A 144,179-nucleotide genomic window follows, 5' to 3' on the forward strand; every position below is an offset into this window, starting at 1 on the left:
TGCTCAAGTATTGCAGCTGATCTGAAATTTCTATCACTGGATCTCTGGCTAGTGGAGTAATGTACATTATATATAGTGCTACAATGTCAGATGCTGTGAGTGGCATGTTAACAACACTAGAAAACTTGGGGGTTTTTTATTTGTTTGGTTGATAGGCCTGCTATTTTAATGTTCTGTAATTATTTAATTATTCCTCTGATGACTATGCACTTGTGTAACCACAATAAAATGCAATTATGAAACGTGTGTCACGTAAAAAATGATTTAAATATGCATACTGATTCATAACATAAAATGGTGTCTTACATACAGAAGATAAAGAAGAATATTTTAAAAAGCCAAAAATCCTCATGCATGTTCCATTATTTCCATTTCCTGTAGAAAGTTTTATATGGATCAGGCTGAGGCATACTAAGGAATTGGATTGTTCTGCTTTTATAGGTAAGCAAAATGAAACGTATTAAGACTTACGTTTATGATTAGAATGTTAGTGCACTTTGGTGAGTTACCCTTCTATCCAAATAGCATACAGTTAAGGGGTTATGTGATCAGCAGAAAAAATGTAATGCCTTCAGTAACAAGAAATTTTGCACTATGGATATGAGTCATTTTATCAGAAGGAACTGGCAGGAATACTAGACCTCTAAAGCTAATCTTATTTTTAAGATGTGATGTGCGTATATCAGTAATTTACCTCAGGGTTGCCTACAGTAATGAAATTTTGAAAGTATTACAAATCTGATGTGGAGAGACTGCAGAGGTTAGGCATGAATTAATCTAGAAGAATTGCAAATGACCTCTGTGTGCACCCTAATTTGCCTTATTGAGCAAGCTGTGATGGGGGGACTGAACACTTACTTAACACTGTCAGCAACCTAAATGAAACTTTACATATTGCTTTATCATCAACAGCAGACATACAAGGGTTTTTCACATACTGTTATACTTCTCTAGTACAATATGCTGTAAGAAGTTACACCTGCTTTCAAATCCAGTATATGTAGTATCAGCTGCAGAAAAACACTGATGTGGCTCAACTGCAAAAAGATAAAAGCCTCAAGAAGTGGAAAGACTGCTTAAGTGTTTGAGTAGTCTGGATGCTAGTTTTTCAAGTTTCTTGGCAGTGTACTAGGCAAGCTACTGATAAATATGGAGTCCAGCAATAGTGACTACATGGTCTCATGAACGAGGGACTTTTTTTAAACATCGGGTGAAAATATTTTTCACAGTGCTCAGTCTGCATCTTTCACTGCTTGATGTGTCACAAGGAAGGATTCCTACCTTATATTATTGCCATCTTCCTCTGAAGAATGTTCAGGCTGATAGTATTAGAGAGCAAATAATGTTTCTATACTATCCTTGAAGAACAAGATGCCAAATCCATCACAGCATCAGGAAGAGAAATCCTTATATTGCCCTTTAATTTGGACTCTAAACTCTTTTTGCTCGTGTTTGCACAGTAATATCTTAATTGAAAATTGGAACTCCCAGATGCTCTAATAATGCTCGTAACAATATTTTGAAGGAATATCCACAGTAATAATTCTCTAATTTGGCTTAAAACCAAGGGAAAGAGCTCAGAGTTTCTTAAACAATATAAGCAGACAAAAACACTTTTCTGTACGTGACTCAAAGAATTTTTTCTCTTTTTCATGCTAAATAATACTTGTTAGTGATCATATTCAGATTTCTCTTAATAGGGAGGCTATCCATATTAAATAACAACATAGGATGTCAAAGACACTCAAGATGCAGGAAGACTTGAGGATACTGATAGGTGAAAAATTGGGCATGCACCTGCAACATGCGCTCACAGCCCAGAAAGCCAAGTGTGTCCTGGGCTGCATCCAGAGAAGTGTGGCCAGCAGGTCGAGGGAGTTGATCCCTCTACTCCACTCTAGTGAGACCCTGCTTGGAGTACTGTGTTCAGCTCTGAGACCCCACCATAAGAAGGACATGGACCTGCTCAAATGAGTCCAGAGGAGGGCCACAAAAAAGATCAGAGGGATGGAGCACCTCTCCTATGAGGACAGTCTGAGAGAGTTGGGGTTGTTCAGCCTGGAGAAGAGAAGGCTCTGGGAACACCTTATTGCAGCCTTTATACATAAAAAGGCTTTTCTATATAAAAAGGCTTATAAGAAAGATGGAGAAAGACTTTTTACCAATGTCTGTTGCAACAGGACAAGGGGAAATGGTTTTAAACTGAAAGAGGGTAGATTTAGATGGGGTATAAGGAAGAAATTTTTTACAATGAGAGTGGTAAGACACTGGAACAGGTTGCCAGACAACTTGTGCATACCCCATCATTTTTTTACTTCATCCCTAATGTGCTGACCAGATATTAAGATATCATCCTTATAATGTTACACTAAAAACTGAGGATACTTATTCTTAAAAGGTCGTAATGCTGCACTTACAAATTGCTGGCAAATCATCAGAGAATTTTTCATTCCTTGAGGTAAAAGAGTCCACTGATACCTGTCCATAAGTTCCTGCTTATTAACTGAGGGTACAGAAAAAGCAAATTTATCTGAATCTTCAGGATGAATAGGAATGGTAAAAAAGCAATCTTTCAAATCAATTATTAGTATCTCCCAACCTGTTGGAATCATTGAAGGTGACAGTAGACCTGGTTGCAGTGCACCCATGTCTACTATAACCTCACTGATCTTTCGTAAATCGTGGAGTAACCTCTATTTTCCTGATTTCTTTAAAAAAACAAACACAGGAGTATTCCAAGGACTAGTTGATCTTTTGATGTGACCAGTGTCCAATTGCTCTTTTACCAAATTTTGTAAAATTGCGACCTTTTCAGTGGCTAATGGCCACTGATCTACCCAAACTGTTTTCCATTGAAGTTTGAATACAGGTCGCTGATCAGTATCCATCACTGAAAAGGCTGAACAGTAACGATGCACTTCATTTGTTGTAACAAATCTCTTCCCATTAAATTGCTTGGAATATGTGTTACATAAGGTTTTGACATACGTTTCAAACCATCGAACATGCAAAACATGCAAAACAAAATTTTTGCTAATTTTGGTGGCTGTATTTCTGCCAATTCCCATAAGTGAACCCAGGGCATCAACAAGAGGCCAGGACTTTGGCCATTGTTTCTCAGAAATCACTGTTACATCTGCTCCTGTGTCAATTAATGGTTCTATTTGCTTTGACACCTCTCCCAAAATCATCTTAACCATTAATTTAGATTTGGAACTTTGGATTTCCAAAGCCCACATAATTTGCTGATCTTGTCCTGTAGAGCCAAATCCAATGTAATCTCTGATTTTTGAACTTGTTACTGGTGCTTGGTTTTTGAATGGTACTAATCGAGCAATTCAAGACCCTTTCAGTAAATAAACTGGAGGGCTTGGAGTCCAGACCATTACTTGAATTACTCCTTCATAATCCCTGTCAATTACTCCAGGCATAACAAATAAGCCTTGTCTTGTTGTATTTGATCTGCCTAATAAAAGAGCCCTAAGTCCAAATCCTAAGGGTCCATATGCATTAGTAGGTATTTTGTGAACTCTGGAGTCTATTATGGTCGTATCTTCTGACATTGTTACATCTACTCCGGCACTGCTGCTAGTTCTTGCTGCAAGCTGTTGCAGACATGCTGGTGATTGGTTGTCAGGAGGACTTGTGTCATTGCGTAGTCCTGCCCTGCGGTCTTCTTCCAGTTTCCCTGATTCTGCATAGGCAGAGGATATTCCTCACGATCGAAACAAGATCAACGTTGTTTAACAAAGTGTTTTACTTTTTGACATCGTGGACAAATTCCTGGAGATTTAGTTTGAGGGGGTTGATTAGGCATGCGTGATTTTCCTTGTTGACACTGCCAACTAAAATGGCCAGTTTTTCCACTGGAAAAACATCGATGTTGCTCTCCTCCTGTTTTCATGGCAGCAGCAAAAGCCCCTGCTAAGACTTTTGCATTCTCTTCCATTGCTCCTACACGATTGGCAGCTTCTATCATTTCTACTAATGTAGCTTTTCTAGGTAAATTTAAAAAAACTCTCTTACATTCCAGATTTGCATTCTCAATAGCTAGTTTCAATAGCAATGCATCTCTTCTTTGTAAACAGCATCTTCTAATGCATCTATGAATGTCATATGTGGCTGATTTGGTCCTTGTCTGACTGTTGTAAAAGACACTGAGTTTTACCTGATTTAGGCAGAGTCACAAATGCTCGTATTGCCATTCTGGCTGCATCTCATAAGATACCAAATTGCAATGGAGCTTGCGCTTGTGGATCGGCAAACACTCCCATTCCCATGTAATGATGTACTCCTACACCATACAAAGGATCGTCTGGTTGCCTTCTCAAATTTTCTACAGCCTTAGCTTCGGCATACTCCATATATTTATCTCTCCATAACAGTTTTTGTGTTGGTGTTAGTATCATAGCCGCTAATTGATGACAATCAAAGGTGTTACGAGTTGTCCACACAGCACATTTTCTAACAATGACTGTGTAAATGGGGCTTGCAGACCCACCTCCATGACTGCTTTTCTGACCTCTTTTACTAGTTGCCAATCGAATGGCTGAAATTGTGGTGGACCATTAGGTTGAAGTACCCCAGCAAAAGTAATTCATATTGATTCTCCCTCCTTGATACTGTCCAGCTGAACTTTTCTCCATTGTTCCTGAAATGGATCAACCTTTTGCCATCCCTGTTTCTTAAAGCTGTGCCGGTTATCATTACTCTCATCGTCTGAGCTCGAGCTAACGAGTGCAGGTGGGTCTCACCAACATACTCGTCGGTTTCCCTTTTCTGTTTTACTTTTTTTAACAAGATATTTTGTTTTAATATTGTCCTCTATATTATCATTTTCATTTTCATTTTCAGTTGATGAACCACCAGCATCGTTGTCATCGTCAGAACTCTGTCCAGACGCTTCAGTTGCTTTTGTTACACTGCTTTTGCCTATATCAGGTGTGTCCTCACAACCACTGGTGTTGTTAAAAACTCCTTGAGCTTCTTTGATAATTTTTCTTTCTGAATGCAAGTCTACTAAAGTCTCATATGTCTTATATACCATCCGCCACTTCATTAAGGCTTAGACAGCATTTGAATCCCCTTTGGATGCAAATCAAAAAGAAGATCTGCCCTTTTCCACAGTCTTGGTTCAAAAGACTGTGGCATCTCTGCAGGCAGATTTTTTTCCTTTTAACCATGCTAACAGAAAAGTTAGAGTCTTTTCATCATACACTACACCTCTTTTCTTCAGAATATGTTTCAAAATTTTTACTACTGCTTTTTCATCACTTGACATATTATTTCCCATCGTGTTTCTCAGCTGCTCACCTGTTAACAAATGCAGGTTATTGTGGCCACGTATTCCTCTCTTTTCCTTTGGTTCCTGACTGGTCCAGCTGACAGGAGATTGTTCAACCAAGACGACTCCTCCAGAATGCTACTGTTCTTCTGTTGGTGTGTTGTTTACGACCATCACGACGGGCTCACCATTTGAGGAGACGAAGACACAGACTTTGTGTACAGTGTAAACAGACTGAGACCTTTATTGTTATTAACACTGAGAATTTATACTATCTTCAAAGCTATGTCAGAAAGCATGAGTTGGGCTCTGTTGTAATAATGGGTTACAATGTACTGTGCATTTGCTATCCACACACTCTAGTCTATACACTGATTGGCGGAACTAAAAGATTAACTCTACCATCAGCATCCTGGTTATCAGTCCTTTAGTTCTTTAGTTCTGCAACTCTGCATTTTCTTGTTGCACAGCAGCCAACTTTCTTCAATTGTTCTTTATTCTTCAGTCAAGGACATCGTCGAGCCAAGATGTCCATTTTCTGCCAAAAAGCTCTCCACAGTACAAATTTTAGATATCCCAAGTCCCAAACAATAACAAAAAAATCACAAAACTTGCTATGATAACCTAAGGGGACATTTTTCAAGGTGATTGAGATGTTTCAGGGTAGTGGGCCAGAAAAAAAAATATGTTTCTTCCATTGGTTTAAAAATCTGGCTTTCGGTCATGTGTACTGAGCTATGAGAACACCTGCAGCCATTATTTTTCAATCTACAGTTTTCTGAAGTTCTTTAGGATATATAATTGCTGTGAATCCTGTACTTACCACATTAATATGCTTCCTTCCCCTTGTCTTCCTGCTTTTGTTGTACATCATTTTCAGGAACTGGGGAAAGGCGTGATTTTCAACAGTGTGGAAAAAAGTTAGATACTGGATTTGAAGATCTTGGCATTTGTCATTGTTTAAGAAGCTACTAAATCATCAGATATTCAAACTTATTCTATGGTAAGCCCTAAAGATTTTTCAAACTCTATTCCAAATTATTCTCTGTCAGTGTCATCATAGTTGCTAGCTGTTTGCAGTAGTGATAGCAACCTATCTTCACACACTTGGTATCAAAATATTCAGTGGTAAAAAAATTCAGAAAAAAAGGGAATTAGAAGACTTCAGATACAGCTGGTCTAAGTTTAACTTCAGATTTCTAGCAGGAACCTGAACTTGTCAGCACTGGTTACAATTCTTTAACCTGTTTTCTTACTTTTCTAAAAATGAGTAACAGAGTGACTAGAGGAAAAGGAAATTTCTCATTTCAAGTGAAATTAGAATTGAAGAAACCTTTTTTAAAAATTTATTTTAAAGGAAAGCGTGACAGAAGAGCTCTGTGAAGATCTCAGACCAGTGGGGGAGACAGACCCAAGTCTCACCGTAGCATAAGATGAAGCAACTGGAACAAAGTTCAGAATAAAGTAAAAAGAAGATGCAGCAGCTGGTAGCAGATTTTCAGTCCAAGGCTATTCTGGTTGCTAAAATATTTTAAAAGTATTTATCAGAAGAACCAAATGGCAATAATGCTAGGCTAAACTTTGGAAATTTCTGAGAACTGGAACTTTCTCAATTGAAATTACCACGTTTACAACGTGATGGCAAATCAGCTAACGTCTACACAGTTCTCAGAAGCAAAAGGTACAATAGTGTGTTTTCCAGCAATAAATAGAATTTCTTCCTGCTTCATTTTATCATTTGGAAATAGAAAACCAACAAAATTCAAAGCCAAATCAGAAAATGGAGCCTTAATGATAAGTTTAATCATATAATTTGCAAGGTATGATAACCTTGGCTGAGGCAGACACAGTATCAGTTAAACTGAAATAATGTGGCAATCACACTCGTTAGAGAAAGTGCTGAAAAATAAACAGAAATACTAGAGTTCAAAGTTATTAAGCAATTGCATTTAAAGGAAGAAAATTCAGACTATGTGTTTGTCTTCGGGAGTTCTAGTTATTGAACTGACTGCAAAATTACTGCTAAGCAATAAATTAGCCTGAGAAGTTTCTTTAAATATTCTCTCAATTTTGTTGCTATTGTTTTTCATTTTTGTCTGGAATACATTTCATTAACACTTAGCAAATTTTTATAACACTGAAAAAGACAATCTAGGCAAACCTATGGTGGGTTAAATCTAGTCAAAGTGGGCAAATTCCCTGGAGATGTTAAGATTACAAAACTACATGATAAAGCACAAGATCCATACTTTTCCCATGTCTGTAGTTGACTGAAAAAATAAATAGAAATACTAATTAATGATCTACCTTGCTCAGACAGCTGTGTGGGAGTAATCCTTGGGAAGAGAAGATTTTTTAAAAGGGAAAGAGAAATTCCAATAACTCTAGAACCACACTTTGTCTGACTCCTGTACAGAATGCTGATGAGCTGAGCAACAGCCTTACAAATGTTATAGATCAGTCAGAGTTGCTGTCTAAGCACTCTCCTTCTTCTTCCTCAGATGATTAAAACCCACAGGCTGGACAAAAGTATTGTCCTGACCACAGTTCATCAGCAGCTTAGGGCAGAGGGAAGGAAAGGCATGTTACTCCTTGCAAACCAAGGTCTTTTTGTACATGTCTGTGGGCTTGTGGCTAGATCTTATATGATCTATTGTTTAGTATAAAACACTACTAAAATATGATATAATATTCATATTCTGCAATCTGTAAGGATAGCTTGTATCTTTACAGATAGAAATCCTTCTTCACAATAGTTTAAATGTAGTCTTTCTGCTATAAAGATTCCAGATGATGTAGAATCACTCCTACAGACTCTCCTAGAGACTGATGTACAGTCTCTCCTAACTACCACTCATTATTTTATTTAAGTCTTTTTTCCAGGTCTATAGATTCTTTAAGAACCATAACTTATTTCATTTAATGAACCATTTGGTCACAGTATGATGAAGAACATTTAGGTAGACTTTGTATCACTTTAGGGCATAGAAATTGAGCTGCATGAAGAAGGACATTAAGAGATATCAAACCACTGAATGTAACAGTTGTAATTTTGTCACATGTCGTGAGATGATATATCCATCATGCTCATTGTCCCCTTTGGACTTTGAGGCTGTTGACAGTCTATAGAATCAAACTCAGGGTTTGTACCAACTCAGGGTTGGTAGAAAAAATATGTATTCAATTTGTCGCTAGAGAAATCTGCTGTGATAAAAACTTCTTTGTTAAACAAATCATAGCAGTTTTGCTGTTGTTTGTTTTTTTTTTTTTAAATAGAAACAAAAATAAAAATTGGAAAATGTTAAAAAAATATCCAAAGGCCCATTTTCATTTTTTAAATGTAACATTTATTTATAATTTCAAAATAATTGTTTGCTTTTGGAATTTATTACAGTGTTTCAAAGTTATTTGAAGTCCAAATGAAATATTTCACATTTGTTAAAGAAAAATACTTATGTTGATCCAGTTTGGTATTTCCAGACATTTGAAATTATTCATGAGCTTGAAAACCAACTTACTGAGAAGCTGTAACTAAGATTGTGATAGAAAATATGAATTATTAAACTATAATAATTAGCAAGACTTATAATCTTGCATAAAATAGTGAGTAACTTCAGTTAGTCACAGAACAAACATGCTGTAGTCATTTAAGAATTCGGTACATTCACAGGAAAGTAAAAGCTTTTACAGAGTCAGCAAGTCTCCTTCTGGAGTGATAAAGCACTATTTTCAAAGCCACCGCCATCAAGATATATGCACATACTCATACTAATGAAAGGCTGCAACTTCATTTGATGGATCTTGCACCGATTTCATTGGGAGTCTTGAATAACTATGATCCAAAGTAAGTGAAATGTACAGAGCAAACAGATCTTTATATTACTACATACTTTACAAAGACCACAAGCATTAAGATTCTCACTGGGCAGATACAAAAAGATTATGACTTTGAGTAAGGTTACACAGGCAGACAGGCAGTTATGAAGCTGGGGGAAGAGCTCTGTCCTGACACGCTCTGAAAGCCCGGTCTTCCATGTTTCCCATCAGAAATTATGCAACTAGGAGAGCTGAGGAACGGTTCAGAACAGCCTCTGTCTGATTTTTGTACAGCATACCTATCAAAATCCCAAAGTGCAATATTTTTGATTTTTAGAACGACTGGATTATTGCTAGTTATCACCTAGGTCCTGACAAAGCAAAGAGCTTAAGCATCATTGTTAAACCCCTTTGACTTCAATGAGCTTTGAGTCAGTTGCCTTTTTGTATGCATACCCTTTATTGTAAATGTTTTCTGATGCAAAACAGGGTCTAAGCTTGTTGAATTGCCTACTTGCATACAAATTCTGTAGTTGTTTTTTCTTCATGGTTAGTTACCAAATCCAGAAGCATGGGACCTGTTCAGAGGCAGAATCTTATCAGCTAGCATCCCATGTATGCAATATGATATAAGTGATGATATGATCCTGTGAGGATCACCTCTTCTTTGGAGATAAACATTGAATATCTTTGGAGTAGTTACATGAAAGAAATGCCCTACATTAAATGCAAAAAAGTTCATTCTTTTAAAGTTCTTTCTGTGATTTAGAAACAAAATGTATGAGTTTGTGACTGTAATTGCTTCTGCAATATAGTGTAGTATTTGCTCTATTTAAGAAAATTTCAGCAGGGTAAGCTAAATGTTTAGCTAATATACACAGTTATAAACCCCCACAAAATAAACCTCTCCATTTGTATTGTTCCTGTAGAAAACATAAACTTCAATCAAGAAAGACATTTAGAAAATGTCTTTTAAAAGTATTCATGAAGAATTCAGCTTAAAAGTTAATCTGAGCACTTCTGCAAGTCTACCACTATTTTATTTCACAGCTATAAATAGCTGAACACATAATATGAGGTTGTTTCTATTTAGGATAAGCAATCGTTCTGATTGCACTCTGCTCCTAACTATTTAGTTCCTTTTTTATATCACTTTGCCTCAGAAATGTTTAGTGTGAGATGAGATCATCCCATATGTACAGACATGCTAATAACTAGTTTCAACATTTGATGAAAGAAAATCTCAAATGAAAGCATTGCACAAACAGAAAAGGCTTTGCCAGTAGGTCTTATCTACAGCAATGTAGATATGAATGTATTTTTTGGGAAAAAATACTTTTCATCAATACTTGACTTATAATTGTAATGTTTTCCACATTAATTTCATTCCAAGTTCTCTACAAGGGAGTGAGAGCGTGAATGAGATTGAGAGCGTTTTACCAGTGACCTGGGAAATAAATCAGAGTACTCATGGCAACTATTTATCTTGATTTAAACATAGTGAAAAAGCACCATTTCCCAAATAAACAGTAAGCGGAGGGGATATATAGGAAGAGCAGTTGAGACACACAAGCAAGTAAAAGAAATACAGATGATGTACGAGTCCCTGAAACTTAGAAGATGTTGTCTGGGTTGAAAAGTGAGCATTGTCATTAATACTAAAGTCATAAAACTGGTTGTTAGATATGTGTGAGGACTATGGAAAAAGTAAATGATTAAACTTTTCCTAAGCCTTGAAAGAAAAATATTGTTAATTTTTAATGAGTATGTCACTGAAAGGATGTTTTTATGAGGATGCAAATAACTTTGCACTTTACTGTGTTTTGGTTCCTTCTAAAGAATGGTATAATGAGTATATACCAGTTGTGAGAAATCAGAACAAAAACAACATAGGAAGGAAGAAAAAGGGCCTTGGATGCAGGCTTTCTCCCAGATCATTTCCAACTTGTTTTAGGGACAGGAATGCTCCTCTGGATGAAAGCATTTGCAATAATTTTCTGTAAGTGTAGTCTACTCACTCTTGTATCTACAAAAGTAAGTATCTCTTGTGGAACTGTCAGTTGAATAGCCAGTGAAATAGCTTAAATGACCCGGATTTTAGCCAGCTTTATTGCTGCTTTTCCTTCAAGGCTATTGTCACTTAAGGATGTTACAGTTAGCCTGCTGTCCCCATGCCCCCCCCTCTGCCATCCTGCTTTCACGGAAAGCATCGTGGTGGCACAGTGTGAAGCCAGCAGCTGCCACATGTATGTATTCTATATGTAGCTCTGAGTGCTCTGTTTTGAAAAGCAGTAGGATAAGAAAAGGTTCGTATAATACAAACAAAGCAGATGATCCACCATCAGGAGTGGCATGGAGGCAGGAACACATACCCTGGAGCTCCTCACTTTGGAAAAGGCTGACAGTGGTCCATAAAAGTCAGAAAGGACAGGGAAAGGGCAAGTAGGCAATGACTGTTGATTGCCCCTTCAAATACAAGAATTAGGAACCATCTAACAAAAATATGGTCTGGCAGATTTAGCTAAAACAAAAGGTTTAGGTTAGGTAACTTCCTGCCAAAGGAAGCAGGGAGGGATGAAAAAATATATTCATATCATATATTCAAAAAGTGACCATAAAAACTTAATAGGAAAACTCCAGTAAGGCCTATTAAATATACTGGAGGAATCCTTGGAGTGGCAGTTACTGAAGGCTGTGACTTTTCTTGGAAAATATTATTACTAAGTGATGTTTGTGTCCTCTGTTCCTATTTTAGGCATCCAATGTTGGCAGCCATTTTCACCACACTCTCCACTACTCCTGTTTCTGTTGTTCAGCTACTCCAGACGTTTCTGAAGATTTTGAAACTACAGCACTGATACTGCTTGTTGCTGTAATTTTTTTTTTTTTTTTTAATTTTTGCAAGTATAACTGCATCTGTCATGATGATTGCAGTGCTCTGCCACTGAAGGTATAGTAAATATCTAACTCTTTTCCAAACAAGAGGGATTCACAGAATCACAGAATCATCTTTGTTGGAAAAGACCTTGAAGATCATCCAATCCAACCATTAACCTCACACTGACAGTTCCCAACTACACCAGATCCCTCAGTGCTATGTAAACCTTAAACACCTCCAGGGATGGGGACTCCACCACCTCCCTGGGCAGCCCATTCCAACACCCAACAACCCGTTCAGTAAAGAAATGCTTCCTAATATCCAGTCTAAACCTTCTCTGGTGCAGCTTGAGGCCATTCCCTCATGTCCTGTTGCTTGTTACTTGGTTAAAGAGACTCATCCCCAGCTCTCTGCAACCTCCTTTCAGGTAGCTGTAGAGGGTGATGAGGTCTCCCCTCAGCCTCCTCTTCTCCAGACTAAACACCCCCAGTTCCCTCAGCTGCTCCCCGTACGACCTGTGCTCCAGACCCTGCACCAGCTTCGTTGCCCTTCTCTGGACACGCTCGAGTCATTCAATGTCCTTTTTGTAGTGAGGGGCCCAAGACTGAACACAGGAATCGAGGGGCGGCCTCACCAGTGCCAAGTACAGGGGTCAGATCCCTTCCCTGTCCCTGCTGGCCACGCTATTGCTGACACAAGCCAGGATGCCATTGGCCTTCTTGGCCACCTGGGCACACTGCTGGCTCCTGTTCAGCCAGCTGTCAATCAGCATCCCCAGGTCCCTCTCTGACTGGCAGCTCTCCAGCCACTCCTCCCCAAGCCTGTAGCGCTGCTGGGGGTTGTTGTGGCCCAAGAGCAGCCCCCGGCATTTGGCCTTATGGAAACTCCTCCAGTTGGCCTCAGCCCATGGCTCCAGCCTGTCCAGGTCTCTCTGCAGAGCCTCCCTACCCTCGAGCACATCAACACTCCCACCCAACCTGGGGTCATCTGCAAACTGACTGAGGGTGCACTCGATCCCCTTATCTAGACCATCAATCAAGATGTTAAACAGGAGTGGCCCCAAAACCCAGCCCTGGGGGACAACACTGATTCCCAACAGTGCAGGTTTGATTCACTGTAACCTTTTGGCAGTAGCTGTTCTTATCTCTCAGGATAATTGGGAAGTCCCCATTTCTGTCCTCCATTTTGCTACACTGAAGTGACACTCTAAATTTGACTGCTTTATGCTGAATTAGCAAAATCGGTGAGCCTCGCAGACAAGAATTGTCATTTATGTAATAGTTTCCCTTCACAATAAATCAAGTTGAATTTCTTCAGCATATTTATTCTAACTCTTTTTAGGGATTATTTAAAAGATTCCATGCAAGTAGCCATTTCTTTGTATATATTACATAGTGGGTTTCCTCCCATTTGCAGGTAGGGTGCAGCCAGAACTTGTCTCCTTGTGCATTGCTGGCAGCCTCCTCTCCTCACACACTGGAGAACCACAGCTTGAGAGGCTACCATGGAATTCAGTCCAATTAAACTTGGTATTTATTGTGACGCTACTAATTTATTACACCAGTAAGGTTAAGTGAGCAGCTTTACAATGAGCAAGGAGGAAGGCTGTGTGTCAGAGCAACTGTAAGTAAAAAATTCTGCTTCTTACAGGTACTGACTTCAGCTGAGTGCTTACATGCAGCCCTGGATTCAATGGAAAGAGGAAGGCCCCAAGAGTTGGATCAAATAGTGCAGCAGCTGCCAAAATAAGCAAGTCAGGTAGTTTACCTGGTGGAGCCTTGAGCACTTCCCATATACAGACACCAAAAACTAGTGAGTTTCACAACTCAATCACAGATCACAATCAATATCACAAACAGGAGACACACAGATTTGTTTTGAACTGCCCTGCAAAAGACAAAAAGGAGGTTTCTGAAACTGTCTGAGGTGTCTGAAGAGGGTCTAGATATTTCAGGCACAACATGCACATGACAGCATCTGTGCTAACATGTGGTATATACAGTATCGTAGCCTAACTATATATAGCCCTGAAAATTTTCTTGCCTGAAGATCAGTGCTTTGATCTTTTGGAACAGAAGTGAATCCTACATTTAATATTACATAACTACATTTAATATTATGCAACTCCTCAGTTGCTGTTTTCCCATTTTTCAAATTTTCTTTGCCATCTATGAAAATGGTAATCAAGCTGATCACACTGTATTTGTGCTTTTTGCATCTCCTGAGCATATGAGGAAAAAAATGCGCCAGCTGAGTTAAAAGAGTGAGCCATTCACTTTAGCTGCCGAGGGGAAAGTCAGAAAAGACTCCTCAAACTTTTTTGTTTTTTAAAGGGAGAATTTATTTTTACACATTCCTGTAAGAGTAATAGCACTCTCTTACACATTTAATAGAAGGAGCACAAAGACATTTCCAAGCATCACTGAGAACAAGCACCAGAGTTTTGACTGACTTGACAACCCTGTTCAAACTAACAGGAAACACTGAAAAACCTTCTCATATACAGATTATTCTGTTCCTTTGAAAAATGCAGATATAAATAAATATAGTAAAACCACCACCATTTATAGATGCAGTTTTATGATTCCAAAAGTAGATGTAAACAGATCCTCTAGAGCAGGCATATTCCCTACAAGGCTGAAGCAAAATACCTACCATGTGATCACAAATTACCTTGTGCATCAGAATAACCTCATTTACTGTGGAACTCTTTTTTTCAGCCTTTCTCCATTGTTGAGACAGCCAGTCATGGGAAACAGCAGTTAAAACCCTCCTCCTAACATGCTGTGGGAAGAGTCCTTTCAGTTGCTACCATGACTACAAGATAAAAGCCAGAGTCATTGTTTGTTATGATTGTAGCTGTGCTGAGCCTGGTTGTTTGGGTTTTTGTTGTTGTTTGGTTGGTGTTTGTTTTTTTTTTTCATCAACAGCTGTTGCATATGAATGAAATTAAATCATGTTTGAGGCAGATATAAAGTGTAGGATTTTTGTAATTCAGGTGAGTCATGCTGATATTTCTATCTTGTCTGTGGTCCGATCTGATCTTTGTTATCACCATACTCTAAATACAGAGTAACACCTCTAATTGTCCTGCACCATTAAAAAGGATATCAGAATGTTTAACTTCATATGGATAATTTGAATTAAACTGGGAATTACAGAAGTGAGTTATGTCCTCACACTTGCAAACTTTGCCTTGGTTTAGAGATGCATTTTCTAAAACTAATGACATTTCTGGCAATCTGTATTTGTGCTTTATTTAAGTCATAGTGTTATATGATTTATCAGATAAAGATAGATTTAATAGATTTATCAGATTTATTCTGTGTGGATTTGGTATCAGTCAATCACAAGCAATTTCCAAAACAAGATCAACAAAGAGACATGGTATAAAAAATAAGGACCTTTCTCTTTTTAACTATAAGGTTGATTTGGGTATCTTCATTGATATTTCTAATTTAAAGAAGTTACTTTTAAGTACCCGGACTATAAGAAAATCTGTCATATATTTTAAGTGAGGCCTCTGTACTAAGGTCTTCTTCCATATATCTGGTTAAACCATATCATAGGATTCAAGAAGTTGGTCCAATGCTACCTTCTTTTTTTTCTACCCCATTTGGGCAAGAACAGAGGTAAAATCAATTCTTAGGGTAAGTTAAAGCAGATCCGGTATTTCTTTACTGTATATGAACAGAGATTGTTTCCTCAAATAGTTCTCAAGTGACTTAAGGCTTATGTTGGTAAATACTGTTGTTAATACAGTCTAGCAAGGGTTTTGATCCAGAGCAGAAGCCAAGGCAGTAAATGTGATATGGTGTGATATTGGATAAGACAGTAACTTCTTTGGGGTAGCTTTTCCTGAACATAACACAGAGAACTGAAATATAAAAAGTACTATCAGGTAATATGTTGTTTTTTATTTATTTCCCATTTCTAAAAGCTGCTTTTCATGGATACATTTCCAAAATACATGTAATGATAGTTCTGACAGGTATTTATCACAAAAAAAATATTGCCAGTATGTGTATTCCTCTGCAGTTAATTTTCCATATTCCTTCATTCTCCTTTAAAAATGGTGTAAAACAACATGCTTGGCATCCCCAGATCAAATATGATTAGCCTCTAAACATCCACTTCCTTTAAAAAAAAAATAAAACAAAACTCTACTTATCTTCCATTTCATGTAGACAGTCATGTAATACACGTTCTTAAATGCATCCATGACCTTAGTTAAACCTTATAGTGCAGGCTCTTATTTTCCATTGCTTCTTTTCCGACAGTGCTGACAGTAAGCCAAGTGAGCAGAGAGAATCCCTATCTTGATATATACTGAAAGGTTCATTAAGCACATCTCTTTTCCGGAACTGAATTATTTGGTTTAACAAATGCATATGAAACAGAATACTTCAGAAATAATCTCCAAATATCAGTTATCTATTTACTTGCAAGCCTTAGCATATTTCTGAATGTAAACAGACTGAAGATTTGTTAGTAGGGAGAATACTGGATGACAAATTATTGGGTAAAATTATTTACAGGAAGATAGGAAGTGAGTCAGAAATCACAGGAAAAAATAGCTATCTTACAGACATCTGAATAAATGTCCAAAACTCTTTTTTTTTTTTTTCCAGATAGAGAAAGGAAGGGGAAATGTATCAATAGGAGTTACAAATCACAAATTCCTAACTTCCTTCTTAGCTGCATACCAGCTTTGTCTTAAACTTCTAGTGCTAGGCACCAATGGGTAAAACAGGTAAAGGAGAAAAATTTGCTTTATTTTGTATATTGAACACTTGTTGATGCAGACACTGAATGGAACTTGAATAAGTAATTTTCTCTTTCTGAAATTCTTTGGAAGTGTCAAAAACACCGTACAGAAAAGGTTTTTGAAAGCTGCTTCAGGAGCCTTTGATATGCCATACAAAATGCATTTTCATATGCTAAGCAGAATATCAGAACAGTTGGTATGTAGTGACTACAGTTCTACATGCTAGGAGGAATCAAAAAGGTTCATGAAGAGAATATTTACTTATTTCTAGGTTTTATCTTGGTAAATAAAATGTAGAAAATACGGAGAGTATGTGGGAGCCAGTTTGAAGACTAGAAAAAAAGTCAACGTTATGCTCTTCCATTTGCTCTAAGAAAGATATCAGGGCACACAATCCCTAAGTAACATTGTTTAAATTTACACAGTTCAGTAAAATGGTTTTCTAGTTGAGGGAAAGAAGACTTTAATAGCATCATCCGGTACATTCTTTTGGGATGACTTGCAGTTCACATGAGGCAATACATGAGATGGATGTCTTCCTGTGTTCTCAACTCTCTCCCTCTCCTTGGTATCCAAGAGATACAAAAAAGTCTGTGAGACTCTTGGTAAGGTCAAGGGGAGAAAGTTCCTTTCTAGTCAGAAATTTCAAGTGTGTAAAGGACAGGGGAATACTGAGGATATCTTTGATGATACATTTTTCTTTTTCTAAACAGGTGAGAGGGACTCTTACTACTAAGATGTAAGTTTGCAAACAACATCGAATTGGGTGGGAGTGTTGATCTGCTCGAGGGTAGGGAGGCTCTGCAGAGAGACCTGGACAGGCTGGAGCCATGGGCTGAGGCCAACTGGAGGAGTTTCCATAAGGCCAAATGCTGGGGGCTGCCCTTGGGCCACAACAACCCCCAGCAGCACTACAGGCTTGGGGAGGAGTGGCTGGAGAGCTGCCAGTCAGAGAGGGACCTGGGGGTGCTGATTGACAGCCGGCTGAACAGGAGCCAGCAGTGTGCCCAGGGGGCCAAGAAGGCCAATGGCATCCTGGCTTGTGTCAGCAATAGCGTGGCCAGCAGGGACAGGGAAGGGATCTGACCCCTGTACTTGGCACTGGTGAGGCCGCACCTCAATTCCTGTGTTCAGTCTTGGGCCCCTCACTACAAAAAGGACATTGAATGACTCGAGCGTGTCCAGAGAAGGGCAACGGAGCTGGTGCAGGGTCTGGAGCACAGGTTGTACAGGGAGCGGCTGAGGGAACTGGGGGTGTTTAGTCTGGAGGAGGCTGAGGCGAGACCTTATTGCTCTCTACAGCTATCTGAAATATCTGAAATATCTGTATCTGAAAGGAGGGTCTCTTTTCCCAGGTAACAAGTGATAGGATGAGAGGAAATGGCCTCAAGTTGTACCAGGGGAAGTTTAGACTGGATATTAAGCAAAATTTCTTCACTGAAAGGGTTGTCAAGCACTGGAACAGGCTGCCCAAGGAAGTGGTTGAGTCATCATCCCTGGAGACATTTAAAATGCAGATGTGGCACTTAGTGACACGGTTTAGTGGTGGACTTGGCAGTGTTAGGTTTATAGTTGGACTTGATCATTTTAAGGGTCTTTTCCAACCTAAGTGATTCTATGAACACAAACACAGAAAGAAAAGGCTTGTTTCTCCAGATAGTATAATTAAGTAGAAAAAAACCAACACAATTTGTTCATACAGTCAAGTTTTACTGGCATAATGTAGTAGAGTTCTTACTGCCCTTACAGAAAAATTGGTCAGTTCCACCATGTAGAGGAGCTTCCATGCTGCAGAGAGGAGCTGCTTTTAAGGCCTTTTCCCAGATTTGGAAGATAGGAGGGGTGTGGATCTTTTTCAATTAAACTGTTGTAATTTTTTTTTAATAATCAGCGCTTTAACAGTAATTAGATCCAGTCTGACATCTTTATTTCCATTTTAGCAGGTCAGTTATAGTGCCACAGTCCACAGATCCATTCTGTTAAAACAACTGAGGAACAACTTGTTCTCTTAGCCCCAAGAGAGCACCTACATCCACAGCTCTAAACCATTATTCTCACCAAAGCAAGCTCTTTGAAAAGATTATGATTCCCTGATCACTCCATTATCAGCAAGGCAACATGACTGTAAATTAATTCACACAGATTGAGAATAGATTAACATATATTTGGAAAAAGAAGTACATGTCAATCAAATCTCACTTATAAAGACCTTTTCCCCCAGACTACTTATAACTTATTTTTATTGTAATCCTCAGGTACACATATGTCAGCAGTAAAAAATCCAGCCCAAATGGCAGTACAGGCTTTAAAGAACAATACCTGCTTATGTACTAAGAAAAAGCATACATAGACGAGTAATGAAGTTTGGTGGTTCTTTTAACATAGGCTTGTTTAGGTTAAATTACTAAGATTATATTTGTTGCTGCTCCCCAAAAGTAGCATCAATAATTTAGTTACATGCATGTTTAAGTCCAGAGATGCTCTTGCCTAAAATTAACTGCAACTTTGACTCAGGCAGAATAAGTATCTTCCATTGTGTGATGGTCCCAGATTGTGATTTGGCAAAACGAGCAGAAAATTACCTCACTGATTCTCTGTACTCTTCTTCATTTATTTCAGTCTGTCCAAAACTGCAGAAAAGTATTTCAGGTATGTAACCTATACTTTAGATAGTCTGTGTTCCCTTAGAAATATTACTCACTGAAAATAAGTACTTAGAGTATTTTCATATCAGAATAGCTCAAGGCCTTCTTTTATAGTTCCCAGAAAGGACGGTCACAAAATGAATAGCCAGGCAGTATTGTTATGCTATCATCTGATGTTAGACCTTGTACATTATTTACTGTCCATTACTGCAATTATATTGCATGTACAGAAAGATCCTAGATCTTCCTCTAGCAGTCTCATATTATCAGACTTCTTCTAATGTGATTTAATCATCTTCCAAGGTCCTCTGTGTATTCGGCCTTGCAAGTTTTTAATATGACTATTTAATCTTTGAGTACTTATTAGCATTAATGACCTGCCTCTTTGTTGTTTCTAAGTGTTGTTAAATAATATCTGGCGAAGTTAGTTGGTAGTTTTCCTAACTGAGGATGAGGAGGAGGGTAGGAAAAATTTAACTTAAAATTAATTCAGAATTAACAATTTTGTAATATTTAACAGGTAACTTTTTTTCAGAATATTTAGGATGTAATAGATCATTGAGAAGTCAAACTCTTCATTTCAGCTGCAGCAGTCATTGCCCGAGCCTACTGCAGATCAGACCCTAGAGTATTTTAAGTTCAGCTCCCAGAATGCAAGAAATGCACAGCATCTGGGAAAATGTGACTTGGCCAGCATTGCGTATCATCTTTTTATTCAAGGTGACATTCAAGTACCATGAACATGAAACTGGCTTCTTCCCCCCCCCCCCCGGTTTTTATTTTGCTTGATTTGTTACCTACTTTTGTTTACATGCAGCAGGTTATACAGCAAGACTCTAGATTTCTTATAACTTGAAAGGCTAACACAAGTATATGATACTAGGTATGTAATGTATGCATTATGTATTCCGGTATAGATTTACTATTTGTTGAATAAACATTTCGGATGCTGGACTTTTCAACTTTAAATTAAATTTACAAATTAGTTCTGCTATTGGGTTAGTTATTAATTATTGGAATGCATTTGAAAAGTTTGAGAGTCCAGTCACTGCCTATGGATTCCTAGCAATGCATATTATTTTGATAATATAGTTTGAATTCACTTACTTAAGCCTGCACCTCTAATTCTGTGATGATGGTTCCTAAATACTGAAAATGAGTTAATGTACATATGCCTGTACATCTGGACACAAATGCAATTGTATGGAGCCAAAGTTCTGGTGTCTGAAATACCAGTTTAAGCCAAATATTTCACAAACTCTCCTCCTAAAATTAATGTAATGGATTATGTTGTTCTTTCAGACATGTAGCTGAAACAACAGTAGGCCTCACTAATTAATGAGAAGGAAAAGAGAGAAAAGAATCAGCTTATCAACAAATACGTTCAAGAGTTTAGTCATAATAAGGTGCTCTTATCACCACATGAACTTTCAGGATACAGGATTGAGCAAAATGGTGTACAACTTTCATTTTAAAGGCTGGGTACTGTTGAAATTTCTCTTCCACGGAGAATTTAGTTTACCTTCTGAATTTTTACCTGGCTGAAACTTTCCAGCCAAATCCAGTTCAAATATCTGATTTTCAGGTCCCGTTAGTCCAATATGTATGCCTTTTTAGCTGTTCATTGGTGAAAATCTATGGAATTTTAGAATAATTTCTCTAAATTGGATAACTTACATGTGTAATCACAGTCCAGTCTTAATGGCTATAGGGGTGCCAGCTTCTGTTTCTACCTTTGAACTGAGTGCATGCTCTGTTTTGCTAGTTTAATTTAAAAGCCAGAAAGCCATTTAAAACAGCTGATAATCCCAACAACTGTAGACAGTTTAAAGATGGTGGTGAGGAGGGAGGGGTTATAGAGCTATATTGTAGTTTTAATGTTATAAATAAGTACTAGCACAGTTTCTTGATTAATCATTGCTTATAGTGATGAGGTTTTTAATATTATAACAGTATTTGAGGACTTCAAGCAGGACTGAGTTCTCATTCTGTTACACATTGTGCAAACAGTAAGAAACTCTACTGAAAAACCTCTGGTCTAAACTGAGACAACAGCAGAATCATGAAGAGAAGTAAAAAGTCATAGAAAAACTGTGATATCTAATTATTATATAGCCAGCTGTTGATTATCTTAACATGTTTGTATACTTATGATTAGCTTTATTTTTATTTATTACACCTTTCTGACAACATATAATATAATACATATTTGAGTACTACATACACAAACTTTGCCAGTAAGATAACATATATACACAGACTTTGCCAATACACACAGAAGCCCAGACTGCATCATCTATATTACAGACCTTCTCTTGTCATCAACAACCATCAAAGAAACTAAACTGTTTTACAGATAAATAATTGAAAGATGCTTATCTATGCTTCTTACAAAAAAGCCTGAAAACATTGAGAGAAAGTTTAAAAGCTTATCTTAACAAGAGTAGTACTGTATGAGTTCTGCAACATGCCTTAGCAGCTAACTCTGACATTACTGCTGCAGTTTACTGGAGCATGACAGTTCAATTTCTCATACAACGTAAACCAGGCAGATCTGTGCAGCTGGTAAAAATTATAAAAAATAAAAGAAGTGAAAATCCCTTAGGTTGTCTTTGGCTTTTTGTCCAGCAAAATAAAGAGAACCCATGACTGACAAAAGATGTAGCTTCATGTTTTATAATGTTTGTGGAATGAAGACACTCTTGACACAAAAAAGAAAATGTGATATTCTTCTTGATCCCCTGCACAAGGAGTTACTAAAATGGTATTTGTTTACAATGACTAAGCACTGGGTTAGCAGAGCAAATCATCTGTTCTGGTTGAAAGTGTTTCGCTTAGCCTGTAAATAACCAAGCACATTTTCAACACATAAGAATCTTGAATTGCATTAATTAATTCAGGACACATCACAGTTGAAGAAAATGTGTCCTATTGATTAAGTTCTTGGATAGGAATCAATGGCTTCACTGCTTGGATGTATTAACTTTCTAAATATCATCACTGTGGCTTTCATTACAGGGAACTTAATAGATTGCACATGGCTGAGTGAAATATACCCAGGAAACCAGTCACTTTGAATGAATGTACAGCCCTTCGTGAGTCCAGCTGTTCTGCTGGTGTTCTGCAAAATGGGGGAAAAGAACACACTTGAAGCCTCTGATTCACAGCTGACATTCAATCTGACTTCTCTTTCACATAGCATGAAATGAATATGACAGGCTGGGTGTTTGTATGGTTTTAGAATATATGCTCCTGTGATGGATTGACAGGCAAGATGATCAAACCCAGGGGAGGAAATGAGGAGGTGCAGTTTTGGTAGTGTAGGGAAATCAGATGGTTTGACAAAAACTTTTTTCACTGACAAATGGGACATTTTTGAAACTCAACTAGAAATAAGTTGTCAGGTATATTTTCCTGCTCTCTTTTCTTCTTTCTGTCTCATCCCATTATTCTTTTTCACCCATTGAAGACAATGCAATGTAGTATTTAGGGCTTTTTTTCCCCCTGTTTCCAACTGAATGTTTTTCCATTCAGGAAAGAGGAAAGATTGGTGAAAAAGAAACAGATTATTTGTATTTTTAACTCAAATTTTCGTATTCTTATAGCTTGGGAGTTAGCTATTGTGCCACACTCAGTTACAAAGGTGAAAGAAAAAAGGAAAAAATGTGCATTAAAATAATCAGTGTTCTGGAATGAAAATCAGAAAATGCTTTCACTAAAAACCATTCTCTTTCTTTTGTTTTGATGCACTCCAGTTACAGGAGGTGTGGAGTTTCTAGAATATAAGTATGAACTATGCAAAACCTTGAGACACTGGACTTGAACTAAATGTTGCCTTCATTTACAAAGAGGGGAGCTCTTTGGTGATGTCCCTAGGCATGGTGGTAACACTAATAGGGACACTTGTCAAGTGGGCTGTTATTGTGGAATTGCAGTGTGTTTGGGATGTTTCAAAGCTACAGTGTGTTAGCATACCACACTACATTGTTTTGTTTTAATGAGTTCCTTGGGTTTGCTTTTCTTTACCTATCTCTTCTGTATCAAAAACTTAATTGCCTCATGTTTTTATACCTTCTTTCAGTGCTTTTCTTCTAAATTTCTGTTCTGTAAGGAGAAAAATAATCTTTCTGAAATAAAGATGAAGCTGGTCAGTAATTACCATTCAGAAAATATGCCTGACTCACTATACAAATCACCTATGCAGCGGCTACTGCCATCATGTTCAGTAAAAACTGTGACAGAAATTCTATGTTGTTTACACTGGTAACGGCTTCAAATGACGATGCAGGGGCTTGCAAACTCCTGAACTATTGCCCAGAATGACCTCTCTTGGGGCACCAGTGGGTTAAAGTACAGGCTTCCTTGGAGAGAGCAACAGCCTACCTCACTCAGATCTTGCTTCACTCTGTGGTGGGTGTAGTATGCAGTGGACCCAAGAGCTAGCACTGCCTTCAAAAATGTAAGCATTGCAGGCAGATTCTTTCTTCAGATACTCTGCAAGTACAGTTGTATCCTTTTTACTGTTTTGTGTGTCAAGAGTAAAAATTAGAAGAGCAAACATAACATTATATATTTCCTGAAGTATTTAAAATTCCAAAGACTGCCATTTCTATATCATCCTATATAGCTTCCAGTTTCCAAGTTAGTTATTCTACTTGACATCATTATTTGGTAGCATCGATGAACACATGGTTGAAAATGTTTTTTCTCTAACTAACAGGGAACTGGATTCCTGATGTTCAGAATATGCAGATTGTTGAAAAGATAAATAGCACTGCTCTATTAACATTTCAATGAACTTAGTGAAAAGCCCATCAGATGTCTTAAATTCACATTTCACATGTGCTGAACAGTTTTGGTTTTTTTACATTCTTTTGAAGTCCTTATATACAAAAGATCATCACAGAATTTTTTAAAAATCTCAAATATTAAGAGCAGTTGCATGTTTAACTCAAGGCATGTTACTGACTGTTGATATATGGCATACCAGAGAGAAAAAGAAGTACCAGGCCTTTATCATAAACACCACCTGTTTCAGAAATTGTCAATCACCAGCTTTTTGAACTTCTCATTTCATTACAGTCATGGCATTGAGGAGGAAAGGGAGCTGGGGAAGGACAGAAAGATTTCAAGACAAAAGCTCCAAAAACAAACCGCAGCTTCCTTCCAGCCTGGGGTGTATGCCAGAAATATCCCGGCCTGAAACAGAGGAGGGAGGAAGGGTGATGTTGAATTTTGTGGTTTAAAGTCTATCTTAATTCCACGTGAGCATTTATTATAGATCAGGCCTGAAACATAGTTATTTCTGCACCAGCACAGATGAGACCAACTTGTTTCAACATTTGTTTCATAAAATAATTCCACAGTTTCAGAGGCACACCCTTAGATGGACCATGCCCACGGTCCATTTAATCTATGGGATTTATGACAATTATGAAGGAACCCAGTTTTCAATCTAAGTCCCTTTGGCAAGGATTTTGGTAATACCTGAAAAAACTCTGTGGGAACTGAATATTTAACTCATATTTTCAAAAATTCTGTCCTTATATTGTAGTTTTAGGAACTGAAGTCAAAACTCCATAACTCCGTCAGACTCACTGATTAATAAAGTGAGATGAAGGCATTTAATTTTTCATGGTAGCTGTTCAGATGGGATAATTATCTTCAAAATGATAAAGAAATAGCTCCTTCATGATGTCAGTATTTGTATCACAGTTCAGAAGGCTAAGAACATTTTGTGGAAATTTTATCTTACCACACCAAGTTATGGATCCTGGAAATATTAATACTGTGGATTGGCATTTTTGTTCACAGAACTTCCCATGGGTCACGCTTGAGAGCCACAAGCAATATTATTACTTAATCTTGATACTTTTTCTGGAGCAACTTAAGTGGTGTATGTGGGTTGGAATACTTCTCAGATGGTTTTTTGCCCTCTCATTCTGGATATATGGATGGAGAGGCATTTGCTGAAGAGTTTCTTTAAAAAAGGACCTTATGAGCTGAGAGCAATCTCTGCACCTTCAGAAAGCCCAATGAACTGGGGTGCAAGGATTCTGGGACAAGAAATAGGAGTGATTTCATTGCTTGTATCGCTGTTTTCAGTGTGTAAACAAGCTTTATGACCAAAGACTGTCATATCATTAAACTGTTTAATAACATAAGAAATAGTATCTTAAGGACACTTGTGCTGCTTAAGAGGAAGTAAGTACTGTAAGGCACATTGGAGGCCTTAAAAAGCAGCATTGGCTTGTTATAATTCATATTTGTGTCACTTCAGTTGTTATAGAGTCAGAAAATTCAGACAAACTGAGTCATCCTGGATAATATCCAAAACCTCCCACATACAACTTGGAAAAACCTGTACTTTATAAATATATATCTATATTTATATTTTATATATTCTACCCATTTTCTAGAGTTACTGTTTGATATCCTGCTGCCTTCGTGGTACAAGAGCCTTAAAATGAGTAGGAGTATCTTCCTATTAACATATACATTATTGAGAAAATAAAAAAATTCATAGGAAATCACTGGTATTCTGGTACATGGTGCAGACTGGAATTCAACTTCTGATATAAGCCCTAAGTGAATAGGAATGAAATATTCTAAAGTACTTCATACATCCCAGAACTGCCACTAAGCTACAACCATTAACACTCCATGAATAGTGAGTACAGTGATATAGGCTCCAGCCCAACTCTGAGAACTCTATGGACATCCAGTATAAATGACTTACATCTGTAGCAGATATTGAATCATACTAAAAAAGCATCATTTAGTTTTTTGGATCAAAGCTGGAGAAGCCTATGCTCTGCTATATCTTTACTGTTTTTGGGAATATTCCTTTAGTCGACTTTTGTAGAATCAGGAATAGATGCTTTATTTGTATGTTTCCCCTGTGCATATCATGGATGATAAACCCTTCACTTGAAATCATCTGATAGTTAGCTGATTTGTATAGTATCTAAGACAGTGAGTTTTGTAACTATACCACTTATTGCTCCCTCATTAGGTACTACTGACTGCCAGTCTAACTTGAGACTAAAGGAATTTCAGTTTAAAGGTCACAATGTTTGGATTTGTTTTGTTGACAATCAGAGGGAATCCTGTGTCCAAACACAATACTGGGACCTTGGTTAAACTGTCACATCTAACTTTATCACCACTGTACCAGTTTTCACAAGTTATTTCTGGTGCTGGACGCTGAATAAAATGTGCTGTTATGGTATCTAAAAGACAATGGAATCTCACAGCAGAACATGAACTGCTGGATTCTTTTAAAAACTATGCTGACAAATATCTAAGTGTGGAGGGTGCCTTTCTTAGAAACTTGTTTACCCACCTACTAGATACTCATAATTTGTCTTTTAATTTCTGTATATTTACTGGATTCTGACAGAAAGTTGCAAAACATGCCTCTGACAATTGCATACATTCAAGCACATTTAGATTGCACTTGCCTTAAGCAATTCAGTGCTGTGAAGTTACGTAAAAGAGGAGAAAAAACCCTGTAAACTAAAAAAAGAGACAATGTTCTGTCATCTTCAGAAACACACAGTCAGTCAAACACTAATGCCAAGTATGCTAAAGCAGTGGAAAGACCCCAAGCATTATACGTCAGCATTCCAGTATCTTTCACAAACGGTTCTTGCAGCTTTGGACTCATGCAACAAGAAGAAACAAGACATCAGTATTCTCCCTAATTGTAACAATAAAATCATATGCCACTTGGAATACATAATTTATTTTCTCTGTTTTATATGCAGGATAAATATTTCCTAATGCATTAAAATGTTCTGAAATATATGTGGAGCAGTGCTGTGTCAGTGAAAAACATATTGCAATAGTATCATAATCATACTGATATAAACATAAGCAAGAAGTAAGGTATGTAAGGTTTCTCTCATATTTTATTTAGCCAGATGGAAAAAGATCTTCACAGAATTTTCTAGCATTTAAATAGTTGACTTGATTGGCTTAACAGGTCATGATTTCCTTTTTTCTACAAGAAGATAATCGGCATTCACATATCACCTTGCCATGATAATAAGTATTGGCACCTGGTTCCTTCTTACTCTAACAGTAGAAGGCATAAAAGAGGTGCCAGTTATGCCAAGAGGAAAAGATAGAGTACGACAGAAATTGCAATTTTAAGGAAAAGGGGGTGGAAGTCCTTGATATGATTAAAACAAGAAATTACTTAACAAAAGAAAGTACACTGACCTATTTCTATCGTAAGTATTAATTATGATACTGGTGTTTCTCAAGCAAAGCACTTTCAGATTCTCCTTGCAAAATCCATTGAATAAAAAAATGAGAAAGTGTGGAACTGGCTACCCAATATTTCCAGCACATTTCTCTGCATGCTGGCATGGCTTCTTGCTTGAACTTAGTAATGCAGACTATTTAAGCTGTCAGCTACATGTAAGGGTTAAGAACTCCAAAAGGATTTATGATCTCTGTGCAGTCTCCAGGGAGAATAAGCAGACTGTTCCCTGCCAAAACACTCCTAAGCTGCCCTGAAGTGAGAAGGGTTACCAGAAAAGTACTAGAGTTGGACAGGGGGAGGGGGAATATTGAAGGAATAGGGAGACGCAGCTGTCAGCATCTTACCTGTTATGTCTATTCTCCATTTTTCAGTGTACTTTCTTGTTTCTTTCAGGAAATGTATTGTAAAATTGACTAAAATTTAATGTTATGTTTACTTAATTCAAGTTAGAGAGTATCAGTATATCTTCTGCTGCATATAGAAACTTCCTTAGAATAACAAACAAAGAACTCAGAAATAATGAACCACTATGTTACAGTCTTTCAGTGTCTGAAAATTTGCAAATACAGTTTGGTTTCAGCTTCTTTGGTTCCTCCTGTATGTAGGCATCAACTAAAGAAAAAGCTTCTGGAATTATTACTGTCTAGTCTCTTATCAAAATATAATCATACTGTCTGCCTTCCCCCTCAGCCCCAGTAAGGTTTGCATAAATTTATCAGTCAGCAGAGGTCTTTCAATCACTAGTTTCTCAAAAACTTTGTGATTGGGTTGTTGAGAGGACGGAAACCCCAGCTGAGGAAAAAAACCTATGATTTGATTACAGATTTGCAGCTGAGACAAACTTTTTATGTGCCCCAGCTGTGTGAAGACTCCAGCTGGAAGAATACATATCTTTTTAAACGTCAAAATCAAGCATTAACCATAGTTCATTCATCCTATTGCTTGCTGAGCAGTTTGCTTTTCTACAGCTGCATTCAGATTGTGGCAAAGGTGAGGGAGATGATAAAGGTTTACAAGAATTTAAGCTAACCCGTAAGTTTATTCATGCAATGCATATGATTCAGGTTAGGTCTTTAAAAACAGTCCACCCAGCACTGAATCTGCTGTAGTAAGAGTATGTTCAGTAGGGGTCAACCCAGCCTTGAAAGTGAGGGGGGTGTTGTTTCTCTTTGCACAGTTCTTCCCCATTAGTGATCAAAAAGCAGTGTTTTGTCAGTTCCAGAAAGAGAGGAAAACAAGCCAAAGGGAGGGTTTCACTACCTGGTGCAGGGAAGGGCCATGAAGACTTCACCTGAATAGCCTTTTCAAGCCTGACGTTGCATGTCCTCACTTGTGTAGCAGTTTATATCTTTGCATAAGGTGTGTGAACGAGATGCTTCTTTCCAATGAAACAGGAGCATTTCTGTACAGTTATGTAATAAAGGTATTAGCATGTCTGTCTGCATGCATAACGCCAAAGGAAAAGGAGAACAGTGTCTGAAACTGGAGGAAATGAAAAAGCATAAAACTCCTCTATAACTCCACATTAAATTTCTTTGGTCAAAACCGTTTCACATTATAAAACATTGGCAATAGGAAATGCAGTCTGGTGCAAGTTATGCACAAACAAACTGACTGTGACTTTGGATATGCTATGCAGCCCTGAGTACGGATAAAATTGCATAAGCAGGGAAAGAATTTGATACTTCTGTATGTTAGATTGGCTCCAAATGACACCTTAGTATATCTGTGAAGTAATTTTCTTATCATTTCATTGAGTGTTTTAAGAGAACAAGCATCCATGTGTAACAATTCATAAACAGGGTAAAAAAAAAATGATCACTGACTACCTATAGACTCAGTTTTACCTGAACTATGTAATCTGGCACAGTTTGGGTTAAAGTAGCTGTCCCAATGACTCGTTTAACCTGGACCATTACATTGGAAAAGAACTGTCCTGGAAGGAAATTAATGTGTTGAAGGTATAATTTAGCAAGACCCAGGATGCTTGTTCCAAGCAAATATGCGGTTTCTTTATAGAACACATGTATTTTTGGATAGACAGTGCCATAAGGAACTGTAGGAGGATAGCAGATTACAAGACAGGATCTCAGAGAAAGTCAGAGGCGGGAAACAAGCAGAAGAATTCATGGGGAGTCTGTCTATATCCAAAAGCCTCTATGGAATGCCTCTGAATTTAGAAACTGAGGATAGAGAAGAGACACAAGCTAATGTATTTTCAAATTACATGATACTTTCATTGTTATCCCCATCCCTTCCTCATCAGAGGTAACAGCTTCATAAATTTTTACAACTGTTTTTGTCAGGAAATTAACTGAAGCAGTATTGTAGCATTCACTTTTTCTTTTAGTTCCAATGCTGAGCCCCAGTGTCAGTCCTGTCACCCTTCAACATCTGACTCAGCTCCTCTTCCAGGCAATGCAGGATTTTTTAGCCTTGTCTGAATCCCTTTCCAGCATGGTTCCTCCTGTATGTAGGCCAGAAGTCCACGGCAGATGGCTGATAGCAGTTGATTGCATTGTGTCTCTAGTCACTGATGGAATATGCATAAAATTTAAATTAAGAATATGAAATATGAAACAGTAAAGAAATCACAAAATTATGATGAATACAGTTCCTTCCAGCATTTCACTGATAGACACTGGTATCAAGGTATTTATTAAAGAAAGCTGGAAAAGCATTTTAATATTTCTTCTTTCCACAAAGATACTCTCAGGATTTGTTTTTTAATTTAGTGCTTTAGTTTTGTCATCTCAAAATCAGATGAGAGTAATTTTCCTGTATTCTCTGACAAATTCTATGGTTTTCCTGTTCTGGAGTATGGCATTTCTTGGGATTTCTTTTCAACTATTTTTACCTTTTGAAAGTTAGATGTCTTATATAAATTAATCATCTAGGTGATGGAAAGACAGGCACTTTCCATCTAAGATTTCTATCTTAAAGAGACAATCATCCACTTTCAGCACTTATGTCTCTCCATTAGGTTAGTGTGAGAATAAACAATTTAAACTTGAGGTTTAAATTTGGATGGCTAAAGTTAGGGGTCATAAATCCCATCCTTAGAGTCTTTAACAGCAGCTTAAGTGACAATTCTCTCTCTTATTTCCAAATGACCACAGTTTAAGAGTATTTCTAATTGCTGATGCCATACACTTTTTATAAATGATCCCAAAGCAATCAGATGCGAAACCAGTTCATAAATATTTGTTGGGAACAGAAAAAGCAAGCCAAACTTTTTTGTTCCCTCAGAGATTTGAATGGTGTTCATAGGCAGAAGGAAAACTTGTTACTGATTTGGGGCAATTTCTTGTAACAGAGGAGGATACTTGTTTTGTAGATTGAATCTCTTAATAAAATTTAGCACACCTGATTGCTGTGTTACAGAAGAGGCCATGCTTTCAAGCTGCAGTCACTAAATCTATAGCAGTATAATGTTCAAGAAGTATGTGGTTAGAGCATTGGTTAGAACTCAGTTTTGTTGAACTTAATTATGGGAGAGCAAGCCTAATTTACAAACATAATATTGTATTATCAGCAATTCAAATAAATCAGTCTGTAAGTGGATAGCTTTTGTGACCTCTTAAAAAACCCATTGTTGTCAAACACTGTTTCTTAAAGGTATTTATCGTTAATTACATTAATGTCCAGAAGATGTTCAGAACACCCAAACTGGCCTTACAATTATTTTTTTCTGGTCAGTATTAGGACCATTCTGCCTACATTGGCAAGAGTTAGAAAGGGGAATATAAGAATTTTTTAATCAAAGCTCTGCTTAATGGTAGAGCTCAGTTTGAGATGCATGTCATTTAATTTTCCTAAGCTGAGTTCTGATACTGATACTGAAGTAAAACGGGAGCCTTGATTATCACAGGAAGATCAGTTCCTAGATATCTTTAACTGACTTTGGAGGATCAGGGGATGTTCTTGAAAGCTCTGATATGAATGGTTATTTGAAGTTACCCTCAAAGACAGCAGCAAATCTAGAAACAAAGCCTACTTGTTCTCAATCTGCTGTTTCAAGTATTTTTTCTGGTTTCTAGGACTAGCTTTGTACCACAAAATTGGAGCAATTATAATGACAAAATGCCAACATCTTGTGCTTTAAATGCAGTGTGTATTCAAGGGAGTCCTTGATGCATAGATGAAATTCCCAGAGACATCCACAAATCAGTGTAATAATGAAGTTTTGTTTACCTCCATAGTTCACATTTTCTTTTTTTTTTTTTTTTTTTGCAAATTACTAACTGAAATAATCAATCTCTTAGCAGTAATGAAAAAAAGCAAACATTATTTGATCATGACTTTGATTCATTACCTTGCTCAGACAACAAAACAAAAACTTAGAACTATCTAGCTAAAACATGTACTCAAAGAAAAGAAAGCTTTACAGAGCTTTCTTCATGTCTCTTTAGAAAGTGGCTGGCAGGCAAAATGAATAAGGAAGAGCCTCAAGCAGTGAGTTCTGCAGTATGGCCTTTCAGTCCATCTAAAAGCATGTGCTTGACACAGGTTTCCCCACATTTTATAGGGCAAGAGCAAAAAGAAAGGTCAATTCCTTGACCTTAGCTGATCCAGAGAGTGCAGCAAAGTTTTTCTTCTTACAGCAGGGAGAATGCTACTATCATTTGAGCCCTAAATATGTACCTAGTGAGAAAGCACTATAACATTTAGGAAATGTCTTTCTTTAACATTTTTGTTTGTATTACTTTGGAGATATCTTCCATCTTGCTAAACAGTGACTTCATCTGAGAAGCTTGCAACAAGTCACAGCCAAGTGTCAAAGAATGCAAATAAGACAGAGAGTGTAGAAGTTTAATATTTACTTAGTACTTTAAAATAGAACATCTATTCCAACATATGTAGGGTTTAGATGACACATAAAAAGGCAGAGCACTCATCTGAGAATCACTGCACTATGCAGCTATAGTTACCCTGGAGCTTTCCCCTTCCTGCTTTAAGGAGATTTCACAAGCAATTGTGTTTTCAGGTTTACACATTGCCTTATACTTGTCAGAGTCATGTTTTGGTCTGTAATGTTATTGAGACGAGAAGTAACTGGAGGATGTGTGTAACATCAAACGCAGATTTGTATAAAGTTAACTGATTTATTTTTTATGTTTCCTATGACTGACTTACAGAATTTGGAAACGGGTCCAAATCAATACAGTTAAACATAGGTATTGTGTAAATACGGCCACATTTCAAAGAGAAGCATTAAGTGGGATGGTGTTGGGCACTAAATAGGCTTTTGCTGATGTTCTGTACATCAGTACATCCTGTAAAAAGGAAAGGTAATTATATATATGGGTACTTTTATGGCCTGTTTTTCAGAAATTAGAATACTAACAGCTAGTAGGTTTCTAGTTAATCAACTTGAGTGCAGGTTTAGAGCTTTGCTTTAGTCTTTTATTATTCAAAATCTTGGCCACAGATTTTCAGACGCTGTTTTCTAAATCCATGCCTTTACGTTCCAGGCTGGATTTTAGAAAAAGGATAGCTCAAGCCTGCACCACAAACTCCAGGTGGTCCCACAAGCACTGGTGTCACAGCACTTTGCTGGGGGGTTCCTGCACACTACTTGGGAGAGTTGGTTCTCAAAGGAATGGCATTTCAGAAGAAAGTGAACACGAGCTTGAAAGGAAAGCTTAGAAGGGTAGCTTATGACTAATCTGATTCAGGCAGCTGATAGGCATGTCTCTTTCTCAAGATAATCAGCCTTCAATCCTTTCCTGGTGGAAATAATCATTCAAGAAGCTTAGTTTGGACCTGCTAAAACCCCATACCTAGCATTCGCTCACACTGGCTTTCTCCCATGTATTCCTTAAATTACAAGTGTTACCTGCATGAGTCTTCGGTGATCTCTCACCTATTAGAGACCTGTCTTCTCTCATGATACAGGTAAGTTACAGTTACCAGGCATGTTTTGAAAGTGCTAATGGTAAGAAAAGGCTGCCTGGGGCTCATGTTGCAAATAGTTAAACTGTAGCACCCATAAGAGTCTATCTCACATGGCCCTTTATGCTACAGTGAAAGCTCCTGGGTAGTCCTAATCCTCAGGTGTGTCAGGACCTATTTTATTGTGAAACCCAGCTGCAGAGCCAGCCACATCCAGTCCAGACAACATCCTAACTAAATCTATTGGAAGCTCCTGCCATCTGCCTTTAAACTCCCAGTGCTCTTTCTTTAGCATCTCCATGTGTTTACTGATGTCCAAATTTTGCAAACAATTTGATGGATGGTTCATAACATCAGGAAGATTGGCTTACAGAACTGTGCATTTTCATCCTAAATAATCCACTTCAGGGGGCTTGTGACTTTTTGAAGTTCAGTTCTGCATAACATTTTAGCCCTGGGGAGGCACAGAGTGGTTTCTAAATACGAAAAGGTAGGGGGAAAAAAAAAAAAAAAAAAAAAAAGTGGTAGACAGTCATCTGAGTAATTACAAGGTTTTGTGCTGGATCATGATGGGAACAAACCCTGAAACTGCTATCATAACTTGCATGTCAGCCTCTCTTCATCTTTTTATTAATTGTGTTTGTTCCAGTAATGACTAAAGAGCAAACATGAACCTCACTTATCATTGTACAAAGTTAAATACATAGAATTGTATATTGTTGCTTTTTAGTGGTTTATATCTAAAGTTCATTTGGAGGCTCTCTGTGGTACATGTTGTCCTGTTTGCAGCCAGCCAGTCAGTAAGCTGAACAAGCATTCTGTGCTATGCAAAACTGCTACTCTGGTAACATTGCACCTCTAAACATTAGGCTGAAAGCAATGTACAAATCTGCCTGTCCTCAAATATGAAAGGTCATGTTAGTGTGGAAGTAAAATGATAGGAAGATTGGGACAAAGTCAAAATTACTAGAATCATTCTATTCAAAACAGGTCAGCATAATTCAAATTAAAGTTAAAAAATGCTCAGCAACACCTTGTGTGATATGATTCTCCAGATCCACCTTGTTCATACCAATACTTCGCTGATCCTCTTAGGAAGGGTCCCTGCAACAGGAATAAAAAATCCGCTCATTTCTGCTCAGGCAAATTTTCAGAATACTTGTTTCTACTTCTGCTTCATCTATTAGTTCGTAGGCCTGTCATCAGCATTTGAGTGGCTCTGTCCTTGTGCACGTAGTGAGAATGGACTCATGGTGCTAGATAAGCAGACAGTGACAAAAGTTGATATGGGCAACTGGCTGCAAGGGAACCATCTGTCCAAGGGGGCAAGACTCTAAGACCTTTTTGTTGTTAATATCACTATCAAAATATGAGTGTTGTTTCCAACTCCCCCACTATTGGATGTCTTCTGAATAGTTTAGTACCCTCAGTATTACTACACATATGACTTCGAAAGATCTCAGCCTAAGGTACATGCTTCTGTCTCCCTCTGTAGATGCTTAATTACTGGCTCACAGCATAACATCTAGTCGACAGAAGTGTGCACACATCCTGGTGTCCACATTTCCATTATCTTATAGTCACAAGATATTTTATTAATGCTGCGTTAGAAGACATTTAAACGTTTTGTATCACAGGTAAATCACTGTGTAACATACTGGGTGTTTTCACAAACATATGCAAAAATTCACACAATTATCACAATCTTTTAGTGTCTGATAATTAAAATTCCATTTAATAATACTGTAAATATACTGATATTCATAAAAATAATGCAAAAAATGCACTTTCAATATTCAGTGATCCACTTTACAGAAATTTGACAATACAGAAAAGATATGCCTGCATTATAAAATGTAACAATGCATGGAAATATTTATACTACATTTACCTTACACAATGTAACTCTAAGTTCTGCTGAAGCATATAAGATATGTCAAGTAAATTGTTCATATTTCTATCACAGCAATACAGCAAATCTTAACAATTCTGCCTGATAGATATTTGTAAGTGGTTTGTTTGGATGTGTGATAGTTTGCTCCATTTTTAACATTTTTAGTAGAAAACAAAGAAGCTGACACTCCAGTGGTGAAAAGAAATGTGAAAGTGCTTATCAGTTCATGAACATGTGGAAAAATGGCACTGTCTCTAGCTTTGTTGTTATTAAAATTAGTGTTTCTGTAGAGAGCCACTTAGCTGCCTGTTCAACAAAGTGCTTTAGCATATGTCAACATTTCAGCACCTGTTAATTCTATTCCTTCTTACCAAAACATCTATACAGTTTTAAGAATTTAAATATGTATAAAAATTATAAATTGAAATGTTTTGCTCAAAGCAACTCTTCTGACAGTTTTACATCACCTGAATGGAAATGTCATAAATTAAACAGAAGCAGATTTCTGTCACTCTGGGGATTATTTTGATGTATCAGTTTTAAAATAATTTAACTTTACTCATACAGCACTTAGTTTGATGTTACTCTACTTAATCAGTTTTGCTATCAGTTATTCATGAGAGTTAGATTTGTATTTTAAATTAAAAAAAAAATCAAAATTATACTTCAGGCAACTTCACAGTGAATGCTACACTAAAAAAACAGGTTTTGTCTGCTGCATATTTCTATCTTTTAACAATGTAGATGATAATATTTTAATCTAATTTCCACCAAAATTTAATAAGCAGCACATTTCAAGCTCCAAGGAAAATCCTGTATTCCCCAAAATGCAAGTTATCGAAGTACTTCACAGACCTAACAATAGCCTTCTGGCATTAACAACCTAAAATGCAAACGACATCCGTTGACTATTTGTTAATTATGTTTTTGAATTGCTTATGGCTACACTGGAGGATATATTCCAGGCTCTGATTTCTATTAATAGATGCCTGCTTTGGAAAGCATAAAAAACTCTCTGTACTATCTAGCCTTTTTATACCTAAGACAGTAAGTTCCCTTCTTTTAGATCATCTGCTCTCAATACAGTACAGCAAACTGCAGCTTTCCTGTAATATATATGGAATATCCCTGTGAATGCACAATGTGTAGTCCTCTGAGCATTGTGAAACCATTTGTGAGCACTTAAGAAATGTGGAAGACTGATTAATTTGAGACAGCAGTTATATTTAATGCTTTCATAGACTTCAATGTTCTGTAATCCTTCAAGAATAGGTTAGGTTCAGTTCACAGGGATGTTTATCGTAGCTATCTAAATGTCCTGAGATTAGACTAGACGGTAAATAACATAAAGTGAGCGTTCTTACTAGGCATCTATTAATTTCTCTTTTGATCACTCAGAAACAATTCAAGTGCAATCAGAGTCTGAGCCAAAACCTGGAACTGTGGAGCTATAACATTTACACAATATTTTGATAACGAGTATTGAATTTCAGAGAGTTCTGACAAAAGCTCAGGTCTGCTTCTGTTTTACCTTTACAGCTTAACTGAACTTACTGAATCAAAGAAGGGCAACAAATTTTCTCCTCAGTTTTATGACCACTAGGAATGTAACAGCTAGTCCATATTACAGGAGCTCATATTCTGTCCCACCATCATCACATTAAGTCTATTTCTACACTCAGGAGAAGGAAGAGACACAATGAAGTACCTGCTTCCCTGTGAATGTTTCCAATAGAAATGTAACATATTTTGAAAAGTAAGAAGATGAGAGCAACAATGATTTAATCCTGAAAATGCTGTGGAATGATCTCTATACGAGATGGAATGTTGTTATGATAAAACCAGATATTTTAAAAATTAAAGTGTTAATCAATAAACTGTTATTATTGTGGTGTAAGAAATAATATTATTCTTTTTGCATAACTAGGAGATAGCCCCTTAAGAAGTCTTATCATGTTTTTCAAAAAATGTCCTTGAAAAGTATAGACTCATTGCAGACACAAACATTTACATGTTGCAACTCGTGGTACAGATTAAAAAAAATTCCATAAAAACATTACGTACGTATTGACAAGTTGGATAAGAATGTAAAAAACAACCCAGGAATATGTATCTGCTACTTTTGGCATGGAATAAGGCTGAAATTACACCTGCCCTGGCCAGGTGAAAGATTGTCTAGTTATGAAAAGGTAGAGCAAACACTAACAAAGAAGCTTTCATGTGAGGAGCTAGTGAACTATGTGGTATGAGGGTAGGGCAGATAGAAACATCTGCCCAAATGAGCTCTCCAAGGCCAGAGCATCAAAGGTGGTTAAACACTAGAAGAGAGCGAGCCGGTGGGAAGTCTACCATTGCTGGTTTTATTATATTAGACAAACATGTACCATGAATGTCATTGGTGCAGTTGATATGTCTTACTCCAAAGCAACAATTACACACCTTCTCAAAATCTATTTTCCTTCCTCCCCACCCTGCCCGTTATTGTTCTCATGATCATAGTCCACTGCATTATTTTCTTGGTCAAATTCAGCTCCCTAGGTCATCTTCAGTCGCTGGAATTCAGGGCTATAATAGCTCTACTGCTTTCTTTCAAGAGAGAAAAAGAATCAAGAAGAAACATAGACATACTAAATCTAGCGGCAAAAGTTTTATTCTCCAGTGGTAGAATTCTGTGTAAAACAGCTCTCTTCTCACAAACTGGGTAATAAAAATGCGCCCTCTCCTATTCTTGCCTGACAGGCTCTGCAATCCTGAGTCTTGATACAAGCACCAACGTAACTGTTCGGTTTGTGTGCCAGCTACCTAATTTTACAAACTTTAAGAACTTAGCTGGCCTATTTGCTTCCATAGCTAGTAGAGGGAGTTAGGACCCTCTGGGGGTGATTAGACCTTGCCTAGGCCAATTGCCTTCTAGAAGTGCTCTCCCCACCAGCTTCAGGCTGACTCTGGGAAGACAAGATGCCTCAGCTGAATGGATTCATTCATTCATTTCATGTGAATTGAGGCTTCTGTGCAGTAAAATAAACTAATTTCCTCAGAGAATGGGATTGCAAAATTAAAGGGCTCTTGGAGTTAACCTTTAACTTGAATAGCTAATCCAGTGTTTTGTATACAGGGGATAGGCAAGTTCCTCGTGTTCCCAGGAGAAGGAGAAGGTGCTTTGGCACCACCAGGATGTAGGATGTTGACAGTGGGAGGCAGTTCAGATGGGAACTCTGGGAGAGGCTTTTCTGTTGCTATCTTTGGGCAATTCCCATTCAGACTAGTCCTGCAATGCAGACTACCCACAAGGAGAAACAAGGAATAAAAGCAGTAAATCTGTACACAAAGAATGGCTCTTTGCATGCAAAAAGTTATGTTTACGATGGTGGCTTTGTAAGCCTGGTGGTGGGGAGCAAATGGAAGACCTGGCTCTTACTGACTGTGGGGAGGGAGAGAGAGGAAGCAAAGAAAGAAAAGGGACCACCTTATCTTGGCAGGAAAACAGTGGGGAGAGAGATGGTAAAGAATTTTCCCTGCATCTTTTCCCAAGCCAGAACACCACTGAGGAAGCGTTCGTTTAATGTAGTTTTCTGAAGGTCGTCTGCACCCTGGAATCTTTGACATACAAGGTAGTTACACCTGTATTTACCAGGCATGAAAAACCAAAGTACAGCATTTCTTCTGTGAAATTAAGAAGGTAACAAATGACTAAGACTCAACTAGCCATGCAGCTTATAACACTTACGGCAAATATATATGTGTACATATGTAATTTTCTAATACTGTACTGCCTAAATCAGAGTAACTGTCATAATTAATTCATATTTAACTAAAGATTCTCTGCCTTCCTGTATAATTTTTTTTTTCCTCAGTTTGCATTTTCAGCAAAGTTTTAATGCAAAAGTGCTGATGTTTTATGCTCCTTATTTACCCACAGTGTTGATTAATTACTGGGATATATATCAGTTAGTGTATTGTTATGATGAACTTCTGCAACTATTTCTGAAAAAACATTATTTTGAAAAAAATGCTAGTTTGCATTTAGAAAATAGACCTGGCATAAAGATATCAACTTACCAGATTCAGAACAAGGCAAAATGATATATACTACTGAACCAGTCTCCAAATCCGACCAGACTTTGAATAGAGGTTATAAAACTTCACAAAGAGGGCAGGACTAAATTAAACAGATTGATAATAAATTTTGACCCTAGGTTTTCAGGTTTTTTAAACAGTACATTAGCCAAGGATTTCAGCACTATTCAATTTCTATAAATTAGATTAAAAAAAGCAGTACAACATAAATGTTAGAACTGAGACAATCTCACTTCAGAATAATGGAAAAAATAGTCAGCAGAATCTATGTTTTATCTCAGCACTCTGTTTTTGCCAGTATCTCCAAAATGACTCCTCTGGTAAACAATAGTTCTGAAATTTAACCCATGTCCGAGTCAGAATGCAGGTGAAGAAACCAAGAGTGACTTCAGTTCTGTGTGCGAAATGCTTAATGCTCAATATGACATTAGCCAGACTAAGAACATGAATTTTAGTACATCTGGATAGTACAGAAAGAAGGACAGCACAGCTGCAAAAAATTAAAACTTATTATGTATTGTAACTTTTTGTCCTGGATTTCTAAACTTTCTGCCTTTGGCCCTGACCTTTCCTTCCTGTGCATACTGGATAAACAAAACCCAAAATTTGTACTTCAGAACTCGCAGCAAATCATATTTGTATTTGTAAGTCAGTTACCTTAAAGGAATCTTTATTCATCCACCAAACGAATACTATTTATCAAAAGAATATTTTTTTTCCCAAAAATGTAAGGGCTACATTATGCTAAGTATTCACAGCTTACACAACAGTTTTAATGTAAAGTTGCTTTCTAATTTCATTGTCCTCAGTGGTGAAATCATTATATAATATTTTTAAATCACCCTGGTTTCTTTGAGAAAATGTATCACTCTTCCTTGAGAACAAATTGATATATTGGGGTTTTTTTAATTGGAAAAAAAATATCATGAGAAATCTGATTAAAGAGAAGATGTGCATGAATGCAAAATGATTAGATTATGGAGTCAAAGTTGCAGCTTTCAGAATATTGCTAAAAAATAAATCTAGGGAAATTCTGTGTGTCATTAATTTTATTTCCAGTTTCTACTCAAGATCAACTAAAGAACTAACCTCAGTGAAAACATTTAAATATGTCCAGTCAGAAATGAAATATTTCAATCCGGAACTCCAAACCTCCTTGTTAGGTTCCTTTTTTTCCATGTACCAAACAGCAGAGTAATGTTTAATGAGGGATTTCTTTTAACAATCTACCTTTGTTTGCCACAGCTCTTAAACAAACTGCTTGACCTTAGTGGGCCTGGACAAGTTTAATGCTAAATACACTCTACACTCTTCAGTGCCTTGCTGAATAGCAAAGGAGATGAACACATGCTTACATATTTTGCTAAACTGGGTTTTGAGCTATTTATATAGTATAGCCATTCAATTGAGCAGATATATTACACATCCATTGATTTCAATACAGTATAGGTCATTAAGCAGTTTTAAAACTCAGTGGCCTAGAGAAGTACTGAAAACTATAACCTGGGATCCAATACCTTTCAGCCTGCTAAGACCCAACTGGTATTACTGGACAAAGACCAAGAAGAAAAAACCAAAACAAGATAAGAAATATAAACCAGAATGCTAGCAATAGCTTTAGGAGAATCAATCAGACAGGGATTCAAAATGTCACTTGTAAATGAGACAAGACAGTGGCAGAATGGAGGCAAACTCTCTTCTAAGGTGTATCTTTGCTATGGAAGGTAGCTGGTCACAAGAGAACAACCTTGTAAGGTTTGTCATTATGGGGCCAACCCGTAATGTTGGCCAAAAAGTAATGAAATGTTAGCCAAAGTTGAGCAAAAATTAATGAAGAATCGGTTATCATTTCCATTACAAAACAAAAGACAAATTTAGATATTTTTGCATTTTGACGTTCTAGTTGAGAAGGATAATCAGATCTCACAATTAAGAGGATGTGCAGAGACAGCTGCAGGAAAGTATTTCTAAGGCATTTCCTTCCAGCCCATTCTGAAAGATTAAGTAGTGCCTATGATATTCCCTTTGACATAAATGGGTGATGACAAGACTGCAATGTGTGAGGGTGATGCTTGCCATATGTTTTTTGACAGAGTTGAAATAGCTATTTTTGAAACTGGATAAAACAAATCTTACAATATTACATGTGGGGTAGAAATGAGCTATAGTTATAGCAGAAGTTCTCCCTCTTGGTCTAAATGAACTGTTTACAGGATGCTTTGAAAATATGTACCGGTTAACTGATCAAAGCAGGAGCAAGTTGGTATCTGTTTTGCTGGAGTTTTATGTATCTTTCATCAAGGAGGAAGAAAATCAAAAGAGTAGATTTGCTTTTGAACATTCCTACCAGAATTTGCCTTAGATTTTGTGCCTCCCGTTTAGTTTTCCAGAATTTATAAAGGTACCTGATGACCACTTTTGCCACCAGCTGCCTCTGAACAAGGGTGTTTTCCTAGGAGCAAAAACACTATGTAAAGTAAGATAATGCAATGTTTTTATTGGTCATTTGAATGGCTACTCCTATCTTCCCATCTACCTTAGTCTATGACATCTATATCAACAAATGAATTATGCTGTATATCATTACTTTTTAACTGATTCTCCCAGTCTAGTAGAAAAGTAGACTGTAGCTCCCTATTTTCCCTCTTCCATTGCCTTCCAGCATTTTGCACACATCCACTAAGCCCCTTTCTATCTGACCTCTATAAAGAACCACAGCTTTTTCAGACTCTCATTTTCCCTCTTCTCAGTACTTTTATTCCTCTAAAACTGGAAACCTGTGTCTATTGTTGGGATTTTTTTTAATGCAGACTAATCAGTCAGAACTGTCTGTATGATTTCAAATGGAGATGAGTTACAGACTGAATATTATAACAACTTAGAGTGTTTTTATCCTTTTTTTTTAACTGATGGTGTATCATGGCAGGGGTTTCATTAGCTATGTTAACATTTTTTTTTCCTTTGAATCATTCATGGTTATTTGGAAGTACCATGTACATGCTATCTTTTCCAGTGAATTTTCATCAATGTTAAATCCTTAGCTGTTCCAGGGACCATTCACTCAGGTCACTCTGAACTTATCCTAGGAAAAAAGTTCAAAAATCACTTTAAGGATAATAAAAAAATGTTTGGATTCTACCCCATTTAAAGACATGGGGCTACATTTTTTTCTAAAACTTTGATGTAATGATTTTCAGAGGTTAGCAATAAACTCTCTGAAAGGATGCAGGTGAGTCACTATCTAAGCATTTAAAGACTTCAAGAACACAGATAAAAATACCCTAAGAAAAAAGAACACTTGACCACAATATTTAGCATTGTTCAGGAATACAATAAATTATACAGCAATTTATCCTGCCAACATATCTTAAAAAGCTACACAAAGGATCTACGACTAATATCTGTAATGCAAACTGTAGTTCTGAGATATGTCCTAAGACTGAAAGCAAGGGGAAAAACAAGTGCACTACTACAAACCTGTGCTTTCAGCTCCCACTACTTATAAGATTATAATGGATTTGACTACCTTTGGTATTAGTAATTTCCTCAATGAATCTGTGGGCGGAACAAAAATGTGGAAATTAAAACTGGGAGGGTATTGTATGTTCAAAATATCCACCTCCACTCAGACACAGTAGATTTGATTCAAGACGTCATCTTTCCATGCCTCATTTTTTCCATGTGTAAAGTGATTCAAGTCAGAATATGCTCCTTTACCACTATTAAGCCTCTTCTCCCACCTTAGTTCCCTTGTGTTTCTATATGCATCTCCTCTTCTGAGAATGAAAGGAGAGAAATCACTATTAAAACTGCTTATGAGAAAACTCAGTTGATTCCCTCCCAGTGACTCTGCTCCTAGTTGCTATCACTCTGAAGGCTGGGTGGCACACAAGTCCCCTATGCAGCCATCTTCAGTGATATGGTAAAGGTCTATCTTCCTTGATCAGCTACCCAGCATCTTGTCCTCTGATGCCTACCAAATATCATAAGCATCACAATTACATACCATCCCTCCCCAATTATCTGAATATGAATTAATGTTAAATGAGTAAGGGAGGATATTTGTGATATACAACAGAAGTAATATAATCTTCCTTTCCCATAACCTTAACTTCCTGAACATGCAATCCCCTTAAAACATGAAAAAAATATATAATGAGAGGATAAGTAATATTAGACTTCTCCCTGCAGCCTGAACTACTCAGTTTTAAGCATTTATTTTACTCTACTTTGACAAATACCTTTGTGGCACCTACCAGCGAGAGCCTGGAGCAAAATTCTGCTTAGATTTCTAACTATCTTAAATAGTATCCTAGAATTAATTAGTATCCATTTTCCTGGCATAAATTTGGTAGTAGAAAAGAATGAAAAATTTTTGCATTGCAGAAACATGTAGCATACACATGAATCTCTTTGGCAGTGCCTACTCCAGTTCCCACTCTTGTTAAAATGAATGTTAGAACTTCTGTTGATTAGTGGTAGATCTGAAATCTAACTCAATTTGACTTAACTTCTGTAAGGTCAGTATACAAGACTTGGCAAGTTTAAGCTGCTGGAGCCCTACATATAAGGAGTCTATTGATTCCACATTAATATAATGCAAAGAAAGTATCACTGAGATCAAGTAACATCAGGTAGTAACCACGAAAAACTTTTTAAGAAACACTCAAGCTAGTAGTTATACTTTACAGGCAAATCATGACAGTTTCAAACATGAGAATTAGTAAAATTGTGGGAACAGCCATAGTTAAAAGGCATGGAAATAAGGCTACACAAACCTGTCAGCATCCATTGGACTACAGAGGCTGTGAACACCAAATGTCATCCTGTTAAATTCTATACTTTCTATTAGCTCTGGATTATTTTCATTAGTTCTGGATTATTTTCAAGTATAACCTTATTTTGGAATAGTCAGATTTTCTTGTTTTCCCGAGAAAACTGTTACAACCATACAAATATACAACAGTTGATCAATATTTGAATCATGTATTTTTCTCACTCTTTTTTTAATCTGATGAAATAAAAATCAAATAATTTTGGACTGAGGGGGGGTTGATGATCAGGGCTGGGGGACATGTTGTGGGTGCAGGGGAAGAGCAGCTTGAAATCCCATAGGATTTATTATGGGATGTTTGGGGAGGAACCAAAGGTGTGAAAAGGGGGTTGAGGTGATCTGTAGAGGACCAGGTGTGGGAAAACGAGGGGCAACGGGGCAAAAAGGGGCCAGTGGCAGGTAAGTAGTTGGCTGGGGGGGGGCGGTGCATGTAATGGTCTGTTGCAGCAGCTGGTGTGGGGCTGCAGCCTCAGGGGCTGCACATCCTGGTGCCAGCAACTCCAACAACTGGGGACACAGATCAAGGGGCAGCTGCTGGTAGGCTGAGGGTCTGAGACAATTGCCAGAAGGACCTACCTCATTCACTTGTGTGCATGTCACCACTTATGGATCCCCACCCTGGTCTGCCAGAGAGGAGCAGAATGAGGCCCTTGGCGCTGCCTGAGTCCATGTGAGTGCTTTTGGTGTCTGTGTGATCTGTGTGTTCAGGTATGTGTAAAGGTATGTGTATGGTGTGTACGTGTGCTCTGTGTGCATCTACCTCACTGCTGGTTGAACCTGGGGATGCGGAGCTGAGCAGCCCCTCCTCTTCTAGGCTCTTGGATCCAGCAGGATGTATTTGTTCACATATTTTGTTTCCTACACTTTTTTTTTTTAACTTCTGTCACTTCACCAACCAGTTGCTAAACAGTAAGTACAGTGTCGAGATATCTCTTCGAAATATTAGATGGTTTCCCACAAGAAAACCTCAGAAGAAAAAAAATCTAAAATAATAGATTATAATAAGGCAGAACAACACCTCAGAGTTTTCCAAACACTGAATGAAGTAGACAAGGTAAAAAAAAAAAAGGATAACTGCAACATAAATGGTTGGTAACATCCACTCAATTTTGATAATAAGGGTTTACAGAACATGAAAGAAAAATAATTTAATGGGCTGTCATAATGCAAGTAGAAATAAAAGAAAAGGACTGAAAACTAATTGTATGGATAGCATGTAGATAGCTGGCTTGAGCTTCTGAACATATAGACATCCTCTCTGTGGGCACTGGTGCACTGCTGACCAACCCATTTAGTCTTCTTTATGCAATGTGTGTCTGCTCCAAAGGACATCTGTTTCAGAAGCTAATGAATGGAATACAAGGATGTGTAAGTTATTTTATCTTCAAGAAACATGATTAAGTAACCAAACAAAAAAAATATCACTTTGAAAAGGAAAAATGAGAAACAGAAATCACTCAGATTAACCCCTGAAGGGTAAGGCAGTTACTCTTTCCTGTATTCTGGTGATCTCATGTCTATATATGGAGAATGATCTCCAGCAGTTTAATGCTTGAGATGACTTCTTGCACACAGTTCTAGAGAGAAAAGAGATGAAGGAACTAAATCATGCAAAATGGACATAGTTCATGCAGAAATGTCAGGAAGGAAGTATCAGAACAGGTTCCTTGCTCGCAGAGAAATTAAATTGGAGGCTCTCTGGTGACAGCAACTGAGCTCTACCCTGAGCTACTTGGCTGCAATCTGCATGCAAGGTTTGGAATCAAAATTAGTACTCTGTGATCTGGACTGAACAGTTACTGAGCATTCAGGCTGTCCACTTTACATTTCAGCAGCACCTCAGTGCTGCCCTGCAGCTTCATCTATTATAAAATTCCTCGGAGACTGAAACACGTAGAAATGACTAAAACTAGAAACATAATAAAAAAAATTCATGAAGAGTATAATTTTGAAGATACATTGGGCTGAACAAAAAGCCTGTTTGTTTGCTTATTTATTTCCATTTCCAGAACTGTTGCAGTATGTTAATCTATATTCTCAAGTTATTCTTAATGCAACTGCCTATAACCACAGCAGTTTAAGATAACAAATTCCATCTCCCCTTTGAATAATTTCTTCTTCCTCACATGTACATACATACTGCAATTTTCAAATGCTAGGCAAAAAAAGGAATGAGTCAGACATTAAGTGCTTTAGATTATATGTGATAATTAAAGTTCATAATTATAAGGTCTTCACATTTAATCTCACTTTGTCACACGTAGACTTTGGCAGTGATTTCTAGAGCCTGTGGGGCTTCGCTGGTCTTGACTGGATGGATATGGGCACAGGATGAAAGGCAGTCTCTTGGATACTAAGACAACCAGAACTTTATAGATAAACCAGCACCCTGAAACTAGACATGGAAATTCAAAACTCAGGCCAGGGAGCAGGTGCTGAATGTCCTTCCTCCAGCTACCAAAAAAGCACAGCATCTTGCAAAAATTTCCATTTCTGGATGGACATGAGATTACTCTCTACCTCACTCCTAAGTAACTGCATGCTAAGAGGAGTATTAAAAATTGGAAGTCCTTTGCAAAAGCTATCCAAAAGCTACCTTACATGTCAGTCTTCAGACTGAGAATGTTAGAAATACTCAAATATTAGAAGTAACTAGAGTTAATTATGGAGGTACTCTCATTACCACTAGGTCAATAAAAACACGGCACTGTGTGTTAGGGCAGTGAAATATTAAAGACACACATGGACACATCAAAAGCATGGTTGGAACAAGAAATGCCCCTGAAACAGATTGTTCCACAACCACATTTGGCTGCCAGCAAATGGGTTTCATTTCTGAGTGTCTTAATCATAGGATTTATCTGGCAGCCTTTCAGAAGTGTTACTGAAATTACCTTTTTTTCTTGTAAGCTAGGATTAGTATAATACAAATACAGGTAAGTTGCCACATGACAATACAGTATTTGTTAGGACTTCATCCAGATTTCTGGGAAAAGAAAGACAGTATTACTTAAACATTGATTCAGATGAACACCTGCAATAGTTACAAAGGACACAATAAACAGCACAGAAGTAGGATATAAATATTAACTGTGCCTCTATTTGTTACAGAACAGGAAGGAAAAAAGAAGGAAGGAAAGAATATAAAAGAAAAAACAAATGAAGGAAAAGAAGGAAAGAAGAATCAGACTGTGTGCTGTCTGGGAAAATGTGACATGGGATCATGATACAGAAACAACATTTTTAGACGCTAATGATAACTGTATCAAGGAGCAACTAGGTAAGTGGTATGCGGAGGGGCAATAACCCTCACTGTGGTTCAAGCAACGCATACATGGGACCTGTTCCAAAATTTTAGCACTGAAGAACTGCATTGCAACAGGGACTATAGCTTGCCCTGCAGAAACAAAAAGTGTGCAAAACCCCCAAATCCACTGGACCTATGCTCAACAGAAAAAAACCCAAACAAACAAACAAAAAACGAAGTGAGGAAGCTGGTCAAAGCCAAAGGTGGAGAGGAGACCAAAAAGATGTTGACTGCTGAAAAATATAATTTTGGAGAGACAGAGCAAACTTATACCACCAATCAAGAGTAACTTGAAGGGAAGCTGGTACAACTAACCATCAGGAATAAGGCAAGTTACTAGAAGAAGTAATCCTTTGAAAAGCTGAAGTTGTGTCCAAATATATTAAATCCAAAAGAAAACATCATAAACATGAGATGACAGTCCAAACAGAATATGCACAAAAAAATTTTAAAATGAGTAAGAAGTTGTCCTTTACACGTATGTGGAACAGCAAGTCGGTAAAGTCTGAACAGTAACCAGGTCCAAATGGCACTGAGCCCTAAGCTCCAGAGGACCTCAAGGACAAAACTGCTGAATTATTAACTCTGATGCACAGCATCTTAAAAAGAGCTTTGTTACTGAGGACATGAACTTTGGAGATAGCTATTTTTGACGATTTGAGGGGAGATATGTCCATCTACAGGCTTGTAAGTCTGGTGCCTGTCATGACACAAACCATAAGAAACTGTAGCAAAACATAGAGTCAGTGGGCACAGAGGCAAATATGATTTTTGGAGTGTCAGCACAGCTCTTGTACACTGTGAGTGTGCCAGAGTTCTCTAAAGGTGTTCAAAAGCAACTAGATAAGATTTAGTTGAAACTCTTTACATGGTTTTCTGAAACACTTTTGACAAGATCTCTTGCCAAAGGATTTCAGGAAACTAAGGATCAATGAAATAAGAGGGAAGGTCTTGTGTTTTGATAAGTAGCTGATTTAAACACAGGAAAAAGAATAGGACTAAATGGTCTGTTCACACACTAAAAAGGGATCTAAAGTGCACTCACAAACTGAACACTGTGTGCGCACCTCAAAAAAGGATCTGGTGGAACCAAGAGACGAGCAAGGATGTGTGGAACAGTGGCTACAGGAGCCAGTTATTCTGCTAGGAAAAGAGGCAAATGGGAGAGAGATCTAGTCAAGGTCTTAATGGCCATGATAGTCATAACGTCATACCAGGGTTTCATATTGGGTATCAAATGAGCACTATGGAGTATCCAGTGAAGCTGAGAAATAGCAAGTTCAAAGTAGTAAAAAAGATGGCAGTTCCTCCATACCACATTTATATGTGGAAGTCCCTGCCACAGAGCATAGGGGAATCTGCATGATGTCAGGGACAAAACAAGTTAATGGAAGAGAAAGCCCCTCTGGCTTGCTTAGTCATATCCTAGCTGCAAAATGTTGGAGGCTGAGAAAGTACCCATAAGACCTGTGCTTGCCACGTTCTTAGGCAGACTTTCCTTGGTGGCCACTGCTGCAGGCTGGTAACTGGACTAAATAAACTCTTCATCTGACCCAGAAGAGCTGTTCTGTTCTTCTCACCATGGAGGTTTGTACAGATATTTTACCAATGCTGACAGTCATCCTCAAGAGACCCTTCTGATGCACTACAGTGCCAAAAGGGTGTGTCTGGTGATGAAAGGTACCTCTGATAATGGTAAGCCATTGAGCCAACTACATCTGGTATTTTCTCTGGTAAGTGTATGTATTATAAATGTATAAATAAATATTAATCCAATGTTCCCTAGTTTTCAAACTACCAAAATCAAATTTGGGGTTTTCAGTAGTGCTTTTGCATCTCTGACAGGACACTGAAACTCACCACAGCAACTCCCTCAACACTTTGCAAAGAAAAAAAAATAATTGTTAACACTCTGTGGTAAATAATCTTAGCTAGAACTTATTGCTTGCTTTTATTACATTTTTGTTTTGTTCACTAACACCCAGACTCTACTGTGTTAAAGTAGTGGTATGTCAGAAACCATTTAATTAAGAGCTTAAAGTGAATTTTTTTTTTTTTGGTCTTCAATGTGTATTTTTTAGTATCAATGGCATTTTACTTGGCAGTTAATGGGAGCTTGTGTGGTTTTATTCCTCTTTACTGTTACAGATTGTCTCACCCTTCTCACAGGCCAAGTGAAGCCTCAGGACCTTTATGAAGACTTGGTCCATTTTCCTCTTACTCTTGTCAGTTTCCCATACAGGGTTAATCTCCTTGATCCTTTTGGTTCTGAGGCCTTCATTTTCCTCATCCATCTTCTTATTCTTGAGTCCTTTGTGGTAGCATCCTCAGTTCTTCGCTTTCTTCAAAGCCAGTATTTAGCATTATCTCACATTACATTAGATAGACGCACATCACAAAATATATCTGCTAAAATGCTACACTTTGTCTTTTTCTTTAATGTCCATAAGGTTCTCCCTCGTGTGGAAACATATGCCCCTACTGCCTTTCCGCTAGGATGATGTACTCTCCTGTCTTAGGGCTCTTCTGTGCTCCATTTTCTTTCCATTAGCATACTCCTCTCACCCAGTTCCCTTTTCCTACTTCTAAGAAGGATCCTCTTCTTGAAGCCTGAAGTGCAAGGGCTCCATCTGCCACCTGTTTGGCTCAGACTGGTGCTTTGGCCGTAAGAGCGAGGCCAACCTGATCACTGATTCCGGGGATGTAGAACTGCAAGACAGGTTAAATGTTTGAGCACTGCACTGCAATAATACCAACAAAGACAAAAAAGGAACTGACATCAGGGAGGTTGTGGGCCTCACAGATGTAGCCAATACATATCTAGCCATATATATAGAATGCTGTTTGATTTAAAATAGCTAAACCCCATAATACAATCCCACCACCACCAACTGTATCATGAGCATAGAATTTCACAGGCTGCTTCCAGAAAACTGACAGAAATTACCATTTCCAAATATAAATTGCTTCCAAACACCTTGCTTTATGACATTCTATGCAGGTGTTGACCATGCAGTGTTTATGTCTCTTTATGCAAAATGTACAGCGGAGGATTTTCTTTGCACATAATCTGCTATTCTAGTGCTGTTTGTTTTCAATTCTGAACCAAAATCCTTTATTCTGACTTGATCTCTTTATCATCCATTCCTTTTCAAGTCCTTGCTCTCTGGTGAAAGTAAAAATTTCACCATGGTTTAATCATCTATTTTACAGCTCACTCACAGATTTTTGTTGATTCTTTAGAATCCTGTCTTTTTTTTAATGCTTCTCTTGGAAGTTTTGGAGTCCATCAAGAAATTTCTAAAAATTTTGAAATATATGATTTTTGTTCTTTTTCTAGAACAGTGTATGAACAGGAAAGGATCAGTGTACTGATCTTTTCCATCTACTGAATGAATTGTCCTCAGGTATTTTATGCATATACACATCCTTAAAATTGAAATACTTCTTCCTGTAAGTAATTGTTAAGAAAAAGCAAGCTTTCAACTCCAGTTTTCCTCTGTTGGATTATGTCACTGCGTTTGTTGTTAATTAAAACAGTAGAGATGTGGTCTGCTAGAAAACAGATGTTGGCACTCAGTTTGCTAGACAAGAGGGGAAAACTACACAAAAGTGCTCATCATTATGAAAAAAGATTTGGAACCAAAAAGTACCAACCAAAATGTTTTTGAAATAAAGAGATGCCACTGCTTGACAGGACTAATGAAGGTCTGCTTGACGATTTTTAGCAAGAAGGTAAAATTGTTTTGGCAGCTGCTGCCCAACTCTCCTGCTATTCTGTAAGCTACTACCTCCACGTATAAGACAATAAAAATACATCATGAAAAAGTAACGGTGGATCCCTTTATAATTTCTGACTATGGAAGCAAAGGGATTTTACGTTATGTGAGGTTTCTTTTTCACTGCCTCAGAGCTAACCTCCCATGCTTTAATGCTTTAATCCTGCCACTTAACGCTCCACTAAGAGAGGGAGGGGAGGCAAAATGACTGCATTTTGAAAATTAATGAACCATGTGTATTTTTGGAGAAAGAATACAATTTAAGAGAACAGGGACGAAAAGCTGCAACACAGGACACAGAAAAAGTCTTATTACTGGCACTAGATCTATTAGGCGAGAAGAAAATTATTTTTACAGCACGCCCCGAAGAGATCGGGGGCCTGGAAGATGAAAACAACGCTTCAAAGACCACCTACTTTTGCTCCTCGATTTTTCCTCCTTCGAGGCACCCGTGGGCAAACTTCCCTGTGCACCCGCGGCACTGACGGGCCCACGCTCACCGCGGGCACAGCCCTCGTGGCTACCCGCGCTCGCCGGCGGAGCAGCCGGCTGCCGCACAGCGCGGGCCGAGGCGCCTCGCCGCGGGGCTGGGCGCTGGTTTCGGGGCGAGTGGGCCGGGCAGCGGCCGCTGAGCCGCGCAGAGCCAGCGGCGCAGCGGCGGTGGTCCCCGAGGCTGCCCGCGCCTCGGAGCCCCGCGGCCGCCGAGTCTCCCTCCCGCCGACCGGCCGCCCCGCCCCGCCCGCGAAGCGCTTCGGGCAGCGGCCGGAGGGGAGGGGGAGGAGGGCGAGCAGCCCCCTCGCCCGCCACATGCGGCGGGGCCCGCGCAAGCCTCCGCGCATCCCCCACCGGCGGCGCTCGTCTCGCGAGACGTGGCGGCGGCCGGCGGGCTAAGAGGCTCTGACAGACGGGCGAGCGCCCGGGCGCCGCGGCCCCCCCCCTACCCCGGCCCCGGGCTAGGCGCGGCAGCCTCCCCGCCCCTCCCCGCGCCGCCGCCGGGCGGATGCAGCGGCCGCCATAGCTCGGGCCAGGAGGAGCCGCCGCCGCCCTCTCCGCAAGCGCCGCCGGCGAGCCGGGGAGCCGCTGCCGCCGCCGGGAGCGGGCGGGGCCTGGGGGGCGGGCGGCGCCGGCGGTCCCCCGCATCTCGCCTCCGTCCGAGCGGGGAAGCGAGCGGGCGCGGCGAGGCGGCGCGGGGCGGTTCCCGTCCGAGCTCCTGCGTCCGCCGAGGGGGGTTCAGGTGGGGCGGCGGAGGGCGGGGAGGCGGAGGGCGCCGGGGGCCGTTTCCTTCCCGGCTCCGTCGCGTCACGCCGGCCGCGGGCCCCGCGCCGCTCCCTGCCGCCGAAGCCCCGGTGGGCTCGCCCGGCGCGGCCGCTGCTCGCCCCGCGCGGCGCTGTCAGAGCGGCGGGCGGCGCCTCCGCGTAGCGGGCGCGCGTGGGGGACGGCGAGGGGGGGGCGGGGTGAGCGGGGCGGCCGGTGCGGGGCGAGGGGCGGCGGCGGGGCCGGGTGCCGCGGCGCGGGGGCGCGCGGGGGGGGCAGGGGACGGCGGCCGCCCCGGCGGCATCATCACCTGGCGCTGCGGCGCGGGGCGGGGCGCGGCGCCGGCCGTTGTCTGCGGCGCGCGGCAGCCGCGGGCGCTAGTTGGCGGCTTAAAGCGGCGGAGCCGCCGCCGAGAGGGGCGCTCAGAGCCGCCGGGGCCGCTGCCGCGCGCAGTGCTCGGTCGGCGAGGGGCAGCATGGAGGGCGGGGAGCGGCAGCAGCCGCCGCCGCCGGCCGGCCCGGCAGCGCGGGGAGCCGCGGGCGAGGAGCGGCGCCCGGAGGAGGGTAAGGATGCGGCGGCGGGCAGCGTGCTGGGCAGACCGCTGGGTCCCACGCCGAGCCAGAGCCGCTTCCAGGTGGACCTGGTGGCCGAGGGTGCCGGCCGCCCGGCCGCCGAGCCCCGCAGGGCGAGCGCGGAAGGCGGCGCGGCCGGCAAGGGCGCCGAGGAAGCGAAGGGCCGGTTTCGCGTGAACTTCGTGGACCCGTCGGCCAGCGACGAGAGCCCCGGCGAGCCGGGCGGCGGCAGCTCGGAGGGCGCCAATGTCAGCTTCCAGAACGGCGGCGACACGGTGCTGAGCGAGGGCAGCCTCCACTCCGGCGGGCACCACCATTACTACTACGACACCCACACCAACACCTACTACCTGCGCACCTTCGGCCACAACACGATGGACGCCGTGCCCCGCATCGACCACTACCGCCACACGGCCGCCGACCTGGGCGAGAAGCTGATCCGGCCCAGCCTGGCCGAGCTGCACGATGAGCTGGACAAGGTGAGGGGCCCTCGGCGGCGCTGGGCGGAAAACGCGAAAAGCTCCCTGAGCCTCGAGGAGGCGTAGATAATGCAAATGCATCGGGTGCCTTGCGTCTGTGTCTTTTTTATTATTATTTTTTTTTTCCCCTTTATGACGCAGTGGGGTTTTTCCCCCCTGTATTTTTGGGAGTTGCTCCCCGTGGTGGACCCCGCGGTTACAGCTGTAGGTTAGCGAGGCAAATGTTTTCTTTATACCCGAGAGAGGGTCCGTTACAAACGCAGCGGTTTATCCGCTTCTGGTCTATGTCGCCTTCAACAGATAGGGAATTGGCATCTGCGAGAGATACTAGTCTGGAGAGGGAAATGAAAATGTTTGGAAGAGATGCTGGGGGGGGGGGCGGGGGAAGGGAGGGTACGTTCCCTTTTAACGGCGATTAGAGGTTTGTCTCCTAACCAGCGGGAAACGCGTGCACACGCAGAGCCGGGCCGGGCCGAGCCGAGCCGAGCCGCCTCCTGGTGTGATGCTGGCGGCTGCTCAGACACAGCCAGGGTTCCTGCTCCTTCCCCTTCGGGAGCCTTCCCAACCTGCTGAGTAGCCCTGCCTGTGAGGGCGTCGTGATCAAGGCTTCAAAAATTTCGAAGCAGTTTATGTCAAGCTTTTTCTATTTTGGACTAGTCAGTATGTTATTGGAAACGAGTTAGAGTGAAAACTTACTTGCATTGTAGGCTGTCTTTACTAAAAGGCAAGCTTTAGCTGAACCTGGAACTAATTTGATGTATATTTTAGGTCATGGTTAAACTGTCATGACTAAAACAAAGCCAGATCGAACTATTGCAATGCTCTTTTCTTGCAGTCTGAAAATTGCTTCTTGATATTTGACTGTGCTCTAAGACGTCTGTTTCTAGTGGGTTTTTCTGCTGGTTTAGGGAGATAAAGGAAGTCGTGGGCCACATACTAATGAAGTAAAGAATACTCTGTTTCCAGAACTTTTGTCATCCCCCCTTTTCGCTCCTTATAGGTGAAGTTCCATGAGGAAACGTTTGCTCTTTTGAGTCTGTCCTGTTTCACAGCATTACTAGGGCGCTCAGTGCATCTGCACTGATCCGTGGGGTTCTTTGGGGGGTGTGGTGATTCTTTAAGCATGTGGTTTTTTTGAAACCAACTCTTCATTTGTTCTGACAGAAATAATTGTTTGGTGTGCTATAGAGATACTTCCTTCCAACAACTAAGATTAGATATCAAAATAATTACTAACCATAACAGCAAATTACTTTCCTTTCAGGTTCCCTCTTGATGGAGTTAAATGATGTTCTGTAGTCTGATTCTAAATTAGTATGGAATGGAATTTGGCAATTATTGTCTCATGCCTGGAGTTAGATACACTATAAATAAACCATGTAATATATGGGTAACCACACACATTTTTTTCTTTCCCTCTTGCACCCCGTGTTTCTGACTCCTGGCCCATAATGGGATGACCAGGTTGTTAGATACTCTGTTCTGTAAGCAGGACGTTACTTGAATTGCTAAGCTTGGCAGAAAGGTTTTTGTTGTGTTTATATTTCAGCAGTCAAGAAAGCTCTTTATGACACCATTAAGACATTTCAATGTGGAATCTAACTATCTGGAACTATAGTTTCTATAAGTAAGCAATTTTCTTGGCATGTTGTGGCATACAGAGGCTGTAGACTTCCTAATTAAGAGGCTCATTATCAGAACAGTTTCACTGTGAGCATTAACTGGAATTATTAATTCCTCAAATGTCATTTACTTGTTCTTCAGTGTGAATAGGTGCCTATGTGAAGGTTTTTTTTAAAAGTCATGTCCTGTCTGTTGTGCTGCTCCCCCCCCCCCCCCGAAGAAAGGGGTCAGGGTGAACTATGCAATTTCAGTTATATGTGATATTATACTTAAGTATTTTTAAAACTGTTATGGTATAAACTCTGGAAGTTAAATTGAAATTCTACATAGTATTGCAGCTGTTCTGTTGCAGGATGTTTTATTTCCAATGCAATTAATGTTTGCAAGCATTTAGGCTTATATGAAGAAAAACAGCAATTATTTTTGATTCAGACTTAGCAAAACAGTTGGGAAGATGAGAGCACAAAAGCTTTTAATAAGGGTGTGTCATGCATAAAAGCTTTTAATAAGGGTGTGTTGGATACCTATATTTCTCCCAATCTCTGGAGTATAAAATATACTGCATCTGTGATTATGTACTTGATTTCTGGCCACAGAATGCTGATAACTTTTAAATCATGATGGCGCTGTACTTTCATATAAAGGATGTTCACAAAGCTATAGTGCTTTTTTTCACTGTGTTTCCAGAGGGTTTATTGTCTCTATTCCCAAAGTGACTTCAGTTCCTGCTGACTAACAGTAACAGTCTCGAGTGTTGGATAATACTATGCATTAGATATTTCACTGACTTTTGTGATCTTGAAAAATTAAGATGGCTTTTTTGCTGTGGTTTTTATACTAAATTTATACAGAGTATATGCCAAAGACATAGCAGGGCAGCTGGTATAAACATTCTAGTACCATTACATAAAATTCACGCTACATGAAGATCTATTGTTGTGTTCCTGCTTCTTGACCCATTGCATCAATGTTGGCAGTTACTTCGTTGTTAGACTCGGGCAAAAATGTGTTCACCAATAGTGTGGTTCATTGCTTTGAATGTAGCAATTTCATCTTGCAGTTGAAGTTTGTGATCATCTTTTCCTTTTAAAAGATAAAGGTTTTGAGGCAGTGTTACAGTAATGTTGATGCTAGTGCCAATTATAGAACAGTTTTTTCCTTAGGTTTGTTTACGAGCTTCATATGTCTAATTTTTCTACTGATTCTGTTCTCACAGAGTAGCACTGTTGGAGGAAGATGCACATACACGTACAAAAGGGTACCTTTTGACAAGGGCTCGTTGTGCTGTCCTGTTAGGTGTCTAACCCCCTCAGATTTCGTGTGGTTATTCCAACAGTGTCTTTCCTATAGAAAAGAAAGGGATTGTGCTTGAAACTGGATGTGGAAACGCAGTTGGGTGATGCCTCAGTACTCTGAAGTGGATGAATTGCATACTACTGGTGTTGGTCTGCCCTGTTAAATTCAAGAGATGGGTCTTGTCTACATATGTCGTTGGCTGTAGATAGCCAAGGTGATCAATCTGTTGCTTAACAGGTTGGTGTGCATTAATCTTACTCTGCTTTAGAGAGATGATAGAGGGAATTTGGTGGTGCTGTTCTGGTTGCTAATCTTGTAGATAAAGTGATGCTTTGTAGGAGCACTTGTCTCGAAGGATGCAGAAGTGAGAGGATGGATATTAACAAAGAAGTGTAAGGAAAACAGCATACCATGATACATAAGTTTCTGTTGCAGTGGTGTCTCCCGCCCTCTTGAGGCATCCCCCACCTTCAGACAGTAGGAAGATTAAGTGTCCTAGCTTTTCTTAGTAATTGTTTTTCTGTCTTGCAGTTTAGGAATGTGTTTTGCCTAGGTCAGCTACATGTGTAAGTAAAGCTCTACCCTACAGAGGACATTCCATCTCCCTTTATGTCTTCCTCAATGTAAAAATTACTATAATGTCATAGACCTTATGGTTTAAAGTATTCAGAATTGGACTGTGTTTTAGTATTCCACTGCTGTGCATTAATTTGCAGTTTTTCTGTATAACGTTGTCTTAATTGGGGAACTTATTTTTTTAAAGAATGAACTCAGACAGCACTTGAGTGGTTCTGTTAAGTCTTTTGTGCAGTCCTTTACAGCTGTGGTAAGTAGCTGTTACTTGAGCAAAGCCCTCTACTGGTAGCTTTGTTCTGTTTGTTAAATACTCACTAAGAGTACTATTTGGTTCCCTTGACAGACCAGAAGGTACTGATCTCAGAGGAAGACTTTTACACCACCTCTTCTCCCCCAGACAAAATGAAAAAAAAACCCCAAAGGCATTTAAAACCACAAGCGTGCCTTGCATCTTCCCACACAGAAATCCATGCACCTGTCCTCTTAATTTGGAGACAGAAGTAGGAAGGAAGAAGGAAGACATGACTGATAGTCTTGATGCATAACGAAGGGGTTTCTGTTTGTTTTTACTCAAGATGGATGGCTATAATTTTTGTAAACTATCTTTCTGGCTTTGATTTGTAACTTTGCAGTTTCTTCTCTTACGTGATAGGTTAAAATGTTTAACGTAAGCGCAGTGAAAAGGCTGGATATGGCACTGCTTTTTAGCAAAGGATGTATTCTCTTTTAAAAATGTTAAATGTCTGCTACACCTCTAACACTTAAATTTTTTTTTTTCTAGTTCTTAGTTTGTGTCTGCTTAGCCTGTAGAGAAAACAGAGCTCAGCTGAAGATGCATAAAAGGCCAAAAGATGATACTGATTCATTCTAGGCTATCAAGTTATCTGACCATGTTATATAAGGTCTGTCTTTAAAAACTCCTTCCTTCCCCCTCTGCTGGAAGGCTGAGACCTTCTTGCAGATAGTTTTTATTGTACTACCTTGCTGACTCTTGGTTATAGTCAGTAGATCTCTTAGTTCTTGAGTCAGTGTAGTTTAATTTGGATAGCTTCTTCTCCTTCTTGCTTTCCTTTGCATTTGTAAGCAGAAATTAAATTTTCTTTCTGAACTTCATCATACTAAAAGAATCAAGATACACTCTTTTTTAGTCTCTGTGCTATTGGACATCCTGGAAGTGTTCAATTTGTAACTGTTCTCGCTCATCACTTCTGAAAAACATGAGGTCAGTGCACCTGTACTCAGATGAGACTTCAGCATCATGCAAAGCGGTGTTTCAGTCTCTGTGGAGAATCTTCACTTTGCTTATCCTGATACCCCATTTAATTACCACCATCTTTATCAAGGGGAAAAAATTTAATGTACTGTTCTGTTTGCAGCAGTAAATGTTATTAGTCCTTCAGGGTTTGTATTTTATAAGTACCATGTGTATTTTGTAATTTTACATTGATTGGTGCTTGAATCTCTCTTATATAATCTTTGTGATAAGTCTTTAGTGCAAAACACCCATGGATTACTGAAATCCTTGAACTGTCTTCAAACTGCTAATATTGCTCTCACTACTTTGTTTTTGTTTTGTTTTGGAGAAGCTGGAAATAACAGCACTCTTAAGTTACAGTTTGACAGCGCAAGTGGGGACTGCTGCTGAAAGGTCTAAACTTTTCTGCTTTCTTGTGGTGATGTTTGTATTTTTGAGTTGGATCTGGGAACTGATCTGGTTTACAGAAAGCAAACACTCCCCACACTCAACTACAAAGTCTTGAATTGGATGTTGTGAGTCAGTTCCCCGATCCAATACACCAGTGATCTCCACAATCTTTTGACTCCACTCTTGTATCAATAAAAAAATTTTTGAGCGTGCACCCCTAATAAACATTTACTTATTTACTTATTAATTGTATACCTGTACCACTGTACTAATACTATGTATCGTATGAAATAAAAAGTAAAGGATGGCAAAAAGATGAAATAAACACTTTCAGAAACACTTTTGTACTTTATTGACATTACAAAAAGTGTTTTCTTGCCATGCTCCCAATGGTGCACCCCTTGGAGACTGCTGCAGTGCACTATGAACCCCTGGAGTGCCCACGTCAGACGAAAAGTCATTGTAATTTGCCAGAAGAGTACAAGTAGAGGAGAAAAGAAGGAGGGAGTGCCTGTTTGGAGGAGCTTGTTTTTTTTAATAAACCGATCTTGGATGACATTTTGTCACTGAGTGACTAGTTCAAGACCAGAACCTGAAACAATAGCGGTAACTTCTCTCTAGCTGGGCAGATTTTCTTTCAGCATAAGCTCCTTCAGAACTGGTTTAAGAGGAAGATGCTGTGGAATTAATCTTCATCTTCAGATTAACTTTCTTACATTTGGTGCTGCGTTTGTTTAGATCTCAGATAATTTTCATTCCAAGGTGATAAGTTTTCTGCAAGTATTTAGGATAGTCCAGAAAAAGAGTTCTTTCAAGGGTAGTCAGAGATGTAGACAGCATATAGGTTTTTTCCTTATTGCTTTGCTCTCATAGGCATTGAGTTTCAGTTGTGTTAATTTCCAATTCCTAGGTCTAACAAGATTATTCTGCATCACTTGACAGGTCTAAGTGGGCAAATTACTTTTCTTAAGAAGTAACTGTTTCAGTCAGGTTTGGATATTGATATTTACTGTATAGTTCTAGGGTTTTAGTGGGAAGGAGGCTTAGATAAATTCATTGTGGCATAAATAAAAGCTATGAGGATATCTAACAAAGCTTTAGGGTTAGCAGTTCTGAAACTGATCAGTTGTAGAGAAGAAAGTAGTTGCTTGTCAGCAGCAATATTGCTAGTGTTACTAGTCTACAAAATAGACTGTCCATGCCAGTACTGACTGTTCTTTAAGAGAGTGTTATGTAGAGTAAGAGATTTTAAAAGTAATTACCTACAATACTTGCTCCCTTTTAGAGCTGTTTATTTTCCTTACAAAAAACACTTGAAAACTGTCAGACCTGTCGAGGTGTCTTTCAAACTTAGTATTAAAAACTCACTGTGATTTGTTGTTAGTCTACAGAGCAAAGTTAACAATAGTATCTCAGCCATTTTGATCAGCGGTTGCAAACAATAGTCAGTGTCACCAGATCAAGCCAGAGACTGGTGAGAACTTACTTAAACATACAAGAAGAAAAGTACTGGAATACTTTGTACTGTCAGTCAATCAAATTTGAGAGTTCTCTTGATATAGTGTTGATCCCAAGACTCTTGTGTCACTGGACAGCAATATACTTAAAACCATTCAGCCATTTTGGAAAGGAAACTCTTGGTTCTTTCACCACTGGTTAGATAAAAGCATTAAAACATAAAAAGCATCTTATCAAAGACCCTTAGGCACAAACTGGGGACTGTATGAATGTAAGAATTAGCATGATGCAACAGAACAGATAGATGTATTTGGTACACTTTGGTGCCCTACAGTTAAGGTTTAATTTTGGTTTTCATTAGTAGAGTATCACACTTAAATATATTTGTACCAGTACAAACTGCAAAAGACGTCACTGTTGCATCAGAGATAAACACCTATGACAGCAGGATTATTCTCTGTAGTTATTCTATGCATACAATATGTCTAGCACTTTCTAAACCTTTTATACAGATCATTAGGTGAGGTGGAAGGAGGAATCCAAAAGTTCATTCCAGAAAGTGGAAGGCTTGCTCATCCAAGGAGAGATCTGTAGTCTTTAAATTCATGCAAAGTGTTACCGTCTTTTGGGGCAAAAATTCTGCTGCTGTTCGATAACGTTCTGTAATCTCTCATTTCTCTCAGGCACGCAGGCTAAAGTGTGTTTGAATTAGAAAAGCAAAAAGTAATGTTTAGAAGCTTTTCTTCTGTGTATGTTCTGAGCTGTGTTAACTCTGAAGATCCTCTATACTGTCAAGTTTTGTACTTGAGTAACCATAGTCTTAACTGAGTGCAGCTCTAGAGTTGGGCTATTTAGGAGTATAGTCTCTACAAGTTAATGATTCTTCCACTGTTGAGACAGTTGGCATGCTACACCTGGATCAGTACATTTTAACATCTGCTTCCTTACACAAAAAGGAATTTCTTAAAAATGGTGAGGCCTATAAAGTTATCCTTTGGGAGATGGAAAGAAGAAATTTTTATGGTAAGATGTAGTAAACAGCTTAGTAAGCTTAGTAAGTACAAAGCAGTTTTAAATGTAAGCAGCTATTCTCTAGTCTAAATGTAGTGGAATGCCATTTTTATATTTCTTTTCATAAATTTGAGCTTAAAAAGGTGAGGCTCTTGATTTTCTTACACTTTTTTGATAGTACTGGCTCTTGAAGCCAGCTTCAGTACTGTATCCTACTAAGACAAGAAACAACTAGTGTTATGAATCCTTTCTAAGGAATTTGTGTTTGTATGGCATGCGCTAAACCCGTAAATAGTCAAATTTGAGGGATGGAAAAAGAGAAGTTAAAGGCTCTGGTCTCAAGTGCTTCTTTGGCCTCCTCTCTTTGCACAGGAGTAATGGCAATAGAAGGATTGATTAGCTGAAGAAGTTACTACTTGGGACATACCAAATCAGACAGACTGCAAAGAAAGCAGTCTGCCTGAAGATGAGCCATGGCATCTGAGATACGAACTTGCTGGTTGTCCCGTTCTTTACTTGGGTCTTCCATGTTGTGATACTTGAAAAGAAGCAAGAGCAGAAGAATTAATGTGCATTTATTGTGGTACCACTTCATACATTTCAACACAGTTTAAGGATGTTGCCTTTAAGATGGGATCTAGATAAGTTGGCCACAAATAAATGTGCTGCTTGACACACCACTGTTAAGAACTCTAAGTAAAACTAAATAGCAATTTCTACCAATGAGAAACTTCTCCATGCACCATTGTATTTCAAACTCTGTGAAAAATCTCAGATCTGTTCTGACTAACAAGTCTTTTCTCATTACTAATCCACTTCTAATAAATGTGAAGGCTATTTGCAGTTGGCACAAATAACTTATTGTTGTGATCCAGTACTGGAGATGAAATAGTAGATTATCTGTGCTTTTCAGTGCACTGAGATACAGCAGTGGAAATTTCTGTGTAGGAACAGAATTTTAACTGTTTCTTGCCTAAATGTATGATAGAATTGTCAACAGGTAAATGTATCTTATTTTTCCTTTCGCAGTGCAAGTGAACATCATAAGTCTGAGTATTCTTTGGACTGATTAGATGAACACCACTATTTGGAATAAAAAGTTGTGATAATAACAGCATTTCTGATCTGAAATGCTAAAACTTTCTCTTTTCTTTCCCCTTTTGTTACACCTCCTCCAAATCCCCAGTATGTTAATGCTTTTTACTGTTTACAAAGATCTTATCGTACGTGCATTGCTGTTCTAAAATAGTGCTAGTGTGGTTTTTTTTTCCATTCAGTATATGACTTGAGTAGAAGCATTGTTTCCTCGTGAGCACAAGCATGAAAAATACTACGCCTGCTTTATTTACAGCTGAGACCACAGTGGAGCTTTCTTAATCTCACATTGAAGGGCTGAACTTGAAGCCTTGTGTAGTGGAATTCTTTTGTGCCCACACTCTGTAATGTCTGTTCTCACTGGTGATTTACTGGGCACCCACTAGCACTGATAACCAGCAGTAACCTTTCAGTTATTACATTTTGTGTGTGCTTCAAAATATTTTCCTAAGGAATATTGCATAGTGTGGAGAGACGACATACAGAACAAAACTTTCTTGTGTTCATAGTGTTCATATCTTGAAGCTGATCTGGTAACTGATAACTCAAAATACCAGTTGTGAGCCATTATCTCCTTCCCAGAATACAACAGGCTGAGCTATGGGCTTGTTTGAGCACTATAGTAAAATACATTGCTATCACATGATGGTTGAGGTTGGAAGTGACCTGTGGAGGTCATCTTGTCAGTGTATGCAGGTTCTACCAATAGCTGACCAGCCATCATCATATGCTGAAGTATATAATTGTCTCTTACACTAGATACTAGGATATTCTCCACCTTCTCTTAAAACCTCAATGTGCAGTAAATGAAAGCTTCTAGCTTGTTTTTTTTAAAAAAAGCGTTGTGAATCATTAACAGCATTAACTACTTTAGTTTCATATAATGTTTCAGTATTTAGGACTCCTCACAGGAGTGATACAGATTTCTTCTAACCCTTCCCTGGTCCTCCCTGTTTTCAAAGAACAATGTTATTGTTTCTTATTGGAGCCATGACATGCCTTTTTGTAATACCAGAAGATGTTGGCAGTTTTCTTGGCCAAAGTATAAAAACTGCTTACATAATATAAATGTGACTCCCTTTATGCAGCATTTTAAAATTCATTTTGTTTGAAGTATAATGTGATGGTTTTCTATGAGAAATAAGAATGGATTTTATATGAAGGAATACTAGTAGACAGTCAACAGTTGCATACTTTATTGGAGGTTTTGTTGTCATGGTTGTGAACATGTTTATTAATCTATCCTTGGTTTTAATGTTTCTTTTTTTCTCCCCACTTCTGAAGGTGGGTGGTAGAGAAGTGGGGAGAAACTTCTGGTAAGCACTTCTGGAAACAGAATCTCATGAGGGAGACATTAATACCTAGAATGAGTTTTGAGGTTTATGCCTGCTTTTCTAGGAAAGTCATCTGAAGGACAAGTGCTCAAGGGTGTTGGAGCAGGGCAGTAGTTAGGCTCATTCTTTTATTTTGTGAGCTTCAGGTGTGTCCAAGTTGGGTGAGGAGCCTGATCAGAGGGCTTTCCATTTCCTCACTTTTGGTTTAGGCAGGTCAGCATAGGCTCAGCAAATGGGTGGCTTGTAGCTGAATGTATTAAATTAAAACTAGTTAATATTACTCTGCTTGATACAGAGATGCTAGAGCTAATTCTATGTAAAAAGTTAAATGTAGCAGCATGGTAATTCTCTTTTTTGGTCCTCAGTGTTCATCTTACCATTCTAAATGGATCACACATCTTGCTTGATTTGGTTTACATTTGCATGCCTCAATACAAATAATCAGCAAAGGAATAGATTGATCTGGTCAAAGGCTGTGCAAATCTCCCAAGAAGTTACAGTTAGTTCTCTTCTATCCAGAAGAGCTGCAGTTCAGCAAATTGGGTAATTCCCAGTGATGTTCCTTTTGGTTCTCTGTTTAATGTATATAACACATTATATACATATATACACACATGTATGTATAAAAAATGTGTATAATACCTAGACATCTATCTTTTTTTTATCCCTTCTGGAGACAAGAAAACTAAGAAAGCTGTCTGTTTAAAGGTGATGATCTGCAAACTGATCAGGATTCTGCCTACAGGTGGAAAGCTTATGCCATACAGAATCTCCAGATGTGTTGCAGGTACTCCTGTTTTTATGAGAATTTCATAATGCAGAGTTAGTGAGGGAAGCACTGACATGAGTCTGTGCTAATGACTTTTGGATGAAGTTGACATAATCTAATTTTTTTTTAAATCTGTTTGTGTGTTTACCACTGATTGAAAGGGGGATATGTATGGCACCCTTCATAAGTTACAGTTCTAGAAATATTTTCTCTGGACTCTGTGCCAGTGGTGTCATGTAGAGGAATTTATTAAAGTATCTCACATTAAACTTTCTTACTTTGTCACTTTGTTTTGCCAATTATTAGGCCTAGCATAAAGATGAACCAATAACCAAACTGTATTTGATACAAAAGGGTCAGTACATGGGTGAGCGTTGGGGGTACAAACAAATCAGTCAGATTATGCATAATCTGCATCAATCCCACTGACCCCAACAATGACACCACATGACCAACAATGGGTGGAATAAATGGTGAAATACAATCTCCCATAGAAGGGACAGGAGACAACTGAGTCAACAAACCAAATACATAAGACCAAGGAAGCCACACACTGAATCTCTACACAGCCCGCATTTACAAAAGCCAGACCTGACTGGAGCCCAGTCCCAGGGAGGCAGGAGGTCCTTCCCCAACAGCAAACTCTGCAAAGTGCATCCACCTCACAGACAGACACTGCCCCTCCTGCAAGTGGTCCCAGCTTTTATCCCTCAGTGGGACACCTGACCCTTGTTTCCTTAATGCAGACACCCGGGGCTCATTTACCCAATGGCTCTGTCTGCAAGGCCGGCACCACCCTGGAGGGAAGCCTAAAGGTAAACTCACCCCCCTAGCATTTCACACTTCAGCATGGAACATACTTCTTGAAAGTGTCATTTTGGACCTCTCTATTTTATGTCTTATTTAGTGAGTGGGAGTTTTGCTCTTTACCTCATTGGAATTGAACCTCTATTTGCTTAAATGTTTTCTAAGCCCTCTGGGATGCAGGCATCTTCTCAAATACTGCTTGAACTGATTTGTTGAATAGTTATTCTCTGAATGATGTGGTGTTCAGGGTCTTTCTAGTATATTCATTCTTTGTACTTGTTGCCTTGGATAACTAACATACTTTGCTTAGAGTGCTTCTGGCAGATTTCTTACAGCAAATGTAGGGAAATACTTGTGTTTAAATGTTTAGGTGTTTGCCTGGCTTGGCAAAACAAAGCTACCTCTTGAAAAGCAAGCATAGAACAAGTATGTGTATGAAGACACATTTTTAATATATATCAAACAGTTAAGATTTCTGCATTGTAAGGCTGACAGTTGAATTGTAAAGAAAAGACACAAGTTGGTCTTTATCCATGGGACTAATGTTTCCTGCATTTGTCATCCTTCCCTTCTAAACAGGGAAGAGACTTCCTTTCCCTCCTTCTCCCTGAAATGCTTCTCTCCCACCCCCTTTTCTAGAAGCATCACTTTACAATGAATAGGAGAATAGTTTGCAGGGAAGTGAATAATTTATTTCCTGAAAAATCGATCAAATGACAACTAAGCCTAAACTACAGGAAATGCTATAGCTAAGACCAGTGACTTGTGGTAGAACAGTATATGCTTTTTACAGGTTAAGGAGTAAAACTTTGGTGATGTAGAAGTCACTGCATTTGAAATATTGTAGCTCTTTTTCTAAAAGACCAGATGTTTGTCTATTATTTATTACTCTGACTGCTAACAGTTTGCTCTAACTGAAGCAGAATACCTAAGTTGTCTGTGTATATTTTATATTCCTTGAAATCTGAGATGTGCCTCATGCAAGGAACAGAAAGGAAAAAACTTCCGCCGTGACATTCTTTCATTTTTATGTTTGCACAAGTAGATGTTGGGTTTTTTTACAACGTGAGTATCAAATGCCCTCTACTCTGTTAATCACATTAAAAAAAAAGATACACCTTTTTTTTCCAAGGAGCCCTTTGAAGATGGCTATGCAAATGGTGAGGAAGGCACACCAGCTGGGGAAGCAGCTGCCACTTACACACCTGATAGCAAAGGGGTGGTGAAATTTGGCTGGATAAAAGGTGTATTGGTAAGTTTGATGTATTATACTTCAGTTTCTTACAGACATGATCTTTCTAATAACCTTTTTTGTGAGGAATTGTGATAGCACTGTGTAAAGAAAAGATTATATGAGGTGTGAAAAATTTTAGGAAGGGTTGCTTTTATTGGTACTGATTTTTAAGGAAGTCAATACTTCAGGATTTCAAGTTTTGAGGGGATCATGCTGTCTTAGCTTTGAAGTTGCGTACTTTCCAAGAAGAAAAAAGATTATGTAAGTATTTATATGTAATAGAAAAACTACATGTGAATCTTAAGTGACAAAGACAAATGAAAATGGAGAGAATACACTTAATGTGTTTTCCCTATGGATCTGTAAAGTTTTGGACTGAAGTGCTAGGAAACTTGAGTTTTATTTATTTATTTTTAGAGGAGAGTACCTACCTGTATATGGCAAAACTTGACCAGGATTAGGTATTTAAATTGTATGGAACCTGTTATGAAAGTCGTCTTCTCCTAAGCTGTGGAAGTCTTAGCACTAAATACAATATAGTCATGGTGGGAAAAAAATGAGTCTGTCCTCATTTGGCATAGTGAAAAATTAAGGGTGACATGGGGAATTTTATTATAAGCACATACTCATTTATTTTTAATATTTTAGCAAAGAGAAGCCATGATTAATATGCACTCTTCAAAGCTAAAAGAATTTATAGTGGAGGCTGCAAATACAATAGCTGGTTAAAACATGCTGAACTTGAGCATTCAGTATACCTACCTTTAGTGTTCAGAAAGCTTCCACTCTGTGTAGCAACTTTCTTAAGTCTTGAATTAGCCATATTGTTTACCTTGGGAGAAGGAGAGTACCTGTGGTAGCAGGTATTATGGACTTCTGTTGATATACCTCAACCAAGGACAAGAGTTTTTCATTTTAGGTCATGAAGCTGACTTTTAATTTCTCCAAACCCATATTCAATATTGGACTATTTCTCTAAGCAGCAGTTCTGAGTATTAAAGAGTTACAAGATAAATGTTGCTGACCATTTTCTTCCAAAGTTATTTAATAAAGCTTCAAGAAGCATGATCTCCTCCTTTCCAGTGGTGAAAGTTGCAGTTAGTATTTCCTAGTAGGCATAAGCCACCTGGGTGAATATTTCCAGCTCAGGTGATTTACATTTTGCAAAAGACTTTCAATTTTGGAGAGGTCCTTGTCTCCCTTCTAGTACTAATGACCAGCTAAACTTTTTGTAGGATTGGTATCTTACTTTTTGGATAAGAGAGAGACCTAAGACCTTCTGTTAGTCTTCTGTCTAAATTCTATACATTGCAAACTGTTTTACTGAGGCTAAGAGTTTCAAATACAAGGATAAAAAAATAAACACATACACACACTCTTGTCCTGTTAGCGTGAAGCCTGTAAGATACAAAAGTTACAGGACTGGGAAGTTGAGGGGGCGGTTGTTTTAAAAAAAAAAATTATTTAGTAGAGTATTGCTTTAGTACCTTTCTTTGGGGAGATCTGAATGGGAGTTGTAGACCTCACAATCACTGTAGACCTTACAATCTTATTTTTAGTCATGTATTCTGTAGTATGAATTTTGGATCCTAAAGGTTAGGGCCAAACTTGTTTTTATTGTTTGGTCAAAACATACTACGGGTGTTAGATACTGAAGTACTGTAACTTTATCTATGTTCTAGATAGTAACTTTTAAATCATATTTATGTTCCCTTTTGTTGCTTTAAATCAAACCTAGACTTACCTAATGAAAAAAATCTCTTCTTGTGAAATAATTTCAAAAGTGGTGAGGAAAGCCTGCAAGATAATTTTGACATTAAAAACTGAAGTGAAGAATTAGTGGAAATGACTGCAGATGTAAGACCTAACCTGTGTAAAATTTTTTTTATCTTAGGTACGATGTATGTTAAATATTTGGGGTGTAATGCTCTTCATCAGACTATCATGGATTGTAGGACAAGCTGGGATAGGTATGTGTACTAATGCTGTAATTTTATTTTAGTGACTTTCAAATGTGATCCAAAGGAAGTGTGATTCTGAGCTTGCATTTTAATTGGGGGTAGAAAATTACTTAATATTGACAGGTTTTTAAGGTAACTTACCCTTCTCAAAACTTTAACAGTATGAAGTTACTTAGACTTTTTCATATAGCTATAAGATATGTAATTTAAAATTAATATTTGTAAGTCTTCATTCAACTGTAGAGGTAAACTTTTGATCTCTGGCTCTTAAAATCTACATATAGACTGTGTAGTATAAAAAATTTTTTCTTCAGAGGGTTAACCAAGTACTGGACTGCAGAAAATCTGCAAAAGGCAAATGTTTCCTTGAAGCTCTAGGATACAGCTTTTACCCTGCTGATTAAAGAGAACATTTACCCACTTTTGTTTGTATCCTGGAAACTTCTCTGTACAAAAGGGGAGTGAAGAAACCTTTTTGTGTATCTGTGTTGTATTTGCAAGGCTTAGTTCTTTGAACAAAGTTAAGTTGTAGATTTTTTCATTTTAATAGTGCTACACTTACACCTTTTCTCCCCTCTTTTTCCAAAAGGTCTATCTGTGTTGGTTATTGGAATGGCCACTGTTGTGACAACTATTACAGGCCTGTCTACTTCAGCAATAGCCACAAATGGGTTTGTAAGAGGAGGTAAACCTACTTTGATAAAGCTTTTAAACCTTTCATCACTCTGAAGTGTACACTTTAAGGCTGGAACCTCTAATTTATTTTCCTTTATTTTAGCATTAGGGAAAAAACAGTATGGATGAAATGGAGGGAAGAGTTATTTTTTGGAGGAGCAGAGACTTCCTTATGTTCTGTATTTGACTAAGCAATCATTTATTTAATGGAAAGTCAATAATTAGCCCACTAATTTGATTTTACTAGTGGCTTGCTTTTCCACTCTGAAAGAAATATTATCTATTCTTAAGTTTTGGAATACAAACATTTTTAGAGATACATACCCAGGAATGAATAGGATTTTAATATTCTCCTGCATCTGCACTGGTTGATTAAGTGTGTACATGTGTTCTTGCATGTGTTCATGTCCTGAAATAAAAAACTTGTTAATGAAAAAATGCATCCTGTAAAAGGATAAGCTATATCTATATAAGAGCATACAAATGGTCATATTCTTGTTCTATTTAATATACAAAAATAAATTCTCCAAACTTTTGATTATCTCCAACTTCCCTGAGGGTGATGGTTTTCATTCTCTTTCACAGTTTGTATGCTGTTGTCAGCAATTCCTACAAATTATTTTTTTAGTGGTTGATGCCTTTGACATACTCTTAATTGCTTCATGATATTATAAGACTGCTACTAGTAGAAAATGTGGTGTAATTAAAATAAAGGATTACAAAATTCTCTTGATTTAAGAATTAAGCTAAAAACCTCACTATCACAAATTAAACAGACTCAACTGGAAGGATCAGTGATGAATCTTAGCATTATGTCAAGCTTAGTTTCTAAATGCCCTTTCTTTTTTTTTAAATTGCATTATGTGTACTGGATTTGCTTGTTCTTACGAGAGCCTTTTTCTGTTTTAAGAATAATTTTATAAATAATACTTCATTAGAAAAGCTGAAGGGGAAGAACTGTGGAATAAAATCGGAGTTATTCCTATGAAAATCTTACTATGATCTATGCACAAATTTTTTGAGTAGTTTGAAATAAAACCCCCAGTAATACTACTGCTCGTGTTCTACAATTTGTTTTTTAACCACAGAATTGGTTGCATAGCTGAATAATATGATGTGGTACATGAATCAGGTGATATTTTCAACTGGTGTCTCTTCTTAAAAATTGAAATATATTCCTGAAAATTCCATGCCTGTCCCTAAAATACAGAATTTTGGCTGTTTTCTAATACATCAGGGAAGGTGCAGGAATAAATATCATCTTGTCCATGTAAACTGTAAATTGCTGATGACTGTATATTCTTAGACTCCTTCATGTAGTGTTTTTCTGTCTTTTCTACTTTATTTTCTTTCAGGAGGAGCATATTACTTAATTTCCAGAAGTCTGGGGCCAGAGTTTGGGGGCGCCATAGGTCTGATTTTTGCCTTTGCCAATGCTGTTGCAGTAGCAATGTATGTTGTTGGCTTTGCAGAGACAGTTGTTGAGCTGCTCAAGGTATATGGATGGTAGTGGTTATATTGATTACACTGTTCTTTATTCAGGTTTGATCTGTGATCTAATCATAGAATCACAGAATGATTTGGATTGGAATGGACCTTTATAAAGGTTATGTAGTCCAACTGCCACTCAGTGTGCAAGGACATCTTCAACTCGATGAGGTTGCTCAAAGCCCTGTCCAACAACTTAGAATGTTTCCAGGGATGAGGCATCTACAGCCTCCTTGGGGCAATCTTTTCCAGTGTTTACCACCCTCATGGTAAAAAAATGGTCTTCATTGTATCTAGTCTGAATCTACCCTCTTTTAGTTCAAAACTGTTACCCCTTGTCCTGTCACTACAGGCCCTGTTAAAAAGTCTGTCCCCATCTTACAAGTGCCCTATAAATATTGAAAGGCCACAGCAAGGTCTCTCCAGAGCCTTCTCTTCTCCAGGTTGATCAGCCTCAACTCTTTCAGCCTTTCCTCACAGGAGAGGTGGTCCATCCCTCTGATCATTTTTGTAGCCCTCCTCTGCCTCTGGACCTGTTCCAACCAGGTCTATGTCTTTCCTGTACTGAGGACTCCAGAGCTGGACACAGTACTCCAGGTGGGCTTTCACCAGAGCAGAGGGGGAGAATCACCTCCCTTGACCTGCTGACAATGCTTCTTGTTACGCAGCCCAGAATATGGTTGGCTTTCTGGGCTGCAAGCACACATTGCTGACCATGTCCAGCCTTTCATCCACCAGTAACCCCAAGTCCTCCTCTGCAGGGCTGCTCTCAATCCCTTCATCCCCCAGCCTGTACTGATACTGGGGGCTGCCCTTCCAGTTCAAAGACATGGAATGAGGTACAAGGTTACTACTGGTGTCAAATTTCTCCCTGTGAAAATAAATTATGTAATTTTTGGTAAGGTCCAAGCTAGCTGTTGAGAAGAGTAGCAGTACATATACATGATGCAGAATCATAAGTTGTTAATGCTGAGATTCTTATTGGTGAACTGTTTCTTCTAAGTGATGGTCATTTATATTAATCTAATTTTCAAAGGAGTTCTGCTTATTAAAAACAATCCCTTAAGTACAACCAAGTATTCTTTGTGTAATACTGAAAAGAACTCAACCATACTTTTTGTAGATGGGAAAAAGTTTGGAAAACACTGAAAGCATCAATAGTAATAGTAAACAAGAAGTAAAATACATGTATAGGTGCAAGATGGTAGCAGTTGCTTTGCTAGTTAATCTAATTCTCTGGCAGTTGAAGACAGGCCATTCTTTCTGGGGATGAGCTATGAATAGAAATGATCATTTCCATTTAGAAGACTCAGTGATGTAAAACAAGGCAAAAACCAAATTACTTGTGTCCATACATGGAATTCAGGATATGAGTAAATCTGTGCTATAGAGGTTCAACTCTATTAATAAATTATAATCAATAAAATGCTATTCTTCAATAGAGAAGAAACAGCTGATAAAAGTGTATGACTTTTTTGTTTGTTTGTTTTGTTAGGAAAATGGAACGTTGATGGTTGATGAAATGAATGATATCAGAATCATAGGAGCTATCACAGTGGTTATATTGCTGGGCATTTCCGTTGCTGGAATGGAATGGGAAGCAAAAGTAAGGAACTATCACCTTTTCTTCTCCGTTTCATAATCTTGATTCCATTTTCCACCTCAACTATTTGATTTACTTTTAATATATTTAGTGCACTCAGAATTGCATGCATGGAATGTTAGAAGTCGGTCAGTGGGCATTTTTTATGTAATAGCTCTGTCTAGCACTAGCATATGCAGGTCTGGACAGCATTTCAGACCTTAGACCACTTCGTACCACTGGTAGTTTAAGCATCTGTGAGAACATTAAAACCAGCATAATCTACTCCTAATGATGCTGTCAAGTAGGTTAGCGGTATTTCCCTCTTCTGGGCAACTACAGCACAACAAAAAACGGTAAGAGCATTAGCATGGGAATTTTCCCTCACTGGGAACTTCACATGAGCTCTGTGGATGGAAAACAGAGGGCTGGAGCTGAAGCCAATCTAAAATCATGTAGTTTTTGCTAACTCAAAGCCAGTATTGTCACCTTCCCTTCCACTGTCTTCTGGTTTTGTTTTGACTTGGAAACAGCCAGCCAGTGTGAAGTCACTAAGCCCAACGTTGAGGAAGGCTGTGAACATTAGTGGTGATGAGTATGTTAGAGGGGGAACCTACTTTCCTCATGTTTTTGTGGCTGCATGGTCTTAGGTCAACTCTGACTGTGGAAACAACAGGTACAGATCTTAGGATACCTAATATAGAGGTTGCCTTATTATTTTTCTGTTCTGTGTTACTAGGCAGTGTAGTTTGCTCACTATTTCCTGCACCTGGTAAGCTTTTTTCAGAATATCTATCCAGTGTGCTCAAACATAATTGAGAAGAGCCTCACTTGGTCTCCCCTCCAATTTGATACTTGCTTCACAATAGCACCTGTTTTCTGCAGTGGGAGGCAACTGAAGGAGCTTCTTCATGTAAGTGTTATAAACTGGTATAAAACAGTATCTTATGCTCCTGCATCAAGGTGATGGTATTCAGAATCAAAATGAGTTTTTTCTCATTGTTGCTTCCAGCTCTAGAAATAGGGATCGTAGAAAAGGAAGGAGAGGATCAAGTGCGTTACTTGGATGTACCACAGGGAGAAAAGAATCTACAGGAATTTACTTTGGCATTGTACTTTAAAATTAAACAGTGCACTTCTGTAATAGTTGTTTACCTTCCTCAGGTAGTCCTTCACTGTAACTTCAATCAGTAATGGTGTCTTTATGCATCTGATTTCAAACAATACTGTTCCCCTTAATCTCAACTGTTTAGTTTTTCTTCTGAATGAATTGGTTGTTATTAACCCTCTGGCCACTGTCACTTAAAGTCACAAGAAATACCTTGCTTTTGCTCTGTAGCATGAGCAATTCTGTAACAATAGCTTGCATAAAGATGCCACTTTTGTTTAATGTCTCTGTATCAGACCTTAAGTGTGGTATCACTGCAGCATCATCCTTATTAAGAATTAGGTAGCTTTCAAAAATCCCACGCTCAGTGCAGAAATCAAGGCTTGTTGGCTTGCTTTCTGAAGCACAGAAGGCAGCAGGTAGGAGCAGTAGTAAAAAATCGAACTTGACAAGCGCTTTGTGTGGGTTGACATACAACTTAGCATAGCAAAACACTAATACTTCCCCTTGAATAAAGTATCTATGATGTTCTCCTGTGCCTTTGGCATGACTTAGAGAAAAAATGGCCATAGAAAATGAGACAAGGGGAATCTAAATTAATGCGTTTGAAGTAGATCTGAAAGTTAAGAAAGACTGGGATTCCAGAGAAGCCTGCTTAAAAAATTGCTTTTCAGAGTTTGTGATCTCTTGCCACTCAGTCATGTTCTTGTTCTTAGAGTCTTAGAAGCCCATTCTTTGAGACTTTTGAATGTAAGGAAGATACTCAGAAAATGCTCTTAGCTTCAGGGAGAAGCCTACGTTTGTTACTGGATAAATCCACTTGTGGCAATTGCTCTGTTGTAAGCCAACACTGAATTCTCTGGGCTTATTGAAGACTTGTAAGCACACAGTTGCATCCTTACACCTCTCATCTATTCTCTAGGCTTGGCCAAAGACAGTTCTAAATAATAATGCACGAACTGGTTTCTTCAGGTGGTCTTCTAACTCTGCTCTTGTCTGTCATGTTACTTATAACTGTAGTGCCCTGTTTTGAAAGGCTGTGTGAACTGAAAACTTTCTTCTGTAACAATCAGCAAGGCCACAGTGCTCTTCTATATTAAGTTCTGATCCTAGGCCTGAAAAAAAAGTCGAACTATGAATAGCTTCCCCTGAGCCACTGGCATATGCCTCTATAAGGAAACATAACACAAAAGGTAACAGGGCAGTGTGGTGGCTTATTTAAATGCAATACCTGAACCATCTCCTCAGTGCTTAGATTTATCTTACTCACACTTTTGAGGCATTGGATGCCTCAGGTGTGCATTGGATTGTTCCAAGTGTAGGGTTTATACTGGTTTTATTGAACAGTCACTAAAAATCTAGGTTGTAATGAAAAAAGTCTCAAGAAGGCTAGAAATTAACAAGTAATTGTAGTAATCTGCAATTTAATTTCATAAGTAAGGTTCAAGAACAGGAGAATGTAACAATTATCTAGTCTGTTACATAAAGTAGTGAACAAAAGCTTTTTTGATTCCTGATGTAATAAAATTCTTAGTAAATATCACATACTAAAGTATAAGGCAAAGTATGATGATTGTGGTTAATAAGGCAGTACATTTGTGTGCATTTAGCTGTGGGTTTTCTTGTGAATGTCTTCAGTCTATTCAAATCTATTCCTTCTTGAAAGGCTTAGAAAGAAAAGAGTTTTTAAATATTTTGTCTTTAGAAGTGTGACTTTGTGGGGCACGGTAATAATATTCTCTTTTGAATGGATGTTAAACTTGCAAATTATTCCTATTTCTTTATCAAAAATCTTGGTACATGTTCTCTCCAGCTTGCCTTATTTATTTGTGAAAAACAAACTGAGAAGACTAAGCTGAATTTGGAATCAAATATTTATATTTTAGAATATAACATTGAAGCTTCAAAACTGTAAAAGAGCAAATTCTTCTGTTTGACTGCAATCATTATGTTTCAGGCACAAATAGTCTTACTGGTGATCCTCATACTTGCTATTGGAGACTTTGTCATAGGAACATTTATTCCTTTGGATAGCAAGAAGCCTAAAGGTTTCTTTGGTTATAAAGGTATGTTGGAACAATTAGTATTGTAGACAATATCTTTGTAAAGAGGAAACATGCTATCGTAATTGTTAAACATCTAAAATAGCTTATAGTCCTATTTAATTACAGAGATTTTTTTTTTTGTCCTGAAGTTTGTTCCTTAAAGCTATTGGGCCAAAACTTGGTCCTGCCTGCTGAATATCAAATATTTTCAATATTTAAAAGCCAGATGATACTGTAAGTACTTTTTCTGTTTCTAAAGGCTATTTAAGTTTACTGTTTTGGCTTTTATTTTGAGTAGAAGTGATTAATCGGGCCTTAAATGTTGTATGCTAAATTTTAAGAAGGTTGTACAGCTGTTGATCTTCAGCTTTTTCATGGTGCTGATAATGGCTGGAATGGGCTAACACTGTAGATTCTATATGAATATTGATAGATTTAAATCTTTTTATACAGCTGAGATATTTATGGAGAATTTTGGACCAGATTTCCGACAGGAGGAAACTTTCTTTTCTGTATTTGCTATTTTCTTCCCTGCTGCAACTGGCATACTTGCTGGTGCAAATATCTCAGGTGATCTTGCGGTAAGTAGTGGATTATCAAACACTGTTCACAAACACTGCGTATACATTTATGCCTCTCATCAATGTCCACTTGACATTTTTCTTTCAGGATCCTCAGTCAGCCATACCCAAAGGAACGCTGCTGGCCATCTTAATTACTACATTGGTTTACATAGGAATTGCAGTATCTGTAGGTAAATAGAGAATATTTTTTAACTTCATCATTTCACATTCATTCTGAGGGTGTGTTTTGTTATGGTTTATGTAATTCATCATGTAAAGTCATTATGTAATTGACTTTCAGGCATGGGAAAGTAATAGCCAGAGATTCCTAATTTTTATTGTTGGAGGTTCAATTTTCAGTTGGTTTTTATAATTTCCTAAAATTAGTGATATATTTCTATGGCTAGTGACTGCTTCAGACTAAAGATAACAGAAGAGTTCATATTGCTGATTTGTTGCAGTAATTTATGTTAAAATATTTACAATTTAGCATTGGGATAATCTCTGGATTAGAAAATTGTGTTTTCATAAAATACTCATGGAACAAACACCTGTATTGATTTGAAGATGATGGTAGTCAGGTACTTATCTGAATTGAATTGTGGGATGGTCAAACAGCTCTTGGGTGAGGATGCAAAAGCACTAATTCCTCAGTAGAGGGAGGAGAATGAGTGGTACTTTCATCTGGCCAGCCCAGTTCAGAAGTGTCATGTTCAGAAATGTCTGTAGTTTTATTTTCATGTAGAAAGAGGAGAAACAGTTGTAGACTGCTCTGAGTATAACCTTTCTTCCTGGTCTTCCCCACCAATGTGACTGGAAATATTTTTATTTGTGTCACATAAATTAGTTTCTGGCAGCAGTAGTCAGTTTTCTTACATGAAAAACCTTGCCTTATCTTAGCTCTGCTGCCTTTTGAATGAAATTCTTATTTGTAAGAGTACCATTGATCTTACCACTAATGATACTTCCTTTTCAAAGATACCAGTCTTGCTAGTCTGCCTCTGTTGGCTAACATTTTATTGTAGCTCTGCCAGATAGTTGTTCTGTAGTGATTGTGCTTTATGCAGCATAATGACCTACGCTTACTTTCTAATTAAATTGACTGCATGGACCTCTGCTACCAAATTCGAATGCTTTAGAATTTGAACCCACGTGAGAGGAAGGTGCTCATTAATATTAAATGGTTAATGGAATACTCTGATCATCTTTCAAATGTGAAAAACCTCTTTTTTCATATTGCAGAAGTTTGCAAAACTAACTGAACATGAAACTGATGCATCAGAAATGTCCTGCCTTAGTTGTCTCATTAACTTACACTTAAAATTCTGCTGGTTAGAAAACACCAGTACTATTGCAGAAGTCAGAGATTGTGATATGAGTGAAATACGGCTTTTTTTTGAGGCATTGGGTATAAAGGATATTTTTATTCCTTTCCCCACACATTGTTACCCACTGTAAGTTTCTAGAGTAGTAATAAGTCATTAAAACTTTGAAGGGGCTGGTAAATGTCTCTGAGCAGTCATGCCTGAAGGGGAAGATGATGTTCTGAATTTAGCTCAGTATTTGCACACTCTGTAGTAAGAAGGTTGTGAAACTAAGTAGAGGAAGATTGGAAGAGGAAGATTGCTAGTCCTACTACTAGAGCTAGGCAGCCTATTTCAAAAAGATAACAGCTGTGTGGAGAAAGTGTGCAGTTTCATATTTTAGCAAGGGACTAATGCAGATGTGCATCAGGATGAAGGTAGGATGGCAGGATGAAGATTGCATAAGCAACTTTTGTATCAAAATTTTTGAAAGACATATTTCAAAGAGCAGTATTTATTCCTTTAAAACCAAGAGAAGCGCTAACAAAAAACTTCTGAGTAGGGTTAAGACATGCTTTCTGTAAACAGGGCAGTAAAACTAATGAGAGCCTAACTGTGGCTGCTTATAACACTGAGAAATTAAGCATTCTCAGCTGCAGTCTGAAGCATTTAAGGCAGTGTCTCTGGAATTCTTGCTGGTTGCATGTAGTTAGGCGATAACTTGATATAGATGGTCTGCTAAATTTAGGCTTACAGCGTGGCAAAACTTTAAATGACTTTGGCAGGGATGTCCTTATAAATGCCTATGAAAAGGTAAAATCCTGTTTTTTACAGGAAAGAAGACCTATAGGTTCTTAGGGAAAATATTGCCAGAATCTTATAAATAAATAAAACTTTTCTGAATGGGGGTTAAATAAAATGTCTGAACTCCTACTTATATCTAAGTATCTTCTGCTGAGAATGGAGCCTGCCCAGCTGGCTTATGTCTGCATTTTCTCACAGTAAGGCTCACATTAAGATTGTTCATAGTGCTGTTGTCCCTTTCTGTCATACTTTGACTCTGTGTGTGAAAGACCTGCCAGCCTGTTGGATCTAAACTATGAAAAAAGGAATAAGGAGGAGGAAGGCTGTGATAGTGCATTGTAGCTATTTAATGGGTTGCTCAACTTAATGGGTCTGCCACTGCAATCTATTACCAACAAAATGTTATTTACAAATTGTTCAACTAGTAAGTATACTGTCACATCCATTATATACTGCTTGAACGGCTGGGGCAAATACTTGTGTGGTGGAAGAGAACCTTTTTCTCATACAGAGCTTTTAATCCCATTTAAAACTGAAGAACAACAGAAAAACCCAGCCCCTGCACATACCCACAGGAAAAGCATAAGACAGGTGATCAATATAGGAAACTTCCTGAAATTTAACCAGTTCGGCTTAATAAGAACTGAAAAATAAGTCTGGAAAGTGGAAAGATTAAGTGATGTCTACCTACCAGGACCAGGTGTTATTGTGGACTGTTAATCAAGTTCTAATGGTTCAGAAGCAATCTAAATATAATACAGGTATTTAGGAATTCAATTTCCCAATGAGACACAAATTATATAGATAATAGGGATTGTTACCGGAGAAACTTAAGCTTGCAGCACGTATATGCCCTCCTTACTTGCAAATAGTTTAGGTCCTCCATAGTCACATCGTTCTGTTCCCAGGAACTCCTTGTCTTTCAAGTTCCTAAAAGACCAAATTAAGAGAATTCTACTGGCTACTGCTCTATAGACTTCCCTCGTCTCTTCCCCACTCTTCATTTAATTCCTCTTCCTGCAAATATTTGGTGATAATCAAATAGTTTGCCTGAACTGATAAACCACAGAGTGTTAAATAATGCTTAGTCTGCTCTAGTTTGTCATTTTTGTGACCAGTGAAATTACAAATAATCATAGATTAATTGACAACAGCAGTTTAAGTTATAAACTTAATTATAAAAAATGTGGTAGGAATGGGACCATGTGGCTTTGTTTTTCACCAAAAAACCAACTTAAAATACCACAGTCACATAGGAGGTGACTTGTTTAAGTGTTGGAAACTGCCTTGCATCAGGTTTTCATGACACTATTTTTTTTTCATGTCTGAGCCATATTGACTGGAAAAGAAAAAACAGCAATGCTAAGCACACCTGTCTACATACATACATCTATATATACACTACAAAAATGCATTTCTCAAAGAAAACTGACAAAAAGAGAAATTATAAAATCAATGGTGCATAATACTAACTTCAGTTAAAGAGCTGTGTGGAAACTTACGATTCAGAGAAATATGTTGAGCTAGAATTGTGCTGTTAAACTTTTGCAAGTCTGTTAACGTTTTCCTCTGTACTAAAATTTTCCTTTTCTTACTAGACTTGGATTTATTAAAAAACTGAGGATCATCTCAGACAAGAAAGCAATTAGTTTGCTTGTTTGTATTTGTTCTTCATAGTGAAGATGTGCTTAATGTTGAAATTCATTAAAAATGTAAATGCTATATTTTAATGTTGCTGTGTGAGTATGCTTACATTAAAAGGGAATTGAGCTTGATACGTGTCCTGAAATTCAGGTTCAGTCTGTTAATGACTTTTTTTTATGATTGTGTCCACTCTAGGTTCTTGTGTTGTGCGAGATGCCACAGGGAACATTAATAACACCATTGTCACCGAGCTGACAAATTGCACTACTGCAGCTTGCAAATTAAACTATGATTTCTCATCCTGTCAGGCAGGGTGTCAATATGGGCTGATGAATAATTTCCAGGTATAAAACTTCCTCCTAAATCCATTTATTGGCTTTTTTGTTTGTTCTTTTTTTGAATTGTTTATTAAGAAAAATCATAGGCTAAAAATGCTTATCTCCATAAACAGAAGGTTTATCTGCAGTAGTTAAATTGTACACTCTAGCTAGTATGTTGAAGAGTAATGTAACTATGTTAAACTTTAGGATGTTTATACACAGGTGGTATAAATATTTACTCTTCTTCCAAGTAAACTGCTTAGGCTTCTTTGTTTACATATATGAATGTCATCATTCAGTGATGTGGATAGTTCAGTGGCGATGCACAATAACCATGGGTAGCCTCTCTCAATAACTTGTTCCTTAATTTTTTTAATTTCTCAGAAAGTATGATGACTTTATAAGAATCTTCTACATACTTGACACAGTATCCTCTTTAATGGCAACAATGTTGTGAATTTTCATAAAACCTGATGTTACTGTATTTAAAAATCCCCTAGAAGTCATGAGATAATTAATTTTCCACTTATACTTCATAGGTAATTGGGGGTGTCCATGAGCTATTGGTAAGGGTTTGGAAGAAACCAAGGAAAATATACTTATTGATAACTTAAAATTGCTCTGTGGTGGTCCATTTTTGCCCTGAGTTTTTCTAATAGGTGTACAAAAAGTTGGCTAGATATTAAGCTGGAATCCAGTAATGAAAAAAGTGTCTAGCTTGTGGGTTTTGATGAGAAGTACATATGGTACTGTACTTCTTACATGTACTATTTACTTCTTAGGCTGACAGCCTCACCTGAAAAGCTGGGTGGAAAAACTCTTTTGTACATGCTGAAATAATGTTGCAGTGCAGACTGGTCTATGAAGAGTAAAATGTAATTTGAATGACTGTGTGACCTTACTTTGTTTTGGTTTAGAAAAAGTCTCTATTTAGAAACACTAAGACTTGCTCTGGAGGGAGTATTTTTTTCTGCAAAATCTGATTACATTCTCATTTATTTAAACTCAAAAGAACCAGTATATCATCAAATGTACAGCTGAGACTAGCATAGAGCTGGTTTCCTCTGATTGTGTCTTTTTCTTCAGTCATAACTTTGATAAGTCTACCATTTGGTCTAAAGAGTACTTCTATCCCAGATTATTCTTGCTTCTCTATGTGGAAAAACTCATGTGTTCCAAATAGGAAGAGTCACTTTCGAGGCCAGGAGCTGTACAGAGAATGCAGTGCCCCTTATGCCCCCTTTCTTTTAGGGTTTTGAAAACTTTGTCATGGATACTGCAGAGCATCTCTGGGCAACTTGCTGCAGTGCTTAGCCACCTTCTCTGTCGAATTCTGTTGTTCTAATACCGAGTTTGTCATTCCCTTGCTGTTTGTTTTTTTCTCTTTTCTGCATAGCTTTTACAGAGTCTGAGTCTTTTCAGAAGACATCAGAAGGAAGTGGTTTGCAAGAGGGGCTGTCCACCTGTAGATAAATGTTGTCATTTTTCTAACTGAACTGCCTTCAACTTAGTAACTTTGAATGGTAGCTGTAAAGAGATTTTCTCATATGCAAGTCTCATGGGAGGGGGCAGGGGGGCTTCCAAGCTTGTGTGCCTCTTAAACTATTTAGACAAACATAACTTATTTCTGTTGGTTAAATAACTGAGAACAAATAACTTCACAAACATAAATAAATCTGTAAATTGAGGAAAGATTGTTGGATTTGTCTTAGAGTTTGTAAGCATGCAGGTTTGGATGTTGAAAGTGCCATCTTACATGCACAGTAACTTTATCACTTCAGTATCCTTTGTGCTGTATTTGGTTCTTCTGGCAAAGAATTGTTTTGAAGGTAATACTTAGGTAGCTCAGGTTTTGAATGTTTTGGGGCAGTGTATAGATGATTTGTAGTGCCTGTGGAAAGCTTGGACGATGCTAAAAAACTTAAAATGAGAACAGTTGGTGAGACAGGCTTAGTCAGACTTACACAGAAAGATCATCTTTAGTTTCTGTTTTAGTTAATGCAGATGAGTTACATGTCCTCACAGCCTTCAGACTGTTCTCTGCTCAGTGTCAGTGACATTTCTGTGCCCAGGCTGTCACCTGGTAGAAGAGTAACTTCAGAAACTTGTTTTGGGCTCTCTAGCCTCAGCCTGGAACTTCCCTAGAACAGCTTTGGGTAATTCAGATGCAGAATTTGGTCAACTTTGGATGAAAGTTGAAAGTAGCGTGAAACTCCACTCCAGAAACAATGTAAAAGTTCTGCTAAAACATTCCTCCTATGAAGGAAGGCAGCTGCAAAATATTTGAAAAAAGTTAGGGGAAGGAGGAGTTGAACAATGTGTCCTCTATATTCATTACAAAAATCTAACTTTAAAGAAGCTGCTGCTTGTTTTCATTGTGGCACTTTTTTCTGGTCCACAATGGCTGGACTGAAACTGTAGTCAAAATAAGATTTTTTCATTATCCCAAATGCTTGAAGTTTAAGAAACTGTCTGAACAGTAAATGCCAAACGAACATGAGTCTGTTATCAGCAAGACAATTTTCATACTGCTTCTACAAAGATAACTCTATGCTTGTTCGTTACGTTACTACAGCAAAGGTTTCTTTCTAAAACATTTGTCACTAAAGCATTTATACCCTTATTTCTCTTTTAGAAATATAGTGTAGGGTTATTATAAACTGGCATTTACAACTGTAACTTTTTCTGTTGACTGTAAAACTACCTTGAACCTGAGCGTAAGAGGGAGAGTTTAATGTATGTGTCATTAATTTTATATATCTATGAATAAAGCCCTAACACTTCTTGCTGTCAGCTACAAATATGCATTAGGAAATTCTCTCCTTCATTCATTACACTACTATGACAGCTACTTCACTCTCATCTTACACACCTGCAATTATTTAATTTCTCTTTTTAGGCACGGTGTGCCTTGAACTGGTCAGTGAAACCTCAGGTAGCAGCAAGATTCAGCTAACTGACAGACCCAGCAGTCTTTGTCAGTCTGATCTGGAGAAAAATGCTAAATTTTATCATTAGTTTACCCCTAAGAATATAAATAAAACATCATCACTCGCCCATGTCCTACCTAGTAAGATTACTTTACGACTTCAGGTGACATAAAAACTGGACACTTCTGCATGATGTTTCTTGCCTTTCATCAGTCCCTTTCGTGATACGCTTGGTGATGAGGATGAAAGAGGCAAGTAATTGGTGGAAATGATGCAGAACCTCATTCTGACACACTGTGCTTGAAAGGCACCATGTTGGGTTTGGTCCATTGACTTAAAACATAAGCTTTTTCAAGGTGGTATTAAATTCTTAAATACTGGCTGTCTTCAAGCAGCTTAGGCATTTGTTTCATAAAGAAAAGTACCCGGTTAAACCATGATTGTTTTTTAAATACATAGTTCTGTATCTTAATTTACTTGACACATATGCAAAGCTGGATGCAGCTATGGTACAGAAGTAGAAGAGGGTCTTTAGGCCCTATGGACATTAGACAGAAACTGCTTTGGTTCTAATTTGGAATTTTAAAAAAAAAGTCTTATCAATGTTCTTTTACACTTAGCTTACTGAGTATTCACCATTTATCCAGTTTACCAAGAATTCCATATTGTATTTTGTGCACTGGGGTTACAAAGATGTCCTAGGATGTTATCCTGGGGAGACAGGAAGTAAGTTTGCCCTGTCCTATTAGTTTTAACTGGGAAACAAGCCTAACTTAAGAGTGTTGGAGATGGTGAGAAGAACAGTTAGCTTTTCCAAGGTGTTCCCCAATTTCAGTTGTCTTGTCATTTGGGCTTTGTGAGAAGATGTTATTCAGTGGTAGGCTAGTCAAAATATGTAACAAATTCCAATGTATTTTTCTTCCATGACTTAGTTTTAATCCTCCTATGAACCCTTGGAGACTTTCACTGTTAATTGTTTTGACCTGAGAATTACATGGTTGGACTATATATTGTGTGAAAAACCACCTTCTCTTGTTCTGGAATTTGTATCACCTGATTTACCCCTAGTTTGTTCATTGATATGAATGCATGATATTCAAACAGCTTTTAAGTGGAGGGTACACAGTATTGAATCTTTCTGCTTCTGGAGTTAATGTTGCCATCCAATTGCACAGTATACTTTTTCATATTCTTTTAAAAAATAATTATTTTGCTTTCAGGTCATGAGCATGGTATCAGGATTTGCACCACTGATTTCTGCAGGTATTTTTTCAGCCACCCTGTCTTCTGCATTAGCATCTCTTGTGAGTGCACCTAAGATCTTCCAGGTAAGTATGGAAGCAAAACCATGGTCTTTCAAAGAATAATTTCAATTAACTTTTGAATCAGAATTTTTGGAAGGGGTCTCTGACATACTGCTATAATGATTCATATCAGTTGACATCAGTAATTGATCTAATACTTACCTGTTGCTTAGAATGTTACTAAACATAGCTAGAGTATAATTTGTTCCAGATCTCATGTGTTTCCAGTTAGTTTAGAGATTAGTTGTGGTGTAGCTAACGTTACAGGAATCTACAGTTTCCTTTAGATGTTTTTTTTATTGTAAGTAACAATGGAGTACTTACAAAGAGAACAGATTTGTTCATTTCTCAAAGTAATCACAGAAGCAGACATCATGAAGTGTAGAACCTGTAGCTGTGGTCTTAATCATTGGAGAATACACTGTCAAAATAACTGTCAGTTCTTGCATAAATAATTTACATTGATTTGGTTGATGTTCCGGAATGTATTTTGCTTTACCTTCTTTTTCACCGTTTAACCAAATTCTTTGTCTTACAAGTTCTCTTTATTGGGTAAAACTTTAGTGTTCTCTAATGCCCTGCTCTCCCTAAAGTTCAGTAGGAAGTCAAACATAGAAGGAATTTTGTTGAAGAATAGAAGCACAAGTATTGATGCAGAAAACTAGTGCATACATTGGGCAAACTTTCCACTTCCTGAGAGAATATGATCTCTAAAGAAAGACTCTTTGTGATTGTAAGACACTAGTAAAGTAAAATAGTCACTTACAGAAAAACAAAGCTTGTTCTTACAGATAGAAATTACTGAAGGATAGAATAGTGGAAATGAAAAATGTCATGATGCAAAGACAATTGAAAATAAAATTAAATACATGGTTGCTTTTTTTCAGGAAGATAATATGCGGTGAAAGACAGCATTAATAAGCGTTAGTAAGGATACATTTTGCACAAAATGCATGCTGACTGTTAAATTTTAATTTTTTTTTTGTTAGGCTTTATGCAAGGACAACATTTATCCAGGATTTCAGATGTTTGCTAAAGGCTATGGGAAGAACAATGAACCACTGAGAGGATATCTTCTAACATTTTTAATAGCTCTTGGATTCATACTGATTGGTTAGTTTGAAATTATTATAAATCTCAATGTCCTTTTGCCTCTACAAAGTGTTCTATTCCATATCATGAATTGATGATAGTGACCTAGAGGTCACAGTTCAATTCTAAGCCAGCATTCTACATCTGCTTGAGGGTTACTTTCTACTATCTTCTAAATATAACTGTCAAGAACGGCAATAAATTTGAACTGAATGTGGTAGTTTGCAGTAACCGCAGGTATCTGTTTTGAGAACCATCAATCAATAAAAATTACATCTTTTGCTTGAGCTAGAGAGGTGTTATATCTTGTAAATATGAAAGTTTATTTCAGATTTTTAAAAATTACAAACCACTTCAGCAAATGGCAAACTTGCATGAACACTTTCTAGTATGTTTTTCTATTAAGTTACAAACAGTAGACGTGACTGCTCATCCTCCTGTTGCTAAAGGTAAAGATAGTCTAGGTAGAATTATATGTGTTCTGTGTAGATGGCAGACTAATTGTGCTGTGTCCATCTATGAGTCCTGTACCGGTGCATTTAAACTTCTTTTCCCAGTTTGCTCTTTCATCCTTCTCCCAAATCTGCTTAAGGTACAAGTATACCCATGATGTCCTTACTGTTCCCTACAGCATGCTGATGGGACGCTTGATTACAAGAAGTAGAAAGTGGCAGACTAACATGGCACATTCTGCATTCTGAACACTTTTTTTTTCTGATGGTGAGAGTACACATTAAATGTTTTGTACCATGCTGCCTCAAGGAAAGGAGAGCATCAGGTACTCATCTCTTTCACTAAAGAGGGTGTACTCATCACTGTTTTGGTGGTATTGGTCTGTAATAATGCACTACACTAGTAGTATCGATGCATTTAACATGCAGGCAGATGAATGGGTTTGTCACATTGTTGACACTAACTTTATCTGCTGTTGCCATTTGCCATACCTGATTGTATCTTAAACTTATTACTACCTTGTTCTTTGAGAACTGAGCTAGAGAATTACTGCAGATGTATTAACGCTCTGTCTGCTCTTTCTGACGTTCTTCAGAACCCAGTGTATTGCTGCACTGTTTGATCAAGCCATGGTGGGAAAGGAATTTTCTCAATTGAGAAAGTATATAGTGCTTCAAAAGTGGAACACTCAGTGTGGAAAGATGTTTGTATTTTTAAAACTGAAAGTTATATTTCCTGAGTTAGTAAATAAGAGGCTGTTAAAATAATAGCTCTGTGTTGAATAGAAAGGACAAAACTGCTTCTCCTTAGAGCACATCAGAAATTAAAGTTATTTGTAGCAGATTTTTTTACTCTGGAATCTACAAGGTCACTGGATATTATATTTCATAACAGCCTGCTTTGTTTTTGGTTTTACAGCTGAACTGAACGTCATTGCTCCAATTATTTCTAACTTCTTCTTGGCCTCATACGCCTTGATTAACTTCTCTGTATTTCATGCTTCTCTTGCAAAATCTCCAGGTAGGAACTACGTCTTGGTGATGAGAGTTTAACCTGCAATGTCCTTCTGCATAAATACAATTTAAAAGATATAAATGAATGTTTAATGTAGTTGTTAAATGATCTATTTGAGTCTCATGATGCATTTGAGTTGCAAGCATAATATGGTGCGTATGTGGTCTTTTGAAATTGTGAGGACTGAGTGATCCAGTAGAGCCTGGAAGCTACTAATTTTGTTATCTGTGCTGAGGGCACACAAGATATTTCAGTATTTATTGAGAAACTCTTCAAGAAAACTTTCTTGCTAATTCAGTATCTGGTGTTCAGGAACCACCACTCTTTTGTCTTCCTTGGATTTCTCTGTTAATATGTTTCGTCTTGCAGTCCAGAAGAAACAGGAATTGCAGGTGGTTGCTGTGTTTTTATAGCCTTTACTGTGGGAGGCTAGTTAGATTATAGGAATAAGCCAAAACACAGTACTTGCAGAATAGATGTATATAATACCCAGTCCACTGTGCATTTGTGCTGAAATAATGCCCTTAAAAACCTCTTAAGTTTATGAACTGGTAGATACCATTATTTTGCTAGAGCATGTGCATAACTCTTTTTAGACAACAGTTCTATGTCGAATTCACTTGTTAATCTTGGGTGTCTTAGTGGGGGTGTGTGTATGTATTTACCCGATTTTGGATAAACTTGTGGCAGATAAGGATGTAAAACAGTGAGTTTCAAGTCCTGCTTGAATATTCAAGATACATATTCAAGATCGTCTTGAAAATATCTGTCCTTTTCATGTGGTGAAAATTTCTGGCCATGTGAAAATAGTAAAAATACACAACTAGAAACAGTATGAGAGAGTGAGTCACGAGCTGGTGATTCATGTTATACTATGTTTGAAAGCAAAAATCAGTTGTCAGGCAGGCTATTGGCAAAGGTTCCTGTGGCCTGATTCAGTAGACACACTGGCACAAGCATCTTCAGACTTTCTTTTTGAGGTATACTTTTAAAGGGCAAAATTAGGAACATTCACATCTCTATATAAGAAAGGTGCATTCAAAATTAATTTGAAAGGTGTTGGAAAAGTAAAAGCATAAATGTGCCAAACTGTTTTACTGAAACTGTCACACATTCCCATGAAATGTGATGCAGAACACTAGGAAAGGAAAAGAGGAATAGTGCCTTCCTTATCTTAGGGTAGTGATTAAATTAATTTCCCCCCCTTTTCTGTTCTCCATATTATATTTTGACTAGGTTGGCGCCCTGCTTTCAAATATTATAATATGTGGATTTCTCTTGTTGGAGCTATTCTGTGCTGCATTGTGATGTTTGTCATTAATTGGTGGGCAGCACTTCTAACATACGTCATAGTACTTGGACTCTACATTTATGTTACTTACAAGAAGCCAGGTATGTATAGGGGCTTCTGTTGGCTGTGGTGGGGGGAAGAAGGATGTAGAAGTGAAAAAGTAATGGCCTTTAGGGAAAAAAAAAAAAAAAAAAAAAGAGATTTATTTCCATTTGACCAGCCACTTCAAACTTTTGTTTCAGGCTTTTCAGTTGTAGTGAAATGTAATTATGTATAGTCACTGTATAGTCACTGCTGTTGTTCCCCCCTCCTTCCAAATTATCAAGATGCATGCCTTGCATGTAGACATAAACATTTGAATGAAAATTTGAGAAAAAGGGACACATAGAAAGAGCTTGGGTTGCAACAACAAAGGCATGTTATGTTTTAACAGGAAGTGAAAGAGAATGCTCCCTTACCTTTCCAAATTGAAAAGGCATGTGGGTGGTGGGGGGTTTTTTCAGTAAACCATTCTAAAACTTTTACAGAAATGTTATCTTTAAATAGAATAGCTGTGGGGTTTGTTGACTAGTATTGTGTAGAATGTGCCAAGACGTAGCTTATATCTTCTGTGTTTTCAGTTGGTATTCAACATTCATTTTGTGATCATGTAGTTTTACAATGGACAGCTTTAAATAAAATATTGGAACTTCAAATCTTCCAACAGATGTGAACTGGGGATCCTCAACACAGGCTTTGACTTACTTGAATGCACTACAGCATTCTATTCGGCTCTCGGGAGTGGAAGATCACGTGAAAAATTTTAGGTAACAGTTAACATTAAAGACAGGATATTACTTCTGTGTATTCAGTAGAGTATTGTCTTGATGTTGGCTATCATGGTTTTTATTAAATGCTTGTTCATCTCCTGTGGGTTATAAAAACTTTGAATTTCACCACCATGCACATCTTCTGGACATATTTACATTAGCATTGTATTTCTGATGAAGAGTGCACTTCAGAAGCAAGTCTGTGGATGATGCCTGTTCATTGTTAGATGCCTCATGGTTTGCATCATGAACTGTGAATTGCATTCCTCTTTGTCAAACTGATACGGAAGATACGCCTCAAACTGCTAATGAGCATTCAGTCCACATGTTTGGGATAAAACTGATCTAACCTGAAATCCCCAAGATGTGTATACTGTGGATGTTGTCCTCTACACCAGCTATTTCACATTAGACATATTCTCTCATTTGCACTTCAGTAACAGCAAACAAGCTACACAAGTGTTTTTCACAGAACTGAAGAGGAGGACTGGTTTGTTGTCTGCCAGCCATGCTACCCAGGAAAGTCCTACTCAAGGAGGCAGTTTTCTATCCTGTAGTATTTATGCCACTTTTCTGGAATAAGCTATTGCAGAAGAAAGATGCTTCAAAAAAATTTAAAATTTGAAGTATTAACTTAAACTAATTCCTCCAAATAGAATCATAGACTGAACATGACTGTATCATGTAGTCTTGTCCAATCCCCAGTTCAACTGACTTACCACAGATATGGTACAGTTAGATCCAACTTTGATGTTACATCAGATTGCGTAGGGCCATACCCAGTCAAGTTTTTAGTATTTCCAAGGGTGAAGGTTGTGTTGACCTGTCTCTTTTCAAATAGAGCAGTTACCTCCTGCATGCTGCCTATGCCCAGAAGAGGATTTATAGTGTTGATGCTTAGTCTAGTAAATATCATGCCTTGCAGCTGTAGTAAGTGTATTATTCTGTTATGCTTAGCGTATTAGCAAGATAACATGGCTACTGAAATCTTCTGTTGTGCATGAAGGGAGACTTAGGGCAGAATTTGATAACAAGTGAGTTCAGGGAGAGATTCTTGATACAGGTACCATTCTTTGAGGTTATGTCCAGAATGCAGAACCTGGCAGCAGCACTGGTTTTCAAAGAAAAGGTCCATGGTATTCCATGACCATTCCATAGTCGCTTGGAAAAGTACTCCAATTCAGACCCTTAGCCTCTCTTGGAAGTGACTAAATTTTCTGGAAGTACAGAATAGGTACTTAAAATGTCTGTGTTGCATACATACAAACAGTTGAAGTTAGATGCCAACCCATCATGATAGGTACCAGCACAACCTCAAAGAATATGACAGTAAAACTAAATTACAGATGTATTAATATAAATATTAATGGCCTTTCCACTTCCAAACTCTTTCCAGCTTTGGCCATTCTAACTATAAACCACAAAATTTGCAGTTTAATTATGAAATAGCTCTTCTTTCTGAAGTCCTGATGTGACATTAAAATCCCTGATTTATTTACAAACATATTACCTATTACATGAAACTGCACTGTTTATAGGAAAAACCAGTCTGCATTCAGAAACTTGTTTGTTGCTTAGGTATCAAGAGCAGCAATTTTCAAACTTTCCTTAATGCAAATCTAAAGGCTGGCATTAAATAATTTGCAATACCTAACTGTGATTAGTGTTGCAACCTCACTTCTGTCTGATGTGAGTCTATTGCAAACTTCAAAGTAGAAACAAGCTTTATAGGAAAGTTCTTACGAAGTGTAACTTTCTGCTTGTAAATACAGTAAATAAATGTTCTGCTAATCAGTACGTGTTTAGGATTGAAGTACTTAAGCTATTTTGGTTGGGAAGCTAGTATATAGCTTTCTGAGTTTTAAACGACATTAATTGTTATCCTAAGGAGATACAGATCTTAATGTAAGCCAGTTTTGAGCACGGTGGCTTTAGGAGAAGTATTTTTGGCCTGATACTGGCTGCTAAGCTATGGCAAAAAATGTTTTTATAAGTTTGCCGATGACACCCAAGTTGGGTGGGAGTGTTGAAGTGCTTGATGGTAGGAGGCTCTACAGAGGGGTCTTGGACAGGCTCAATGGTCCGAGACCAACTGTATGTGGTTTAACTAGGGAAGTGATTGGCCCCCTGTACTCGTTACTGGTGAGGCCGCACCTCGATTCCTGTGTTCAGTTTTGGGCCCCTCACTATAAAAAGGACATTGAATGACTCGAGCGTGTCCAGAGAAGGGCAACGAAGCTGGTGCAGGGTCTGGAGCACAGGTCGTACGGGGAGCGGCTGAGGGAACTGGGGGTGTTTAGTCTGGAGAAGAGGAGGCTGAGGGGAGACCTCATCGCCCTCTACAGCTCCCTGAAGGGAGGGTGCAGAGAGTGGGGGATGAGTCTCTTTAACCAAGTAACAAGCGATAGGACAAGAGGGAATGGCCGCAAGTTGTGCCAGGGGAGGTTTAGACTGGATATTAGGAAAAACTTGTTCACTGAAAAGGTTGTCAAACACTGGAACAGGCTGCCTATAGGGAAGTGGTTAAGTCACCATCCCTGGAGGTATTTAAAAGGTGTGTAGATGTGGCACTTAGTGACATGGTGTAGTGGTGGCCTTTGCAGTGTTAAGTTTACAGTTGGACTTGATCAACTTAAGAGTTCTTTCCAACCTAAGTGATGCTGTGATTCTGTTCTATGATTCTAACTATGGAAAATGAGTTGCTAGAGAGAGCAAAGGAGGTGACTAGGTGGTTCTTACTATACGGAAAATTATCTCCTGAAATGAATTCTGAAGTCTGGACACTTCAGCTTTTAAAACTGGCTAGAAAGTTTTCTAGAATAACTTGCAGTTGTTTAGCTCCACCTTCTGAATGAGAGTAATTTTTTAAAAAGCATACAATTCCAGTTTTTCTGTTGGGCACAGAGGAATCTAAGGTGGAAAATGCAAAGGGATATGACTTTACAAATGGGGGAAAAAAAAATTTATGCCTCTGACCTAGTCTTGTCTAAAATGTTTTTCTGATTATTTTAAATGTGGAACTTTTCATATTTAGTGGGATTACCAAATTTGGAAATAATTAATCATAGGTCTGCTGAGTTGTGGAAAAATTGATCTTTAGTTACTTTTACAAGACTATGTTAAATTAAATTAGGTTACTGTCTCTCCAGTGATGATTATGTTCTTATGGCCCATATTTGGAAGAAACTTCTTTATGTTAATAAAAAGCTCCCACAACTCCAGAGTAAATGAATTCCAACATTTTTTTTTCTCGCTATTTCTTCACAATTCTAGACCTCAGTGCTTAATTATGACAGGTGCTCCAAATGCACGTCCAGCTTTGCTTCACCTTGTCCATGCTTTCACCAAGAATGTAGGCTTGATGATCTGTGGCCACATACATATGGTAAGTGTATTCAATCTTCTCTTTAAATTTACCTTGTTTTCTTGGTTTCTTTGTTTGTTTGTTGGCTTTTTTTTTTTTTTAACCTATTTGCTTTTTGTTTGTGGTTCTTGTTTGTGTGGGGTTTTTTTTGTTGGTGTGTTTTGTTTGCTGTTTTTTTTTAATGGAAGTATCATTACACATTGAGAATTGCAAAGAAGATTTACTGGTAGGATACACTCATGTATGGATCATTATGCCAGTTAGGTATGCTATACTACAGGGGAAACTGGAAAATTAGTACCTTTCATTGTTTGATGCTTAAATATTGAGGAAACTTTGTAGGAGTAAAGTGAACATTGGATTACAGGCTGGGTCTTTTTCTGTCCTTGTGTTATACAGTCTCATGTACTCATTCATGCTTTGGTCAGAGCAGCTGATCAAAATGATGTGCAATAAACAGCTAGATTTCTTTAGTGTTACTATTTCAGGGAGACTGATTTCTGTGTAGATTTCTTACAATGCTTGGGCTAAAATAAACCTCCTTGAGCAGTAAATCAATATCAGTTTAGCCAATTGTTAAAAACTGCTCTTAACCTTTCAAGCAGTTTTTTTATTCATTCAGTTATTGGATTCATTTCATTGGCAGGTGAAACAGTAATGTGAACAGGTATTTACTTTGCTATTTCCTTTCTGCCCAGCCCCTAGTATTTCACTAACTTTCCCTGATTTTTGTCGGGATGAAGTGTAGGGGTTTTTTGGGGTTGGGGGGTGTGAGGGCTGTTCTGCAAGGACATAATTTCAGCAGTTACTACTTTTTTTTTTTTTTTTTTTTAAGTAGTATCCTGTATGGCAGACCTGCAAAGGTTTTAGGGTGGGGGGAAGGAAGGAAGCTTCAAGTAACTGTTCTTCAAAATCATGCTTGTCATGAGTTGTCTTCATATTTTAAGGCCAACCTTTTTCTGTCACATCACTAAGAACATTTAAGCAAGTGTGACTTTAAATGTGAAAATTAAGTAGTCTTAAATATGGTTAAATTTACCACACTCAAAATGTCTTGCTTTTGATCAAAGGAACAGATCAAGAGCAAGTCAAGTTAATGCAATACACAGAACATACATTTTGTTAAACAAATATTGGCCAGTTTTGTCTTCAGAAACTTTATTTCTATTAATTCCTGTCTATACAAACTTAAAATTTCAGTGAGTGCAAAGGACAGAAACTCAGTGATACTAGAGAGGTGAGATATCACAGGTGGAATTACTTTCAAAAGTACAGATGCACTGGAAAGAATAAGGTAGTGTCATCCTTCTTGGTAACAAAGTAGTTGTGAGTAGAGATTTTCTGGGAGCATATCTGGTACATTTAAGGTGACAAATGAATTTGGTAAGAGATTAATCCCTTAGTGTTCTAGCCAGTCCTCAGAGATTAGCAGGGCTAGGGGTGGCTGGATTTATCTCTTAATATCTATGCCAACTGGGGCTGTGACTATAGGCCTGACACCAGATGCCCGAACTGCCTGTATGCTGTAGGTCTGGTTGCATTCAAGAGCAGTCAGGTTCACGAAAAGATTGATTTATTCTTACGCAACATCGACAGATTCTTTGAGATTGTCTACGATAAATGCACTAACTGCAGGTTGGCTATATAGCACTGCACACACAAAACCCCAATTGCAATCACACGCAATTCCCAGGTAATCACTTGGTGTAGCCAAGGGCCCAAATCTTACCAAAAGGCGTTCCTTCTGGGGGGGGTGGAGGGGGGTGTGGTGCAAGGAGCACACACCATCGATCTGTCCCTCCAGTTTGGTATTGAATTATCATTCCTCTGAGTTAGGTACAAACTCTGCATAGTATTTATCATAGCATGTATGTGTGAGTGGGTGGGACTGTGGTCAAGCCATTGTTTATTGAGTAACAACACAGCACATTCCTTGGTGTGAGGGGTGCCCTGTTTTTGTGGGGAAAGAGGAAGAATGAGAGATAAGGTCCGCAGAGTACTGCAAAACTTTAATCCTTGAGAGAAGAGGAAGAGCACAAGATAAATGGGCATAGTTACGTTGAGAAAAGTGGAAGAATGGGACTGCGTGGACTCCACCTCACTTCACGTTCCTCCTTGGTGCTACAGCAGCAAAAATCACTGGATCTCCATCCTGTCCTGTGTTTGTTCTGGGCACCATCAGTTTTTTCACTAATTTGCTTTTTCCACACTTCCAGCAATATCCTATCTCTTTTTAAAATTGCTTTCCTCCAAGAAGCATGACACTATCTTACTCTTTACAAATTCTGATTGTTTGGTCAGAGTCTGTATTCTTTTGCAAACTGTATCCTTTTGCAAAAGCTAGGCTAACTGTGTTCTTGATTATACCTTGTCCTGTATTCTGCATTTTGATGTCTAGGAGGAACACAATGATTCGTCATGATGGAAGTAATAAAATAAAAGGTATTCAAAGAGGAGATGACTTTGACTGCAACATAAAACTGTGGAAGTGACACTACTATGACAAAGGCTTTCTGATTAGGATTATGTATACACAGAGGCACACTTGTACAGCTTGAAACAAATATTCCCATAAAGCCTAATACTAAGTCATCCCATATCTGTCTATGTTTCATTACAAAGCCCCTTTACTTTTAAAACTACATTATGCTTTGGAGGACAAGCTTGTGCTGCCTGCTGGGGAAGTGGGTTGTTCTCTGCAGGAACAAGATCACTAAAGCTTAAGCAACCCTCTCCCTAAAAATTACAATCTGGTCCACTCTTTGCTGCTCATAATGCCTGGTATTTTGTTGTTTTGGATTTTTTTAATAGTGTTGAAGCATGTTTTTAGGTTCTTCAAGTTTGAATTGGATTCTAGCAGTGAAATTTAAAAAAAAGGGAGAGTGGTGCTTTATTATTACTCATACTCATAATTCGTGTTCCCTCCCCTCTTCTTATTTCCTTATTTTGAAAGGGTCCTCGGAGGCAAGCCATGAAAGAGCTGTCAACTGATTTGGCTAAATATCAGCGATGGCTAATTAAAAACAAGATGAAAGCTTTCTATGCACCAGTACATGCAGAAGACTTAAGGGATGGAGGGCAATATTTAATGCAGGTACAGGTCTCAGGTTGTTGGGTTTTGTTTTCAATGAAAGGAGTGAAGATGAGCATCAAAATTTGAAGTGTTTTTATACTGTGAAGTATTTCCATTTTCAAAGCTGTCTTAAAACTTTGATGAAAAGACACTGTTTTCTGCTTAAGAAAATAGTAGAACCTTTATTTATATTTTTTAAAAAACCTTTTTTGTTCTTCTTAGGCTGCTGGTCTGGGTAGAATGAGACCTAACACCCTTGTTGTTGGATTTAAGAAAAACTGGAGACAAGTTGACATGAGAGATGTTGAAACCTATATCAATTTATTCCAGTAAGTAAAAAGTGCGGAGGTGTAGCTCTTAGGTTCCATTTCAGTACATTTGGTAATAAGTCAGGAAGATCTTAGTCGCATGAAGCCTCTTTTAGATAGACTCAAATTTTTCTGTATTGCTGGTCCAGCAGCCTTCAATATCTTGTTTTTTGTGATACAGAAATTAATAAGCAAGTCTTCATAGTTTAAACCAATTCTATATAATAACTTCTTCTGTGTATAAAAAGAGTTGTGGCAGAGGTCTGAGGTTTAAGCATTACTGTCTTTAGAGATGGAACTAGTGTCTTACGTGCCAGTCTGCTGAATTCTTTAAAGCATAGTTTCTGTTGAAAGCAGGGTTTTTCTACACTACTTCTGTACAGATTAAGTAGTAGAGAATGAGTCAACTCTTATGCTGAAGTCTTCTTACCTTCGTTAAACCTTGCCTTCACAATACAAGAAATATTTTACTTACCAGATACACAACACTGACACCCAAAGTAATATAGTAGCCAAGAAGGAGATGTGAAAGGAAATCCCAGTGTATTTTCACAGTACTGAAAGGCAGACCAGTTCTGGCTGAAAAATTTAATAGAATAACTTGTGCTACAAACACTTAAGAAAACCAAAACTTGCTTCTCGTGTTAGGTAGAGTGTTTTTAATTTTCCTGATACGCTGCTTAACCTGCTTCATTTGTGCTTTACATTTTCCACTTACTGTGCATTTAAATGAAAGAGAGGATGGGGGATTACAGGCAGACGTTATAAAAGGAAAAAAATCATACCCTCCCACTCTCTCAGTTCCTTAACAGAAAAGCAGGAGCACCAAATGCACTGAAAAATAAGGTAAACATGTTGGTTAGTTCTTGGTTTTTCTTTTTTTCCTGTTTTATTTTGGAATGACTTCGGCTGGAAGATCTGTCAAGGCCTACAAGTCATGTGGTTCTCCACACCCCAAAAGAGAAACTTCAGGAGGTAGTAACTGTAGGTCAGGTGTATTTCTGGAAAATCTCTAGAAAATGGAAAACTTCTGACGCATGCAATGGAAATACATCTAATGTGCACAGATTGAACAAATTAATTAAGAATTAAGAATATTTACAAATGGACAAAATGTTTTCTTCTTAAATCAACCTCAATTTTTCTTGCATTTGTTAAAGAATATGTTGATACTTCGAACATTTCTAATCAAGTTTTACTGCTTCTGAAGAGAACTGTTTAATAAGTGAAATTTTGAGAAATTTCTGTCTGTGGAAATGACATGGGAGGGAGTTCTGTGATTTATGGTTGTTTGTAATGAGATTTATTCTTAAAAGGACTGATGATTAATGGCTAATGCAAACTGTATGATACAGTTAAGTTCATGTTTTTCTGTCTTGGATCTTTCAGGTTTTTTTGTCCTTCATTTTACTCCACTTTAACTCAGACTTTTTGCTTGCTTCTGCAAGGATACTTTTTTTTTTTTAAAGAACAAGTTCCTTCCCCATCAGATGTAATGGGAATAAGCACGTTACAGCTAACTTACAGCTAATTTGATTCTAAATTGCAAGTTCATAGTTGTTTTTAATACCCAAATGTTTTGGAAAGACGTCAGAAACGTTTATGTCTTGGATCAAGGAGATCTACTCAAAATAAATCCCTTAGTTGATGGAGGGGGATAAAAATTTAGATTTTTCAGTGTATCTTGTCATCATGTCTGCAAAACTTGACTGACCTGTTCATGTTTCTCTTATTTAATCACTGTTTACATAGGGAATAGAAGGGAGAAGAATGAATCCTTTCTATGTGTTGTTTTTCATTTCACAGATGCAGTTGATAGTTTGGAATTGAAACGGAAATTGTAATACAAATTTATGATTTGGATGTTTAAATGGCAGTGTTTAATCACTGAAATTTGCTCAGAGAGGGTGTGTAAAGTAGGTCCTTTGGGAAAGAAAGTTGTAAAATATTTTTGTTCCTTTTGTTTAGTGATGCTTTTGACATTCAGTATGGTGTAGTTGTCATCCGCCTAAAGGAGGGCCTGGACATTTCTCACCTTCAGGGCCAAGGTAAAATTTGTTTTGTTCCATATGGTTCTAATTCCCTTTTAATACTTACTTTCTTAAAATAATAAATGAAGAGATTAAAGAAACCCAAACCAAAACACCACTCTTCTTTTAGAATAAAAATTGCTGAAATGAGCAAGTCTGAAATGTAAAATATGAAGAACACACGTTAAGCAACAGAACTTGGTTTTCTGTGTGTTTCAACTTTCTGTATTTTGTAAGATGTAATATAGTTGCTTCCCAAGTATTTACTATTTTACCAAAACAAATTAAAGAGTCTGCCAAATCGGTATCAAGTATTTGGGATCCAAGTCCAGAAATCACTGCATGATCTAGGAATGCTATGGGTCTGGTGTGGTTGCAAACCCCTACATGCACTAGTTTAGAGACCTCTGCAGTAGTCTTGTCTCAAGTTTGGAAACATTTTCTATTCAATATAGAAGACTTGGTTATGCTTAGTAGGTAGTGATCTTAAGCCGAATACTGTAATTTTAGTTAAATTTCAAGCACAAAAATGAAGGAAGTCTGTGAGCTTTGGTGGCCACTGTCTACGGAATTGATAATGTCTAATTTGTTTATAGCTTGCTTCATACAATGTTGCTACAAGGAGGTATGCATGGGACACAAGCTCTGTAGGGGGACATCCTCCTGAAAGAGGAGAGGGTTTTTTCCTTCACTGGAAGCATATGAAAGTTTTAGGATTTGCAGAGAGGCAGAGTGCCTATTGGTGTGTGCAAGAGGGCAGAGGAATATGAGAAACAACAAGGAATGAACCTGCAGTGTGAAAACAGCACTGCTAAGACTGGGAAATAAAACACCAAGTTGTCAGAAGTCTTGATATTCACTGGAGACTGAGTTTGATTTAATTCTGACAGCTACCAAGTAGCTCCACTGAAGCCAGTCCTGGGAAGAAAATTTGACTGTGAGACATACTTCATCTGGGCCTTGTCTAAGGCTCATCTTCCTCTTGGAATTAGAGTAGAAATGGCAAATGTTTCACCAGGTAATTTTTTTCTTCCTGGTGGTACTTTATCAGTATTAGCTAGCTCTGTTTTATGTTTAGCCTGTAGTAATGCAATCAACAGCCAAAATCTGGGAAGGAAGTGGCAGGAAGTTACAGCTCAGTGCAGAGGAGGAGAGTCTTTGTACTCTGAAGCAGTTCATACAAGAGGGTTGTTTTTGTTGTTCTCTGCTTTTTTCCCCCCTCTCTCTGCCATAGCGTAACAGTTACAATAGAGTTAAACCAACGGTGAACTATCTCAGTATATTTACATATCTCTATTGATATAATTTGGAACAATTAAGTGGTTTATGATGTGTTTCTTTGCTTTCTCAAAGAAGAGTTACTGTCATCCCAAGAAAAATCTCCATGTACCAAGGATGTCATAGTAAAAGTGGATTATAGCAAGAAGGCTGAGACGGACACTTCTATAGCTTTTGCTCCATCCTCTAGTGAAAGAACTCCCACTTTACATAAAGGTAACTTGCTAGTTAACAATGAAATTCGAGTTTGCTCTCTCATTCCCTCTTCAGTTCCTCTCTCCCTTCATCAAGGAATTATTTAAGGGATTTTTGTCTGTGAAACAGGAATGTGTCATACTTTTCTAGCCGCTGTGTCTAATCACTTAAATATTTTGATTTATAGCTTGCCAGTGTCTAAAATAAATCTTCCATGTCTAGTCCCCTAAATAAAACAGGTGGTAGACAATAACCTACAATGGATTTTCTTTGTTAAGAGTTTGACAGGCGTTAAAAATTACTTGAGAATTGTGTCACACATCTATATATTGTGTGATTTGAAGGCTAAATTTATGAAGGTTTTTTTACCTCAGGCTAGAATATGCATGTTAACACACACAAATCATTCAGGATACTTTGACATCACAATAACCAACTTTCGTCTTATTCTTAAAGTAAAAGCTTGGAGTGACCTAATAATTAAATGACCAATGTGATTTTTTTTTTTTTTTTTTTTTTTTAAAAAGCACAAGTAAATCTCAGGATCTGGTAGACTGCATTTGTGTGCTTTTATTTGTATGAAAATCCATTTCATTTTACATCTTTATTATTTAATTTTTTTTTTATATACACTAGTAGTGTTTTTATTTAACATCACAAAGGAAATTAACCTTTTTATTTTGTATCTTTAAAAATCTTCCAGAGGAGGACGAAGATGGAAAGACTCCAACACAACCACTGTTGAAAAAAGGCAGGCATTTTCCACCTTTTTGTGTTAAATCATTCTTTTGCATTGTTTCATTTTTGCTTTTGTGCTCCTTTCTACACATATATATGAGAGAGAAAAATATCAACCATGCAATGTTAATTTGTTTCTTCATATGTGCTTTATCTTTAGGGATTAGGCTATGGAAAAATGCAACTGTGTGGAAATTCCCAGAACAAGTTGCTACTGAGAAAGGATTGTGCATGTGTCTAAGATATGAATGTTGGATATATTGTTTTTTAACTTTTGCTCTTAAGTAACATTTGAAATGTGTTCAGGAGCTTGATTAGTTCTGTGTCTCAGGTATCTGTCTGGGTCCTTACTTGATTTAGGAATAAGGGAAATATTATCTAAATGTACAAGTGCTCTATCAGGCTATTCAGAAGGTCTTCTAAAGCCATAGTTGTTACTCTGTTATTTGAAATTGTTCAACAGCTTTCAATTTAAGGCATAATACAGCCATTCAGTGAGATTAACATCTGAAATAATGTGAAGCAGTCATTCAAATAAACAGCATTTTAAGACATGAATTGAGCAGTTTGCACATCCTGGTTTATTTCAGACTTGGAGTTAACCAGTTATTTTTGTCTTAAGTGAGATTCAGCTTAACTTTTTTGACATTTTCTTCATTATTTCAACGGCTAGAAGCTGTTGTGTTTTAATAATGGAAAGTGAGATTACATCTTGAAGCACAGCACAGCAGTTTGGAAGAAGTTCCAGTATGCAGTCAAATACTATATTAATGTAAATCAGTCACAGATGTACTCTAAATTTAAAAATTCCTATTAAAGTAAGGGCTGAGATGAATATCAAACTCCTGGTTCTTGTTCACATGAGGTTTTAATTAAGGGAATGGGGTTAGCTTTTTCTGTATTCTTAAAAAAATACACTTACTTGTATTAATTAATCTAAATGCCATTGTTGTCTTGTTCTCTGCAAATCCACTCAGTTTGTCACACAAAATACTCTATATTGTGCTTCAGAGCCTTGCACATGCAAAACAGTACTTGTTGCAAAAAATAGAATTCCAGATAGAAGTAGCTTTTATTTCCACTGGATGTTTAAAGAAAAATGGATTTAAGTAAAGAAAAAAAGTGCTTAGGAAATGGTATTTACCTGTAAATTAGCATCTATATGTTATTAGGGAAGTCTTATCATATGCAAGAGTTAGCAACTGTACATGACCTAATACTCTGAAGTATGTATGCAAGGTTAGTTAAATTGTCCAGGCAAATGACTGTATAAAAATCTTACAGATCCTTGACTTGTAAAATGTCTGCTAATTGACTCTGAGATTTAAATCTTTAACTGCTGAAGTTATGAGTTTGCAGATCCCCTAAGTATAGCTCAGTTTATATCCATTCAATCAAAATCTGGAGTTGGGGTGGAAGAAACAGGGTGTTTTTTAAACTTAGAGGTATCACAAAATATTAAGAAGTGGCAAGTGGCATTTGATGAATTTCAGGGTGAATAAGCATAACACTTCAAAAATGAAATTTCATCATGCTTTTTTCCAGATACAAAGAGCCAATCTCCCTTAAACCTGGCTGACCAAAGGCTTCTTGATGCTAGTACTCAGTTTCAGAAGAAACAAGGCAAAAGCAATATTGATGTCTGGTGGCTCTTTGACGATGGAGGTAATGTGCTTTATACTTTAAAAATAAACGTTCAAACAAAATTATTGACATAATTTTGAATTAATTGTTAGTAGGTATCTTTCAGTCAGGTTATATATAGATTACAAATTTGTAGTATTAAACTTTAACATGATGCTATGTTCTCTGAATCATTCCCAAATTCTGGTCAAAATGTAGGTTTGACACTGTTGATTCCGTATCTTCTTACAACCAAGAAAAAGTGGAAAGACTGTAAGATCAGAGTGTTCATTGGTGGAAAAATAAACAGGATTGATCATGACAGAAGAGCGTAAGTTTACCTTTAAAAATTTCATATCAAATGCTAATAGAGCATGTTACGCAGTAGATGACTTTCTGTTCTTAGTAGCCTTCTTTCAGTTGTTCTTGGGTTGAGTTGTAATCATATTCTATGGCGTTTCCCAAAAAAAGGTTCCATTTTCCCCCAGTTGTTTTAGATGAGATAACTCCAGTTAAACTAATTTTACTGCAGCATTGTCCGACACTAACATTTTCTTTTTCAATTTTTTTCTGAGGTTGTCTTTAAGGGAAAGCTCTCTTAGTTTTATTGTTGTGTTTTGTTTTGGGTTTTTTTTTTTTCAATGGATGTTGTTGATTTACTTATAGCTGTATGCCAGGTCAATTTGATTTTTTTTTTTTTTTTTTTTTCCCCCTATGACATTCAGGATGCTTTTTTTTTTCTTCTTAAAGTAGTGTCTTTATTACCAAACTATCCTGTGAAATAATTAAAAATTATCATGCATAAGGCTTCTTTTTCTGATACAGGATGGCTACTTTACTCAGCAAATTTCGGATAGACTTCTCGGACATTATGGTTCTTGGGGATATTAATACTAAGCCAAAGAAAGAAAAGTAAGTCTCAAAAAATGCAACTTGTTTGTTAGTTGAATTTTTGCTGTCTTTCATGAATTTAGAATACTTCATTCTTTCTTAACATGACATTTTGATAGAGTAGTTCCTGTGAAATCCAGTGTTTCATGAAAATGCAGGAAATAAATTAAGCAATAACTCCTATATCCGAGAACACAGAATTTTACATTTTTAATATCTCTGGCCCTTAGGCTGTAATACTAAATTTAGGAAAATACAGTTTAAAAAAATCCAATTTGTCTGGAGCAATCTTCTTTAAAAAGAGAAATGCTCATAGAAACTTAAGTTTTGGAGTCTTAGTTTAATGTAACAAAGCTTGGTCTTCAAATAGCCTGATCTTTTTTTTTTAATTGCTTGGATTTTTGATTTACACAGGAATGATCATACTTCTGATATTTCTGATTTTCCAGTTTAAAAAATATTAATTGTAGATGGCTTTCAGCACAAATTTGTAACTGTGTAAGATCTAAAAATAGAAGGATATGGTTATGCATGTATCTGAATAATTTGACACGTCATGCAAATTAAGATATATTATTTTACAACATACATAAATGGTAAATGTTAATATGCATTCTTTTATACCCTGCTTTTTAATCACCTTTTCTTAAATGTGTAGAATATATCAAGTAACTAAAACGGTAGAGTACTTTTGGCACTCTGCTGCTTTGCTCTTGGGAGCCTGCTAGTGTAAAATGTGTAAATGTAGAGGTAGCACACATTTATGCATAAAAAGTTGAGACTGTAGAATTACATGGAATTATTTTTATTTCATAGAAGTGATCCATGAGTTATTTCTTCTGAGAGCATTTTTTCTATCTCTCTGAATACTTTACCTACAGTATACCCAGAACTTTTCTAAGATAGCAGTTGGCATTAATAATAGCAGTAAACTAAGTGGAGAAAGATGATTTAAGAGTTGCTGTAGTGTATAATAGAATATTGTTAATACTTCTCCTTTTTGTTCAGTCAAAAAATAGCAGATCACATCTAGTTTTTCCCTTTTGATGAAGGTAAAGTCATTGTATGTGTTGGACGTGTTAACTCCTTGCCTTTCAACCTTAATTCTGAAGAAGCTACTGTTAGTTACTATACCTTTACTGAGGTAGTACTCTTCAACTTCCAAATAATTGTAATAAAACTCTAGCAAAAGTTGTTTCTTCTTTGTTTTTAAACTGGCTAAAACTTTGTATTTAGCTGCATGATGAACAATGAAAGCTCCTGTAGATGTTCCCGATGGTTGAACTATAATGGCTGCATATACAAGTAGCTGATTTGATGTTCTCAGTGCATTTGACAGTGATAAAATTTCAGTTCATTTTATTTACATAGTAATAAAACTTTCTGATACCATCAAAGTAATTGCTGACATATTGACTTGTTCACTTAATCATTCCAGTATTGCAGGTTTTGAAGAAATGATAGAGCCCTTCCGTCTTCATGAAGATGATAAAGAACAAGAAGTTGCAGATAAAATGAAGGAGGATGAACCATGGCGGATCACGGATAATGAACTTGAGCTTTACAAAACAAAGGTTCTGTATTCTTTAGAGTGTTATGTTAAATGTTAAACTTTTTTCTCCTACTGCATTTGTGGATGTAGACCATTTAGACGGTTCAGCAAATAAAGAAATGTTTCTGCATTCGGGGGGTGGGAGGAGGGCATGGGGGACTAAACTGCTTTCCTACAGTGTTCAGCAGTTTATTTAGAATAATACAGTAGTCTCTATTCAGCTGCTTGACTATTTTCTTGACCAAACTACCATTTTTGGCTTTGTTATTAAAAAAAAAAAAACAAACAACAAACCAACAAACAACATACCACATCTAATTGTGGTGTTAAGGAGCAATTAAAGGTTTGACATTTTTCCCAAGCAGTTTTGAACTATAGAGACATCAGAGGTATTCTTTAAGTGCTCTGTGGAGGAGACTTGGGTAGCACCCTATAACAAGATGCAGATACAAGTATCTGAAGAAAGCCTAATTAAAGTTTTAGTGATCTGAAGTTCTTCAAGATGGTACTGAGTATATACCACCCTTATCTTCTTTTTCCTGTCTGGGTTTTTACAACTACTGTGAGGATATGCAGTAGAGAATAAATAGGAATGCTAGGTCATTCTGCATTCAAAGTATTAAAAAAAAAAAAGGGCGGGGGGAAGGAATTTCATGAACGTGTAGATACAGATTAACTGGCAGCTGCTGCTGAGATCTCTTAACTGGTATTACCAAGGGGCAAGGGGTGATGGGGGAAGATTTTATAAAGTGTGGGTACTTTACAGTTAATGAACTGCTTGGATGCCTTGTTGTTCCTCAAGTCTACAAACACTCTGAAAACTCATTTCAGTGAGATAACTAAAGTGATTTATTCTTTTGTCTGCTGATAGCTTAATTGTTTGTGCAGGTACTAGCCTGAAGGCTAGTTCAGTTTATTTGAGAACAACAGATCTGTTTAAGAACTGCTTAACAGAAAATGTTTGCTTGAAAGCTAGTTGACATAAAACAGAACTCCAGTTACTGAGGAAGTTAACACAAGTGTTAAGACAGGATCGGGTAGTAAAAAAAAAAGGAGGCCCATTATGAAGATAGGCTTGGCAAATGGAGATGGCACTTCACTTCTGTAAGACCTGCTCACCATGAGCTTATAGGATATAGTTAAAAGAACCTAGAAGAGAGAATAAGGGGCTCTTGTTTCTAGGTGTGGAGGAGGGTATAATTATTAGAGTAACTCCCTTAAATTTGGGTTTTGTAGTACTTGGCTTATTTGCACATTTTAAGCTTACTACTTGCTTCTCTCCCAGCCTTGCAACGAGACATATTTTGGAAAAGTGAGTAAATTGCCAGAGTGAGGTGGAAGTACATGTTTTCTATAAATGACTCATACCAATTAATCATAACTGTTTTTCATTTTTCATGAATAAATGAACTCTTTGTAGTTTTATGTAAAATATCTTCCCAACTAAGTGTCATTTTAATTACAGACTTACCGCCAGATTAGGCTAAATGAGTTGCTGAAGGAACATTCAAGTACAGCTAACATAATTGTCATGTAAGTAAACTATTTGTACTGTTATCCTACTTGATACAGAAATGTAATTTGAAATATAAAACATGCAAATACAGGTTAGGAAAAAGCCTGTGCCTTGGCATTAAAGTAGAGAAATACTGGAAATATGGTGCCACTATACTGATGAGCAAAAAATGGCCAGTGTAGTTTTGTGCTTCTGATGCAGTGCTTTAGGTGATTAACTCCACATTTATAGGAGCTCAGGACTCTCACATTCCTTCCACGCCTGCATGCTAACTGTTTTCAGGTCCTTCCTTTCAGTTATTTTTCTAGGAAATCTCTCTAGATAAAGTTAGCTCATCATCCCACTGATGGAGTTCCATGGAATTACTTCGGTGTAAACAAGCAGAATGCAGATTGCAGGTTTCTTTGCTTTGATTTTCTTTAGGACCCTCCTTCAGAGCTCCATGAAGTAGTACTGCAAGTGAAGTTTGAGTAGGGCAAATAGACTTAGTGTTTTTTTCAAAAGAAAGGAGCATGGCATGTTTTGGAAGGATTGTGAGAAGGAATGTTAGACCACACGAGCCTGACATCATAAGAAAAAGCTGTATTTTAACATCTTGAACAATCTTTCAATAAACTGTTTTCAACTGAGGAGAATCCTCCATGAAGCTCCCTGAATACAAATGGTGTAAGAGGCCAAAAGTGAGGGGTGAATAGGTGTACAGTCTTGTACGGTCATGTGGCGCTTAAGATACAAACTCTCAACTCATTAACTTAATTTTGAGGAAAAAAACAAAAACTAAAAAGGTTAGGAAATTTGGCTTAATATCTACCTCTTTGCAGAATCATGCTTTCATATTTTTGTGATGGGACTTGTATTCCACCAGGTTTTTTTAATTGTTGAATGTTTTTTTTTTTCCCTCGTGAATTGCAGGAGTTTGCCAGTTGCACGAAAAGGTGCAGTTTCTAGTGCACTCTACATGGCTTGGTTAGAAGCTCTTTCTAAAGATCTGCCACCAATTCTCCTTGTTCGTGGGAATCATCAGAGTGTTCTTACCTTCTATTCTTAAGAGTACTGCACATGGGACAGCGATGGTACTTCAGTGCCCAGGGGAGAGTGGTTGACATGGTCTGTAGTTTATTAACATCACAAAGGCAAAAAGTGACTCTTCTTTCACTTTTTCACTGACTTGAAAGCACACAAGGAAAGTCACTGTATTTCTAAAGTTGTGACATCTTCAGTTTTATTCTGTATTTTCTGTAATTTAATCTTGCTTAATGGGGGTGGATTCCTTGTTAGACGGAAGAACAAGACAAGCTTTTTGTTTGCTATTTGAATAGCAGCAATAAAATGTTTTATTTTTGATCAATGAAAGGATTATAGATTTATAAAAGCCTTTTAGCCTTGAGGTGCCTTCTGAAATTAACCAAATCTCATCCATACATCCTATTTTGTAAATTTATATAGAATGTCAAAATTTGCCTTCAACTAAGAATTTAGATCAGACGTCCTTTAGTTTCTAGTCTCTTCCATATTACAATAAAAATGAATGCTGCTTTTCAGTCTTCCATTGAGTTGTTAGTTCTTAGTACTGTATGTTTTCTATTGTCAGAAAGTTTTTGGTTTTTGATTTTTGTATCTGTTAGATTTAAAGGTGAGAATTGGGGCAGGTCAGTTGAACTATAACAAATTCCTTATGTTATTTTCAAGACTTTGTGCTACTAAATTTTGTAACAGTTAAAACTAATTCTACTAGCAGAGAGGATCCTTTTCTCAAATTTGGTACTAGTCAGATATATAGAGCTAATATTAGCCACCTTGGCAAAGGATACTAGCCAATCTTTCCTCTGTAGCTCTGAAACCGAATTCCTCTTACTGGCTGATGCTTTTTATTTACTGCAGATTAGAAGACCTGTCCTAGTTCTTGGCCTGTTATGCTTTGGTGTCACTTTCAACTTACTTTTAAACAAAACTCAACTTAAGGCTTGAATGGGGATAATATAAGCAATGTGATGCTATCTAACAGAAAACAGTAAACACTATGTGGAATCTTGCTATCCAATATGAAATGTAAAAGCTACAGTTCTCGCATTTTTCAACAAATGGTTAAAAGGACCACTAGTTACTAGGGGAGATGTTTTTAGGTTAATTCATTCTGTTGTCAGAAAATACATTTAGTCTTACTAAATAATGCTCAGGTTTGATTGTCAAGCAATTTAGATCTGTTCCATACATCCTAGTTTATACATTTTCTATGTTTAATAAAGAAACTGCCAATCTTGTGTGCCCTTCCATTGTATATTTTGAGAACTTCATAATTTAGTCTATTATGAACACCTACACAAGAAATTTCACTTGAGCCTTTGTATAAAGGTTAGTAATGTGATTTTTAGATTCCTGATATATTTTGGATAGAAAGGATTGCCTAAAAACATTTCACAAGCTTTTGATATTAGCATTGGACATGCTACTGGATCAGTTTACCAGTGATTTAGTGACTTTCATTTAAGGATGAACAGAAAAGGTGTATTTTTATGCTAAATACAAGATCAAATTGAAATGTTCCTTTTGAAGGACAAAGCATAATCATTGTGTGGCAAGGTAGAACTTTAAATTGTTGTTAATGAAAATATTCTACACAGTGCAGTATACACTGCTATCAAGTTCTTGGTAAACTGCAAACCATCTTTTTTTGCAGTTTCTGTCAATTGGATTTGAGACTGTTGAAACATTTCACTTTAAAAAAAAATAAATAAGAAAAACAAACATGCATGTTTTGCTGCTAAGTGTGAGATAACTGATGCCAGCATGAACCCAGCTTGTTATGATAAACATTATAAGACAAGACAGTTTGCAGTAAAAGTGCAGTTTCCTTCCAGGTGAGGGGGTGGGGATCAAATTTACCAACATATCTATTACAGGTTTTACAGTGTTTTTTAGGGGATAAGGATGTCACATAGTGAATATGGACTCATTGCCATGTTTCTTCTTATTTTGTGGGTTACATTATTTTGAACAAATGGACAGTAGGACATTGACTTAGTGCTGCTATCTTAAAGAAAAAAAAAGAATAAAATGTGCACAGGTACACTTAGAAGGTTTTTTGCCCATTCAGGAAACCATTGCTTGTGATCTGTAACACAAACCAAATGAAGTGTGTGTATACATGCATATATGTGTATAAAATTATATAAAATATATCTAAATATGCATATGGGGATAGTTAAGGTTATGTCTGTGAAATAACATAGGATGCTTTTCACATGCACTCTCAGAAGTCCACTAACGCTAGGCATGAGGTCAAGTTTCAAGATTATTTGCTACACTAAAACTTCAACAGTGAATGGTAACTGTTTGCAACAGATGTCAGTTAGTGGCAGTCACTCCAACTTCTGCTTTGATTTTGGCGCCAAATTTAGTTATGTTCCAATCATTATTAATTACTTGAAAAATCAAATCACTTACACATGGCAATTCATACCTTCTATAGATTAGGTTTCTTTGTATGGGTTTAGAAAGACAGTAATAGCTGGAGAAAATCAATTATTTATTTGTTCACTTCTATTTGTATTTAGGTTTCCTTTTACATACATTCTTTTTATATGCTTTTTCTGACATTACATATTTAAAAATAACTGAAAATAATTTAAAGATTTGAATGTTAGTGGGTGAAGGCCCACTTGGTTTGAAGATGTAAAATTTGATACTGTACTGTAACTGTCACACACAAATGCTTTTCTAATGTTTTAACGTAATTATTGCAGTTAATACTTTGTACCGGGGGGATGTCACTGCAATAAAAGGAAGTGAATTCAATACAATTGCCTTGTCTAACAAAGCCTTTTTTATTGGTGGGGTATAGGGATTAATGTGCATAGTTCTAACAGATTAATGCTGAAAATAGTTCCTGATATGTGAATATGCTTATTGCATGCATCTGATACTTACCATTATTGTGGAATTTGGATAGGACCATGAGTAGAATTTAATCATCCAGGTGTTTTGTATAAGTTGATGAGTGTTCTGTTCTTGGAGGAAAAATTTGATGCTACTGGGTTAGGAACCATGATGGTTGCATAAGAAAAATAAACTTTGTTTCGCACTCTGAAATTTGTCATGACTTGCCAGGTGATGCAGACCAATCCACAATATGTGTTATTTTTAAGCTGGAACATGAGTATCTGAAAATGTGTTCCTATTATATTTGCAATTTGTTCTGCCACTAAATACAGTGAATGGCTGTTTAATTTAGTTCAAGATAGTAGTCCACTGGGATATGAGGAACTGTGTTGGGAGAATAACTTGTAAGAGGCAGTTGCAAAGCCATTTGTAAGCAAGACATGTTTGGCCTTAACTTCACTAATGTACATTCAACAAGAAACTGGTTGAAAAATCTTAAGAGCATAATGAGAAATGGCAAGTTGTTTTCTCACATCAAATTCTACTTAGAACGCTTGAAGAACTTGAACCTCAGCGATTTTGGTGTTTTCTGGTGTAGCTGGGTGAGAATTTTATTTGAAAAATAACCTTGAATAAATTCAGACCTTTGCTATGTATCATTAATTTACTAAATACTTGTCTTTCCATGCATTTAAATCTAGGCCTTGAGCGTGAGATTTGGAGGCCAGTGGAAAAGAACACTTGTTAAAAGTACATTGCTAATTTCTATGGCATTGGCTCTAACCTGTTTCAGTATGTAGGGGTAGAGAAGGTATGTAGCAGTTTTTCTAGATCTCCGTATTTGCTGGAGAAGTGGTTGATCTAAGTAATGATGCAGTATACTATTAGCTGAATTCACATATAAATGACCACGTTTTTGAAGCTAAAAATTGAAAATTGGATCAAGGTTGATGGCATCACTTCGCTACACAATCAGTGAAGGTTCACTGCATGGCAACCCATTTTGGTTTTGAAACAGGAAAGCAGGACTCTTCATCTTGGTCAATGTTCTTCCTTAGTCTAGTTACACTTCTCATATAACCTCTGGAGGATCCTGTAAATCTTGCCTCTACACGTAAAACCTGGTTTATGTTCAGCTGGGCTGGCTAGGCTTCAGGTCTGTGAGACTGTATACAGAGGCATTGAATGGTGCTCTTCAGCACCAATGCCTTGCTTCCATTTGGTGTGGGCTGGAAACTTCTGCTACTGTGCCTCTCGGCAACGTAGTGTAGAACAGGTTTTCAGAGTTAAGGCTGTGGATTATGTTGATGGAGGCTGATGCCTGCATTTAGGAGAAGGTAAAACAAGTAGGTGAAAAGTATTGCTTCCTGAACTTTTGAACTGAAAGAGAAAATACTGAAGCAGTAGGTCCCCAAAGAGAAGCAGGGGAAACAGTCCTCTTCAAGGCACCTCATATGCCCACAGGGCCATCTCACAATGACAAAGAAACTGCACTCTATCCTTTGGGCTGTATACATTAAACTCGCTGACAAGGTGCACAACCTGAAGTTACCAGTGTGACCTGGCCCAAGCCAAGCCCATGCTGAGTGCTGACATCCCTGTTCTTACTGGTATCAGTAGGCACTGAACTGAGAGCAGAAAAAGGAATGTGAGTACAGTTTCCTTGCTGGTCTCACCTTTGATGTGCTCGCTTTCCCTTCCAGAAAAGGCTGGCTTTGTAGCTCCAGGGATCTGCTTTCCACCCTGCCTTCTGCCAGCCTGCCTCCCTTCCCTGCCTGTGCGGGCCCAGGGGCGCTCGGGTGCCAATCACAGCCTGCGTGTGCAGACATGTTTGCCTGCATGTCACAGTGTATACGGGGAGAGGAAGATGTATCGTTCAGGATTTGAAACGTCAGGCAATGCTAAATTTAACTTCCCAACCACCCTCTCTCTAAACAGCCCCATGCCGCTCCCCCCACAGCCCTTCCGTCCCCAGGGCCGCGCCACTGCATCCCCCCCACGGCACCACGCCTCCCCCGGCACCGCCCCATCCGGCAGCCCCGCGCTCCTGTTGGCTGCAGGCTTCGCACCTAGTCCTCTTATTGGCTGCTGTGGTAAGCTTGCCCTGTCACTCGCGCTGCTGTCAGTGTCGGGTGTTGTGAGAACAGTTGCCTGCCCTCGTGCGTTATCGTAAGCTCTCGGTAAAGTGCTCTGATGGTTGGTTATTCATGGTGTTGTGTGCTGAAAATATATTTTTGTTATGCCTAAGTGACGTCCTGCAAAACATGCTGTCAACAGAAATGTAATGGCAGTAGCACCTGGACGGGAGAGAGGAAGGGCCCCACAAACTGCTCCAACCCAGTGGGGATCTGGGGAAGACCAACCCTTTTTGGAGCCAAAACAAATTCTAGTGTGAGGTTCTGGGTCTAGGTAGCTCGTCTTCATAGCCCCTCAGTTCCCGTCCACAGTAACAATTACAAAATCCTGTTAATACAACATGTTTCTTAGTGAAAGAAATAGGAAAAACTTCCCCCCCCGCCCCCCCCCCCCCCCCCGCACAGTTTTCTGGTATTCCAAAATACAACAGTAACGCCAGGTGGCACTATTGTCTTTCAACATCCCAGGTGATGCCTTAAACTGCCCTATCAAATACACTTTTCTTGCAGTATTACTTCGGTTTCATGGGAGAAACGACTTAGTGCTTTGAGTAAACGCGTGTCAGCACAATAGTACTATTTTGCATGAAATTTTCGATAATTCTGACTCTGGCTTGGAGAAAAGTTTAGTATTTCGTCCCACTCCCTTTGTGGGAAAAGTGCTCTTGTTCCAAAGGATGAAGGAATCTCCATGCAGATGCTGCCTATTGAGTTTTTTACCACCAAGTAACCATAATTTCATAAAGCACTGAGTGGTGCTCGCTTTTCTCAGTGGCTATTTCCATCTGTGTTAGCTGTAGAGATCAGAAGAATAAATACTTCAGGCAGAGAAAGACGTTAGAAAACAAAACAGACTGACATGTCCCAACGTCAGAATGATCCATAGCATTCCAACAATGCATTTTTGTTTCATAAATTACAAACAATACAAACATCTACCACCACCTTCAAGTGCAGAGGTAGGAGCAAGATGATAAAATCTTTATATCATTCAAAAATATTTAGGTACTATTTAAAGTATTGGAGGAAACAGAATAGTGGAACACTAGCCATTTCCAAGCTTAGTAAGCCTGAGAATAACTTTATCACTCTGTTGAAGAGTTTTACAATTAAGAACTGAATCTTGGAACATCTCTCTGCAATTAAATTTGTCTCTGCAAAACAGATAGTGAAATGGAGTCACAAGCAAAGGATTTCCACGGACTCTGGTTGAAAACTAGAGAGCTGGGGTTAGCCTTGAAATATCCTCACTCCTGATCCTGTATGGTCATTTATTCATTCTTTCAGATCAAGCTGCCTGGCTGGCTGGTTCAGCCACAATGTTATAGGGACTTTTGTACAATTCCTTTATACTACTGTTACCAATTACACAGTTTAAAATTTAGAACAGTATTAAAAATACTTATACATGAAGGAGCATGAATCAAACATTAGTGTGTGTGTTCTGTAAATATTTTGGTCAATTTAATGCAACTCATCTCTGATGAGCCGTGGGGGTAGAGAAAAAAAACCCCAACCAACATGTAAAATGTAAGCACAAAAGATAAGCACTGCTGCTTGTGATAAAACATAGTAGTTTTAAGCACTGGTAACCTAGAAATCATAGCAGGTCAAACCACAGTGCCTGCCAAGAGGAGCTTGCACCTCAAAGGAAATGACATTTTATGGATTTTATGGATTTAACCAGCAACAGCCATTCACAGTATTACCATATGCAATCAAGACTAACCACAGAATAGTGTGGGCTTTCACATGGGATTTTGGCTAACCTCATCTAGAATTTCATTTTACTTTTGATAGCACAGTTGAGTATTGTTAATTTTAAGCATCTTTATTCTCAATAAAATGTTTCTGTATCCTTCATCTAACAATAGTAGTGTTTCAGACATGGTAGGGTTTATCAGGAAAATTCAAGCTTTGGCAAACACTTACCAAAACTTACTAAGCACTCTTTATCATTGACATTTTTATTTGAATTGTATTGCAGGGTTTGGGGGTTGCTGCTTTCTTGTTCTTGCCATGTTTGTAAACACCTAGAAAAATAAGGCTTGATTCTCAGCTGGGACTTGGGAGTCACCATCATACAAATAATTCTAATGGGTTAAAAAAAAAAAAAAGACGTTATTATTACTTGTCTACTTTGGAAACTGGGTCTCCTCTCTAGCCAGAAAACAGACTTGACTTTTTCCATCTTGTTCTATTGGCCAACTCTGGAACTCTTAGATCATTCTAGAAAACTCATTCTGTCCCAGACACAAACCATTCCAGTATTAATTTATGATTTGGAGCCTGTCTGTGCAAATGTATCTGTGTGCCATTGCTCTAAATACATCATAATCAAGAAATTTTCACTTTACCAGGATTAGGCAAAATCAGTAATAAAAAGCATCTTCTACTGTAGCTTTGACAATAGGTAGTCAGCCTCTAAATAAAGGGCAATAGGTTCTGAGTTTGTAGTCCTGTCCTTGTTCTGACAGTAGTTAACCATATTCTATGGCAGCTTTTATGCCAGGAGGTGACTTTGTGGCAGATTTGGAATTCAGATAAAATTCTGATTTCTAGGTTTTGCTGTGAATACGAGGAATAATCTCTTTACACTCTAATGGGAAACACTTTTAAATTAATTCTTTGTATTACTGCTAACTTAAAAAAAATCCTGTGTTGTAGGATAATTAATTGTTACTGATAAAGAAAAATTAAATACGTACCACAGCATGTTCATTCAGTCCTTAAACATAAGGAAAGATCCAAGCTATCTGCTTCCCAAATCTAACCAAAAGGAGGAAAAGATGTTACGTAGTTTCACTGGCTTCACTAGAATATATTTATGGATCTTTGAAATTCATCTGTGGTATATGGAGCTTGAAGGAATGACAAGGTTTTTCCTAAGACTTAAGATTTTCATGATAGCAGTAGTAATGGGGGGGCTGGTCGGGTCACGTTGGTTAACAGATTTTTGAAGTTTGTATTGTTTGTCCTCCAGGTGAGCCACTAGTTAGTTATGGATAGGGTACAATTAATTTTTCTTAAATTTAAAAAGCATTAGAGAAATTATTTTCTGCTCCCACCTGCCCTGCTTTAGTGAGAAAGCTGTGATCTTAAGAAATCTATGTGCATTGTTTGTTCTTGTGGTTTATTTAAGAACTGTTTTTAAAACAAGTCACCAAGTTCTTTTCCAGGAGTAAGTAACACACAAAAGATTTTAAGATATTTGGTTCTATTTGGGGGGAGTTTTCATATTTATAAAATACATTGTTTTGGGAGAGACCTGTGGAGGTCGTCTAGGCTAACACCCTTCTCAAGGCAGCTCCAGGTATATCAGATTGCTCAGGACCTTGTCAGGCTGGTTTTAATGTCTTCAGGCCTCTCTGGGTATCTGTTCTTGAGTTCACATTACAAGTTTCCGTCATAAGGATGGTCAAATCAAACTTTCCCATGTTGCCTTTCATTCTATTGTGCACCAGGAAAAATGCATTCCCCTTAGGTTACTGAAGACATGAATAAGATCTCCCTACTGCCTTCTCTTCTTAAGCTGAAAAAACTCAGTTTTCTGAATTTCCTCTTACATGTTGCGTGCTCCAGCCCAGTCACCAGTCATCTGCGTGACTATGATGGACTTGCTTCTTTCCTTAGCATTTTGCTGCAAGTGAACTGAAGCCCATTTTATTGTTCTTCACATCTCTCAATTTTCAATTCCAACTAAGCTGTGGATTTCCGAACTTCATCCCTGTACACGTGATCAATATACTGGTATTCTTTACAGGCAGCCAGTCCCTGCATCCACCTTGCATTTGATTGCATGCAGAGATTGTTTCATCTGTGCTGGCCTTCTGCCATGCTTGCTCAACTTCCTACACATCTGATTGGAAGGTGGTTGTGCATTTAAGAGGTTGTTGTTGGAGATCAGCTGGCTTTTCTGGGTCTCTTTGCCCTGCAGAGCAAGAGAAAGAAGCCAAATTCTGCTCTCCTGAAGTCCAGGGCTGTAAATCTACCTTTTGTCTTGCTTACTTCTCTCAGGATTTATACTCCGCTCTTTGTTGTAGTCACTGCAGGCAAGACTGATCTTGGCCGTCAAATCCCCAGCCAATTCCTTCTTGTGAGAAAACAGATTCAGCAGAGAGTTTGTCCTAGGTTGCTTTGTGAGCAGCCGCATTAAGAAATTACCACCAAGATGCTCAAGAAATCTCTTGAATTGCTTTCCCAGCTGTATTGCCCCTCCAACAGATATTGCTGTGTTTAAAATACCCTGTAAGTACCAGAACCTGTGATCAGGTGGCTTCTTCCAGTCGTCTATTTCAAGTATGTTCTGAGACATTTATACGTATGGTCTTAGGAGAGTAGAAAGGAATATGAGGTCACCTGCAAAAATGTTAGAGGCATCCCATGTCTCAATTTAGGAGTTCAGAGTCAAAAAAATTTAGATCAGTCTGCCACCACAATAGCTGTGAAATAATATGTTGAAACCAACTAGGTAGAAGATGAATGCCTGTGAAAGAGATGCTATGGTTCTGAGTTTTGTTTAGGAGGGGACACCATAAATGTCATAAGGGAGTTTTAAGAGGTCAGGAATTTAAATGGAAACCATTAACTGGTCACATGAAATTCACCTAAGGATGAAAGAAGGAACATGGATTAGAGAGATTAGTGGAATGGATGTTTTAGGTGTGAGAAGAAAACGGGGAACTCGGAGAGTAAAGACCCAAGGGATAGACTGAGCAGATGCATGAACCATGGGCTTGAACTGGTGGTAAGTAGAGTGCCGAAAAGAGGAGGAAGGCCACATCTTTGTCCCTGTTTTTCTCTCACTCTTCTGGAAAGAAATTAAGGTCTTATGTGGAAAGGTAAGTTGACATAAAAAGGCATCGGAGAAATGTTATAAGATACCTGCAAGTGCAGATGTGGGCTGTTAATCAAGTAAGGATGCATTTGAAGGAAAAACTTGATAGTGGATGTAATCAGCTTAACATTTTGAATAATTTTGTTATTTCCACTTTTTATCAAAGCTGGTGTGTAGAGTACATGAAAATGCCCTCTGTGCATACTAGCTTTTTTTTTGAGAAAGCAGAGTGTACTATCAAAGTGCTTAAAACATTTTGCTATTTTTTTCTGTTTTTCATACTTTTTCTTCATAATTAACCATTTAGATATTAAATACTTGATATTACTTGCATCATTGAAAACTTTGAGTTTTGGCAGTTTATGTGGACCATATTCTGGACTCTGCTTTCTCTTGCTTTTTAACAAATCTTGCTTTTTGTCCTGGTCACTTTAGAATATTTGGTCTTGGTTTCTTTCATAACCAGCTTTCATCCTTGTATGCTTGTTTGGTGTAGACTGCATTGTGTCTAAATGCATAGTTCTTTGATATGCTACTACACTAGCATGTGACAGTCTCTGTGTATTTATGAGAATTGGTGATGGGTGTTCTACTTTTGGAGATGAGACTTCAGAATGTTATGGAGAAAAATATGGGAGAAATCATTACACTAAGAAATTAAGAGGCAATTTAAAAAAAAAAATTATGGCTGAAGTGAAAAATTAAGAAAATCAGAGTGGTTAATTAGGTGGCAACAGTAAACAAAAGAAAAACTAAGCAGTTTTCTTAAACAGCTGATGGTTATTTCACAAATATTTCACAAAACTGATGCTATTGTTAGTCTGAACAGAGATAAAGGATTAAAAATAAAAAGAATTAAAAGTGGTTCCTTCTCATGTCTAGACGACATTTTTATTATATTCATTTTGGAAAGTATTGTCTGAGCAAGAGAGAGGTTAAATCTGGCACTCTGACTGTAACATTTTTGTATATTCTGTGGATAAATAGGTATGACCTGATTTTCTGTGGATGTTGGTCTTGAAACTTCAGAAACATTTAAAAAAATGCTGATTTCCACAAAAGACGGGTTTGTGGTGTTTTGGCGGTTTTGTTTGTTTGTTTATTTTTTGTTTTGTTTTGGTTGTAATTAACCATACCAAGTTATATACAGATTTGAGGCCCATTTCTTGTTCTTTTACTGACTTTTTGTCTCAAGCAGCAATGTTTTGGTGGGGTTTTAATGTAACTCTATGGGAACAGAGCATTTCAATTATTTGCTTTGCTGGTGATCAATTCAAGCATTGGTTACTGTGGTTTGTTTTTTTTGGCGATTTCCTCTGGACTGTGCTTTCCTTAAGAACACATGCCATGATGAAGGGTAGCTTAGTTTTCCTTTTACTGAAAGAAGTTGGGGAATGTACAGGAGTAGACATGTTAAATACAAGCACAAATACAAATACACAAGAGACAGTTCAGTCCATTTAAAAAGGAAAGGATGGTGTGGAAAGACACTGAAGTGCCTTACAGCGTGTTGAAGTCACATCAACAATGTGAGTGAGTAATGCTATCATATCCTGTTCAGTGTCGCTTGAAGCAAGTGTTGCTGCTCTTCTCAGGAGAGGACACTAGACTAAGTGGTGAATGTAACTCACTCCATTCAGAAGGAAACAAGACTCATTTGCGGTTAGCTCCATATTCCACAAACTCTTGTATTTTGAAGTGGGCACATTTATAAAATTTACATCTGTGTTCTCAGCAGCTGAAAAATTACTTATAACTCTCAAATTTCCTTTCAAACAGACGTCTTCTACTTTCATCTTGGCTTTAAAACTGGATTCCAGGACAGCTACCATTTAGCCAAAAACCAGCTGTTTTGAGACTGAATGGATCTTATTATTCTGTGGGATACTTATAAATAGTGTTTCTTTGCATCATATGGTAAGCAGGCAAAGGAATTTCAATCTATTTAGCTATGTCTGATATACTCAGTGTTTTCCATGGAGGAATATTAATAGATAGAGCTATCCCAATGAAGCTCAGCTCTGTTTCAAGAACAGCAATTTAAGACCATCTCTGTGTGCTTGGTCAGTGTAACAATAGTGCACATTGTAAGGATTTCACTGAGTTTTGGGTATACTGAAATCAAAGACTTAAAATACTGTGCATTGTGTGTCCAATGTTTAGAAATGTGCTCTTCTACAAAGTTCAGAAGCCTGTTGAGAAACACATCGCGATTTGGTGGTGTTAGTCTTACTGATCAACAGTGAGAGACATAGAACTGAGGCATCTCAGTAGTGAGTTTGGCCTTAAACATACTGTAGTTATTTATATTTTTTTTAATTTTCTTTTCTAAGCTCTATGTACCAATTGGTAAATTTAGTGACAGGCTAATTGATAAATTCAGTGACAAGATGAATCTTGATTCATAACTATCAATTTTCAGTCTCTCAGATAACAAACATCAGATCTTCTCAGGTTTTTATATTTAATCTTTGGGTTATCAGTTAAAACTCCTGGAAGAGAAAAAACCCACCCTTTTTTACTTCTAATTGAATTAAATTACTTTAGATAAATGTCTTAGCAGTATCATACGTTATTAACTTTATACATGGCTGGAAGATAATTTTGAAACATATATGTTGATCCAGAAATAGACAACTTTTTGCCATTTAAAAAATACTTTTTCTAAAACCTACTTTAAAAAAGAAGTTGGATCAACTGTGCTATCCAGTTTGGTTTCTTTTAAATTTATCTGTGATTAAGTGCGTTATTCATAAGTAAACTAGTTTACTTTTGTTCATGAACAATAAATATTTGATGAAATAATACACCTTTGGGAGTAACAAAGGGAAGAAGCACAGACATTTCTACATCAGCCTTACACACTCACTTTGGAGCATTATTACAGATGTGTAACAAGACTGAACATGGGATTTTACTTGGAAGTATTGACAGAGTCTTCCATTATTGTGGTAGCAATGGTTCCATTATGACCTGTTGTCATCAACACTTGTATAAAGATACAGAGGCAATAAAAGTTGATGCCTGGAGTGAGCTGGTAAGTTCTAAATACTTTTTTAAACCCTCCCCTCCAAAGTGGGAATGACTGCATGAGTTTACATAATCACAGATGATATAAACCCTAAGTATTATTTTAATTGTAAAGAAAATAGTAAGAGATGGGGACATGCATGGAAATTATAGAGGGAACCAATTCAAAACAGATGCCAATAAGAGTGATTTGTACATAAAAAAAAAAAAAAAAAAAAAAAAAAAGTTGGGCAATTCAGCACAGAAGGTTGATGATACTAATGTACCTAAGTTTAGAGCAGAAACAATTAGCAGAAACACTTGGCATGGTGGGAGAAGTGACTGTCTACTAAAATGCAAGTTCTGAAGGAAAGTGTTTTGTTTTGTTTCTAACTAGACCTTTCTTTCTTCCAGTCCTTGTTGGGACTTCATAAAAGGCTTTTAGACTAGATGAGATGTGGGCTATAGGGTAGGTTGTTTTGTTCAGTTAACATTGCAAAATGGACAAATATATGATTACAGTTTTCAACACAGTGTTTAATGTTATTGGCTACATTTTAGATTCACCTTTACATGTTAAGAATTCTTTGAGTTGAAGATACGAAGCCCAACACTGGAATAGGACATGTGGTGCTTATCATATTTCAAGTTGTATGGAAGCCGAGACTTTGTCTCACCTGTGTGACTGCATGTTTTCTGAAGAAACTGAAACTTTGTGGCTCTTGTATACTTATTGAAAAATGATCAAAGTTTGACTGAAATAATCTGAAAATTTAACTGAAGATCGTATGAATGCGCTTGTTTTCACAAAAATGACAGGATGATACTGTTAGTAGAACTAGAATTTTCCTACAGATTTATTAGTTGATTTGCTATCATAGTTTGACTATCCAGGTGAACAAATTTTTATTTAAACAAAGTCTTCCTTGAAAGAAGTAATCTTAATATGTGCAGTGACCTTATCTGAAACACTCGGGGAAAACAAAGACTGCAGCAAACTCATGAATGAATAAATTAGGTTCTTCAGCTGTGTATTTGAATCAATGCCAGGAAAATAAGGCATCCATCAACACTGTGACAAATAATAGCAGTCATTTTACAGTATAACGGTCTTCAAAAATGTAACACTGAAATTGTTAAGTTGGTGTTTGAATAATTTATGAGTAATTTAGATGAAAAAAGAAAGGAACTCTGTGACTGCCAGATAGTGTGGGACTGCAGACTTTGCTCCAGTACTGAAGCTGAAGATTGTGGTTGCCCATAAAACTAGGACATGGAAACAAGTGTAGCTTGGATGTTGAGGATGCAGGAGCAGGCTAGGGCTATGCATTAGGCAGTGCTGAGTCAGTAGGTTTGAGAGTGAGACTGGTGCTGCGTTAAGTATATAATATGAAGTTTATATGATATTAAAAGTCAGTTTGGAGGAGGTAGGAGTTCGGTTTTGCCACAGTTCATCTGAAAATTCCCAAGTTTGATCAGTTCATCACAGTTTAATCATGCATACACCCAGGTAAAAATACATGTGCAAAATAGTGATGTAAACTTCCTATCTCTATAGCATACCAGATGTGTTATATTTGTACTAAACAAGTTTTCCTCATTAAAGTTAAACTGTTTACAGGTGACTCAGTCAAGCCATAGATTTGTGCCTGTCAGTGTTGTGTGGGAGCCGTACTGCTCAAATGTTCTCAGTTTCCTATATCTCATGTGCTCATAATTGCCTTTATTACTGATTTTTAAGAATTTATGGCTTTCACAAATGTTATATGAACGAGGGGGAGCAGTGCAATTACCTTTTAAACTTCGGTGTGAAATACTTTGCAGGCGTTCTATTGAATTGGTAACTCTTTAGTCAGATATTTCTTGCCTACTTTCAGCCTTCTGCTAGACAATTTTTCTGAAACAGACAAACCAGCAATGAAACTTGTGCCTTTTGGTGATACGATCTCTGTTTTGATTTTTATCTTAAAACTAATGTTTTTCAAAAAAATTGAGTGTAGACTTGAAAGTTATGGCCCGGTGGTTATTTGACAGTCCCATCCCCCCTTTCTTTTTTGTTTCTCAGCGATGAGTGCGAGTCTAAAAGCATAGGGTAGAGAGAAGAGCAATGAACTTCCATGAGAACAGCAAGACCTAGAGATATGGCCATTATTTTACAAAGTTCAGAGATCCATGTTTAGGACCTTGCATTTGCATCACTTAGATATATAATGCATTATTTTTGCTAAATAAATATACTGGGATTGGGGTCCTGTCTTCTTGAATGCGTATGTATTCTTTGGCTTCAAACCACAAGCCAGGCCTTGAGAACACTACCTGGTATTCAGCTGTTGGTTTGGTGATCTGGCCTAAAATTCAGAATCTTTCCAAAATTCTGTTGCAGCAGACAGTAGTTCACTGCAGTGGAGTCTCTGTATGGCCATCTGCATTTGTGTCTTCCTTGTTTTGGAATTATTTTTTTTAGCAGCTTTTTTGGAGTCTTGCCCCAGGGCAAATCTTAGTGGCAACTGACAGGATTTGTTGAGTCTACACTGGGCAAGAATTGCTATAGGATGAAATATAGAAATATCAGATATTTCTATAAGTATATAAGCAGCATAAAAATACCAGAATTGGATAAAATGGCAGTAATGGAATACTGTCAGCAGTAAAAAGATAGATGACATGTTACTGTTAATGGAAAATTAATAAAAGTATTTCAGATTTACTTTATGTAGGAACATCTTTAGACATAGGATTTTAAAATGTACTGTGCACCAGAAAACTGCTACAATATTGTTCTCTCTCTTTTTTTTTTCCTGGTTCAGATGCAGTAGCAACCTGGTGCTCCAATCTAGCAGTTTTCTTGTCTGGACTTTGACAGCCTTAGCTTTCCCTGTACTTTAATACTTCTGGTAAAACAGTGAGAATGGTTATACTTTTAAATATAAGGGTATTGTTTCCTTAAGTTACTATAGACCTATGTATGCTTCCCAGTTTTAGTGCCTCAGCATATTCAGTTATTATTCATATGACTGAACTGGAGTTCAGACCCTTGAGGAAGAGTTTCTCATTCATTATGGGTACTGTTCACTCTGTCCCTTTTTCATAATTTCTTCATGGTGTCATTTGCAGCAGTGGTTTCTAATGTTAGCTAGATTGAGCTAGCTCTGAGCACTTCTGTTTAGGGCATACTGTAGTACAATATAGATACACTTTGATGAATGGAAGTGCTGCTGAGCTCCTGCTTTGGCCTTGGAGTTCAGAATTTTAAACCTCAAAATCCCTGTTTGGGTAACAAGTACTTTTCAAGGCATCTAAATGATGGCACGCTACCAGCTGTTGGTGTTCCTTGTATCTCAAGATTTGGTTTTGGCCGTGGGTAAAAACATCTCATTCTTGACAAGCCCAAGCAGTGAGGAGGCCTTGCTTGTATTAAATTCATGTCCAGATACACAGGTTAAGCATTTCTGTGATGGCACATGATCACATACAGTTGGCATTCTTGGAACAAGCTTCACAGGTTGCGTGAGACCACCTCCTTCATCAGTTCTGTAAGGCTGTGGGAGCAAAGAATTTACTTCCTATCTCTGTTACAGAAATTTTGTGTCAAATACATAAGCAGTTGCACCAGGGACTAGGATTTTGGTTTAGGTATAAAATGTTGTACTTCTGCCCTCTCATGTTTTCCTGCTCTCCTGCTTTAAGTGTGAATGTAGAGCTGTGAATCTTGATCCATCCCTTCAGAATAAAGTTTATAAATTCAGCCCTTTTCTTGGATTTAAGATATGGTTAGTTTAGGTGCTTAGGCTTCATTATAACACGTGGGAAGAATTAGGATGCACAAGGAAGTGAGGTTTTTCCTGTGTTTAGTTTTGCAGCGTGTTGCTACTTCTGAATTCTTCTGTGGGTTTAGCACAAAGGCAGATTGTTCAGTTGTCGGTCTGCAGACCACATCCATTACATCAAAGTTGATGCCAAGTCAGTCTAATAAAAGCCCATAGAAAAATAGTCCATTCTAGAATGCTGACTGAAGAGCCTGGCTGATTAAAAGCTGTTACAGGCCCATCCAGTTAGAGAAGGAACATGAAATAACTGGGTGTTTGAATTGCTGTAGTATTACTGCTGGTTAGATTAAGTGTGGCTATGAAGAAAGGACATCATGTGCCCAGAAATAATTACTGGATGTTTAGACTCAGCAATACTTTCAGCAACGCTCCCTTGGCTGTTGAATTTGAGCCATGCTTGGGGAAGGATGAGCCCTGAAAAGTCTGGACACACTTGCAATGCATACATAGAGGTCAGTCTGGAGCATTTGAGGGCAGAAAAGGAGGCATGCAGTCTTTGATGGGCCTGGTAACATTATGTGGCTATAGTAAATCACACTGAATTTTAGTGCTGGCATGCCAGGAAGTTACATGTTTAGATCTAGAGCTGAGGGACTTAAGTCCTTGTGGTAAAGCTGGAAAGAACTGAAAGACTTCCCTCAAAAAGAAATTTTAGGTTATCAGTTAATTATACATGGTTTAAAATTACTATAGTGAGGAAGTGTCATAGACTTGCTAGAATAGCTAGAGTGTACTGGTGAAGTCCCCACTGCCTAGGCCTATCTTGGATGTTACCTTTACTCACTATGGTCTTGCTTCAAGTTGCTGAGATTTATACTGCAGCCTCTCTTAAACAGCAAGACAACTTTCATTTTACTTTCAGCAAGAGATTTTGGATTTTTGTACCTTTCCTGAACACTAGTCTTTCTGTTCAGTCAGCTTTCTCATTAAATGTTTAGAAGTTAGAAGGCTAGAAGATATTAAAGGGTAGAGTGTGGAGAAATGAGTATACAGATACATACTATCATAGGTTGGGTGGAAAGGAAGTGTCTCTGTTTCGGGTTTGTTTTGGCTTTATTTTTAATCCAAGATATTTGTTCATCTTTATTTGAAGCTGGGAGTGACTTTCTTTCTGGTTTTTGTGCACAACTGTCTTGTGCCTTTTAAGATGGTAGAGAATAGCACTGGCTTTCTAGTAAGGGTATAAGGTATTTTTTGTGCTTTGTACTTACTGTATGATTAGCTAACACAGGTGTTATCTGATGAGTTTCTTGCTTAGGAAAAAAGGCATGTGCGCATAGCACAATACAAATAATCTCTCCAATGAAATTCTCCAGAACTTGTAGCTTAGAGGAGTCATTAGTGAGAGTGTTGCTACAATTTTCTCTCCTTTTTTTCAGAATTGGCAACAAAGGATAATATTGTACTGGGTTCAGTCTGTTGGTGGTGTTTTTTTTTTGTTGTTGTTTTGTTTTTTTTTTTTTTTTTTTCTGGCAGTAAGTGTTTCCTGGAAAGCTCCTGTTTTGGACAGAGAGTATCCTTCTTGGAAATTAGCTGTTAGAGTTGTTAAATCTTAAGTCAGTGCTGTACTGGATGTATTTATCAGACCTCTAGAAGTCTTTTTATTTCTGTGGACGCCAGTCATTTTACCCAGAAGCATCTTTGAATCACAATGAACCTTGCACAATTGTATCTGAAGGTAATGTCAAGTAAGTCTGGTTTTAGGCAATTTCATGTTGTCTTTAAATTGGTGCACTATTAAATGTCAGATAAATCTGAATACATATGTAGGTTTCAAGGAATACCCAAGGCAAATAACTCTCATCAAATAAATCAGTAATTATGAAATGCAGTAATTCCTGATGATGTTCTGTAAGTGTGTGATTCCTTTAAAAACTTGCATTTCTTTTATTACTTTATGAATATTGCAGGGGAAAGGAGAGGGACAGCAGGGTAGCAGGAGAAGTATGTTTACTTGGATCTTTGAAAGCAAGGGAAAGAACAATTTTATGCTGAAAAAAGTTTTCAAACATTAGGGAAACTCATTGTTATTGCATCCAGTAAGAACCTTCGACCTGCAACTTGGCATTTAATGCAAGTAACTTGTGAAATGCCACTCCTCCAGAAGAACAGAAATAGAACATGTAGGGCTAATTCTGCTGGTGCAGACTCTCTTAAGTCTCATATTCAGAAACTAAAGAGTACATCTAAAACAAGCATTTTGCATCTTAATCGAGTGCTTAACCCAATGTGTCCGATTTCCCTTTCTCTGGCTATTATTGCTGTGACAAAAGCATAGAGTCGGTATAGGCTATTAAAAACAATCACCAGTTTAACTCTGAATGGAATAAAAAGAATGGCTTATGTAATGAGGTCTTTGCGGAAAACTTGCATACTCTAAGAAAAAACATTTTTTGCACTGTTGGGTTTGACTGTTACTTAATGAAGGGTACTAAAGGAAGGGACTGCCAGCAAGCAGATGCTCTTACCTGATTTTTGCTATTCGGGTAGGACGGAAGTTTTACACTCCTATTCTTGAATGTAGAAGTTTTTGGGTTTTTTTAGAGATAACTTATCAAACTTAAATTGTGATGATCCTTCAGCCCTTGTTACACAGATAAGCAAAACCTTCTGCAAGGCCACCCACTTGAACCTAATGTATGACAGATTTTGAGAGGGCTGAGGTAGAGTTTTAACTCTGACGACAGTTTAATTCCGTGTTTCAGCTCTGTCATGATAGAGCGACTAAGTCAGAAAATGTTGTATAACTTAAATGTCAGTGAGGAGGAGTTTGTCCCATATCAGTTCCTTTTTCTTTTCTGAAATACTTCAGATTTACAATTAGATGTTTATTTTTTGTAAAGAACACAGACATTTCAAAGAAAAAAACTACCCAAAATAAGCTTTATTGCAAGAAAAGTGATGTTTTACTGATACAGACCTTCAAAGAAAACTTTCGTTAATTACAAACATTTGAATAAAAATGTACAGTTTCTTTTTCTTTTCAAAATCCCCAAACTCAACAAAAGAAAAGAAAAGAAAAATCACTGAGTATAACTTGGTATAACCTTTGGTCAGCACTGATATGTGACTGAAACAGTCCTGGACTCAGCGTGTGCACTGGCTATTTTCACGTACGAGATTCCATTACATGACTAGTTACAGGCACCAGCTGTCAAAAAAAGCACCATTGAGACATACACTTAACACATAATGGTACAACATTCTAAAAAACATTACTAAAGTAAACTAAATGTCAGCTCATTGTACAAACATCTTTCTTACAAAATAAGCTATGATAAAATGAGGCGTACGGTGTATAACTACAGTATTAATGAAACTTCTAACAAATGGATTTCAAATACACATTTTCCTTGTCTGCGCTGCATAATTATTTTGCACAAATGGCAGTCCTGATACAGCTCTCAGTGTTTAGTAAATGCACCATTAATTCAAGCCAGCACCAAACAGTATGGAACATCACGTGCTCCCTTCAGAGAGACATTTTCTTCAGCTGCCTACATTAATGCAAGTCTGTAGAGCACCTTTTCTGAGAATGAGGTGTGGTTGCATGTGTGGTTCCTTGAGGTTATTGGAAGGAAGTACAGTACAGTTTGGTTCTGCAATTCCAATGGTATTAAAAGCAGTCAAGGTATTTTGCTACAGCAGTTGTGCCTCTTCTTCCATTATTTGATGTGGCTGATTCAGAATGCAATCCTATTGAGCTGCTGTGAAATATGATTGCTGCAGAGACTGATATTGTAATTCTTGTCCTTTAAGACTACCTTTTTTTATTTTTTTGAATACTCAAAGTTTTGCAAGAGCACTTTGGAATATCCAGAAGACGTGCTACAGTGCTCTTTCAGCTCTGATACGTTTTAAAATTAGTTGTATGCTATTTGGATGACCAGCCCAAATACAAAAGGAAACATCTTTCAAATCTTTTTTTTTTTTTTTTTTTTAATTAAGAAAGTACTTCTAAAATGTTATAGCTCAAATTTATAAATCTAAAGAAAAACAAGCATGTTTCCCTTTTTGTTTACATAATTTGTTATTTTCTCCATATATTAATGCATTAAAAATAAATAAACTTTTATATTTATTTTTTTTTAATTAGGAACTATAGCAAAATACCCGAAGTGTTACAGACTGCTAACAGGAAAACAACAGCTCACATTTCTGTGCCATTTTAGTGCCATATGATGACTTCTTGAACTTTATTGTTTTAATATACTTTAAATTGAGGTTATATAAAAGATACAGTAACCATGAACACCATTGTGATCAAAGTTTTGGCGGTGGCAGATTTATGTTACCCTCCTGCAAGGGTGGTTCTGCAGTCTTGGCAGGATGGAAGGAAAGAGGTCTTCCCCTTTCGCTTCCTCCCCCAAAAGTCAGTGACTGTTTCAAAGCCTTTTAAAAGCGATATGCTCAGGTGGGTAGATAGGTGAATAGAAGTGACTGAAGAACTGGACTCAGTCTTGAAGATGGCTAGTAGAGGTCTATCCACAGCCTCATTCTGAGAGCTTCCCCGAGCTCTCCTAGGAGGTAGTTGTCCTCATTGCTGTCTTCCAGTTTCTTTAGCTCCTTTTTCTTATATAGAGGAATGCTAGTGATTTCCAGTGTGTGAGTTCCAGGCACTGACTTTTTCTTAACTGTGTGCAAATAACTCAGTCCATCCCTTTGATGGATTCGAAAGATGCCCTCATCATTGCCATGTGAGATGATGTAGCGCACATGGTTGGTAAGGGGCTCAATGGCTGGCAGGAGTTCTAGGATGTGCTCCTTGTTGTCAAGCCTGGAAATGTTGACTCTCATCTTCAAAGGACTATCCATGTCTAGACTTTCCAAGCTAATCTGCTCGATCTGAAATAAAAGAGGAAAGATGTTTAGAGTAGGAGAGAAACAGTTATTCACTTGCATTGAGAGAATAATACGTGATTATTAACAGTTTCTGCATTTGTGAAAATCTAGCTATGAAAGAAGCAATTGTAAATCCCTTCCACCTGGGAGAAGTGCTTGATTCTGTATACACTGTAAATCTTAAAGGCTTCTCACACAGGCTTAACAGGGTAATTAAAGCTACAGCATCAGATCTATGGAGGGGGGCTCAGATTTCAGATTCTTTGCAGAATCTGTTTAACTTCATGCTTGCAAAACGTCCATGTTAAGAAGAGCTGTGTTTACTACTGCAATAAAGACTTGTACATAAGGCACGGTCTTGTTCTTATGATCAACTTCAGTGGGGAACATTACAGAAACACATACCACAACACTGTAGGAGAATGTCATGAAACTTCTCACAGCATTTGGTGATAAGGAAGTACAGTGGTTATAAAGGAAACAGAAGTAATGAAAGAACTACTGTACTGTTAGCCTTCTACAGAAAGGGCTAGCATGTCATGTTGTGCAATTACATCCTATTTGGACCACTGAAAGGAGTGTGGATAAAAGTCCCAGCATTGTTCTGACAAATCAGTCATGTCTTCTTTTTTAATTTGACCTTCAGTATAGTTACGCTGCAGGTGTAAATCTGTTCAGAGGTGTTAGCTGTGAGCACACTTGTGGCAGGGGAGTGAGAATAAGTGTATTACTAGGAAAGCTGTCTAACAAGCAACAGCTTTTGACAGTGCTTCTACAAAAATACACAGGCTGTAGTCTTCTTTAGGAAACGTGACACCAAGTGACGTACCTAGCCTCCGGGTCAAGATCTTTTTCATGCTTGTAAAGATAACAGAGGATTTCTCTCTTTGGGGGAATTCCAACATGTGAGTACATATGTGTTACTAATATGTAATGTGATTAAAAACACATGGTGAAAACAAGGAAAATTTGTGGACAGGAGCAAGTACTAGTGTTTGTAGTGCAACTACTGCACCCCATAGATGGCATTAGTGACAAGACTACTTTTTCACATAGTTTTATGGTTGTGAAACCTTTCACTTTTACTGCTCAGGTAGTTCTAATACTAGAAACTGAAAAGATTAATGCTATTAAAAAACATAGTAACAAGGTGTAACCGTTATGAACTACATATGAAATTAACTGTGCAACAGAGTTTTCAAAACATCTATGTATTCCTGTGGTGGGTTGACCACAGGATTCAGACTGGAACAGGTCCAATGGGAGTGGTAGTAAGGAGAGAAAAAAGATGTTTGTGGGAAGTGTGGATGTGTGTGGGGAAATCAAACATTTAGATTTTAAGTGCCAACACTATATTCTTTAAACCAGAAATTATAGGATTACTGGCTTCTTTAGAAAATGCCAATACAAGAACTGGCTTTGATGGCACAATGCAAAGTAGCATGTATTAAGGCTGGAGCTTTGTGATTGTTCTATGTCCTTTCCCATTTAGAAAGGAGACTTGTTTCTCCATTCTTTCAATGTAATATGTGTGGCTAGCACACCTTACCGTTTTTGTTGATGGTTTGCATTACACAGCTCTTGTGTTACTGATGGAAAATCTGTGTGTGTCCCCACATCTAAATTGAGTCAGTTTCCCATTACTGCAGATTTCAAGACAATAATGCTACAAGACAATATCCTATCATACAGAGAATGCAGATATCAGATATACATGTATACTCTTCTAACTTCCGGAAAAAAAGAATCTAAAAGGTGTAAATAGTAGGGCTGTCCTTTCTATGAGCCTACAAAATGCAGTAAGAAAAAAAAATTAAATCTGAAGTGTAATTCTCTAATACCCTTAGCAATTCTGCATATATGGGACTTAAGAATATCAGCTAGGTCATGGACTCGAATCCCCCACAATTGTGAGCAACCATGGAGCAGACAGATTAAAATGATCTGCAAGATCTGTTTAGCTGTCCCAGACCATAAAATGCTCTCTAGTCTTCTCCTGCCAAGAGAACAGATTGCAGACATGACCAGTTTCCTAGCTGTCTGTAATTATAGGAAAATTATTTCCCTGAATATATTTTGGGGAACTAGACCACGTCGCACTACAAAGGATTCTTTACAAGCTTTAAAAACTTCACCTGTTCACAGCTGTTGATGTCTTTCTGATTGTCACATTGTTCCTGCCAATAGGATGTAAGTGTGAAAACCACTAAGGCAGGGGAAAGAAGATTTTCATGATTGAATGTAGCTTGTTAAAAAAGTCTATTTATTGATAGTGTTGAGTATGGTATCTCTTAAAATACCTCAAAGTATATTATAGGGCTTATTTATCTTGGTACGTACAGTGTTATTAGCACTTCTCTTCTTCCTGTTGTCTTTTTTGGAATAGCCATTGATTTTGCACTCGTAACATGCTTCAGGGGACAAAGCATTCTCTTTATCAGCATCTCCATCCAGTGGCAGGTACTGGCCTTTGTTAAATCCCATCCCTGAGACACAGTGGCTGTTGAATAAAAATATCTGTTTTAGTTACTTCTTGCAGTTTTATGAACTGTCCTGTTAAATGGAAAGTGAGTGCATGTAATTTGTACCACAGTGCCTGTATCCCCATCTTTTCCCTTCCCTCAGCAGGAGGTCTGTGCATTAATTTTCTTCACACTAGTGTGGCATATTGGATGAAATACAACTGTTGGCTGAAGGTCTGCAGGCTTTTCTAATTTTTATTTGCAAGTTTTACAAAGAAATGGAACAAAACCAGCCTGCCCTGAATCTTGCCATTGTCATGTACCAGAGCAATGTTAATTTACGTTTAATGTTCTGTGTTGATCGATGTGGCTTAAGCCCCTTAATTATCTCAGTACAAATGGCACCTATCCTTATGCAGCAACAGTCCTCATTGAGCAGGTTTGTGAAGGTGTTCTTGTGCTGATACTGGGGGAGAAAGCAGAGCTGATTATTTAATGTTGCTTATACACTAGATTTAAAATGAGTGTCATGCTGCATATACTGACACGTCTTTTTTCCTAGCTTCTGGTTATTGTGTGCAAAGGTAGTAGAAAGAACGATTTAGTAGCCTGTCCTTCATTTGCACCTCTGCTCTTCAGTCTGACTAGGGTCCAGCCTTTTTATAGGCTACTGAATGTGTCTTTGATGAATGACTGTGTGGAGGTACTCACCCTTGTCCAACTCTGTAATAGCCAGGTGGACAGCCACAAAGATAACCACCTTCAGTGTTGGAACAACCGTAATTGCAGGGGTTCTTGGTAGAAGAGCACTCATTTACATCATGGCATGCACTGGAGAATTGGTCATAAGAAAATCCAGATGGGCAGGCACACTTATAACTTCCAAGTGTGTTGTAGCAAGAAGCAGAGCCACACACATTAGGATTGGAGCACTCATTTTCATCTAGTAAAATAACAAAAGTATATTGGTAACTTCTACTCTGATAGACATCAGGTAACCACAATGTAGCTAACAAATCAGAATATCTTCAGGTCCTAGGGCTCTGCTACATCCTTGACTTGGTTTCTGAAGTAAAAGTACATTGGCAAAGGTCTCAAACACATATAGCTGGGCAGAAAAGGTATTTTAGGACAGTGTTACTGTTAACTTTATATTGACTCAATGGTCCCCCTTCCTTCAAGGTATGTCTCCTGTTTTGCTTAGGGGTCCTCTTTCACCTGGAAGGGTGCACTCCTACCACAGAAAGTCCACAGAGGAGAAATGAGCTGGAACTCCAGTCATACTCCAACCATGATAGTGTTACTGGGCACTTCGTACTTGTACCTGAGGAAAGTTGCTTTGTACTTGTTCCTGGGCAAAGTTGTACTTGTAGTGGAAACCTGCAGGCTCTGTGAGGGGGAGGACAATCTAAATAGCCAACCAAAATGAAAGGGAAAAAGCAAGTATTGTCTTCACCTTGTGCGTGCTGATTTAAGATACAGAGAAGATGACTCTCCGAGTCAGTGTGACTGATTTGGTTCCAGGCCATATTGTGAAAAATGAGCTTGTTCATGCTCTTGATAGGTGGTATGTGTTGCTTATTTTATTTATCTTACCATGGTACTAGTTCCCTGTAGGTGTTTTTCTCTCCAATACAATTAGTGCAAGTTTTAGTAACTGCAGGCAAGGATGGTAAGAGACACATTGTTTTGAAGACTAAAATATTCAGAGAGTATAGCTGGTTGGGAGTTGTGTGGGAGTTGTTCATTGTGTGTTCCTGTCAATCCCACCCCAATCCTTTGCTTCCTTTGCTGTAGAGCAGTACTGAGTAAGGAGTGATGATGGAGACTGGGACTTCAGAAATTGCCTGGTGTGCTACTTAATGTAAAATGAGTGTAATAAAATAATTTATATGTCCAAGATCAGCCTGTAAGGAATGTATGGCAGTGCTCACAGCCATCCTCTGATTATGACACCATTAACAGAGAGCCATGAAAGCAAATCTGAAAAAGTAAATATGTTGATATGGTGCCTTATGAACCATACAGGCTGGGGTTGTCTGGATGTGTATTGGTTTCCATTAAAAAAAATTTTCACACAATTCATTTGGTGTGGGAGTTAGCTTAGTTCATGAAACACAGAAAAGAAATCATGGATTGAATGAGATAAATGTACAATAAAAATGCTGAGCTGATTAATTTGTCCCTGTTCCTAGCCCAAAGAACTTATGTTGGCCTTAAGACTGCATTTTGGAAGTAGGAAATCCTTAATGGTTGATATTTTTTCTCCCCGTTCACTATAGATGCTATTCTGTCGTATTCTCAAATAGCTAATGATGGACTTACTGATGAAAAGTGAGATTTTTTCTTTTAGTTTTGTCTTTTTTTTTTTTTTTTTTTTTCCCCCCCCCCAGGAGAGTTGTTTACATTGAAGCTTTTGGGAATTCAGGTGAACATCTTTCCACCTTTCTAAGATGGGGATTTTTCTGAGGAGAAGGGAGTCAGAATTTTGGTCTTAGTAGGAAAACTCCTTGTCACACAGAGTTTCAGTAGGATGAGTGTGTTTTCTTGTTACCTAATGTCATTGACTTATGTTTGAAGTACTAAGTGTATGGAAGAAGGGGAAGAGAGGTAAAAAAGGGTCTGAATACCCTTTGTCCTGCCCATTCTAGTCCTCGCCTGGAGGCTAGCTGACAGTATAACCACTATGGCACCTTTGCTGTTTAAATGTATTCTGTGCTGTTTGGTTCCTTACCAACGCACTGATTCCACTGGTAATGCTGAATATATCCTTGTGGGCATCCACATCTGTATCCACCCAGGATGTTTTGACAGTCATGCTGGCACCTATGGTTTCCATCACATTCATCCACATCTTTGCAATGGGGAGAGAAGTAGAACATGAAAGAACACAAGATTATACATGTTGCCAAATGTTACTCAGTTTGGTCATAATTATTTGAACACCAGTATTTATGACAGAGTACTGTTCTAAGATGGAAGCATAGTTCAGGCTGGTCTTTTGGAAAGCCTGGGAGTCAATTAATAGTTCTTTCTATGAATAATCTGACTCGAGCTTTTGAGCATTTACATTACTCAGATTTGGAGAAGGAACACTATTCCTGGTAATCCCACATGATGTTACTTTGATGTAATGTTTAGAAACTCAATGTTTGTTTATTTCAGTTTTCAAATCAACTAAGCTTTTCAGCTAATTGTAATCATCATACCAAGAGTTCTTGGTATCTCCTGGAACATATTGAAGGGTTTTAATATGAGGAATACATACCAAATTTGGATATAAGTGCTTACCTTTGCAATTAAAAAGAAAAAGCCATCTAAAAAGTCTCTAAGTGTAAATAGAGGAGAAAGCCACAAAACCAAAACAAAATGTAAAAACTGTCATCTGAAATAGTTTCTGTAATAAGTAGATTGTAAGCAGCTTAATATGTCAGGTACAGTATGCAATTCTAGTAGAAAATGAAAAATCATGCAATGAATCACAGATTCTAAGTTACACTCTATTTGTCCACAGTTTGAAACAAATTAATGGAATTGGGCTGTCTCAAAGCTTGAGGTGCAGAAAACCATCATGCTAGGAACTGAAAGTATCATTTTATCAGTAATGGCATATAGAGCAGTTCTGATGTGCCAGTTGTGTATGTGTCTTGTAAATGCTTTGATATGCATGTTTTGTAGGTGCTGGGTAAAGCACACAATAAGGATGTATCTATGTTGTGAGAACAGAGCAATATGACAGAAGATAATGCTTTCTAAAACTTCTGGCTGACATATTCTGCACTTACTCTAGAAATAAGCTCTAAATATCAATTCCTGTTTTAAATGCTGTATCAAGGTAGCTGACATTTTGAGCTGTCATGAATTTCTGCATGTATACCTCTGCATTTCTAATTCTCAGCAGCCAGATGGCCTACTACTGCCTTTTAACTTCTTCTTCGCTCAATATCTAAGGCCACTGAAGAGTTTGGAGCCCTCAAATAGAGATTTCCTGACTAGGGCTCCCATTTGGGCCAACCGAGAGAGATGAATCTCAACAATATAATTTGTATTTTTAATCGTAGTGAATACTCTTCTGAATATGTATCTCTAATAGGGTAGAAGACTTGAAGTATAAAATTTAGAATCTAATCTTAGGGACCTTCAGGTGGATGATTACAGTTAGCTGAAATAAAAATTGTAGAGAGATTCTGTTTAGACTATATGAAAGTGAACATGAAAAGAAGAAACAAACTTTTAGATGTGTAATTCCATACGAAGTTGCAATGGCATCTTAGAAACAGTTGTTCAAGAGTTCAGCTAAAAAGTCACTTTTTATCCTAGTTTGTGTTAAAATTACTCAGGCAGTATGTTCTTACAATTATGCTTAAAATTACTCAGATGCATTCTTGTTTCTTTCTGGTGTTTACTTTTACTATGGCACGTGCTCTCTTTTATCTGTTTTTGACATCACAGAATTCACTAGTGCAAATCCTTACTAGAAGTAAGGATTTGAACCATAAAAAAAATTTGACCTTTGATAGTTACCTTCACAGTTTAATCCAGTAGAATCCAGAGAAAATCCCCTTTGACATTCACAGGTAAAACTTCCAGGGGTGTTTTGGCAAATTCCTTTTGATCCACAAAGCGATGGCTGAGAACCACATTCATTGTTGTCTTAAAAATGCAGAGGAGAGATAAGAAGGTTGGTACAGCTTGTGGCATGATTTTAGACATGTTCATGTTACATTTCTTAAAGAGGTTGAAATCCACAGAGTGCAACAGTTTATTCTGAAAATTTAGCTTTTGATATTTATATACCAGATGACCTCACAACTCACACAGATCTATAAGTAATTAATAAACTGGAAGTGCAAGCTGTAATTCAGTTGTAAGTGTGAAAGACCCAGGTGTTTAACTGCTGACAGTGGAAAAATTCTGCATTTCTCTATTAGGTGAGCTAGAATAGTTTCAGTTGGCAAGATTTATACATATGCTTAAGATTTAAAGACATCTGCATCTATTAAAAGAGAAAATGCAGTCTGTTTTTGTTTAACTACATTTTAAATCAGATTTTAATACTTTATCCTTTTGTCTCCATGTGGTTATACTTAGAATATAATAACATGTATTAAATACGTACAACTTTTTACTAAGCAAGAAAATACAAATGGTGGATAGACTGATTTTTCTTTAGCTATAATTGTTGCTTTTCAAAATCTGTTTTCTGGACTGCTGATGTTATTGCTTTGTATTATTATTGTTTATACAAAGCAAAATAAATGAATGAGAATTGAGAATGTTATTCTTACAGAAAAATAAGAAAAGAAAATGGAAGGTTTTTTACCAATACAAGCTGTGTGATGTTGAGTAAAACCAGGTGGACACTTGCATGTGAAACCTCCAAGGGTGTTGACACAGAGAAACTGACAGTTGTGTTGTTTGGTGTGACATTCATCAAGATCTGAAAGTAAGAGATGTTGTTGTCTTAAGGAAAGTCAACAAAAAATAGAGGTATATTTAGTCTAACATGATAAAAAGACCACACTTCAAAACTATTTCCTTTTAAGTCAAGGTGCAACAAAATCAAAAGTTACTGTGTATAGCTTTATTTACCTTTACATGTCTTTCCATCTTCTTGAAGGATGTAGCCCCGAGGACATGAGCACTGATAGCTCCCTTCTGAGTTCTTGCAGATAAAATTGCATGGTTTAGGGGACTGGGAGCACTCATCAAGATCTAAAAAAAGAAAATGTTAAGTATCTGTTGTACTGATTTATCTGTCTGTCTTTGAAGGGTGTTTTCTAAACAGGACTGTATTTAAGAGAAAAATGTTTGTAGAAAAAGTCTCCAATTTACATTTGTTCCTATTTCTTTCTCTATGGATGTGTTGCTATGGAGTTTCTATAGAGTTGCCACTACAGTGACAAACTGAGTGTCCTGAAAGAGTAATATATTAGAATGACAGTGGCATTAATATTTTCATCTGAGGGCTAAGTATTTATTTTTGGGTATACTTATATGTGTTAACCAACAGGAAAGTTGGAAGATGTAGACTATGAAGTAATGAGCTGGTTTGTCAGTCAAAATGGTTACACAGCCAAAACATATTTTAGCACTCATTCTACTGGCAGGAATATTGCTAGTACAGTTTGCTTCTTGATTTCCCCAAATGAAATAAAAAAATAGAAGTGTGCATTAGGCAAAGAAAGATAGAAAAGAGATAAAGGATAAAGAGAAAAAGCTGCTTTGATACAAAGGTTTACAGAGGTTGATATGTCATTATGTACCAATAAAAAAAATAACTGATGATTAAGACACTGAATCTTACCAATACAAGATGTGCTGCTTATGTCAGTAGTATAGCCAACTTTGCAAAAGCATCGGAAGGAGCCCATAGTGTTAATACACTGTCCATTTCTACATAGGTTTGGCATGACCTTACATTCCTCAATATCTGTGCACAAAATAAATGTCATCTTTCAGTTTTAAATTCAACTTTTTTCTTCTGTTCTGTTTTTGCACAGTTCCTCATGTTTCTGATAGGAAGTTTTCCCTTTCTCTTTAAAAATGTATCTGAATGCAAAGTCAAATATCCTTCAAATTTTCATTATTGCTTTTTGTATCAAAACCTTCCTACTATTTCATTGGGTACTCAGGTTCCAGTTCTGCTAACTCAAAATACAAAACCCACAGAAGTGAATTTTCTTATGATCAGTTAGATGATGTCAAAAATTTTCCACACAGTTTTAAAATATGTTAGCTTCTGTTTGCTGTGCAGGAATAGTAACTGCAAAACGTTCAGTGAGACTGTTGTTAGAACAACTGTTGTTACCTTTGCCATGTATGCAGATTTTCAGTATACAAAAGCTCTGAGATAATTTCTACCTTTTAGTTACTGTTTGGTACCTCCTGTTTTAGATCCTAACCCTGAAAATTCTACACAGCTTTGAGTATTCTGGTTGCAGCTACTGTTTAAAGGTGTTTTTAATTTCTGGTCTCTCAGCAGCATTTGAAAAATCAAACTCTGTTGTTTCACAGGAAATTCTTCAGAAGAACTTCAAAGAGAATTCTGCATTTTCTTAAATATGTGAGCATATTATTTTCTCCTTTTCTGCCTCTTTTCATCTCTGCTAATACCTCTTCCATCTGTAGTATAGCCTGGTCCATGTGGACAGAGTTTCTTATATTGGGTGGTTCCAGGAAGCGAACAGAGCTCACACTGGTTACCCCAGCCCCGGCCTCCATCACAGCAACACTCCGATTTAGTGACAAGATTCCGGCTGCTTGAAGCCATCTGACACATTGTTTGTAAAACTTCAGCAAAGCAAAATCCTTGGCGATTATCTGTAAGGAAGAAGTACAGAGATCAAGAGTAAGAGCTAAACGTCAGATCCATTAAGCATCTCATGTATTATTCTGACGCTATCAACACACGCAAGCACTAGAAGATTATTAGCAACCAGTCTGTGAAGTCTATTTTGACTTAGTCTTTCAGATTCCTTGTGTCTTCTCACAATCTGCTGCCATTCCAAGTGTATACCAGATGTCCCTAAAGTTCAGTACCTGCATGAGTTGGGTGAGAATTTTGTTCTAGGGAAGTTGTGCCCTGGTGTGTATCTGGTGAGCTTGTTTGACAGTAAAACAGGCTGTGGGCCAAACTGAGCTTCCACTTAAGCTGGCTGTGTTTGGCTTGCATTTGAAAAATTTACTTGGAGTGGGGTTTAAAGTTTGATTTGTTTGTTTGTTTTACTGGTCAGTATGTCTGATCATCTAACCTGATGCAGTTTAAATGACAAATGCCTTAGCACTTAAAAGGGTCTATGAAATTCAGTACTTTTACAGTGGCATTCCTATTTTTGTTGGGAAAAAATATTTATACGACCTTTCTGTTGATCTGTTCCTTTCTAATTCTGTTTTCCTTAATTTTTAAATCATTTGGTTAACGCCTGTCAATCATGAAAAAGAAGCAAAACTCCAGAGTCATTAATCTCCTACAAGTTTCCTCCAAATAGGCAGCTGAGGAAAGGAGATTCCAACTTCCAGTGCTAATGGGAACTCCAAATTTTGCAGAGATGGTATCTTCTAAATAGGCTATGTCACCTGTCTTATTTGTTAATTTAAATGGACAATTAACATTGTCAACTATGGTCTGACAGACACTGATGTTTTTAAATGAAAGATTTTATTTTTTTCTCTTAAAGCTAAAATTTAAAATCCTTCAGATCCCTTAGAATGTGTATATGTATCAACACTCAGCTGTTCCCTTTTACAAGTAAGAGAAGTAGAATCTGTTTCTTATGTGAATCAGGTAAAATGTGAACTTTGGCTTTAGGCAAAACTTACTTTGTGTGCCAGGTAACATATCTGTTTACACTAAACAAAGCTGTCCTCATTGAAAGTGTCAGTTGTGTGAGACAGGACGTTTGCCATAGTCATTTGCAAGATTTCTTCTAGATAGGTAGATAGTGCAGGTCTTTATGCACATTATGACTTGAAGAACATATAATGCTTTGTCCCCAATTTGAGATGTGTAATAAATTTTGATGTGAACAAAATATAAAGGTTTGGACAATATATTTAAAATAATGTAATTTAAGACTTAATATTTGTGCTTTAATTCTAAAGAAATACTTTGTTTCTGCCAGACTGATTTTTCATTGTAACCACTGACCTAAAAAAACCTAAAGGAAAAGCAGCAACAAGCAAACTAACCCAAAGCATAGTTTTCAGAAAATAGTATGAAAATCATATATTAAATATAAGAAAGCAGTAATGACCCTCAAGCAGGTTTTTTCCTTGGCATTAATGACTGGCTAGGGTTAACACACTGTGGCATCTTCTTCCCATCTGGTCTTAATCCTTAGGAAATTCCCTGCACTTCCAATGTTATTGCTTTGCCATGAAGTCAGCACACTACTGATGACAATTTACAGGGATCTGGATTTATAGTACCTATATAAGGTACTATAAAAGTATACAAGTATTTTTGATGCAATAATACTAATAAATACAGTTTCAGTATTGTGAAAAACTTTGAAGTATTTACACTTGAACAATGAGCACGAAAAAGTAAGGTTTTGCAGTTCTGTTTGGTTTCTAGAAAGGGAACAATGAATTTTATAGAACAAATAAGTCTAAACATAATGAAAAGGAAATACAGGTTGATGAATATAAACCCCTTCATCAGCATTTAAAGTGCAGGTCTGCCCAAAAACTTTTTAATGTTTCTTGCATTTTTTGGGTGAAATCTTAGTATTCTGTATTCATAATCACAGTCTGATTTAAAGGTACAGAAAACTCAGATGCCTAGTTGGAGTATTGTGGTGCTTAAGATTGCTTTCTGAATATGCAAACACTTAATTTTGCTCTGCATCCCAGTTTCTGATCTAAATTCTGCTTCTCTTTTAAAAATACCTGTATTTTGTCTGGATGGTATTGCTCAGCACCATATTTATGTACTTTGGAATTTAGACACTTCTATGTGAGGCCTCTGATTGCTAGACTCAAGATGCTTGTCATTCCTATCATCATTATGTATTAGATAATTGTTTAATTAATAAGGATCATTATTTAATTTCTATAGATAACAGAACTGTTAGGTACTCAGAAGCCTATTCTACACTCTGTATCCTTTATACTTTAATGTAAGGTGAAATGTATATGGAAGAGGCATTTACCAAGACACTCAATGCCAGAGGGACTTGACAGGAATCCTTCATTACATTCACATCGATAGCTCCCAATAATGTTCATGCAACGACCATTTTCACAGATACCTGGCTTGGTGCGGCATTCATTTTCATCTTTACAAAATAGAATAAAAAAAAAAATTGTTACAACAAAATATATCAGACTCACAGAATGCATTAATTAGTCTGCATAGTATTTGCAAAATATTTGCAGGAAGTGGAAAATCAACAACTGATTAAGCCTGGAAAGGTCTTGCCTAATAACACTATCCTATTCCATTCCTTAAGTACTGCATGCTAGGATGAAAGCTTTAATCCTTTTATGTTCTTTGCAATGTATAACAAGAAGCAGAAAACCCTTGCAGCAGAGCAAGTCCTAATCAGAACTTTTACCTGGCAAGCAGCATTTATATAATATTGGAATACGTGCATGATTTGAGTAACAATTTTTCATTCTGTAATCATTAAGGCTCTGAACATGTTTGACCTTTTCTGAAATCAGTCACATTTCAGTCCGCACATCATTTCTCTGAAAGTTTACAATCTTAGTGTATTTTCTTCCATAGCTAATGGCACAGATCTGTAAGCAATTACAGATGCTTAAATAAAACGTCAGAAATACATAAACTGATTTAAAGGCAGCATTATTTGGCAAAATTGGCATAATTCTTGGTAAAAAAAAATCATAAAGATCTCTAAAGGAAAGTAGTCATTCTCTTGCTGAAGGAACGGTATTTTAAAATGAGATGGATTTTTTTTTTTTCTCTGAGCCAGTGACAGCCTCAGCTACTTCTATCCACAGAGAACTTTGGAATGATCTTGGTGTTTTTTATGTACAAGAAGAAAGTATAATTTGCCAAAATGTAGCTATTTTTCCCCCTCAAAAAAATCAGAAAATGGTGGAGGAAAGCTGTTTGCTTACTTACAGGATGGAGAACTATTTTGAACTATGGCAGTTTCCACATCTTTTGCTCTTCATGGCTTTTATATGTTGTTTCAGAATCTTACAGTTTTAATTCTTTAAGTAACTGCCACATTATTTATAAACAGTATTGATGCTAAAGGAAATGTTACTTTTATTTACAATAATTTTTCTTCCTGCTCATCAACTGAGGTATTTTTTTTTGAAACTTCATTTTTTAAATCTAACAAGTGTCTGAAAAACATTCTGATTTTATTGTACAACAAAAGAATCAAAGCCAGAGTTTTTCTTCTGAAACACTTATTAGTCACTCAGAATTACTTTCAGATAAAGGTCAAATCTTGAAAGAAAAAGAAAGCTTAAGATGTTGGGCATTATTAGCTATCTTAAGTGTCCTTTATGAATTGCTATTTTCTAGTTTACTAGATACATATAATTTTTCAGTTGTTTGCTTGTTTGTATTTCAGTAGGTGTCTTCCTCCCTTTCTAGGCTTTACCCATGCAGCCTTCTCCGTCAGGTCTCCGGGTCATTCCAGGAGGACATATGCACATGAAAGTACCAATCAAGTTCTTGCACATCATGCCTCTTGATTCGCAGTCATGAAGACCTTCAGCACACTCATCTAGATCTGGAAAAAATAATGTATTTTGTGCTTAAACTTCCTTCCAGTAGCTGCAGTTACTGAAGAAAACTAGAACTTTCTCAAGAAAAAGGACATATAGTCTTCCCTAACTATCAAGCACCGAAGAAAAAAATATGAGTGCTATGCTTAATTGCAGTTGCTTAATCTTTGTGAGCTGTATCATCTTGTCATTTTAAAGATGAACTTCACCATTGTGACATTCTTGGCTCATTCAATCCCCACCATCAGGTACACTTCATAACAAAACCACTGGATACTGGTCTCACATGAGTTCTGAAAGAGTAAATCATCATCCACTTGACTGTTTGCTATATTCCACTGAGAGTATGAATGCAAGATGCACAGAAACGTTTGGATGATGCTTTGGCCAGTGCAGGGTGATGGAAGTTGGGGAAAAGTTTATACGTCAGTCATTACCTTTGCACATCTTTTGGTCTTCTCTTAGTTCATAGCCAACTGGACATGTACATTCATAGAAACCGTAAGTGTTGATACAACGAAAAGCACACAGCAAAGGATTCTGAGCGCACTCATTTATATCTGAACAGAAAGGAACAAAGTAATTGTTCTTCAATTGTTCTCCACTATGTTTTAAAACAATAACCAAGAAGGTTTCTTTATACCTCTGTCTCTCTTGTCAGCTAAAAAGTATCAGAAATGTAGTAATTCAAACCAGAGACTTTTGGATGTTTGGTTTTGAGTAGCCAGAGAAAACTTAACAAAACCCCCTGCTTAAAAATAATGGCATAATAAATATGGAAGTACGTGAGCTTAGAACAGCAAGTTAGGACAGGTTCATTTCAGATTTTTTATTAGATGATGATTTTTTAATGTATTTTTGTGTGATGAGAGATGTCAGGCTTTTTTCCCAACTCTAAAAAAAAGAATTGTTCCTTCAGAAAGCAAACTAATTACAGTTCATAAAAAACAAAATTTGTAAGAAGCATCCCAATGAGCATCCGATGAGAGCAGAATGGGTGAACACAATTCCCACACTGTGAAAAATAAGAAGTACTTAATGAAACGTAACATTGGATTAGTTTAAAACACATTAAAAATAATTCTCTAAGTAGTGAGAGTAGTGACATTCCAGATTTTGCTGCCACAGGAGACCGTGGAGGCAGATAGTATAAGCAGATTCAAGACTGTAATAGGCAGATTCTTGGACAACAGATCTGTAAGCGGGTACTAAAACCATGCTGTAGGGATTCTTCCCCCTGTTTACATCACATTTTCCCTGTATCCTCAGCTCTTGTGTTAGAGGAGTGAACTGCAGAAAGCTGTTAATGCTTGTATGCTGAATTTCAATGTTGAGGGATGAAATAATGGACAAGATGGACAAGTTTATTATGTTCAGCATAACTTTCTTGTTAGAGTAATGAGTGGGTCAGTGCATAACTGCCCTGTCTCCGTTATGAAAAATGCTCTGTAAATTCAGGCATTTTTTCCATGGTTAGCTACATTGTTTATGAGGATATTCTGGGGGCTCAACAGTTACTTCCTTCTCACCCTGCCCTTTCCAATAAACCACTGAATAATGTAACATGCAGTTTGGGAAATCCTGTGATAAACTAAAAATACCTCTTAAATCAATTCAGGACTTCCTCTTCAGTGACATATTTCAAGCAGAGCCACTTTTTTTCCTCCTAGTTATTACAGCATCAAAGGCCTGGTTAATAAAGTAATTTGAATACTGAGGACTAGAAAAAAACTAAAGGGAAAGGAATTACGAGGACAAGTTACCTTCACAATTCATCATTGGGCCTGGCTCAAATCCATCGTGACAGCTGCACTCAAAACTGCCGATCACGTTAGTGCACGTACCGTTTCCACATGGGTTGCCAATTGAACATTCATCAGTATCTACATAATGAAAACATGCAAACTGTAGAGAACTGGGGCACATTTCAAATTGTGTTTTAAATTGAAGTGTTACAATTCTTAGAATTTATGAAATATGGACACACCGATGCAATGTACTCCAGTGTAATCTAAGTTGTATCCCATGGGGCACTCACAGCGGAATGATCCGTCAGTATTGATGCAGTGACCATTTGAGCAAATCCCTGGGCTTTCAAGGCATTCATTGACATCTAAAAAGCAGGAAGATATTAGCAACCAATTAGCTGATGCATTTCTGTATCAAGTCTTTAAAAAGCATTTAAAAAAGACTAGATGCCATATTCTGTTTGTCTCCAGTCATGCAATTTCCAAGGTAATCTTTTAACTATCATAATGCTCCACATTTATTAAAGGTCAGCCTCTTGTCACCTGGGGCTGTGGGGAGTAAGCCATCACATACTATAGTATCTGAGTCTAGTTTTACATATTAATATATATTTTTTAATTACCAGGAAAAAGAATACCTACCCTCACGTGTATCATCAATTCCAGGAA

The 144,179-nt window shown here is 37.7% G+C and overlaps 2 protein-coding genes and 1 long non-coding RNA gene across 5 annotated transcripts in view; 1 reads left to right on the forward strand and 2 right to left on the reverse strand.

Annotated features, from left to right (window-relative positions):
• Window positions 1-27,210: 27,210 nt before the first annotated feature.
• Window positions 27,211-52,350, reverse strand: LOC141973902 (uncharacterized). The gene is made up of 3 exons (XR_012635619.1): window positions 51,866-52,350; window positions 34,592-34,662; window positions 27,211-30,196 (listed from the first exon to the last, which is right to left on the reverse strand). It is a non-coding gene; the product is annotated as an uncharacterized LOC141973902 (long non-coding RNA).
• Window positions 52,351-52,987: 637 nt separating this feature from the next.
• Window positions 52,988-109,357, forward strand: SLC12A2 (solute carrier family 12 member 2). Of its 3 annotated transcripts, none has more exons than XM_074933167.1 (27): window positions 52,988-53,754; window positions 66,501-66,620; window positions 68,497-68,572; window positions 69,153-69,248; window positions 70,594-70,733; window positions 72,222-72,332; window positions 75,374-75,482; window positions 75,915-76,042; window positions 76,131-76,215; window positions 79,972-80,120; window positions 84,247-84,354; window positions 85,320-85,443; window positions 86,794-86,895; window positions 88,126-88,281; window positions 88,887-88,986; window positions 92,263-92,374; window positions 95,307-95,447; window positions 95,649-95,755; window positions 97,703-97,782; window positions 99,118-99,258; window positions 99,941-99,988; window positions 101,521-101,640; window positions 101,818-101,929; window positions 102,424-102,510; window positions 103,928-104,063; window positions 105,507-105,574; window positions 106,470-109,357. In XM_074933167.1, the coding sequence occupies exons 1-27, from the start codon at window positions 53,179-53,181 to the stop codon at window positions 106,603-106,605; spliced, it is 3,468 nt and encodes a 1,155-aa protein (XP_074789268.1). In that variant the 5' UTR covers window positions 52,988-53,178; the 3' UTR covers window positions 106,606-109,357. The 3 variants fall into 3 exon arrangements, with proteins under 3 accessions (XP_074789268.1, XP_074789269.1, XP_074789271.1); XM_074933168.1 differs by having other exon boundaries at window positions 99,121-99,258; XM_074933170.1 differs by lacking the exon at window positions 99,941-99,988.
• An 18,357-nt stretch (window positions 109,358-127,714) lies between these two features.
• FBN2 (fibrillin 2) overlaps window positions 127,715-144,179 on the reverse strand; it is a 167,066-nt gene continuing 150,601 nt past the window's right edge. Inside the window, exons 51-65 of the mRNA XM_074931320.1 lie at window positions 144,153-144,179; window positions 143,750-143,875; window positions 143,526-143,645; window positions 142,200-142,322; window positions 141,636-141,767; window positions 140,205-140,330; window positions 137,665-137,871; window positions 136,856-136,981; window positions 136,141-136,263; window positions 135,872-135,988; window positions 135,073-135,201; window positions 133,283-133,402; window positions 131,260-131,491; window positions 130,427-130,586; window positions 127,715-128,089 (exon numbers count right to left, since the gene is read on the reverse strand). The exon at window positions 144,153-144,179 is cut by the window's right edge and continues 39 nt beyond it. Coding sequence (XP_074787421.1) covers window positions 127,715-128,089; window positions 130,427-130,586; window positions 131,260-131,491; window positions 133,283-133,402; window positions 135,073-135,201; window positions 135,872-135,988; window positions 136,141-136,263; window positions 136,856-136,981; window positions 137,665-137,871; window positions 140,205-140,330; window positions 141,636-141,767; window positions 142,200-142,322; window positions 143,526-143,645; window positions 143,750-143,875; window positions 144,153-144,179 — 2,243 coding nt within the window. The remainder of the gene's footprint in view (window positions 128,090-130,426; window positions 130,587-131,259; window positions 131,492-133,282; window positions 133,403-135,072; window positions 135,202-135,871; window positions 135,989-136,140; window positions 136,264-136,855; window positions 136,982-137,664; window positions 137,872-140,204; window positions 140,331-141,635; window positions 141,768-142,199; window positions 142,323-143,525; window positions 143,646-143,749; window positions 143,876-144,152) is intronic.

Source organism: Athene noctua, chromosome Z (genome assembly GCF_965140245.1).
Source record: "Athene noctua chromosome Z, bAthNoc1.hap1.1, whole genome shotgun sequence".
Lineage (NCBI taxonomy): Eukaryota > Metazoa > Chordata > Aves > Strigiformes > Strigidae > Athene > Athene noctua.

Excerpts from the sequence above, each read along its gene's own strand:
- SLC12A2 (XM_074933167.1), top strand. The coding sequence starts at position 53,179 with ATGGAGGGCGGGGAGCGGCAGCAGCCGCCGCCGCCGGCCGGCCCGGCA. Across the intron at positions 72,333-75,373 it reads GAATGGAATGGGAAGCAAAA|GCACAAATAGTCTTACTGGT; the intron begins GTAAGGAACTAT and ends ATTATGTTTCAG. Across the intron at positions 97,783-99,117 it reads TTCTCACCTTCAGGGCCAAG|AAGAGTTACTGTCATCCCAA; the intron begins GTAAAATTTGTT and ends GCTTTCTCAAAG.